At 38.7% G+C, this 144,179-nt stretch overlaps 2 protein-coding genes across 3 annotated transcripts; both read left to right on the plus strand.

The window, feature by feature from the left end:
- The first annotated feature begins 23,895 nt into the window (after positions 1 to 23,895).
- Mob1b (MOB kinase activator 1B) lies at positions 23,896 to 65,765 on the plus strand. The gene is made up of 6 exons (XM_042678266.1): positions 23,896 to 23,971; positions 40,004 to 40,170; positions 49,566 to 49,659; positions 53,421 to 53,554; positions 55,534 to 55,697; positions 62,975 to 65,765. Exons 1-6 carry the CDS (start codon positions 23,958 to 23,960, stop codon positions 63,050 to 63,052), a joined length of 651 nt encoding a protein of 216 aa, XP_042534200.1. The 5' UTR covers positions 23,896 to 23,957; the 3' UTR covers positions 63,053 to 65,765.
- Positions 65,766 to 71,024: 5,259 nt separating this feature from the next.
- On the plus strand, positions 71,025 to 94,711 carry Dck (deoxycytidine kinase). Of its 2 annotated transcripts, none has more exons than XM_042678208.1 (7): positions 71,025 to 71,208; positions 76,307 to 76,422; positions 87,342 to 87,535; positions 88,897 to 89,056; positions 91,077 to 91,192; positions 91,442 to 91,532; positions 94,091 to 94,711. In XM_042678208.1, the coding sequence occupies exons 1-7, from the start codon at positions 71,118 to 71,120 to the stop codon at positions 94,115 to 94,117; spliced, it is 795 nt and encodes a 264-aa protein (XP_042534142.1). In that variant the 5' UTR covers positions 71,025 to 71,117; the 3' UTR covers positions 94,118 to 94,711. The 2 variants fall into 2 exon arrangements, with proteins under 2 accessions (XP_042534142.1, XP_042534143.1); XM_042678209.1 differs by having other exon boundaries at positions 71,028 to 71,208; positions 88,909 to 89,056.
- Positions 94,712 to 144,179: the final 49,468 nt, after the last annotated feature.

Genomic DNA, 144,179 nt, shown 5'->3' on the forward strand with positions numbered 1-144,179 from the left:
GCCTGAGCTGTCTTTGAACTGTGATCCTCAGATCTTAGTCTCCCTAGTAGCTAGTATAACAGGCATGAACCACTGGCACCCAGCTACAGCTTCTTTTTAATTACAAATCTGATTACTATGTGCTTTAAAAAGAAAAAAATCACACATGGATTTTAACTGTTCATCCACTCAAGTTCAGATCATTGCTCAGGCTGCAAAACTGGTCATGATTTGGTCCCAGGGAGATCAGAATAGCCCCAATTCCTGCTGCTCTACAGTGCACTTATAACTTAGTTGCCCAATAATCTAATTTGCTTTCTGAACAGACTTTTGTTATAATTTTCTTCTTTCATATTATAAAAGAAATACATAGGCCTTGGAAAATGCTGAACTGAAAAAAGTTAAGTCATAATCTCAGCACAGTTAACAAATGTTTGTTTTTTAACTGAAATTTTTTTACTCCTTAGCTCATGGAAGGAATGCAGGTAGCCTCCAGGAAAATATGAGGAAATAGATTTGCTCCTAGAAGTTCGGATAGAAAACTGCCTTGAGGACCATGACTTTTGTAGAGACAAGACTTCCTGACTCTGGCCTCCAGAAGTGTATAATAGGCTTGGGTTCTTTTTTTTTTTTTGGCGGTCATGGGGCTTGAACTCTGGGCCTGGGCGCTGTCCCTCAGCTCTTCAGCTCAAGGCGAGTGCTCTACCACTTGAGCTACAGCGCCACTTCCGGTTTTCTGGTGGTTTATTGGAGATAGGAGTCTCACGGTCTTTCCTGCCCGGGCTGGCTTTGAACCGCAATCCTCAGATCTCAGCCTCCTGAGTAGCTAGGATTACAGGCGTGAGCCACCAGCGCCCGGCTTGGCTTGGGTTCTTTTAAAGCTATCATATCTATGATTATTTATTACAGCAGCAATAGGAAATTTATGTAACAACTTATGAAATTTAATATACAACAGAATAGCATATTATATGTTTGTTGTAAATTTTACTTCAGCACTTTCAATCATTATTTAGCTCCTTCCTTCCCTCTTTTCTTCCCTCCGTTTTCCTCTTTCTTTCCTTTTCTGTTTCTCCCTCCCCAGCTCTCTTTGTCTTTCTTCTCACTACATACATCAGGCTGTCATCTAACTCACTATGCAGTCCTGGCTTGCTTTGAACTCATTATCGCTTCAACCTCCCTAACTGTGTGATTGCATTTATGTACTATCATGCCTGACTTTGATCTGTTTATTATTATTATTATTGTTATGATGATGATGATGAAGAAGATGATGATCTTTAAGTAGTTGTACAATTGGGTTGCCATTCAACAAAGCAGTTTATGAATACAATGAATCTTGGTCAGTGCAACCCCTTGGAACATTCTCATCCTTCCCTCCCAACCCCCTTCCTCCTCACTTTTATTAATTTTATAAGCTATGCATTGAATTTTCTTTTACTTCATTCCCCCTTTTTCTCCTTTTCATGCATCTACTTCCCTCTCCTTGACTCTACCCCTCCTTTTAAGTATCCCTTTCCTGGTATTTACTTTGATGTGTCCTTTCTAAGGAATTATGATTTCTTGTTTTTTTATGAAATACATTGAAAAGTTTTGCATTGATACACAAATTTCAGTGTTTTATGATGGCTTGGGTTATAAACTAAAGAAAAAGTTATGTAATGATACTACATACCAGAAAACCTGATTATTTTTCATTTAATTTTATATAATTATTTTTAGTTAAATTAACTTGTTTCAATTTTTATTTTATTTGCTTTATTTCATTTTTGAAGTATTGGGATTTGAACTAAGAGCCTTGGCCTTTCCAGGCAGGTACTTACCACACCCCCAGCTCCCACAGATATGATTTTGCTGTGGGTAGAAACTATGTTGATTTTACTCAGTAGTACATATCTATAACTATAGAGTAAAATGTACATAAGTGTTCAGTAAATAGACCTGGAATGAACTCAATGGGTGAAGTCAAATTCTTAAACATTCCCCTGACACAACATGAATATTCATCTATATTGTCAAAGATATAGTCAAGTTTGAACTTCCTTTTTTTGTTGTTGTTGTTGTTGGTGGTGGTGGTGGTAGTAGGGCTTGAACTCTGGGCGCTGTCCCTCCAGGTCTTCAGCTCAAGGTGAATGCTCTACCACTTGAGCCACAGCACTACTTCCGGTTTTCTAGTGGTTTATTGGAGATAAGAGTCTCACAGACTTTCCTGCTCTGGCTGGCCTTGAACTGTGATCCTCATATCTCAGCCTCCTGAGCAGCTAGGATTACAGGCGTGAGCCACCAGCACCCGGCTAATTTTTTTGGGGGGGGTTGGTTGTGGAGCCTGAGCTCTGGGCCTGGGTGCTATCCCTCAGCAATTCAGCTCAAGGCTAGCACTCTACCACTAGAGCCACAGCGCCACTGCTGGGTTTTTCTACTTATGAGGTGCTGAACCCAGGGCCTCATGCATGCGAGGCAAGCACTCTAGCACAGAGCCACTTTCCAGCTCCAATTTTGAACTTTCTAATTTTTTGTGTAATATACATAAGCACATGAATAATTGTAAAATAATTGTATGAAAGAAAAGAAAGATATATTAATAAAAGAAGAAGCCCTTCAGAAAGACAATTGCCAAGAGTTCCAGAGTTCAGAAGCTTTTCTGAAGTGAGTTCTGTTTCTTTGGCAAGGTAAATCCATTTACTCTTTCAGCTATTTGACACTGTCAGAGCAGTTTACAGTGTAGACATTCCATGGAAGACTTCTGGAGCCACTTAGAATCTTTTGTTTGTCTCCTGCAGAACTCAAGTGCTGGAAAGATTATGCCTTCCAAATTATTGCCACTTTGAGATCACTTCAAACACTTCACTGACTATGTAGATAACCTTATATTCAGGTCAATTGTTTGAGCTGACTCCTGTTAACTCAAATTGCTATGGGATCATACCCAGGGCTTTGTGCCTTCTAGGGCAAGTGTTCTATCACTGAGCTATATCCCTAGTTCCAAAATCTAGGTGTGTAATGCAGGTAAAGTGGAAAAGAGAGAGGCTCAAGTAAATAAGTTGGGAGCCAGGCTCATACCTGTTCTCACACCTGTAATCCTAGCTACCTAGGATGTTGAGACCAGGAGAACTGTGTTTGAAATCCAGCTTGGGCAGTACAGTCTGAGAGATTACAACTCCTACCAATCAACAAAAAGTGAGCCTAGAGGCATGGCTCAAATGGTAGAGCCCTAGACATGAATAAGCAAGCACCTTGAGAACATAGGCCTGAGTTCAAGCCCCAGTAAGAGCAGAAAGGAAGAAAGGAAGGAAGGAAAGGAAAGAGGGAGGGAGGGAATGAGGGAGGGAAAAAGAGAGGAAAGAAGGGAAGGAAGGAAGGAGGGAAGGAGGGAACAAAGGAGGGAAGGAAGGAAGGAAAGAAGGAGAAAAAGAAGGAAGGAAGGAAATTAATGTGGTGCTTTATAAGCCTTGTAAAAGTTTAACAAATACCTGGAGTCAGGGCATTTTGTTGCAAGACATAGGGGGAGTGGACAAAGATTAAAAAAAAAAAGTGTTGTTGGAAAGTTTCCTAGGACTTACAAGATCAGCATGGATTTGAGGGTAAGACTTGAAAAACAAAAAGAAACCAAAGTTCCTTCTAGTTAAAAAACACAGGGTACAATAGACAACTTTTGGTGAAAGCAGACTGGTTTCCACCACTGAGGGAAGCTCCTGCATATTCTGGTGAATATACCTAAGCATTTGCCTCAGTGGAGCTGCCCCACCGTTAGTACCTTGGGCAGGAAGATTGATTTCTTCTTCCTAGTTTCCACGATAAAAAAAAAAAAAAAGGAATCCTACTAGTCAGGTGGGTGCTGTGGTTTAAGCCTATAATCCTGTCTATTTGGGAGGTAGAATTGTATACAGTCAGGGGACTTTTCTGATGCCAGCCCAGCCAAAAGGCTAAGTTCAAAAGATTCTGTCTCTACCAATGACTATCACAAATAGGGTTACAGTCCAGGCTGGCTGGGCATGAAGGATGAGATTTTATCTCAAAAATAAGCAATGCATAAATAGGCTTGATGGAGAGGTGGTAGGGCCAGCAGAGAGGGTAAATTAGAGTCAATATCCGAATACTTTATGTGAATTTATGAAAATAGGATGATGAAACTTCTTGAAATTGTTTTAAGAATGGGGAGGGTAAGCCGGGCGCCGGTGGCTCACTCCTGTAATCCTAGCTACTCAGGAAGCTGAGATCTGAGGACCACGGTTCAAAGCCAGCCCCAGCAGGAAAGTCCATGAGACTCTTATCACCAAAAAAACCACTAGAAAACCGGAAGTGGCGCTGTGGCTCAAGTGGTAGAGCACTTGCCTTGAGCTGAAGAGCTCAGGGACAGCGCCCAAGCCCAGAGTTCAAGCCCCATGACTGACTCCTTCCCCCCCAAAAAAGAATGGGGAGGGTGAAATGAGGTAGAAAGATGGAGAGGATAAGTTTGATAGGTGTATATATTATATGTATGGATAAAAATGTCACTATGAAATTTCCCTTTTGTACAACTAATATATAAAAATAAAAAAGAAACTATGGCAAAAAGGGCTGGCAGAGTGGCTTAAGTGGTAGAGCCTACCAGGCTTGAGACCCTGAGTTTAAACCTCAATATAGCCAAATGGGATGGGGGTGGCGAGGGAGAAGATCAGAATCACATTGAATCCTACCAAAGCCATGAACAATGGAAGATTTCTTCAATAACCACTACAAGGTTTTAAACAGGCAGTGAAGAGATCAGGATACTGATCTTTTCATATAATAATTTATTTAAATCAAGTTCTTTGATAAATTAAATGATACACAATATGGTATAGAATGTTGTCTCTGTGTGTGTCTGTGTGTCTGCGTGTGTGTGTTGTGTGTGTCTGTGTGCCAATCTTTTTTTGGTGGGGGAGGGGGGTCTGGTCGTGGGGCCTGAACTCTGGGTTTGGGCGCTGTCCCTCAGCTCTTCAGCTCAAGGCTAGCGCTCTACCACTTGAGCCACAGCGCCACTTCCAGCTTTTTTCTTTTTGCTTATGTGGTGCTGAAACTGAACCCAGAGCCTCATGCGTGCAAGGCAAGCGCTCTACCACTGAGCCACCTTCCCAGCCCCTGTGTGCCAATCTTAAGGTTTGAACTCAGGGTCTGGATACTGTCCCTTACCTTTTTTGCTCAAAGCTAGCACTCCTCCACTTGAGCCACAGCTCTACTTCTGGATTTTTTTTGGTATAATTGGAGATAAGAATTTCATAGACTTAGCTGGGCGCTGGTGGCTCACGCCTGTAATCCTAGCTACTCAGGAGTCTGAGATCTGAGAATCGCGGTTCAAAGCCAGCCCGGGCAGGAGAGACCGTGAGACTCCTATCTCCAATAAACCACCAGAAAACCGGAAGTGGCGCTGTAGCTCAAGTGGTAGAGCGCTCGCCTTGAGCTGAAGAGCTGAGGGACAGCGCCCAGGCCCAGAGTTCAAGCCCCACGACCGACAAAAAAAAAAAAAAGAATTTCATAGACTTTCCTGCCTGACTTTGAACTATAATCCTCAGATCTCACCCTCTGAATCCCTAGGAATCCAGGCATGCACTGCAGCATCTGGCTAGAATGGTATTTCTAAGGCTTAAAACAAAAAAAACAAACCACTAAGTGCTGGTGGCTCTTGCCTGTCTGTAATGCTAGCTACTCAGGAGGCTGAGATCTGATTACTGGGGCTCAAAGCCAGCCTGGGCGGGGAAGTCCTTAAGATTTATATCTTCAATTAACCACTCACAATCTGGAAGTGGAGCTGTGGCTCAAAGTGGTAGAGTGCTAGCCTTGAGCAGAAAATCTCAGGGACAGTGTCCAGGACCTGAGTTCAAGCTCTATGACAGACAAAGTAAAAAAGTATTGAGCCAGGCTTTATGGCGCATACCTGGGATACTGAGGCAAAACAATAAGTTTGAGGCCAGCTTGAGTTACATAGCAAGTTACCTGTCAGTGTGGGCTACATTACAAGTCAAAAACAAACAGAAAAACCCAACAGACTAAACAGGTATAGAGAATAAAAGCCAGAAACCCACATATCTAACATCTATATTCAATGAATGTTGAAATTTAACGAAAGAAACAGAAGAAGTCAAATACAGGTGGCTCACCACTCTAATCCTAGCTACTCAGGAGGCTGATATCTGAGGATTGTAGTGCAAAGCCAGCCCAGGCAGGAAAGCCCATGAGACTCTTACCTCCAATTAATCACAGAAAAAGTTGGAAGTTGGGGCTGGGAAGGTGGCTCAGTTGTAGAGTGCTTGCCTTGCATGCATGAGGCCCTGGGTTCGATTCCTCAGCACTACATAAGCAGAAAAAGCCAGAAGTGGTGCTATGGCTCAAGTGGTAGAGCGCTAGCCTTGAGCTGAAGAGCTCAGAGACATCACCCAGGCCCAGAGTTTAAAAAAGACCAAGAGTAATCTATCTCATAAGCAGGCCCAATAACCTCTGAAGTGGCCTGAATAAAGGACTCATCCTCCAAAATTATGAGTTACCAACTAAGTCAATGAACTTCTCCATTCTGGAAATTTGAATTACAAATGCAAAAATAAAATTCCACTTGGGGTCAGAAGAAAGAAAGAAAGAATAAAAAGACAAACACAAGCTCTAACTAAAACCCATCAAGGCAGGCCACAACAAAGTCCATGAGCCCTACTGCTGAGTGGTCCAGAGCAGTTTTGAAAATAGAATCACTCACCAGAGCTCTCTGAGATATTTTTTGGTCCTACTAAGGCATTTCTATAACAGAGTCTTCATCTTTCTATGAGTATATGTACAACAAACACTCCTACGAATGCTATAGTTGAGTAGGTTTTTAAAAAAGGACTTTCCAAAGAAAGATATTGTCTTAGTATTCAAAGGGCTTTCCTTTATATCATCTATAAGTGTAAATAGATAACTGACTAAACTAAAACAACTTTCGTTCTTGCTATTGAGTAACCTTTTAGAGATGAATGTCTATCAATATCCTGTGAACATGATTGAGTTTGAAACACAGGGTCAGGAACTGCAGCCACCCAACTTTCCACCAGGGAGAAAGAAAGCTGGTAACGGGAAGACAGAATCAAAGAACCCACAGGGAAAGAGAGCTGGGGTTGCTGGATGAATACAACTCTGAGACTCTCCCAACCTCTCAACTTTAATTCTGTGAGCCTGTAAAATTTCTTATCATTTCAGTCAGCTGCAAGTGTTCATTTCTGCTATCTGTAATTGAAAACATACAAATGCATTACAACATCAGTTATATATTTTTTACTTACATCTAAAAGGGTGGGCAAAAGGCCTTTCAGAGAAAAGTATCCTTGATTAGGGGAGGAGAAATGTGAGAAGTCTAGACCAAAGATGTTACTTAGCACTTGAGTGTATGGGGGTGGGGAGGGAGCAATGGGTGTCTAGACAGTGGACTGATTAGAATAGAAATCAAGAGAATCAAAGGGAGGTTGTATGTGTGTGTGTGTGTGGGGGGAAATAAAAGGAAATTTCTTGGACTTAATAGCCCAGGCTTTCCAAAGATGTTTGAGTATTTTTAGTTTAGATAAGAAACTTGGAATTAATTAAATGAACCCATAAATAAGAATAGCAGTATATTCTGATTTCTAGAGGTCATTTTCAAATAGCAGTGACTTAGAACAGTATTTTCAGTTTTTCCTAGAATACTTCAGATGCTAAGTAAGTATACTATTGTACTCTATATTTTCCTTTAAATCATTTTTTTTTTGCCTTACAGGGACATTTGACAATGTCTAGAAATATTTTTGTTTCCTGTCACCAAGAAGAAAACAATATAAGCATGAATTGGATGGAGATCAAGGACATACTAAGCAGACCCATGTACAACACTATTATAAATGGAACACTCCTTAAATTTTATCGTAAAGGTGATGTACAAAGGGGTTACAGTTACGTAAAGTAATAAGTACATTTCCTGTCATTTTCTTCATGCTTTATGTAGAAGGAGAACATTTCAGTAAATTCACTCAGAGCAAATGTCACTTGTGCTCAGGCTGGGTATTATTGCCCAGTGGAATCTCTGGATTTCAAGCATGTTTGCTGCTAACAAGAAGATGAAGTGTCAACAAGGAGTTAGATACTAACATCAAACCAAGACTTACTTCATCATGTTAAAGGAAATAACCCTGGCACAGAAAGACAAATACTGCATGTTCTTCCTCATCTATGGAAACAAAAAGAGTAATTTCATGAAAGAATGGAGTGGAATAGTGGTCACTAGAAACTGAGGACAGAGGATGGAGGATGGAAGGAAGTTATATAAGGGTCACCAAAATATAGAGGAGGAATTAGTTCTCAGTTTCTATAGCACAGTAGGATAACCACTGGTTATAATCATTCATAATGTACTTTAAAATAACTATAAGAGTACAGAAGTTCTCAGTATCTATAAATAATGTTTGAAGAGGTAGACTGTATACTGTATACTTTATACTGCATACTGATTTGATCAGTATACATTGCAGACATTTATCAAATTAACTTACTATATCCCATAATGATATTACTATAAATATCATTTTAATAAAAATAAAAACCAAGGTTTTCTTCTTAGTATAATCAGAATATGAGAATTTAAATGAGAAGAACTTTCCTAATCTGTGATTCAATATTATATAACATTAGGTTAGTTATGGTGGCTCATGCCTATAATCCCAACTACATTGGAGGTAGACATTGGATAATTGTGGTTTTAGGCAAGCCTAGTCTAAATGTTAGTGAAATCTAATTTCTAAAACAAGCTAGGGATGGTGGTCATACCTGTATTCCCAGCTACTCAGGAGGAAGGGGTGGGAAGATTACATCTGAGGTAAGTCCTGGGCAAAATAAAAATCCTACTTGAAGAATAAACTAAAGCAAAATTGGCTGAGGGCATGTCTCAAGTGGTAGAATACTTGCCTAGCAAGTACAAGGTTCTCAGTTCAAATCCCAGTATCACCATATATATATATAGATATATATCTATATATATAATGCTCTGTTTTGGTATCACTTAAAATCAAATCCTAGGAGTTTTTTGATTTATATGAATTCAGTAGACCTAGGTTCAAATTTTGGGTCTATTACTTACTACAGGTCACGTATTAGATGTTATTACATTTCCTCATGCATAGAATTGGACAACAATCTGTGTCACAAGGTTGTAATGAGAATTCAGTGAGATGTAGGGTCTTGCAAAATTACTGGTGGAAAGTTACATAGACTCCAGAAAACAAAAATTAGTTCCTTTCATTTCCTGATGATTCTGTGGTCTCTTTATAACATTGGCTTAGATTCTGCGGTGCTTTCATGATTAGGTAAGCTCTCTATGAGTCCTGGAAAGACCGGAAAGCCCTAGGATATCTTGGGAAACAAAGAGCTGTTTTCAGTCTTGTGCAGAGTAACTACAGAGGTCTCATGGGAAGAACTGGCCTGTGGATCCAATGGCCCTGAGAGGCATGACCCAGGGAAGACTTATGGAAATTACCAGCATGACAGTCTTGTGACAATGACTCTGATTATCTAACACAGGACCCTGGAAGTTGACAGAAGACAAGTGGGCGGCACAGACTTTGTTCCTAGAATAGGAACACACACTGCACATGTACACACACACACACACACACACACACACACATACACACTTTACATATATACAGACACACATAAATACACTGGCTCCAATTTTAGAGCTGCCATTTGTCCATACAACCATGTGTTTGCAGCTAAAATCTGTGCTATAAATATTCAAAGAACCTCCTATACTAATGGATTTGTGATTGTGTTAGCACCTAAAGCAAGAGTTCAAATGAGCACTGGAAATATTGCCTGCATGGTGAACAGAAGGTCACCAAAATATTTCCCCACTTCATTTCTGATACCTTAATTTTAAAAATTATTTAATAAGACTTGCTATTTTCATGTCCTAGTTAGGGAGAAAGTGAAAACATAACTAGGGAGTTTATATACTGATTTAAATTAATAATAATTTAAATTTTTAATAAAACTTTATTTTAAATAAATTTAAATTTAAATAAATTAAATAAATAAATTAAAATTTTTATTTTAAATATATTTAAAATAATAATCCTAGTGGGGTGGAAACTTATTGGCTATGGTGGTGCACATCTGCAACCCCATCACTAGATAGGCCATAATAGGATGATTGCAAGTTCCAGCCTGGGCTACAAAGTGAGTTCAAAGACAGCCTGGGACACATTGGGAGATCCTGTCTCAAATATCCCCCTCTCCTCCCCCCAAAAAGAAATTATTATTATTATTGTTATTGTTCTTGTTGTTGATCATGGGACTTGAACTCTGGGCCTGAGTACTATCCCTCAGCTTTTAGCTCAAACTCTTGAGCCACAATGCCACTTCCTGCTTTCTGGTGGTTAATTGGAGATGAGAGTCTCATGGACTTTCCTATCCTTGCTGGCTTTGAGCGGTGATTCTCAGATCTCAGCCTCCTGAGTAGCTAGAATTACAGGCATGAGCCATCAGTTTCCAGCTTTGACACTATTTTGTATATTACTATATAATACCTTGTGTTACCAGTAACTGACATATGGATTTATTCTTTTTTTTTTTTTTTTTTTTTTTTTGGATTTATTCTTAAGAAACATTTATTGAAGCCGGGCGCCGGTGGCTCACGCCTGTAATCCTAGCTACTCAGGAGGCTGAGATCTGAGGATCCCGGTTCAAAGCCAGCCTGGGTAGGAAAGACCGTGAGACTCCTATCTCCAATAAACCACCAGAAAACCGGAAGTGGCGCTGTAGCTCAAGTGGTAGAGCGCTAGCCTTGAGCTGAAGAGCTGAGGGACAGCGCCCTGACCCAGAGTTCAAGCCCCACGACTGACAAAAAAAAAAAAGAAACATTTATTGAATAAGTGAGAGTTGACATTAAGAACTATGATTGTGATCTGGGAATGTGGCTTAGTGGTAGGGTGCGTGCCTAACATGCATGAAGCCCTAGGATCTATTCTTCAGTACCACAGAAACAGAAAAAGCCAGAAGTAGCACTGTGGCACAAGTGGGAGAGTGCTAGCTCAGAGACAGTGCCCAGACCCTGAGTTCAAGCCCCAGGACTGGCCAAAAATAAAAATAAAAAAAATATATATGATTGTAGTATATTTCCTTTGTCTACATATCTATTTTTATGCCTCTTAACTTTACACATGTTTCATTCTTTCTGAAAATCTTTCTGTCTTTACATGATCCCTCTTTACTTCTTTACTATTTTTTTGTAATACTGGGATTTGAACTCAGGGCCTTATATTTGCTAGGCATTTGCTCTACCATTGAGCCATCCCTTCAGCCCCTCTATTAATATTTAAGTAATGCCCTTTCACCAGCTGGGTTCCTATAATTCTTTGAATCTTACAAGAAGAATCATCATTTTGTGCTTTAATGATTCTTTACATGTCTCTCTCCACCACTAGAAGTTAGTTCTTTGAGGTTGTGATGCTGTGCGTTTCTGTATCCTCATCCTTCAATGGTAACTGGTTTACAGTAGGGTTTAGTAAATGCTACTGATTGCTGAAATGACTGAATGAATTTCACAGGAGAGTCTCCAGGAAGGTTTCAGACAGCTCTCTTGTAGGAAATGCTTTACAAGATCCTTTCCTTTAAAAAGCTCTAATTTGGATTAAAAAAAACCATCATTCTTATTAATGTGGTTTTATTATTGTAGTTGCTGCTGCTGCTGTTAATTAGGTATACAAAGGGGTTACAATTTATTTATTTTTTTCTTCCAGATAGGATCTTGCAGTGTAGTTCAAGTTAGCCTCAAACTTGGTCTACTGTCTTGAATTATGGATAACAAACATGTGCTATCAGGCCCAGCTATGTTTTGTTATATCTTTCTCTTCTACATTCAAATTAAATGACTAGTGTGGAAATAGAGTATAGTCAACAAATAAGGGATTATCTTAGTTTTTCACCGGGGGTTGCTTTGATATATGGAGACCTTAAAGATAGTGATATTGACAATGGACTGGTGATATTGGTGGATAGTGGTGGAAATTTCTCTCGAGGTAAAACTAATGGTTTGACTCTCTGGGACCAGATCTTGTTGGTACAGGACTGCACGATTATGTTGTATAAAGTAGGACCTCTCATACCCAGCTGTAAGAGGATTGTGGCCTGCTCAGGTTGCTATGGATGTGACTATGACAACTATGGAAAACATGGGAGATGCCAAGAACGGGGTGTGTTAAGGGAACCAAACGGCCAACACAAAGGACTGCCTGGGGTCCAAAACTACATACAAAGATCTGACTTTCGCCTCTCATTTTATATCTACATTGATGCAAACCCTGAAGTGCTCATATCTGATCCCTTTCACCTAAGCACCATGACTACCTAGTGTGCAGCACAAAGGGCTATAGCCCTGGAGAACAGGGACTATTTAATTAAGCCAACTGTGATTTTGTGAGGGTGAAAGTAACAACTGCTGATACCTAGGGTATTTTGAAGTTGCACCCAGTTCTCTATGTCTATAAATGGTCCTTCAAGCTAAAGGACCTCATGGAGATGGGTGGGCTAAACACACAGATGCCTTGAAATGACATTAACAGCTCTACATCTGACAGCACAGCAGAGGTCTGCTCTCTGGCAAACTTCAGCAAGGTTAAAAGTTAAGCCTCTCTTTTGACAAACTCAGCAGTGACTCTGGTATTCCCCCTATTTGGTTGCTACGCTTTTATGACCTTCAAGGAGAGACTTATTTGTTTAGTTTCCATACACTTTTGAGCTGCTTAGTTACCAAGTCTTGTGCACAACATGCCCTCTGGACAAGTAAACTTTTGAAGAGCAAAGCATATTGAAGCCACAAGCAAGCCTAGAAGACTGAGCCCCCTGAGTCCTTGTGCTATATGATGCAAGCCAAAACACAGCTGGTGGAGTTAATTTTAGACTTTCTGGGCTTGGCAATGTTCTATCAATTTGGGAAAAGCAGGTCCTCAAAAAGGACCTTCTTTCTCCTTCCTTCTACACATACAGTTTACTACAAAAGTAGCTATGCTGCAGAAAACAATTAATTTGTAGGAAATATTAAGAAATAAAATTTTAAGCTGGGTGCCAGTGGCTCACACCTGTAATTCTAACTACTCGGGAAGCTGAGATCTGAGGACTGTGGTTCGAAGCCAATCCAGGCAGGAATGTTCATGAGACCCCTATCTCCAATTAACTAACAAAAATCCAGAAATTGTGCTATGACTCAAAGAGTTACAAAAAGTTCTGGCTTTGAGCACAAAAGTTCAGGGACAGTGCCCAGCCCCTGAGTTTAAGCCCCAGGACTGATGTGCACGTGTGTGTGCAAGCATGTATGTATGTATGCATGCACACACAGAGAGGCACCCCCAAGAAATAGAACTATATTTATTGAACAAATATAAGGTCCATGTAAGAAATCTTTTATAATTTTTGTTCTATGAACTGTAATCCTCACAATTACACTGAAGTGGCATTTGTTAGAGAACTCTAAAAGATGAGGTTATCAAAAACAAACATTATTTTCCACATTGGAGAAAAAGATTTTTTAAAAAAGATTACACTGTTTACAAATGTAACAGGAATTTAAATGTGAGGAGTAAATATGTACTATCCTCTTCTACAGTCATAGGATCTAATTTCCTGATTTCACATTTCTCACTCTAAGTTAGAAATAATTCATTTGATTTATTTGACTGCTTGATTTTTCAATGCCCTATAGGACTGACAGGAACAATGTCCTGTTTAACTCTTCCTTTATTTTGTTGCTTATAGAAGCTCACAGTAGACATTCAGTGAGTATTAAATGGGTGATTTGTCTTGTCATTCTTTAAAATCTTGGCATACTATTCCACAAATGCCATCTTAGAAAAAAATAAGCAGCTTGAGGAGGAGTGTGTTTTACTTCTTCCATTCTAAAGAAATAATTGTCTTAAACTTTTTGTTTTGATTCTTTATGGGTGATAAAAGAATGCACTTAGAGACTCCTAGCTTCATGAACTAACTTCGTACTTCCATTCTTTCCTGAGTATTGAGAAGCATTTATAACTGTAGAGTGGTTGATCTTTGATGAAGCAAGATGTAGAATTAAAATCTAAAGAGCATTAGTAAGGGTCATGTTAGATTGCGGGACATTTACGATGTAAAGATGTCCACATACAAAATTTGCTACAAGAGCTGGGTGCTGTTGTTCATGCCTGTCATACTAACTATCCAGGAGGCTGAAATTTGAGGATTGTAGTTTAACATCAGCCTTGGTAGAATGTACATGAGACTCTTATCTCTAATGAACTACACTGAAAAAGCTCAAGAAGAGAAGCTCAGGGACAGTGTCCGAGCCCTGAGTTCACATCCCAGGAGGGGCAAAAAAAAAAAAAAAAAGCTACAAGGAAATTAAATAAACAGAAGTAATTTTGTGTGAAAACAACAACAAAAAAGCAAATTACTGGATATATTAAATGGGCTTGTATAACGTGCTAAGATTCATTTGGAATTCATTCATTCTTGTTTAGCTAAACCAGATGTGGTGGTTCACTTCTAAGATCCCAGCTACTCAGCAGAGATTGGGAGGTCCATGATTTGGGACAAGCCTGGGCAAAAATTTAAGATCCATTCTCAACCAATAACTGGTTTGTGGCAGTGCATGCCTGTTTCCCCAGCTACTCAAGAAGTATAAGTAGGAGGATCTCAGGCCAGCTAGCCACGGTAAAAATGTGAGATGCTAACCTCAAAATAGGCTCAAGATACTAACCTCAAAAAAGGCTGGTTGGGTAGCTCAAAAGGCAGAGTGCCTACCTAATGAGATTGAGGATGCTCTGAGTAACACACACACACACACACACAATTATATTCATTCTAATTCAGTCCATCTGGGAGGGGTACAGAGAAGACATAGGAAGTTATTGAATTCAGATTGTCCTTACTAGCCATGATACTGAGTTATATAATTCTCAGCATTCCTTTCTTTCTTTTTTTTTTGGGTCCGGTCCATGGGGCCTGAACTCTGGGCCTGGGCACTGTCCCTCAGCTCTTCAGCTCAAGGCTAGCGCTCTACCACTTGAGCCACAGTGCCACTTCCGGCTTTTTTCTTTTTGCTTATGTGGTGCTGAGGAATCGAACCCAGGGCCTCATGCATGCAAGGCAAGCGCTCTACCACTGAGCCACCATCCCAGCCCTCTCAGCATTCCTTTCCTCATGCATAAAATTGGGGCCAAAACACTTCAACCTCATGTAGCAGGGCAAACAATAAATGAAATAAAATATACAAAAATCTTGATTGGTCCATGGCAGTTGGGAAAACAATCTCTTGCTCTTCTTTTTTCCTGTGGTGGCAGTCTGGGGACTGAACTCAGGACCTGGAGCCTGCTAGAAGCACTCTACCACTTTGCTCTCTGACTTGAGCCACACCTCATTCAGAAAAAAGTCTTATATAATGATTTAATTAGATGGAATAATTACCACATTTATCTAAAGATTAAGCAATCAAAACATACTAAGGTACCATTATACATCTTATCAGGTTACTAAAGATTCGTTGTTCAGTTATACCTTGTTCAGGTGCCATTCTAGCAAATGAAGATTATATTTCTGCATCAATAGAGAAGCTACTCAGGAACTTCGGAGGCTACTTTAGTCACAGGGTTGAAGTTAGCTTTTTTGGGGGGTGAGGGGGGGTTCCGGTTGTGGGGCCTGAACTCTGGGCCTGGGCACTGTCCCTCAGCTCTTCAGCTCAAGGCTAGCACGCTACCACTTGAGCCATAGCACCACTTCCAGCTTTTTTTTTCCTTCTGCTTATGTGGTGCTGAGGAATCGAACCTCATGCATGCAAGGCAAGTGCTCTACCAATGAGCCACCTTCCCAGCCCCATGAAGTTAGCTTTTTTTTTTTATATGAATGGTATCTGCTTTGTTGGTAAAAGAATATATTTTTACATCCATTCAGGAAAGAGCTAGCAAACATGAGGGCAAAGAAAGACCCTTCTAGACCATAAAAAGTTTTATTCATTTTCAGCAACTCCTCCTCATCCTCCTCCTTTTTCCAGTATTAGGAATTGAACTCTTTCTCTCTCTCTCTCTCTCTCTCTCTCTCCCTCTCTCTCTCTCTCTCTCTCTCTCTCTCTTGCTTTTTTTTTTTTTTTTTTTACCAACTGTTAAATTCCCAATCACTTCCAGGTTTTCTTAGAAAGGGTCTAGTAGAGTGTTGGTGTTATGGAGAAGTTAAAACCTAGAGCTGGGAGGTAGCTCAGTGGCAAAGCCACTTGCTTAGCAAGTGTACTTGTATGGGGTTTGAGCCCAGTACCATAAAAGAAAAAACAAGAACAAAAAATTAAACCTGAACAGCACCATATACTTGCACAGTTATCACCTTGTTTTGTCTATACTTCTACTTTCCTTTGTCATATTATTCTGAGGAAAACTGCAGGTATATTATTTCATCTGTGAGTCTTTTCCTCCCTCCCTCCTTCCCTCCCTCCCTCCCTTCCTTCCTTCCGTCTTTCTTCCTTCCATCTTTCTCTCTCCTTCCTTCCTTCCTTCCTTCCTTCCTTCCTTCCTTCCTTCCTTCCTTCCTTCCTTCCTTCCTTCCTTCCTTCCTTCCTTCCTTCCTTCTTGTTGTTGGGCTTGAACTCAGTGCCTAGGTGCTGAGCCTGAGCTCTTTTTGCTCATGGCTAGTGTTCTACCACTTTGAGCCACAGTGCCACTTCCAGTCCCCCCCCCCCCCTCTTTTTATTGTCAAGATGATGTACAGAGGGGATTTCAGTTTCAAAAGTAAGGTGATGTTTTTGAGTGGTTAATTGGAGATAAGAGTCTCACTGGCGGGGCTGGGAAGGTGGCTCAGTGGTAGAGCGCTTGCCTTGCATGCATGAGGCCCTGGGTTCGATTGCTCAGCACCACATAAGCAGAAAAGGCCAGAAGTGGTGCTGTGTCTCAAGTGGTAGAGCGCTAGCCTTGAACTGAAGAGCTGAGGAACAGCGCCCAGGCCGAGTTCAGGCCCCACGACCGGACCCAAAAAAAAAAAAGAGTCTCACTGGGACATTTCTGCCCCAGCTGGCTTTCAACCTTGATCCTCAGATGTCAGTCTCCTAAGTAGCCACCAGCACCCATCTTCAATATGCATTTCAAAGAGATAAAAATTCCAAAAAGAATCATAATACACCATCTTCTGCCACAAAAATATTCAGTGTTAACATTTCCAGTGTGTTATAATGTAAACATTTGTTACTGTTATTTTTCAGTTTTCTTATTTAAATCTGCATTACAGAAACTGGCTGGTTTCTTTTATGTTTCTTCTAGTCTCTAGGTTCGTCTAGTTTACTTATGGAATATCTGCCAAATGCTTTATATTAAAGACCCTGGTACTTAGCTTAGTACTATTGGAAAGCCACAGGTGCTTTATGAGGTAAGGCACAGTAGGAGGAGGTTAGGAGATATTGAGATCTCAGCCTCTTCCTGTCTCTTTCTTTGCTCCTTGGCTGTCATAAGGTTAGAATCTTCTGCTATTATGGATTACTCATGATATACTCCATAGCCACAGACCCAGAAGGATTAAGATCAAGCAACTCATTGAAACAAGCCCCAAATAAACCTTTCCTTTTTTTAAAAAAATAAGTTTTTTATTGTAAAAATACTGTACTGAGGGGTTATAGTTACATGAAAACCTTTGCTTCTTTTGATGATCGGGGTTTTATTTTGTTTTGACAAGGTCTCCCTGTGTAGCTCAGGCTATCCTTGAGTTCTCCATCTTCCGGCCTCTATCTCCCAAGTGCTGGGTTATAGATGTGAACCTGTCCACCTGGACTGGCTGACTGTTTGTTGCCACAATATTAGAAAGCTGACTAACATAAGTTAACACTAAAGGAGAACCTTTAGTGGTTTTTTTTTTTTTCTTGTAATTGATTTGTTGAAGAAACTGGAGACTACATAGTTTCTCCACAGTTAAGATTTTGCTGGTTGTATCCATGTAGTATAAATTTAACATTTTGAATCTAGATCCTTGATCAGATTCATGTTCTACTCTAACAAGATAAAGATTAAACAGATGCCTAGCATTCACACTTTGCCTGGTCTATTCTTCTTGAAAAGCTCCTTCCTATGGCTTTGAATACCTTTCCCTTTCTGAAGACTCTAGCAATTTTGCCTTGCTGAGACCAAAAAAAGAAAAAAAAAAAAAGACTCCAGCATTTATACTCCAATTCAGTTTAAGATTCTCCTAGGTTTCATGAGTAGTAAAAATTCTATCTGATGCCACTATTTTGATTTATAAAAGATATCCTGCAGTGAGCATGGGTAAAATGGCACTTCTGATTTTACCCCCAATTTGTGACTCTTCTCTACCATAATAAATGGCAGTATCATCTACCAGCTACTAAAGTAAAAACATAAGTCATCTGACTCCTTCCTTTCTCCAGACCTGACAATCAATTTTAAGTGCAGTTGGTTTTACCTCCAGATTTTAAAGTACTGTTGGTTTTACCTCAAGGTTAGCTCTTCTTTCTAGGACTCATGAAAACTCTGAATAAAATCATCATCATTGAGAAGCAATTGGTGTATTCAAAGTCTTTGGGTCTCTTTCTAATATACCCGGTATCTCTAGTGGGTTCTCCATCTGAAATACTAATCAGAGATCAAGAAGTAATAACTACTGAGCTATTAGATGAGCTTATTCAAATTTTTCCAAATTAAAAAAGTGTTAGACTCTAGTGGCTCACTCCTATAATCTTAGTTACTAGGGAGGCTAATCTTTGAGGATGGCATTTTGGTTCAAAGTCAGCTTGGGAAGGAAAGTCCATGAGACACATCTCCAATTAACCACCAAAAAGCCAGAAGTGAAACTGTGGCTCAAGTAGTAGAGTACTAGACTTGAGCAAAATACTTTAGGGACAGTAACCACTAGACTGGCATACTCATACAAAAAGTGTTACTCAGATTATTTAATCGTATCCTCGTACTAGCTTATGTCTCTGCTGAGTTCTCAGTGCTCTTAGAATAAAATCAAAGGTCTTGTCTAGGCCCAGAAGTACCGCTCTGCCTACTGTCTACAAGTCCTGTCTCATCTGACTTTGCTCTTCCCCTTGCCTACTCTGTCCAGGCTATAATCTGACAGGTATAAGAACATGTGAGAAGCTGAGGGTTAGTGGCTTATGCATACCCTGTAATTCTTCCTAGGAGTCTGAGATCTGAGGATCACAGTTTGACGCCAGCCTGGGCAAACAGATCTGTGAGACTTTATCTTCAATTAGCCAGCAAAAAGCTAGAAGTGGGGGTGTGGCTAAAATGGTAGAGTACAAGCCTTGAGCAAAAAAAAGCCAAGGTAGAGCACAAGTCCCTGGGTTCAAGCTCCAGTACACACACACACACACACACACACACACACACACACACACACACTGGTAGAGTACAAGCCTTGAGCAAAAAAAGCCAAGGTAGAGCACAAGTCCCTGGGTTCAAGCTCCAGTACACACACACACACACACACACACACACACACACACACACACACACACACACACACACACACACACACTGGTAGAGTACAAGCCTTGAGCAAAAAAAGCCAAGGTAGAGCACAAGTCCCTGGGTTCAAGCTCCAGTACACACACATACACACACACACACACATCATCATCATCATCAAACTATTCTTAAAATATTTGCATTTCACTATTCCCTGCATCAAAAAATACTTTTTCTTGCTCTTTGAGTGGGTGGCTTCATCTTTCTTCCAGTCTCAGTAAAAACCAAAACTAAAAAAGTCCTAAGGAGGTCTTTCTTAAACTAAATCAGTCTAAGTTAGGTTCTCTTCCTTCACTGCTACTCTATGTCACAGTATTGTGCTTATTTATTTTTTTACCACATTTGTAATGATCTAGTTTGTATGCATATAAACATACTTGTTTATTACAAGAAGGTAGCTCAGATGAATAAAGATAGTTGAGAGCATATGCCGTTCGTTTTGTATTCCATTCTGTCCATGTTAGAATATAACAAAGTCTTTGAAAAATTGGTGAATAGAGTACAAACTTTAATAATATTAAACAAAGGGTTCTATGATTTGATATTAGAACAACTTTTTATTTTATTTTTTGTTTGAGACAGTGTCTTGTTATGTGGCCCAGTCAGCTCTATAACTCACAGTCTTCCTACCTCCCCCTGCTGTGTTGGATTAAGAAATATGCCACCACTGGTGCCAGTGGCTCTCACACCTGTAATCCTAGCTACTCAGGAGGCTGAGATCTGAGGATTGCAGTTCAAAGTCAGCCTGTTAGACTCTTATCTCCAATTAACCCTTCAAAAACTGCAAGGGGTGCTTGGCTCAAGTGGTAGAGTGTAGCCTTGAGCACAGAGCCCCAGGGGCAGCACCCAGCCCCTGAGTTCAAGGCCCACAACCTAACAAAAAAAAGAAAAGAAAGAAATGTGTCACATACATTAACAAGTCAAACTAAAACTATTTTTACAGCTACTAAAAGGTAATAATTTAAAAAATGTGCTATCATATTCAGCTAAAAATAACTTGTTTTGTTTTTGCTTGTGTGTGTGTGTGTGTGTGTGTGTGTGTGTGTGTGTGTGTGTGTGCTGGTCCTGGGGCTTGAATTCAGGAACTAGATGGCCTCTGAGTATTTTTGCTCAGGGCTATTTTGCTCAAGTGCTCTACCACTTGAGTCACAGAGGTGCCAGGCTTAAGAATAATTTCTTAAAATTGAAATAGTGAATTCAATCCACAGAACTACACACACACACACACACACACACACACACACACACACACAAAGTGAAATTTTAGGAAGACAGTGATATGAATATGGATTAGTAAAGGAGAAATTAGAATTTAAATATCTATTAGAATACAACCTTTCTTTGATTCTAAAAATTTCAATATTTTCAGTATGTTGAATAAGTTAAGTCTTTGATTGAAAACCTTCTAGAATTACATTTTGTATTATTAACTCAATACCTCCCTCAGTTTTAGGGTTACTATATTTAAGTTTTATCAAATGTTAATTCCAGGCAACATACCTAGTGGTGTGATAAGGAAGTACTTAGCAGGTATGTTTACAGACTCTTCGGCCAAGCTTTCTCCTGGTTCAGTGTAATAGGATACATGAAAATTATATTGAATTAAGGGACTACCTAAGCTAAATGAGGCAGTAAGTGACAAACTGTGTGCCTCTTCTGAAGGATGTCTCTGGACAGAACATTAAAACAGAAAGGTCTCTAAAAGATTATTTAATAAAAGTCTATTTCATTTTAGTGTTTTTTGTTTTTTTGTTTTTTGTTGGTCAGTTGTGGGATCTGAACTCTAGGCCTGTGTGCTGTCCCTCAGCTCCTCAGCTCAAGGCTAGCGCTCTACCACTTGATCCACAGCACCACTTCCGGCTTTTTCTGCTTATGTGGTGCTGAGGAATGGAATCCGGGGCCTCATGCATGCAAGGCAAGCATTCTACCACTGAGCCACCTTCCCAGCCTCATTTTAGTGTTTTTGAGACAAGGTTTTGCTATACAGCCAAGGCTGCCCTAAAATAAGAGATTGCCTCTGCCTCTTGAATGTGGAATTATGAGTCTGTCCACCATACCCAGCCCCAAGGCCCTCATTTTAAAGGTGGTAAAAGGCTCTGACGTGTTAATTTATTCTTCTCAATCACAATTTCCTAATCTGGTAATACAAATCTCACTTTTGGAAGACCTTTACAGAATTCTACTCTGTGTTAAGTTAGTACTCTATCAAGAACTGGAGCGTAGGATTTTCATGTTATAAATTTATTACTTTCATGACATTAAGATGGGAATGTGGCTTAGTGGTAGAGTGCTTGCATAGCATGCATGAAGCCCTGGGCTCAATTCCTCAGTACTACATAAACAGAAAAATCTGGAAGTGGCCCTGTGGCTCAAGTGGCAGAGTACTAGTCTTAAGTAAAAGAAGCTCAGGGACAGTGTCCAGGCCCTGAGTTCAAGCCCCAGGACTGGCAAAAAAAAAAAAAAAAAAAAGATGAAATCCTTCTATTTCTGCTTTCCTGGTATCTTTTCAGCCTGTAAGTCTTCTCAAATTATTACAGTGACTCTTGTTACTTCTGAGACAGCACAAGATTCCTAATATTTTCTCCAATTTTAAAACCATTTTTACTAATATGCCAAACTAATAGGGTATAAGCACAATAGAATAAGTTTCATATTTACTTCTCCTTCAAGGGTATTCTGCCCTTTGGAATGATAAACCCAAGGGGATTAATATCTGCATATAATATATTTTGTTCAGAGTCTGAAAACTTACTTGTAGATCTGATGAGTATTGGTGAATAAAGAAGGTGGATATCAACCTGGCGGCTGTTTCTCATGCCTCTCAGTAATCCTAGCTTCTAGAAAGGCTGAGATCTGAGGATTGGGGGGTGGAAGCCAGTTGGGGCAGGAAAGTCTGTGAGACTCTTACCAACAATTAACCACCAAAAAAGCTGAAAGTAGAACTGTGGCCCTAGCCTTGAGCAGAAAAAAGAAAAAGAAAGAAAGAAAGAAAGAAAGAAAGAAAGAAAGAAAGAAAGAAAGAAAGAAAGAAAGAAAGAAGGAAAGAAAGCTCATGGACAGTGCCCAGGCTCTGAGTTCAAGCCCCAGGACTAGCACACATACAGAGGTGAATATCACCTGCGTTAAAGACATGCATAACCCAAATTTCCCATCCAAACAACGCTGAATGCTGTAGTGATATATTCAAAGCATGACAAGCATTTTGTTCTGTTTTGAGGTAGGGTCTCTCTTTCGTAACTAGCTCAGGCTGGCCTCTAACTCAGATTAGAACCAAGCACTGAGGTGTGCGTTTTCATGACACCTCCAGAGCATTCTTTTTATGTTATGTTTGCTTATGACAGTACTGGGGCTTGAACTCAGAGCCTGAGTGCTATCTCTTAGCTTTTTTTTTTTTCTTTCCTGTTCAAGGCTGGCACTCGAGCCACAGCTCCTCTTCTGGCTTTTTGGTGGTTAATTGGAGATGAGTTTCAAGGACTTTCCTTCCCAGGCTAGCTTCGAATCACTTTCCTCAGATCTCTGCCGCCTGAGTAGCTGGGATTACAGAGGTGAGCTCCAGCGTCCAGCTAAAAATGCAAAACACCAGCCATGTCCTGGGTCCCTGAGCTATGTGAGTCCCTCCCAGGAGGGCTGAATAATGGTCTCTATAATGGGCCACTTTCAAGTGTGGGGCCACATCTTCCCCCCTGGACTCCCTCGGAGACCAGAGACAGACCGCACCCCCCTTTTAGTTCGGGGGGTCTTAGCATATGTCCCCGTCGCTGTCACTTGACAGATCGAGGCTTTGTGAGAACCACACCGCGACCTTTCCAATCCGAGGAAGACCCGGTCGGGTCTTGAGAGCTGGGGACTCACTTCGGGGTAGAACAACATGTAGTGATGATCCCGCAGGACGCGACCCTGACCTCCGGGGCTCGAACCCCACTCCCTCCCCGACCCTCAGCCCAGCGCCTCCGAACCCCCTGACCGCCCGCCCGGACGGGTGGATGAGAGAACGCGAGGTCCGGGGCTGCGAGGGTGACCGGAAGGCGAGGTTCTGCGGGCCGGGCAGGTGTGGGTGTGAGGGGGGAAGGGGGGGGGAGGGGAGAAGGGGAGGGGCGAGCGCGCGCCACTCTCGCGAGAGCTGGCGCGGTGGGAACCCGCGGCGGGCTGGCGGGGAGGGCGCGGGGCGGCGGCGGCGCGGGCGGCCGGTTCTCCCAGGAGCTGACGGGGCGGGCGGCCCTTTCCCCGCCTCCCTTTTCCTTCCCCTCCCCGTGGAGCGAGCCGGGCCCGTGCGCTTCCCACTTCCGCCCCCTGCGCCTGTCCACTGGGACTCGGCGAAGCCGAAGTAGTTGCGGTGTCCGAGCCGCCGGCGGCCCCCGACCCCGTCCTCGGCGGCCTCCTCCTCCCTCCGCGGCGGGTCCTCCCCTCGCCCGCGCTCCGCTGCCTCCGCGGGCCGCCGCGCCGAGGCCTCGCCCCGCACAGCCCGCAGCCCACGCCGCGGCCGACATGAGCTTCTTGTTGTAAGTAGCCAGGCCCTGCGCGCCCCGGCTTTGTTCCGGCGGCCCCCGGGCGCCCCCCGCCGCCGGCCCCCGGCCCGGCCCGGCCCGGCCTGCCCGGCCTGCCCGCCCCGCCGCGCGCTGCCCGGGGCCGGCCGTTCCCGCCTCGCCGGCAGCCTTTCCGTAGGAAGGAGGCTTCCCCCCCCCCTCACCCCGGGGTCCCCGTGTCCGCGTCGGGGATTTCTCCCCCACTCCCGTCTCTGCCCGTTCTCAGCCCGGGCTTGGTTTGCATCCTCCCCGACGCGTCCCGCCTCCTCGCCTCCCCTCGCCCTTTCCCGGTTCCCCAAGCAGGGAAGAGCATTTCTCCCCCCCCCCCCCCATCATCCTCATCTCCCAGGACCCGTGTGAACGTCCGAGGTCGTCGGGGTGGGAAGCGGGGGCTGACAGGTGCTGTGGAGGGCAGGTCCAGCCGGGGCTGCTTCAGGCGCAGGATGCGCTGGCCACGGGGTCAGGTCGCCGGGGCCGCCGCAGGCACTCCTCCGGCCGGGCTTCCGCGCCGCCCAGCTCCGGATTTTTATCTTCTGGAGATCATCGCCAAATAGGGTCTGAAGCGTGTCCTCTGCGTTGGTGAGGCCCATGGGGGGGGGGGGGTTGCGCATCCTTTGTTAATGCTGGCCGTTGTTTTCACTCACCGCTCATCACCAGTAAGTTTGGGGCAGGACTGGGGGGAGTGGGATGAAGAAGGAAGGACAGGAAAGTGTGACGTTAGGGAGGCGGCAGACCAACCTCGGGTCTTCCAACACAGAGGTTACACCCTGCGGAATTCCTCTTGGAGGCATCTTGGTGATTCACCCGATGTGTTTAGTAAGGTCATCAAAACTCCAAGGTTGAAACAAACCGCATTTACAGGTTAATTTTTGCATTGCATTTGTATCTCAGAGCTGAGAATTTTACTCACTTTTTTTTTTTTTTTGGCCGGTTGTGGGGCCTGAACTCTGGGCCTCTACCACTTGAGCCACAGGCCACTTCTGGCTTTTTCTGCTTCTGTGGCGCTGAGGAATCGAACCTAGGGCCTCATACATGCAAGGCAAGCGCTCTACCACTGAGCCACCTTCCCAGCCCAACTCACCCTTATTATCACATGCTCATATCTGTCATTTTATAGTTTGAGGAAAACTGAGCTATCCTGGAAGGCTCACTGCCAAACCGACTTGCTCCTATTTCCAATACACACCACAGCAACTTGCTCCTATTTCCAGTATACACTGGGAGCCTGGCTTGTGTCAGCCTGCGTGCTGACTGACAGTTTGAGTCTGTGAAAACTTTCTCTTAGGTTCAGTTGATTGTAAGTTTGTCACAGTCAAGTAGTGCTGTTGAGTAAAAGAACTGGCTGACTTTATAAAACCTTTTGTTTCATATTTCTAATAATCATATCCAGGCTCCTCAGCTTGAAGCTTCTCATTTTGAATGTAATCTTATACTGCTTATGTTTTATTCTCAAGAATTTAAAAGCTGTTCAAAATAGCAGTGTTGCTGGTAATAGGCTTGTGTCTTTGGAACATAAGCTAAATTGGGTTGCAGCAGGGAAAGAGCCATATTTGGCTGAAACTAGGGAATGGAGAAGGTTCTAGTGCTATTTTCTGAATATAAATACAATAGTGTCCTATTTTTATGTGGCTCAGTATGTAGTAGATCCAGAAGTGTGGTGATGGGTTCATTTTTCCTGAAAGATATGAGGTAGATATGGAAATCTTACTGTAACCAATGTATATAACAGTGTAGACAGTTTGCAGTCTTTTGGGCACACGTTTTCAGTCAGATCACAACAGGCAGTCAATATATTCTCAACATATTTTACTCATATGCTTAGCAATCAAAAAAAGTTTCAGCCAGGTATGGGTGGCTCATGCTTGTAAGCCTAGCTCCTCTGGAGGCTGTGATCTGAGGATTGCAGTTCAAAGCCAGCCCAGGTAAGAAAATCCATGAGACCCTCCCTCCCTCCCTCCCTTCCTCTTGAACTCTGGGCCTGGGTGCTGTCCCTGAGCTTTTGTACTCAAGGCTAATGTTCTACCCCTTGAGCCACAGCTCTACTTCTGGCTTTTTTGGGCATTTCAGCAGAGTTGAGTCTTTTGGACTTTACTGCCTGAGCTGGCTTTGAATCATGATCCTCAGATCACAGCCTCCTGATTAGCTAGGATTACAGGCCTGAGCCACCAGCACCTGGCCATGAGACTCTTATCTCCAATAAATTACCAATCCCCCCAAAACAACAACAACAACAACCCAAAAAAAACCAGGTGAAAGTGGAGCTGTGGCTCAAGTGGTGGAGCAATAGCTTTGGGCAAAAGAAGTTCAGGCCCTGAGTTCAAGATCCAGTACTGGCAAAAAAAGAAAAAAGCTAACCAAGCATTTTTAGTTTTTGTGTTTGTCCATGTGGTTTCAAATCTAAAGTGGAAGTCAGTGCCAGTGGCTCATGCCTATAATCCTAGATACTCAGGTAGCTGAGATATTTACATGGTGGTTCAAAGCCAGCCTGGGCAGAAAAGTCTGTGACACTCTTATATTCAAGCAAAAAGCCTGAGATGGAGTTACAGCTCAAGTGGTAGAGTGCCAGCCTTGAAGGAAAAAGTTAAAGGGCAGTGCTCAGGCCCTGAGTTCAAGCTTCAGTACTGGCTTAAAAAAATCCAAAATGAAGACCACATAGACATGATTATTATCAGAAGTAGAAGAACAAGATTTTGCTTTTTTTCATCTACTTATTATTTTACAATAGTTTCCTGAACCATTTCTGTACCCATATGTGAGCAGAGATAGAGTTAAAGCTTACAAGTACAAACATTTTCTTCCAGTTCTTGGAACCTTCCTAGGAAGTCTTCTGCACATAGATAGAGCAGGGGAAATAGGGCAATGAGAGATAGGGTTATAAAGGTGATGAGTCATGTCTCTTGAGAGCTATAAGATAGAAGGAAAGAATTATTGATTAAAAAAAAACTTCCACTACTCCTGGCACTGCTGCAGATACAAGTTATCTGTTATGACAAGACAGATGAAAGTCTGCTTTAATGGAGCTTATGTTCTGGTAACTACCCGTAAATACTAAACATCAGTAAATTGTGTAGTGTGGAAGAAGGGTATAAATGCCGTGGAAGAAAGGAGAGCAGGGTAAAGAGGGTTTTGGGTAGGGAGTTGAGGTAGCTTAGGAAAGTCTTCAAGGATGCTGAGATCATCTTGAGGAGTGATATCTTTGTGTAGCTTTTGTACAAATGCTCTGGATAAATTTGCACAGCATATGTAGGTCGCCTGGGACAAAGCTTTGGTTGTTCTGCACATTGGTCTCTGTGTGTCTTCAGAATAAGCTAATCTCCCAGATGGTGTCTATGGAAACTTCATAGGAACCTAATTAAACTGTAGACTCCAGTCTTTAAACACAGCCTCTACACTGTTGTGTGTCAGGCACTGTACAAGACATGGGACAGTAGCTAGTATATCAAGTAATTTGTAATAGATGTAATATAGTCATGGTGGCCCAAGGTCTAGAGAGCAGTTTTGCAGGAAGGTTTTGTGGAAGGTGAATGAGATTTCTCTAGGAGAGAAAGATAAAATAGATTTCAGCCAGAGGAAATTTTGATTTGAAACATGAAATCACCTGCTAAAGAGGCAAAGTCAGCTTCTTATTTCTGACCTAATCTTTGGCATGTGTACAGTTTGAACTCAGGTCTTTTGACATAGAAAATTTCCTTTCCTGACATTTTATGTATGTAAAATGCAGGGACATTTAAGGTAAATTGAACTCAGTAATAATTTAGAAAGTATATTGAGTATTCTCTTTGTTTCTAACATTTTAAAATCGTCTTTTGTAACTGATAGAATTTCACACAATTGACTTGGACCAGTCTGAAATTTCCTAATGTAAGACTATTTAGTTGGAATAGAGTTAGAACGAATACAGTTAACTTTTTTCTTTTTTTTGGTGCTGGTTCTGGGATTTGAACTCAGAGTCTGGATGCTGTCATTGAGCTTTTTTTTTTTGCTTACGGCTGGTGCTCTGCCACTTGAGTTACAGCTCCACTCTTTGGCTTTTTGGTGGTTAGAGATAAATTTCTCATGGACTTTTTGGCTTGGGTTGGCTTGGAACTGTGTTCCTCATATCTCAGCATCCTGAGTAGGTGGATTATAGGCGTAAGTCACTGGTACCTGGCTTACAGTTAACTTTAATGGAAGTCTATAGGAAAGGTGATAATATGGATGTGAATAATAACTTGAGGTAGGTCTGTTTCTGTATAGGAAGAAACAAAGATGGATTGAAGAAAGAAGGAAGGAAATACTATTTAACACTGTGATTTGTTCCTTCCGTTTGTGGTTCTGTACAGTAGCAGCTTAGGAAAGAAGATACAGGATTTTAGTTGCATTTGTGTGTGCTTGTCTCACTCCCTCACCTATTCCACCCCTCCCAACCCTTCCCTGACCCTGCCACCAACAAAACAGCTTGTTTTCATACAGATAACCTAATTGATTTTAGTACTTTAGCATCCTTACCTCTTAAAATAGTTAATATTAATAGATAATAAAAGAATAGCTTGCTGAACATTAATGTGTGCTAGTTAATAAGTATCTGGAGTCTCATTTTACAAATGTAGAAATTGGCACTGAGAAGTTACATAATTTGCTCAGAATTATGTAGCCAGTAAGTGGCATAGCTGATTTGAATACTGGAAGTCTAAACTCAGGGATTCTGTTTTATCTTTCCTTATCTATACTTGATAAAAACTATCTGTATATATTTTTTAAAGGTGTTATTCAAGTAGGCTTTATTTTTTGTTTTTCCCCCCTCCTTCAGTGTGTGTATAAGTTGCACACACACATATATATTTATATATATTTATATATACTTATATATATTTATACAGGAAGGATTTCATTGTTAGCTTTCTACACATGCTTACAACATATTCAAATCAATCTCACCCCTCTATCATTCTCTTTGCTCTCTTCCCTCTTCCCAAAACAATTTCAACAAGTTTCATTGTTTTAAAACAATATATTTCAACCATATTCAACCTCCTTTATCTTTATTAGCTCAACTCCCTCTCACTAGTACCCAACCCAGACAGAGTTAATTTTTCTTTCTTCTTCTTTTTTTTTTTTTTTGTGCCATTTCTTCAGCTTGAACTCAATGCCAGGGTGCTGGCCCTGAGCTTTTGTGCTCAAGCTGGCACTCTACCACTTGAACCATAGCTCTGTTTCCAACTTTTTAATGTTTCTTTGGAGAAGAGTCTCTTGGATTTTTCCTGTATAAGTTGGCTTTGAACCATGCTTCTCAGATCTTAGCCTCCTGCTAGCTAGTATTTTAAGTGTGATCCAGTACACAGTTCAGAGTCCATTTTTCTTTCTTCACCCCCATTCCCTAATGACCAACAACTTTCATTGAAGTTTTTTTTTTCAGTAATTGGGCTTGAACTTAGGGCTTTGATGCGGTCCCAGAGTTCTTTTGCTCAGGCTAGTGCTCTAACTACTTTGAGCCACAGCTCTACTTTAGAGATGGGACTTTGCCTCTGCTGGCTTTGAATTGTGGTTCTCAGCCTCTTGAGTAGCTAGGATTACTGATGTGAGCCACCTAGGCCTGGCTTTTCAAGTTCTTTATGCTGTTTACATATCTACTTGCAGTGTATTACAAAATGATTGGCTTTCTAGCTGTCATTTTTTCCCTTTCCCTTCCTCTTCTTCTAAGTAGGCCCTTAGTTTGAATCATGCTCTGTATTTATCCATATAAATAATTACGTGTATGGATATATGTATTCATATACATGTCCTTGAATATATAACTTACATAGATCAGTAAAAAAAATGATGTTTTTGTTCTGAGTGCTATGCTTGATGTCCTCCAATTGTATCAGTTTTCTTTTTTTTTTTTTTGATCGGTCATGGGGCTTGAACTCTGGGCTTGGGTGCTATCCTTGTGCTCTTCAGCTCAAGGTGAGCGCTCTACTACAGTGGAGCCACAGCACCACTTCCGGTTTTCTAGTGGTTTATTGGAGATAAGAGTTTCACGGACTTTCCTGCCCTGGCTGGCTTTGAACTGCGATCCTCAGATCTCAGCCTCCTGAGTAGCTAGGATTACAGATGTGAGCCACCAGTGCCTGGCTTTGTATCAATTTTCTTTTTTTTTTTTTGGGGTCCAGTCATGGGGCCTGAACTCTGGGCCTGGGCGCTGTCCCTAAGCTCTTCAGCTCAAGGCTAGCACTCTACCACTGAGCCACAGCGCCACTTTCGGCTCTTTTCTTTTTGCTTATATGGTGCTGAGAAATCGAACCCAGGGCCTCATGTATGCAAGGCAAGTGTTCTACCACTGAGCCACCTTCCCAGCCCTGTATCAATTTTCATGCAAATGAAACAATTTTTCTTTATGGCTGTGCAACATTCTATTACATAATGTGTATGTATATATGTATGTATTTGTGTGTGTTTATATAGCTATTGTGCCCAGCCTTTTTTTTGGTTACGTTAGAGTCTTGTAAACTTTTTGCCCAATCTGGCCTCAAACTGATCCTCCTGATGTCAGCTTCCCAAGTGTTACAGGTGTGAGCTACTGTACCTGATTATTTCATTTTAGTTTGTTCATTTTAGTGTGTGTGTGGGGGGGCGGTTGTGGGGGCTGAACTCTGTGCCTGGGCGCTGTCCCTCAGCTCTTCAGCTCAAGGCTAGTGCCCTACCACTTGAGCCACAGCACCACATCCAGCTTTTTTCTACTCAGGTGGTGCTGAGGAATCGAATCCAGGGCCTCATGCATGTGAGGCAAGTGGTAGAGGCAAGCACTCTACCACTAAGCCAATTTACCAGCCCTTTATATTAGCTTTTATACACTGTCCTGAGGAACAATCCTCTAACAAAGATAGGACCCAGTTCAAAATTTTATTTTGAAATATCTTCCAACTGTCAGAAAACTTGTGAGTAGCACAAAGAACTTACATGTTTTCAAAAAAGATACAATTATAAACACTACTGTTATGTGTCTGCAGTATATCCCTCTCTCCTCTTCCACAATTTCTAGTATGAGGACAGATCCCAAGTACTTTTGGCTTCGTGAATGTTAAGCAAGTGCTCTACCACTGAGCTGCAGACTTGCCCGCCAGCATTCAAACAAAAGTCATTCATTCCTTCTTTTATTACATTTATGCTTTGAAGGATTACAGGCCCATTATTTTGTATACTGTCCCGCAGTTTGGGTTTGCCTGATGTTTTCTTATATATTAGTTGTATATTTGAGTGAGGATTATCACACAAGTGGTGCATACTTTCTTTACTGCATTTAATCAGATGCACATCATATGTGTCATTATTTGTGTTAACTTGGATGTTTTGATTAAAGTGTTTTTCAGGATTTTCCACTGGTTTTTCTTTTTTCTCTCTAAAACTTTGTGAGGTAAAACTATTCCATTCCTCAATCTGTTTTCACTCACTGAAAAAAGGTGTCTTGTCTAAGTTATCGCTATGATAATTACCAGAGTTCTTAATTTTGTCATCACTTTGAAATTGAGCTCTGTTGATTTTTTTTTTTTTTTTTTTTTTTACTTTCTCTCAAGTGGAAACATAATTGTAAGGTGTTAGGCCTGTGTAAACATGTATGTATACTAGGTGTATATACACATACATGTAGTTACAATTATACTTGCTGGACATATCTTTACCTTTTTTCTGCTATATAAAATGTTTTCTGTAAGAAAAAAAGTTACTCCTAAGGTGACTGAAAGCACCTCCAGGAGTAAGGAGATCACTATCGGCACATACCCACAATTCTCAAAAAGTTTGCCTTAGACTATTACAATGTAGGACTTCACAGCATGACCAAGGAGCATGTTGGAAATGTAAGATTTCAAGTATTGATCTTTGGATTAGAATGTATTTTAAGAAGATCCTTAGGTGATCTATAAGTACCTTCCAAGTTTGAGATGCTTTATATGATAGTAAATGGTAGATACTTTCCAATATGTTAATTTAAATTATTATAAATATGGTAAAGAAGAAAAAATGATGCTTTTTCAATATAAAACTACTAATTATTCTATATAAAATTACTGGATTAGGTTTCAACGTTATCTATTGTTTCAACATGATTTATTTTTGTTGCATAATTTAAATATTTGTAATTTTCCCTGTAAAAATCTTAGGAGAGTTTACCATTTCGTTGCAAATATGTGTTCCATTTCCATTCATATATGTATCAATTAATTGAGGCTTGTCATGGAGAGAGCAGTGGAGAGAGAGGAGACTTGGTTTCATGTTCTTTGGTTTGCCATGTGACCTTGGGCAGATGATGTAATTTCTTAGCTTGTGTTTTCTCTCCACCATAGGAGAAATGCTTATTCTGTTGAGTTTTAAGAATTAAGTGACAGTATATATGAAAGCTTCTCATAAAACGAGAGTCCTGTATAAACACTGTCATTAAGCTTGCTTGTGAAATGCCGAATCCCAGTACATGAACTGTTTCTGCATTCCAAATTCGCTTAGCTACTTTATAAATACATGATATTATTGCCTAACACTTGAACCATTGGACACTCGGTTGTGTAAAACAAAGTTTTAGATATTGATGACTGGGGAGAAAAGTAAGACTTCATCTGGCTGCTGTTGTTTTATACCTGTAATCCTAGCTAATTTGGAGGCTTCCTCTGAACTTGTGGGAGTCTTACCTCTCTTCTGTCTTCCTCCCTTGCCTCTCTTCCTTCCTTTTTTTCCTTCTTGACAAGGTCTCACTATATTGTGTATGCTGGCCTATAATTCTATCCTCTTGCCTCAAACTTCTCAGTGCTAGGATAGTCAACATCTGCCACTATGCCTTGCTGCAGTCTTTTTTTTTCCCCCAAAAAAATGTTATTTGAGAAAAGACGTATAATTGATATGAATGAGATCAAATCTCTGGATAAACAATACAGTGACTGTGTGTGTGTGCACATGTCATGCACCCATGTGTGTGCCAGTTCTGGGGCTTGAACTCAGGGCCTGGGCACTGTCCTTGAGCTTTTTTTTGTTGTGTGTTTTGTTGTTTGTTTTTGTCAGTCGTGAGGCCTGAACGCTGGGCCTGGGCACTGTCCCTCAGTTCTTCAGCTCAAGGCTAGCATTCTACCACTTGAACCACAGCACTATTCTGGCTTTTTCTGCTTATGTGGTGCTGAGGAATCGAACCCAGGGCAACATGCATGCGAGGCAAGCACTCTACCACTGAGCTACCTTCCTAGTCCTGTCCCTGAGCATTTTTGCTCAATGCTAGCACTTGAGCCACAGCTCCACTTCTGCTTTTTGCTAGTTAAATAAGATACGTTGGGCGTGTCTGCCCAAGCCTGGCTTTGAACCTTATCAGATCTCAGCTTTCTTAGTAGATAGGATTAGATGGGCACTGGCTTCCAGCCTAAAAACAACTTTTTTTTTTCTTTCCTAGTTAAAACCACTTTGAACTCCTTTTTTGTGAGTGGTGTTGGTTTTGAACTAAAGGTCTTAGGATTGCTATGTAAGTACTCTACTACTTGAGCCATGCCCCTAATACCCCTCCTTTTTTTTTTTTTTTGCTTTTCAGTAGGGTATCATTAAGCATTTTTGCCCTGACTGGCATTAAACTTCAATCCCCTTGTCACCTATTCTTACTTGAACTATAGGTATAAACCACTGTACCCAACTCTTTTACCTGATAATTCTCATGTTTACTTTTATGTCTCTGACATGTTTACATTGTCATTTCTTGAGTCCTTCATTTTTTGGTTTTATTATTTTTATTGTAAAAGAAAAGGACTTCACCTCATTCCTACCCCCAAATTCCACTTACAGAAATACTGTCCATCTTGCCACATTATTGTTATTATTATTTGTTATTGTTGTTGTTGGTCGAAGGGTTTGAAAACAATGCCTGGGTGCTGTCCTTGAGCTCTTTAATGCTTTACCACTTTAACTCACAGCTCCATTTCCGGTTTCCTGGTGGTTAATTGAAAATAAGTCTCACAGACTTATTTTCAAAAAAAAAGCCCAGGCTGGCTTTTTTTTTTTTTTTTATTTTTTTTATTGTAAAGATACTATACAGAGGGTTACAGTTACATGAGTAAGGTAATGAGTACACTTCCTATTGAGTATTGTTACCCCCTCCATTGTTTTCCCCCTACCATCCCTTCCCTCCCTCCCTTCCCTGAGGTTCGTTTTTTTTTTTTTTTGTGATTAAGTGATTACATAATTTCCCAAATTTCACAGTATTGTGGAATAATGATGTTCACTTAAAGTCACAAGTTCATTCTAACTTTCCTGGAGCAAATTGTCTATCACGGTCTATAACATATAACGGTGTACACATATACACCATACATGTGATCAGCAGCATGGGGATATTTAGTAGTGGTTTGACCAGATGAGTGGAAGTTCTTTGTTTCTTAAGTCCTGTTAATTTTGTCGTATCACCTAACATTTTTGGATTTAACATCGACTTATCAGGGAGACCATGTACCGTTTGTCTCTTTGCTCTTGGCTTACCTCGCTCAACATGATTTCTTCTAGCTCCATCCATTTCCCAGGCTGGCTTTGAACCGTAATCCTCATATCTCAGCCTCCTGAGTAGCTAGGATTATAAGAGTGAGCCGCCAGTGTCCCGCTTTATGTTTTTTAAATTTATTATTCAGTTGTGCAAAGAGGTTACAATTCCATAAGTCAAGTTATGAATACAATGCATCTTGATCAATGTCATCTCTCCCATCATTCTCCCCTATTTTTAATTCTGCCATTCCTACCCTGAAGTTATATAGTTTAATTTTTACATAAGGTACATGGAATATAATGACTGCATTTGTTCATCCTTCCTCTCTGTATTTAAATGCCTCCCTTTTTGCCCTCCCCACCTAGGACATATTTCTGCTTCCTAGTATTTATTTTGTTAAATAGTTGGTTGTTTAGAGGAGTTAAACCATTGGACTACTCCCCTAAGTATACCATCCTTGAGTCAGTTTGTTTGCATGTATATGCATAAAACCCTATGTATATTATCTTGTATGCTTATATTTATAGAATTCATCTATGAATCCATTGGAACCTGGACTTTTCCTTGTTGGGAAAAGTCCTTTGATTTCACTGCTTGTTATGGGTCTGTTTGAGTGGTTTATTTATATTCTTGGTTTAGCTTTGGCAGCTTGCATGCCTCTAGGAATTTATCCGTTTCTTCTACATTTTATATCTTATTTGAGTATAGGTTTTTAGAATAGTCCCTCATAATCTTTTGAATTTCTTGGATATTTATTGAGTTATTTTCTTTTTCATCTCTAATTTTGTTGATTTTGGGCTCTTTTTTTTTGGTCAAGTTTGCTAGGGGTTTGTCAGTCTTATATTTTTTTCAGCTTTTTGCCTTATTGACTTTGTATAGGGTTTTTATAGTCTCTAATTCATTAATTTCTGTCCTGGTTTTTTTTTTTTTTGGTCCGGTCCTGGAGCCTGAACTCTGGGCTTGGGTGCTGTCCCTCAGCTCTTCAGCTCAAGACTAGCGTTCTACTACTTGAGCCACAGCACCACTTCCAGCTTTTTTCATTTTGCTTATGTGGTGCTGAGGAATCGAACCCAGGGCCTCATGCATGCAAGACAAGCGCTCTACCACTGAGCCACCTTCCCAGCCCTCTGTCCTGTTTTTTATTCTCTCTCTCTGTCTATGTCTAGTAGTTTTGGGTTTTTTTTCCTGTTTTTCTAGATGTTTTAGCAATATTGAATAAACACACAGAAAAGCAAGTGCAGTGACTTTGTTTTACCTTTTCTGAACAACTTCATGCTATCTCTGGAATTTTTTTAACTTTCTACACACTCATTAGTTTTTTGTATTTCAACACTTTGTGTTCGGATTCTTTTAGTTTATCTTATTGAACAAGTCTCTTAGAGCATTGTGACATATTCTATTCTGTATAGGTTGCTTTTTTTTTTTTTTTTTGGTTGGTCGTGGGGCTTGAACTCTGGGCCTGACTAAGCACTTTCCCTCTTCAGCTCAAGGCTAGCACTCTACCATTTGAGCTACAGGGCCACTTCCGGTTTTCTGATAGTTTATTGGAGATATAAGGGATTTACGGATTTTCCTGCCCGAGCTGGCTTTGATCCTCAGATCTCAGCCTCCTGAGTAGCTAGGATTACAGGCGTGAGCCACTGGTACCTGGCTAGGTTGCTTTTTTTAGTTATGCTGTATAGCTGTCATTTTTGAAATTTTCCTTCCTTTTAATCTGGGCTTTTGTTTTTATAATTCTTGGGTTAGTTTCCTTATTTATTACTAGTCTCATATTCTTTTTCTCAATTTACTGCTTCTGGAAGTGCAGGTTCTCTAAAAACTCTAGAAACAAGATGAATGCAATCTTTCTTTTCCTGTGTGTGTACGTGAAGTGTTAATGCACATGCACTAGGGCTTATACTTATGGCCTCAAACTCTTGCTTTGCTCTTTTGTACACACTAGTACTCTACCACTTGTACATACCTGTATTGCAGCACTCTGAAAGCTGAATCTGAAAACTAAGGATCAAGAATTTAAGGACAGCTTTTTCAGGAAAAAAAAAATGAGTGTTCTTATGATGGGCTGAAAGAAAGGCTTTATGTTATTGATAATAGATAAGGCAATATACTGGGTAGTAGAATATTTCTGGAAGTTATTCCTGTAACCAGACTAGCAATAATCCAATCATACATGAAAGTGATTGCACACTCCATATATCTTATAGAAATGAAACTAATTATATTTATACCTCAATTTTCTTCTTGCCAAATACCCAGAATGCTACATTGCCAAAGGAATAAATGTGATACCTTTCTTAGGTATCAATTGCTGTTGGATTACTTTTACAATTTTTGTGAAAACATGACTATGGGAACAGATTGTTAGAACTTCTTGCAATCCTTTCTATTACTCTGCAGTTGAAGGTCCCTGGAATTAAACTTAAATATCATGGTAAATCCAATACTACAGTTTTGCGCTTGTATTCCATTTGTTCCATTATACGTCCACTAGATTTCTGAAGTGTTAAAGCATAAGATATATATTATTCTGCATGCTTATTAACTACTGTGCAAATGTCAGTATTTCCTCTGTGTATGTGTGTGGGGGGGAGGTGCTGCTGTTTAGCTCATCAAAAAAAACTTCAAAGATCTATTCTTACCTAGGCTTATGTTAGGTTCTGGAATTGTAGTGGTAACTTGTACACATTCTTTACTTTGAGAAATTGTATTTAAGTAATATCTAATTTACTTATACATAATACAATGTAGGTGCTGTATGAGTAGGTGTTATATTCAGATTGAAACAGTGGTAAGAATAAGTTTGTGTATATTCAGTACGGATGCAGTATTTCCTAAATATGGCCTTGTTTATGATTGTTTGGGTAAATATCATCAGTTCTTGTTTGGGTTGATCAGATGTTGAACCTATAGAGAGGGCTGGCTATGTGCAAATGTATATCTACATGCACTGGGTATACATATGTAAGCATTCAAAGTTTGAGCAAAACAAACCATACTATTGTCTGGATATTTAGCTGTTCAAGCAGAATTCTGGGTTGATTTTTTTTTTAAATATATATATATTTTTTACTGTAAAGATACTGTACAGAGGGGTTACAGTTACATGAAAAGTAATGAGTACATTTCATATCTAGCATTTTTACCCCCTCCTTTGTTTTTTCCCTACTGTCCCTTCTCTCCCCAACTCCTCCCCCCCAAGTTGTAAAGTTGATTTTCTTTTTTCAAATTTTTATTGTGATTAAGTGGTTTCCCAAATTTCACAGTCATTTTCAACATAGTGTCTTGTACATCTCATTGTTACAGTGGGTCAACTGGTATCCTTGTTTCCTTCTCCTCCCCAAATTAGAAAAATTTATATACAAGATGCTGGGCACTTATATCAAATACAGTGAAAACGGGTTATACTGTGGGGGGAGGAACATACAAAGAAACAAAAAAATCACATGGTACATTATAAATACGTTAGAAACAATAGCAAGCAAGAAAAAAATATTTGTGTCCCTATCTTGGGGTTCATTTCACTTAACATCATCTTATATGGTTATACGTCCATAGCTTTTGACCTTTACTTGTCCTAGACATGTACTAGTTATTGCAAATAAGGGAAACCATGGGACCACCTATGTTTCTTTGGGCCTGGCTTACTTCACTTCATATAATTTTTTCCAAGTCTTTCCATTTCCTAACAAATGGGGCGATGCCATTCTTTCTGATGGAGGCATAGAATTCCATTGTACATATATACCACATTTTCTTGACCATTCATCTACTGAGGGGCATCTGGGTTGGTTCCATATCTTAGCTATGGTAAATCATGCTGCGATAAACATTGTTGTACTGGTAGCTTTAGTATGGCCTTGTTTGTGATAATTTGGGTAAATGTCTGAAAGTGGGATTGCTGGGTCATAGGGGAGCTCTATGTGGAGTCTTTTGAGGAATCTCCATACTGCTTTCCAAAGTGGTTGAACACGTTTACACTCCCACCAACAATGAAGTGTTAGTTTAAAGCGTAAAATATATATTATTCTGCATGCATATTAACTACTGTGCAAATTTCAGTATTTGCTCTGTGTATGTGTGTGTGGCCACATTCCCTCCAGCATCTGTTACTAGTGTTCTTGATTATAACCATTCTAACTGAGGTGAGGTGGAATCTCAATGTTGTTTTGATTTACATTTCTTTCTTCTTCTTTTTTTTTTTTTTGTTGGTCATGGGGCTTGAAACTCTGGGCCTGGGCGCTGTCCCTCAGCTCTTCAGCTCACTCTACCACTTGAGCCACAGTGTCACTTCCAGTTTTCTGGTGGTTTATTGGAGATAAGAGTCTCACAGACTTTACTGCCCGGGCTGGCTTTGAACTGTGATCCTCAGATCGCAACCTCCTGAGCAGCTAGGATTACAGGCATGAGCCACTGGTGCATGGCTGATTTGCATTTCTTTTGTGGCCAGCAAAGTTGAGCATTTCTTCATGTGTCTATTGGTCATTCTTACATCCTCTTCAGAGAAGTCTCTCTGTTAAGTCTTTTTTAAAAAAAAAATTTTTTTAATGTGAAAATACAGAGGGGTAAAAATTACATGGGCAAGATCTCTGTTAAGTCTTTAGCCCACTTATTAGTGGGGCGATTGATGTTGGGAGATTTAATTTTTTTGAATTCTAAATATATTTTACCTATGAGGCCCTTGTCCATTGTATGGCTAGTGAAGATCTCTTAATACTTGGGTTTTCTATTGATCTTGCTTGCTATGTCCTTTGCCATGTAGAAGCTCTGCAATTTCATGCAGTCCCACTTGTCCAACCTTTCTTTGATTTGTTGTGTTTCTGGGTTTTTGTTAAGAAAATTTCGGCCTGTGCCAAGGAGCCCTATTCATTCTCCTATTCATTCTTGTAATGTTTGCAGGGTATCTGCTTTTACTTCAAAGTCTTTGATTCTGGGTTGATTTTTGATTAGAAAACTTAATCTTTTCTTGCTCTAGAATTTTTATGTTCTATCTATATAAAAATTATATCTTCATACTGGCTTTTTGTTTTATTTCTTTTTGGTGCTGGTACTGGGGATGGAACTCAGGTCTTCAAACTGTTGCTTTGTGGCTAAAGGCTAACACTTTTATCATTTCAGCTATACTTTCACTTCCTGTATCTATATGCTTATAAGAAGGTGACAAATTTATATTAGAATTAGAAAATAGTGATGAAAAAGGAATAAAGTGATTTTTTTGTAGATTACAGTATATAATTCTAACTGATAAATTTGTTGTTAGGAACTGGATTAATTTTAGCTAAAATTTTTTTTCTTTGTGAGTTAAAATAGAGAATGTAGAGAAACTTTGTAGGTATTTGGGTTGAGAACATGATAGTTACATAACTTCTATTGCTAGGAGTTAATACATTAATTTAGATTGAATGTTGAACAGCCAAAGGTCTACTTGCTCTTATTTTGTGGATGTTTAAGATCACTTCTATGTTATTTTATCCAGTAATACAACGTAATAAATGCTATTGGTGGTTTTTCCTTAAATAATGTTTTTTTTTCTTCTCCTTTTGTTTTTATAGTGGCAGTCGTTCCTCTAAAACTTTCAAACCAAAGAAGAACATCCCAGAGGGTTCTCACCAGTATGAGCTCTTAAAACATGCAGAAGCCACACTTGGTAGCGGCAATCTCCGCATGGCAGTCATGCTTCCTGAGGGGGAAGATCTGAATGAATGGGTTGCAGTTAATAGTAAGTAGCTTTTCTGTTTCTCAGTAGACTGAATTAGGTTCTTTTACAATGAGGCTACTATTCGTAAGGGAATGTTGAGGTGCTAGCTAAGAATATATATATATGTATGTACACACACACACACACACACACACATATACATATATATAATATTCTCTATATATTTTAGTCCTCATGATATTTATTTTCTGAATATGAAATTTTATGAAATGCTGTTCTTATTAACAGTATTTATCTAATTATGTGTTTGGCACTCTATCTTTTCTACATGAATGATTTTATTTTATCTTTATAACTTTATGATACAGGTACTATTATTATCACACTTTACTGTGTGATAAGGAAGATGAGACAGAAGATTAGTAACTTGCTACTTAAGTTATGTAGCTTTCAAATGGCATAGCTCAAATACAGCTATAAAAATTTTACAGTCTGTAACCATAATGCTAAACTGCTTCTCTAAGTAGCGTATTGTTACTTGTGCAAATTCGTTTTCTTTTTTTCTCCAGCACGGGAGTTTGAACTTAGGGCTTTGCACTCTCATTGAGTTTTTTTCCCTCATAGCTGGTACTCTTATACTTGAACCAATACTCTACTTCTGGCTTTTTGTTGGGTATTTGGAGATAATATTTTATCAGAATTGTTTGCCTAAGCTGGTTCCATACCTCAATTCTCAGGTCTCAGCTTACTGAGATGCTATTAATAGGCATGAAGCACTGGCTTAAATTTCACTTATTTTTGGGAAAAAAAATCCAGTAGTGGTTTTTTAAAAATGAAATTTGTCAAATATGTATTCTTAACCCCAAGTAAAAAGTAAATATGTTTCTTGTGAGTTAAACCAGAGAACCATGGGAAATAAAGTGTTCACGTTTTCTTAGCATTAGTGAAAGAAATTAGTAGAATTTTGTTAGTTTTATTATTTCACTTTTGATTTGTTTTAAGAAGGTGTCTCACTGGTTTTCCTAAGTTGGGCTCAGATTTACAGATTCAAGTGATTTTCAACTTCTTGAATAGGTAGAAATATAGGTGATACAGGTATATACTTCCACACTCAGCTGTTATAACTTTCTTTTTGGTGTTAAGATTAAAGATAGAATATTTATTTGTTTGATGGTCGTGGGGCTTGAACTCAATGCCTGGGCACTGTCCCTGGGCTTTTTTACTCAAGGCTAGCCTTCTACCACTTTGATCCCAGTGCCATTTTCCAATTTTCTGGTGGATAATTGTAGATTAGAGTCTCACAGACTCTACAGATTGGGCTGGCTTTGAACCACTATCCTCAGATCTTAGCCTCTTAATTACAGGATTACAGGCATGACCTGGTAGGGTTTTCTAATTGAAGAAAATGTATATGAATGGAGTAAAAGTTAAATAAGTTTTAATTAAAAGCACACTCGAAATATCTAGGCTTTAATTAAGGAACACTAGACAGTATATTTGTTTATCTGTTTTGAGAAAGGGTCTTACTGTATTTCTCAGGCTGGCTTTTATCTTGCGATATAGCCGTGGCTAGCTTTGAACTCTATCCTACTGCTTCAACTTCCTAAGTGTTGTGATTACAGGAATGCACCACCATATCTAGCTTTTTATAACATTTGATGTTATGTTATTATAATTTGAAATGTCATATGTTTAGTAAATTGAGCTGCTACTCGCTTTTATGAACCAGAAAGATTTTATTGATATATCTTAAAGCCTTATTGTAATAGCATTTGTTTAAGTGTTGTGTTATCATAATGTGGCTATCTTCCTGGACTAAGAGAGTTTAGTTACTGGAAAAAAAGTGATTTATTTGGGGGGGGGGGGGCAGTGGGGCCAGTGAGAGATGGGAAGGGATGGGAAGGGGAAGCAAAGGAGGAGACAACAATACTTGATAAGAAATGTACTCATTATCTTCCCCATGTAATTGTAACCCCTCTGTAGGGTATTTTCACAATAAAAAAAAAAGGGGGGGATTTATTTACTTTTAATGAGACCTATCTTATTTATATGATGGTTCTGTAATACTCAAATGTGTTTGAGTTTCCATAATGTGCGTAGATTCTTTTTTTGTATTTGTTTGTATCTGTACCATTTGTTTACCAATAAAAATATAAGAATGACTGCATAGAACATCTGTATAGAAGATTGTCTTTTAACCATAAAAGCATATAATTATGTTTTTTTTTGGGGGGGGTCCAGTAGTGGGGCCTGAACTCTGGGCCTGGGTGCTGTCCTTCAGCTCTTCAGCTCAAGGTTAGTGCTCTACCACTTGAGCCACAGCGCCACTTCTGGCTTTTTTTCTTTTTGCTTATGTGGTGCTGAGGAATCGAACCTAGCGTCTCAGGCATGCATGGCAAGTGCTCTACCACTGAGCCACCTTCCCAGCCCCATATAATTATGTTTTGTTTGTATTTTCTTTCTGTTTTAATTGCCACAACTATCTGTACTACTGAAATGCCTAGAAAATTTTAACATTCCACAGTTTTATTCTATCTAGCTGGGTAAAACTTAACTTTGGACTGAAGTATTGGAACTTGTACTTCTGAGCATATAATTTAGCTGAAAATAGAGCATTTGACTGAAATACGAAATTTGACTCTAAAATTCTCCATATGTATAGTAATCCTCCAAAATTACATTTGCTGAAGTGAATGTGGTTTGAATCTAGTTAGATATTTCCCCTCAGTGGCACTGATAAAGTAAAGCATTTTAGCTGTATTAAAAACTAAAGGGAATTATCAACAAGATTGACATTTTAACAGCTTTAGTATATTTTCCCAATGAAGATAAATGGGAAAAGATGGGAAACAGTTGCTCAGTAGCCAGAAGAAACCAGCCCTTGATTTTGAATGCTCTGCTTATGGAAAAATAGAAAACAATGTTTTTCTCTAAAAATCTAGACTGTAAACATTTTAGGCTTTAGATCCATAGGTACTCTGTCTCAATTGTTCAGCAGTGCTGCTTTAAGATGAAAGTCATCCAAATGTATAACTAAATAAGCATGGTTATATTCCAGTAAAACTATTTACCAAATTAGGTGGCATGCAGCATTTGGCCTTTGACTATAGATTGTTAACCTCTGTTCTCAGGTGGGATAAAATAATAATAAATGTATAATTACATATTTAATAGAGAAAAATAGACTAATACATTTTGTAGAAAGCCAGTGCCAGTGGCTTGTGCCTGCCATTCTAGCTTTCTCAGGAAGCTGAGATTTGAGGATTGGGGCTTGAAGCTAGCCTGGTAGGAAAGCCTATGAGACTTATATATTATTAACAACCAAAAAGCTGGATTTGGAGCTATGGCTCAAGTGGTAGAACACTAGCCTTGAGGGCTCAGACCCTGAGCTCAAGCCCCAGGACAAGCGCGCACACACGTGTACACATGCACGCATGCACGCACATTAACTATAGAACATAGAGGAAAAAAAGAATTATAAGTAGGATAGATAGAAAATTGACCATAGCCGGGTGCTGGTGGCTCACATCTGTAATCTTGGCTACTCAGGAGGCTGAGATCTGAGGGTCACAGTTCAAAGCCAGTCCAGGCAAGAAAGTCCGTGAGACTCCAGAAAACTGGAAGTGGTGTTGTGGCTCAAGTGGTAGAGAGCTTGCCTTGAGGGAGCTGAGGGACAGCACCCAGGCCCAGAGTTCAAGGCCCACGACCAACAAAAGAAAAAAATAAAAAGAAAAGAAAAGAAAATATGACCATAGTAAGTAGAAATCCAGACAGAAATCAAATTAAATGTAAAGGACAAAAATGCTTCAGTAAAAAGACAGTAGTTTGGGGTGTGTATCTGGGACCATGACTCAGTAGTAGAGCACTTGATTACTGCGTTTGATTCCTAGCATAGAGGTGGGGGGAGAAAGATGGTGGTACTGTCAGAATGGTTACAAATAAAAACAAACCTGAGGTAGGCTGCTTCTAAGAGTTAGAGGGTATACAGATTTAGAATGATTGAAACAAATTAAATACTGATCTTAATGCTCTGTGTATTCTTAAAAATACTGAGCATCATTTTAGGAAAAGCAGACTTTAAGGCAAAAACCATTAATAATAACACGAGAGATTTAAAAAATGGTAAATTACCTGGGAATGGTGATGCATACCTAGCTATTTTGGAGGTTGAAATTGGGAGGACTGTAGTTTATTTATTTTTTTTGGGTCCGGTTGTGGGGCCTGAACTCTGGGCCTGGGCGCTGTCCCTCAGCTCTTCAGCTCAAGGCTAGCGCTCTACCATTTGAGCCACAGCGCCACTTCCGGCTTTTATTCTTTTTGCTTATGTGGTGCTGAGGAATCGAACCCAGGGCCTTAGGCATGCAAGGCGAGCACTCTACCACTGAGCCAACTTCCCAGCCCCGGGAGGACTGTAGTTTAAGGCCACAATCCTGGATATAAAGTTAGCAAGTCAGTTTCTCAGTGAATATGCCCACTATGCTGGCTAGTATCTATGATTCCACCTATTGTGTAAGTGTACATAGGAAAATTGTGGTCTGCAGCCAGGCCCAAGAAAAATGTAAGACTTTATCTGAAAGATAATTAAAGCAAAAAGCTGCTAGGGGCTTGGCTCAAGTAATAGAATGCCTGCCTAGAAAGTGCAAAGCCCTGAATTCAAAATTCAGTTACTAAATAAATGAATCATTAAGTTAGTTAATAAATCTATTGATAATTAATTAGTTATAGAATGGTAAATGGAATCTCAGCTACTTGGGAAGTAGAGATAGGATTGCTCTCAGACTGGCACAAACTAAAACCAAAAAGGACTAGAATTATTACTTAAATGGTAGATTACTTTGAAGCCCTGCTTGAGGCCCTAAGTTCAATACCTTAGTACTTGGAGTAAATGAGTGAATATAATAATACACGGTTCAATACACATTGAATACATAAAATAATGGGTTCATATGCCTTTAATAATGTCTCAAAAATGTATTTAAGGTAGGCTTGGTGGTACATGCCTGTAATACCAGTATTTCAGAGGCTGAGGCAAGAGGATTGTGAGTCCATAGTAACAACCTGTGTCAAAAACAAAGTGTAGCAAAGAAAACCAAAAGAAAGTGATTTACGTCTGTTGATTAAGCTGAAAGAAGTAGACAAATCCATGTTTTAACTTGTTTCAGGAACTAACAGAACATGTAGAAGAAGATAACCAAGGAGTTAAATTGACATAGGAGCATGTCAAGTACCCAGGTACCTCAGATTATACCTGGGCACATTTTCAAAAACTGAAATCATTCTCTGACCACATTGGAATTTAGCTAGAAACCAATAGCAAAAACCTAGCAAATATATGTTTGGTAAGAGTACATCTTAATGAAAGATGGAATATATTATGAAATATGATAAAGATACTATATATAGTAACATGGATACTGCTAAAGCTGTGTAAAGCAGGAAATTTAGAATTTTATTCTCATGTATTTAAAAAGGTATTGAAAACTAATGAGCTAAGTAAGCACCATTTCCAGAGATTAGAAAAATAATAGCAAAATACACAGAAAAGTTAAAAAAATATTACCAGTAAATTAATTATCAGAAATTAATAGAATAGAAAACAAATATAGCAGGGTGCCAATGGTTTACACTTGTAATCCTAGCTGCTCAGGAGGCTGAGATTTTAGGCTTGCAGTTTGAAGCCAGTCGGGCAGGAAAGTCTGTGAGATCATTATCTTCAATAAACTACAAAGAAAAAGCCAGAAGTGGTGCTGTGCTCAAGTGGTAGACTGGCCTTGAGCACAAAGAGGCTCAGGGACATTGCCCAGCCCCTGAGTAAGCCCCAGGATTGGCAAAAAAACAACAACAACTAAAACCTAATAAAAGAAAAAGGCCAAAACTTAATTCTAATGAAGATTTTGAGTCCAGTGGATTTACAACCCCTAGTAAAACTGGTAGAGAAAAAAAAAAGTACGTGTAACCATTTATTAGGAATGAAAAAGTGGCTATTAATAAAGACTTTAACATTAGAACTTAAAGGGAAGTACTGTGAACAGCTGACCCTAAATGAAAATTGTTAGTGAATAAAATATAAAATTCAGTTTACCAAAGTAACAATTAGAATAAAAAAATCTGAAGTCTTATCGATATATATATTTTTTGTTGGTCATGGGGCTTGAACTCTGGGTTTGGGCGCTGTCCCTCAGCTCTTCAGCTCAAGGCGAGCGCTCTACCACCTGAGCTACAGCACCACTTCCAGTTTTTTCTGATGGTTTATTGGAGATAGGAGTCTCATGGTCTTTCCTGCCCGGGCTGGCTTTGAACCATGATTCTTAGATCTCAGCCTCCTGAGTAGCTAGGATTACAGGCCTGAGCCACCAGTGCCCGGCTTTTATCAATATTTAAAAAAATGTAATATATATATATATATATATATATATATATATATATCTTCCCACAAAAAGAGATTTCTATGAAACAGACCCTTGAACTTAATGTGTATTTTCAGGTGACTGAACTCCCAGTCCTTTTTTCTCAGCCTCCTGAGTGCTGGGATTACAGATGTGCATCACCATTCCTGGCCCTCTACCAAACATTTTAGGAAGAAATAACACCAGCCTTTGGCTCTTAAAGATAGTTGAAGAAATATTATTTATGACATTATAAGACATTAATTGGGAGGAAACTAGGTCCTTTAACCTATGGATTTGGGTGTAAAAATCTTACTAAAAATATCCTCAAATTTAGTTTAGCAATAATTCAAAAGTATGTCATATTACCATGGCCAAATTGTTTATCCAAGAATTGAAAGTTTAGAAAAAAATTTTAAACCATTTATTGGTTTTCAGTAAAATTTGGTTTTCATCACATAAACGAAAAAGCAGTTGATAGTTAAATTTTTTGAGTTAATTTATTGTTATTACAGAGATGATGTACAGAGGGATTACAATTATATGAGTTGGGTAATGAGTACATTTCCTTTCACATAGTATCTTCTATTCCCTCATTCTCTTCGAGTCTCTTCCTCCCATCTCCACCCATGAGTTGTTTTTTGTTTTTTTTTGGTTCCGGTCGTGGGCCTGAACTCTGGCCTGGGAGCTGTCCCTCAACTCTTCAGCTCAAGGCTAGCACTACCACTTGAGCCACAGCGCCACTTCCAGCTTTTTTCTTTTTGCTTATATGGGCTGAGGAATCGAACCCAGGGCCTCATGCATGCAAGGCAAGTGTTCTACCACTGAGCCACCTTCCCAGCCCTCTACCCATGAGTTGTATAGTTCCCTTTCATAAATACCCATTGAGCTCCACTGCGGCACTTTTTCCCTTGAAGAAGACAGAACCATCGAACACTTAAAAAAAAAAATGAAGTCTTTTGTTTCCATATTTTGGAATTTCAGTATGTATATTTTATATAAATATGAAGAGGTACTTAAACATTGCACCTTTATGTTTTTCTCATAAGAATATCCTCTTAGGAATGGGAAGGTGGCTCAGTGGTAGAGTGACATTCATAAGGCCCTGGGTTTGATTCCTCAGCACCATATAAACAGAAAAAGCCGGAAGTGGCGCTGTGGCTCAAGTGGTAGAGCATTAGTCTTGAGCTGAATTGCTGAGCGACAGCACCCAGGCACACAGTTCAAGCCCCATAACCGACAAGAAAAAAAAAAGAATATCCTCTTTGGTCTTACTGTGTATATAGAATCCTATATAATTTGTCACATACCAGGTACAGTTTAGATCTATAAAGTTTAGTTTTAAAACCTATCAAGTAATAGATGAGAACTGTTGATAAAGCCTGTTTGTAAAAAATTATAATAAAAACCCTAATAGTGAAATGCAGCTACTTTTTCTTAGATTGGGAATGAGTCAGATTCCAACAGTGCCACTAGCAGAGTCAGTCAGTGCAGTAAGGTAGGTAATTGAATAAAAGATTTCATGGCTGCACAGGGACAGTGTTTTCCTTAGTGGTTACTGTGTGTATACTGAAAATCTGAGAGACCATGATGCTATTACTATATCATGGTTATTATTACTAACAAGTAAATTGTAAAAGGTTGTTTTGAGGCGAATGTAAAAATTATGAACAGCATCAAATATATAAAATGAGTCCCAGGAATAAATCTAATGAACCATGTAAAAGCTATTCTTTTATAATTTGTTTGGTTTGTGCCCTTCTTAATACATCCTTGCTAAAGGCCATGGACATATTTTCTCAGGCTCTTTTAGCTTTTATTGCTTTGCCTTTCACATTGAGAGGAACAATACTTTTGGAATTACTTTATGGATAAGCTGTGAATAAAGTCCTTTCTTCCCCCATTTTTCTTTCCCCTTCTTATTTTGGAAACCCGGTATCACTGTGTAGTCCAAGCTGGCCTCTTAACTCTACAGCTCTTCTGCCTCAACTTCCCAGGTCTGTACTGCCACACGCTGGCAAGAGTCAAGATTTTTTGTTTTTTGTTTTTGGGTCGGTCGTGGTGCCTGAACTCTGGGCCTGGGCACTGTCCCTCAGCTCTTCAGCTCAAGGCTAGCATAGCACTCTACTGCTTGAGCCATAGGGCCACTTCTGGCTTTTTCTGCTTATGTGGTGCTGAGGAATCAAACTCAGGGCCTCATGCATGCAAGGTAAGCATTCTTACCACGGAGCTACCTTCCCATCCCCCAAGGGTCAAGTTTTAACTTAAAAACTTTCCATAGTGATAACCAGTTGACCCAGAACTAGTTGTGGAAAGTCTGTCTTTATGCTACTGTTCCTTAGTAATGGCTTTGTTGTAAATCAAGTGTTTTATGTATACTTGAATCTATTTTTGGTCTCTGTTTTGTTACCTTGTTCTAACTAAGATCATCTTTTAATGTGCCTTAATAAATCTTTTTTGTGTTTGCTGGTACAGGGGCTTGAACTCAGGGCCTTATGCTCTTGCTTATTAGCCTTTTCATACAAGGCTGATTCTCTGTCACTTGAGCCACATGATTCACTTCCAATTTTTTGCTGGTTAATTGGAGATAAGAGTTTTGTACTTTTCTACCCCAGCTGACTTTAAACTGGGAACCAAAGATTTCAGCCTCTTGAGTAGCTGGATGGATTACAGAAGTGAGCCACCAGTGCCCAGCTCATAAATCTTATAAACTTGTTTTTATAAATTTTGATAACCATTTGTTTTCCTATAAGAATCTGTTAGTCTTGACTCTACATTTTCAAATAAATTTCAGCCTCTTGGAGTTCTATAGAATGACATTCCACTGTGATTTGAATTTGCAGTTCCATGATTACCAAAATCTTTCCAAATGATTTTTTGACTATCTAGAAATTTGTGAGTGACAGTTCAAATTGTCACATTTGCTGGTATGTTTTCCTTTTCTTACTTATCTTCAGAATTCTTTATATATTCCAGATAGAAGATTTTTGTTGTTTATATGTATTACAAATAGTTTAAAAATTAGGTTTAACCATTCTATTTCACTTACAACTGATATTTGCTTTGCAGCTGTAGATTTCTTCAATCAGATCAACATGCTTTATGGAACCATTACAGACTTCTGTACAGAAGAGAGTTGTCCAGTGATGTCAGCTGGACCAAAGTAAGACATGGTTAAAGATCAGTTCTTTCTCTTTCTCAGCTCACTTTTATTCTTACTATTAATAGCAATAACATCTACTATTTATTTGGTGATACCTAACCTAAACATAAGCCCTCTCATGCATTATATATTTCATATAATTATATAATTTATATAATTATGAATTATACATATATGTAATCTTATGCATTATATACTTTACATTTATTTATTTTACCAAATAATAACCACAAAAATATTGCCTCATCCACTATAATATACGTAAAGAATTCAGTCAATAGATGAATCAGCGGGCTTTTAACAGAGGTAGAACAGCTCAGGAAGGGTATGGTGATACCACATAAGGAGGTAAGGTAGTGGAAGGCATTAGTACAAAATTGATGCTGTGACACTGTCAATCTTCATTTCTTCCTACAGAAAGCTGCAGAGGTTTTCAAAGTGCTGGGCTTCTCAACCCCTTCCTTCCTTATAGGCCTCTTCTGTTAGAGTTGAGTTTTTCACCTGTTAAGGGTCTGTTTACTTGGCGAACTGTGGATTTTGTAGTTGGCAGGTGTCTGTTTTGGCCTCTTCGCAGCGTGTTTGAGTTTACATGAATTAGGTAGCTCTTTGTTTTAAACATGGTGGTTCAGAGACACAGGTGTTTCCTCCTTTCATTGAAGAATAAATTTCGGTTACTTGTTATTTTGAAAAGTTTTTTTTTTTTTTTTCCTGATCATGGGGCCTGAACTCTGGGCCTGGGTGCTGTCCCTCAGCTCTTCAGCTCAAGGCTAGTGCTCTACCACTTGAGCCACAGGGCCATTTCCAGCTTTTTCTGCTTATGTGGTGCAGAGGAATTGAACCCAGGGCCTCATGCATGCAAGGCAAGCACTCTACCACTGAGCCACCTTCCCAGTCCCTCTGAAGATATTTTATACAATATTATACAACATTTTTAATGCCCCTAACAATTTGACTATGTCCTATCACATGAGGTCAAGTGCGTAATTTTCTACTTGTATCATCTTGTTTGTAGTTGAAAGATTGATGATTTGGGACATTTCTATTTTCAGGTTATGTGTGTACAACCTGTATTTAGCCTCTTGAAAAGTAGTGCTGGTTGGTAGAGTTGGTTCTCAATTACGTTTCCTATTATTAATAAGGAAATGGTAAATATTTTGGAGTTGTAATTTACAAGTTCATACCCTGGTGACAGAACTAAATGTCAAGGAGAATAGCTTGTCAAAAGTGTAATAAAAAGCTATAGCTAGTGCAGGAGATTTATGCTTGTAATTCTGGCTACTCTAGAGACAGATGTAAGTATGGTGGTATCCAAGCAACTTACTAAGTATCTTATCTCCAAGTAACTACCAAAAATCCAGAAGTGGAGCTCTGGCTCAACTGGAGAGTGCTAGCCTTGAGCACAAAAGTACAGGGGCAGTGCCTAGGCCCTAGGATCTCCCCCCTTTCCCCCCAAAAAAAGGTTTAATAAAAAACTAAAATGGGAGAATTAGGGGTAAGGCGTATGTGGTATTTTTGTCTAGGAAGTGTGAAGCTCAGAGTTAAAAGCCCAGTACTTTTCCTCCTCTCCCTGCCAAAACCCAAAACAAACAAATGGGAAAAATAAAGTACGAAATGAAAGTCATCTTCAATATAAACTACAGAAGAAAAAAGATTGGGGAATCATTGTAAATTCAAAGTATAATCAGTGTTTATTTGTAAATCAGTATTTATAGACCAATATTAATAACCATTTATAAATAAGCCAATATTTAGTTTTAGTGGTACTCAGGTTTGGACTCAGGGTCTTATGCTTGGAGAAAGTGCTCTATCAATTCAATCATGCTCTCAGCCTTCAGGTATTTTATTTTTCAGAAGACTTTAGGATATTGAAAGTTAATTTCCCCCCTCCCCACCCCCCTAGTCGTAGGGCTTAAACTAAGGACCTGGGTGCTATCTCTGAGGTTTTTTGCTCAAGGCTAGTGTTCTACTACTTGAACCATAGCTCCACATCTTTGTTTTTTTTTTTTTTGTTTTTTGGGTCCGGTCGTGGGGCCTGAACTCTGGGCCTGGGCACTGTCCCTCAGCTTTTCAGCTCAAGGCTAGCACTCTACCACTTGAGCCACAGCGCCACTTCCGGCTTTTTTCTTTTTTGCTTATGTGGTGCTGAGGAATCGAACCCAGGGCCTCAAGCGTGCAAGGCAAGCGCTCTACTTCTGAGCCACCTTCTCAGCCCCAAGCTCCACATCTTTGGAGATGAGAGTCTCACAGACTTTCCTGCTGGGCTGGCTTCAAAACTCAAAACTCAGTCTTCTGAATTGCTAGGATTGCATGCCTAAGTTATTGGTGCCAACTTAATTTTTTTTAAGCAGTATTTGAGTTTGGAACTTGGGGCCTTGTGCTTGCCGAGTAGGTACTGTGTTACTTGGGTCATGTACCTTTTTGATTAAGTCATTTTTAGTCTTGTTTTTTTGGTCTAGCCACCCTTAACTGCTATCCTTCTATTTTTAGTTCCTACCTATGTATGGTAACTGGCACATATCACCATTCATGTTATTGATTGAGACAGGTTCTTGTGAACTTTTGGCCCCAGCTAGCCTCAAACCACAGTCCTCCTGATCTCTGCCTCCCAAGTAGCAACTATCTCACAGGCATGAACCACAGTGCCTAGTTAAACATTAATTAAAAAAATCTTCAATGCTTTTTAAATTATCATTGTGGAATGTTCAATGTAGAACTTATGCATTGTAGAATGTTCAGTGTGTAAGTAGTTACAATTAAGTATTTGCACTTACTCTTTTTCATGGTAATTTTTTTGTTTTCAAATCCCATGTATACATACCATACAATCAGTACTCTGCCGTACTGCCCTCTCCTTTGTAAGGCTCACTGACATGTCATTCAGTCAGTCTAAAAACTCTGGAGATAGAAAACAGTTGATTCAGTGAATGAAGCAGCAGAGTGACATTGGAGAACCTAAAAATCAGTTTGATTTCTGTAGTTCAGAGTTTCAGCTATATGTTGATTCTTTATTTTAAAATTTAGTGTTTATGTGTGGGGAGAGAGAAAGAGAGAGGAGACAGACAGGCCAATTCTATTAGGTTTTTACTATACATTTGCTATTTATAGGTTTTGTCTTTCTGTTACTTGTGAAAGTGGGGAAAGTGTCTTTCATTTTGGTGTTTTGCACATCCTCCTATTCTTCACATTTTATTTCTCACATGAGGGCTTCAAGTGATTATTAAGTCAAAAGATAATGTTCATGAGCATCTTTGAGTTGCCAGTTTTATTTAAAGGCTTATTTAGCTCCTTTGCTACATGTACTTAAATATTAGATAATTTTTGTTTTTCATTAATCTTACTTTGAAGTTTCTATATTATTCTTTAGTCTTAACTCAAAATTTAAAGACTTCAAGTTAAAGAGAACTGTATAAGGAGAAATGCAATGTAAAGAAGAAGAGTAACCATAAGGTTCAAAGATAGCTATCACAGAACTAGGAAGTAAATTAAGTTTTCTACTTCAGCTGTATGTGATTCTGCTGTATATGAGGGAAAACTACTTACTCAGACACATGAGACAAGCAGCTGAACACAAAAGATGAATTTTGTGACAAATGCAAAACAATCCACGGTCAATTAAAATTTTTTCTTTATTTGGACGAACAGACTGTTTAACAAATGTTTTGATACTTTCATAATATACACACATTTATATTATAAAAAGTATGTGCACTATTTAAAGGTATAGACTGATATTTGGTATATTTTCTGTTTTTGCATTGCAGATATGAGTATCATTGGGCAGATGGAACAAACATAAAGAAACCTATTAAGTGCTCTGCACCAAAATACATTGACTACTTGATGACCTGGGTTCAGGACCAGTTAGATGATGAGACATTATTTCCATCAAAAATTGGTATAATTATTTTATATAGTTGTGATCCATCATGGTTTGTTTAATTTTATGTTTCTAGAATTGTCCTTGATTTTCCCACCCAATCCAGTTTGAGAGTTCTATAGGACATGTTGATGTACATGTACGTTACACAGTCCCAAGAAGTATAGTTTTCTCAACTAATTGTAAAACAAGAACTTACCTTGTGTAAGTTGATTTTTTTAAACTTAGTATTTTAAAATATTTCTTAGTTGAAAGTTATGTTTATTAGAAAATAAAGTGATCTGCCTCTCAACTTTTTGAAGTTTTTGATGTTATTCCAGATTAAAATATTATTGAACTTGCTTTTATTCAAAAGGACCTTTTTTTTGTTTTTGTCTTGTTTAAAAAGCACTATGAACACCCAGTTAACCCTTTCAGTAGCAGGTTGCAGTTAGAGGCTTTTCTCTTCCATGAACCACACCAATTGAAATATTTCTAATCTCATATACTTAAGAGTACTCTATTTTTTCATACTAGGCATATCATGCACATAAAAGAAGCCTCTTTGATATTTTGAATGAGAAGATATAGGATGAGCCATAATATCTAGATTCTGTTATAGAAAAGATGTATAGTAGACAGATACTAACATCTTTCATAGTCTTATTTCTTACCTGGGGATAGTTTGTACACATTGTATTAGTTTACATTATATTTAGGGCAAAGAGGGAGCTTGATTTTAGGACCCACAGTGTGAATCTTAAAGATTTTTAAAGCTCACAATAAAAAATAAATAAAAATTAAAAAAAAAAAGATTTTTAAAGCTATTTTGTGACCGTGTAAGATGACACTAAGCAAAGTGAACTCCCAGGTCATAGACACAAGAGGTTTTTCTTGAGCCGGGTGCCCATGACTCATACCTGTAATCCTAGCTACTCAGGAGGCTTAGCTTTGAGGACTGAGGTTCAAAGCCAGCATGAGCAGGAAAGTCCATGAGACTCTTATCTCCAGTTAACCACCAGAAAACCAGAAGTAGTGCTGTGGCTCAAGTAGTAGAGTGCTAGTCTTGAGCTGAAGAGCAAGGGAGCGCAAGCCCAGAGTTGAAGCCCCATAACGAAAGCAAAACAAAGAGGTTTTTCTTTGTTGTTGTTTTTAATGTTCTGTGTGAGTTTTGTTTCTTTTGTATGTTCTTCCTCCTGTGGTATATCCCCTGTTGTCACTGTATTTGATTTTGGTACTCTGGTATTATATATGTTTATTTGAATTAGGGAAGGGAAGGGGAACAACAGCTTGGTGAGACAAAGAACCAATGCAATAACCGTGTACACAAGACAATATGTTGGAAATTATCTGTACAACTTGGGGGTGGGGAGGAGGTGGGGAAAAAGCAGGAGAGAAATGAGGAAAGTTTGACCTCAGGGCTAGGCGCTGTATCTGAGCTCTTTTGCTCTAGGCTAGTGCTCATATCACTTTGAGCCCAGCTCCACTTCCAGTGTTTTGGTGTTTAATTGGAGATAAGAGTCTTGTGGATTTTCCTGCCCTGGGATGGTTTTGAATCATGATCTCAGATCTCATCCTGAGTAGCTAGGATTATAATGTGAGCTTCTATTGCCTGGCCCTTGGTGATTTATTTGTTGATGAGCTAATTTCTGGATGAATAAGGCCTACAGTCATATGGAATAGGAAAAAGTATAAGATACATTACTGACATTTAAAACAGAACTGAGTGCTTAATACTTCACTACCATTTTAGGTATTTGTTTAATTTTAGTAAAGTGGTGGTATATTGGAGATATAACAGGCTACAATGAAATATTCTTATTCCATAGAAACTAGAGTTTATTTTCATTCATGATATATTGAGAACTTCTGAATAGCATAATAGGCAATATAAAATGGTAATTCATAAATGCTACTACTTTTTAACCTTGTCTGGATAATTAATGTTGGTATTTGCTGACAAAGTCATGCTACCTTGTTCTCTTACTAATAGAAGGGGTTGTTTTTCTCTTTCCTAGGTGTTCCATTCCCAAAGAACTTCATGTCTGTGGCAAAAACTATTCTTAAACGTCTCTTTAGGGTTTATGCTCACATTTATCATCAACATTTTGATCCTGTGATCCAACTTCAGGAGGAAGCACATCTCAACACATCTTTTAAGCACTTTATTTTTTTCGTACAGGTAAGTTGAATTAAGAGGCCTTTGCTGTATACTGTAAGCATTTGTTTTGTGAGTGTGAAAGACCCTAGTCCCCTAGGATACTTTCGTCAACGAGAGGGCGCCCCAGAAAACTCAGACTCCAGGCCGGGAGATGCAATAAGCAAGAGGAGTTTATTTGACGTTTGCGCAAACGGACTCTCTGTCCCGAGCAGACAGGGAGCCCAGAGCAGAGATTACAGGCTAATTTAAAGGCAAAAACCACAAGATTAACGCATAACACAAAGCATCCCATGATTGGGCCATTTAAAGGTCACCATATACACCAACAATCACTTTGCCACGCGGGAAATTTTGTAACACTCTTTGTAAAATGACTGGCCCATGGTTGGTTTAAGGGGGGAGGGGTTACATGGTTACAGGCCTATGATTGGTTGACATTTGGCTTAGCTTGTGGTCTTGCCAGGTGGTCGTTATCTCAAGGTCCTGTCTGGGGAATTTCTAGATGGGAACTGAGGAACACGTACTGTCTGGTTTTTTTTTTTTTTTTATCTAGGACCACTGACCTTGTCCTGGGGCCTGCATCTGGTCCCTGAAACTTCTTAACTCATTTCTGGGAAGGGAAGGGAAGGGTCAATGCTAGCGTAAGCAAGTTTACAGAAGCAGAATCAGCAGTTAGCAAGTTAGTAATGGTAATGGTCAAATTTTAATCTTTCAAGTGCTGTGATGAATACTGTGATGATGCTGTGATGGTCAGGATAGAATTTGCCTTATCCCTTTAGTCTGCCTCCTGTTCTCCCCTTTCTATGAAGATAATGATTACCTTTTTCTTCTGAATTTCATTACTCTCCAAGTCATAACAAGCAAACCTAAAATGTATCTGAGAGGCCTTGCCTTAAATTTGTTTCATGTCATATCCCATATGGAGGGGATAAATAAGGAACCTGACTAGTTGGTCAGCTCTATTGATGAACTTAGTGTCTTATTAGCAGTCTTTCCATTCCCCTTAACCCTTATTTTTGTCTACACTGGATTTTTTTTTTTAATTTGGCCTTATGTTTATTGAGTTTTTAAATAAATTTTTTTTTTTGGGTCCGATCGTGGGGCCTTGAACTCTGGGCCTGGGCACTGTCCCTTAGCTCTTCAGCTTAAGGCTAGCGCTCTACCACTTGAGCTACAGCGCCACTTCTGGCTTTTTTCTTTTTGCTTATGTGGTGCTGAGGAATCGCACCCAGGGCCTTATGCATGTAAGGCAAGCGCTCTACCACTGAGCCACCTTCCCAGCCCCTTAAATAATTTTTTATATGCTTTGATCATGCTAATTTTTTCTTGTTTCTTTTTCTTGTTTTTAGATGTACTGGGATTTTTTTTAAAGTTTTAATTAAAAATTTTTTTTATTGTAAAGATGATGTACAAAGGGTTTACAGTTACATAAGTCAGGTAATGAGTACAATCCCTTTTTAACATTGTCACCTCTTCTCTTCTTTTCCCTCCTTTTTTCCTCCTGACCCCTCCCCCCCACAAGTTGTATAGTTCATTTTCAACATAGGATCTAATGAATATCACTGCTGCATTTTTTCATCATTTCTGTGCTCTCCCTTACCATCTCCCAAACAGATAAACTTACATATAATACAAAGGGTATAGAAATCAGAAACAGTGACAAAAAAGGGGGAAAAAAGCAAATAACAAAAAACCTTGTTTCCATTTCTTGGAGTTCATTTTGACAAATCTCATTTTATAGATAATATGCACATAGCTTTTGAGCTGTTGTAATCCTCTCCTAAGAATATCCTCCTTTGGTCTTGATGTGTGAATGTTTAATTGATCATGTTCAAGTGTAAATTAAAATTTTTTAAATTGAGATTAAGTGATTACATAAATTTTACTGTATTATGGGATAGTGATACTTAGTTAAAGTCACAAACATCTTTTAACAAGGCGAATTGTCATTATTATGGTCTATAAACCTTATGAACTCTACAAACTTTGATAATACAACTATTTCCTTCACAATGGGTGATACGTACCTTTCTTTCCTTTTGCTTAGTGTAAACCGTTCCCTCTTTCTCTCTCATTCCCTTCCTCCCATTGCTGTCCTTGAGTTGCTTAGTTCATTTTCATCAATGCTCAGTGCAGCTGATGGCCCCCTCTATCATATTTTTTCACCTGTATCCCTGATTCTGTGCCCTCCTCCTAGCTTCCCTCAGCCAAGTGTAGTTTTTTTTTTTTTTTTAACCATCCATTGTGTTTACTTGTAGATATATAGGCACATTCTAATTACTACAAATGAGGGAAACTATGCAACCTACGTTTCTTTGGAGTCTGGCTTACTTCGCTTAGTATTATTGTTTCTGAGTCTTTCATTTCCTTATAAATGGGTCCATGTCATTGTTTGTTAAGGAAGCATAGAATTCCATTGTGTATATATACCATATTTTCTTCATCCATTGGTCCACAAAGGGGCATCTAGGTTGACTTCATATCTTGGCTATATAAACAATGCTACAGTGAGCATGGTTGTGCTGCTAGCTTTAGTGTAGCCTTGTTTGTGGTCTATTGGGTAAATGTTCAGGAGAAGAATTGCTGGGTCATAGGCAAGCTCTATGTTTAGTCTTTTGAGAAACCTCCATACTGCTTTCCAAAGTGGTTGAACAAGTTTCCATTCCCAATAGCAGTTCCCTTTTGGCCACATCCCTGCTAGCATTTGTTATTGTTAGTTTTCTTTTCTTTTCTTCCTTTTTTTTTTTTTTTTTTTTTGTCGGTTGTAGGGCTTAAACTCTGGGCCTGGGCGTTGTCCCTCAGCTCTTAAGCTCAAGGCAAGCGCTCTACCACTTGAGCTATAGCGCCACTTCTAGTTTTCTGGTGGTTTATTGGAGATAGGAGTCTCACGGTCTCTCCTGCCCGGGCTGGCTTTGAACCGCGGTCCTCACATCTCAGCCTCCTGAGTAGCTAGGATTACAGGCGTGAGCCACCAGCGCCCGGCTCTTTTTTTTTTTTTGTTAGTCTTGGGGCTTGAACTCTGGGCCTGTGTTGCTGTCCTTGAGTTCTTCAGCTCAAGGCTAGTGCTTTACCACCTGAGCCACAGAGCCACTTCCAGTTTTCTGGTGGTTAATTGGAGATAAGTCTCATGGACTTTCCTGCTCGGGCTGGCTTTGAACCGAGATCCTCACATCTCAGCCCAATGAGTAGCTAGGATTATAGGCGTGAGTCCCTGGCCCCTGGCCATTGTTAGTTTTCTTAATAATGGCTGTTCTAACTGAGATAAAGTGGAGTCTCAGTGTTGTCTTTTTTTGTTTTGGCCAGTCCTGGGGCTTGAACTCAGACCCAGAGCACTGTCCCTGAGCCTCTTTGTATTAAAGGCTAGCACTCTAGCCACTTTTGGCATTTTTTTTTTTTTTTTTGCCAGTCGTGGGGCCTGACCTCTGGACCTCGGCGCTGTCCCTCAGCTCTTCAGCTCAAGGCTAGCGCTCTACCACTTGAGCCACAGCGCCACTTCCTGCTTTTTCTGCATATGTGGTGCTGAGGAATCGAACCCAGGGCCTCATGCATGCAAGACAAGCACTCTACCACTGAGCCACCTTCCCAGCCCCCACTTTCGGCTTTTTATGTTTATGTGGTACTGAGGACTTGAACCTAGGGCTTCTTGCATGCTGGCGAGCACTGTACCACTAAGCCACATTCCAAGCCCTCAATGTTGTCTTGATTTGCATTTCTTTTATGGCCAGATATGTTGCACATCTCTTCATGTATCTATTAGCCATTCTTATGTCTTCTTCTGAGAAATTTCTCTTTAAGTCTTTAGCCCATTTATTAATTGGGTGTTGTTTCTTTGAGGGTTTGTTTTTGAGGGTTTTAATTTTTTGAGCTCTTAAGATGGATAGCTAGTAAAAGTCTTCACCCATTCTGTGGGCTTTCTATTTATCTTGCTAGCTATGTCCTTTGCTGTTGAAAAATTCTTCACTTTGATACAATCCCATCTATCCTGTCTTGCTTTCATTTGTTCTGATTCTGGATCTTTATTTAGGAAATACTAGGAGGCCTAGTATTTCATCTATCCCTTCCTGTGGTATTTTAATGGTATCTGGCCTTACATTGAAGCCTTTGATCATTTGGTATTGATTCTGGTACAGGGTGAAATATAACAATCTAGCTTCAGTTTTCTACATGTGAGTAGCCAGTTATGCCAGCACCATTTGTTGAAGAGACTGTCTTTCTCATTATGTGTTTTTGGCTCCCTTATCAAATATTAGGTGGCTGTACGTCTGTGGGTTCATTTCTGGGTTTTCTGTTCCTTTGTCCTCAGCCTATTCTTGTGCCAGTACCAAGTTGTTTGCATCACTATGGCTTTGTAATAGAGTATGAAAATTTATTTTTATATTCCTCCAGCACTATTCTTCCTGTTAAGGATTGTTTTTGCTACTTGGGGTATTTTTATTATTCTCTTAAATTTTTGAGTGTTGTTGGGATTTTATAGATAGCTTTGGGCAGAATTTCCAGGAAAATAGGTTTTTCCATTTCCTTAAATCTGCTTTAATTCCTTTTTTCAGGTTTTTAAAGTTTTTATAATAGCAGTCATTCACATCTTTGGTTAATTCCTAGGTTTTTTTTTTTTAAGCTGTTTTTTTTTTTTTTTTGGTCTGGTCGTGGGGCCTGAACTCTGGGCCTGGGCGCTGTCCCTCAGCTCTTCAGCTCAAGGCTAGTGCTCTACCACTTGAGCCACAGTGCCACTTCCGGCTTTTTTTTCTTATGTGATGCTGAGAAATTGAACTAAGGGCCTCAGGCATGCAAGGCAAGCACTCTACCACTGAGCCACCTTCCCAGCCCCTTTTTTTTAAGCTATTTACAAATAGAATTGCACTTCTGATTTCAATCTTGATGTTCTCATTGTTGGCATACAGAAAAGCTACTGATTTTTTGTTGTTGATGTTGTTGTTGGTCATGGGGTTTGAACTCTGGGCTTGGACGCTGACCCTGTGCTCTTCAGCTCAAGGTGAGCGCTCTACCACTTGAGCCATAACACCACTTCTGGTTTTCTAGTGGTTTATTGGAGATAAGAGTCTCACAAACTTTCCTGTCCAGCCGGGCTGGCTTTGAACCGTGATCCTCAGATCTCAGCCTCCTGAGTAGCTAGGATTATAGGCGGGAGCCATTGATGCCTGGCTTAAAGCTACTGATTTTTGTGGGTTAATTTTGGATACTGCTACTTTGCTACAAAGTTTTGGATCAGCTCAAGTAACTTGGGGGAGGAATCTATAGGGTTCTTTCAATACAGGATCATGTCATCTGCAAAGAGGGATAGTTTTACTTTTCTTTCCCTATTTGGATCCCCTTTATGTTTTTCTCTTCCTTTATTGCTCTTGCTAGGAATCTGAATACTACATTGAAGAGCAGTGGAGAGAGCAGCATCCTTGGACTCATTCCTGATTTTAGAGAAAATGGTTTTAACTTTCCACCATTAAGTGTAATTCTGGCTGTAAGTTTGTCATATACAGCCTTTACTATATTGAGGAACTCAGGAATGTTGCATTGATTCCTGGCTTCCTAGAGTTTTTATCATAAAGGGATGTTGAATCTTGTCAGATGCTTTTTCTGCATTTATTGAGACGATCATGTGGTTCTTGTCCTTGCTTCTGTTGATGTGTTGAAGTACATTAATTGACTTGCATATATTGATTCAGCTCTGCTTCCCTGGAATCCTGTTTAATCATAGTATATGATTGTTTTTGGTTAGTTTTGGTTGGCCAAAATTTTTTTTCCTTGGGTTCTTTTTTAAAAAAATTTTTATGTTTATTGTAAAGAGACTGTACAGAGGACTTACAGTTACATGAGTAAGATAATGAGTACATTTCCTATTGAGCATTGTTACCCCCTCCTTTGTTTTTCCCCTACCATCCCTTCCCACCCCACCTCCCTACTTCTCCTCCGCATCCCCAATTGTAAAGTTCCTTTTCAACATAGTGTCTTGTAGGTTTCATTGTTAAAATGGGTCAACCTGTATCCTTGTTTCAGCATTTTGTTATTTCCCTTCCCCTCCCTACATTAGAAAAATGTATATACAAGATGCAGGGCACCAGAATCAAACACAGTGACAACAGGGGTTATACCATGGGGGAAGAACATACAAAAGAAACAAAAATATCACATAGTACATTAAAAACAATAGCAAGAAAGATAAAACCACTTGTGTCTCTATCTTGGGGTTCATTTCGCTTAGCATCATTTGTACATAGCTTTTCACCTTTCTACTTGTCTGGTAAGATTATCCTAGACCAGAAATTTGAGGTTTTGCATTGATGTGCAGCAAAGATGGATCTATTGTTGATAGGTCTCTATCTGGTTTGGGATGAGGGTTATTTATGGTAGTTTCATAGAATGAGTTTAGTGTAGTGATCTTTCCCTTTCATTGAAGAGTTTGAGGGGCGTTGGAATGAGTTCTTCTTTGAAAGCCTTATAGAATTCAGCTGTGAGGGGCTGAGACTATGGCTTAGTGGTAGAATGCCTGCCTCACATGCATGAAACCCTGGGTTCAATTAATCAGTACCACATAAGCAGGGAAAAAAAGACAGAAGTGGTGCTTTGGCTCAGGTAGTAGAGCGCCAGCCTTGAGCAAAAAAAGAAGCTCAGGGACAGTGCCCAGACCTTGAGTTCAAGCCTCTGGACTGGCAAAAAAAAAAAAAAAATCAGCTCTGAATCCATCTGGTCCTGGGCTTTACTTGGATGAAGGTCTTTTAGTGTGATTTCTATTGGGTGACAAATTTAAATGGTACAAATTTAAATGCAGTAACTCCTATTTATTGAAAGTTACTTTGTGCCATTTATGTAAAGTAGTTAACATCTATTGTCACATTTATTTTCCACAGTATTTTATGAGTTAGGAAGATTTAGCTTCTAATTTTACATATATAAAAACAGTATTAGGGCTGGGAAGGTGGCTCAGTGGTAGAGCGCTTGCCTTGCATGCATGAGGCCCTGGGTTCGATTCCTTAGCACCACATAAGCAAAAAAAAAAGTCAGAAGTGGCGTGTGGCTCAAGTGGTAGAGCGCTAGCCTTGAGCTGAAGAGCTGAGGGACAGCGCCCAGGCCCAGAGTTCAGGCCCACCACTGGACCCAAAAAACAAACAGTATTAAACGAGATTAAACTTTTCCCAGACACAGCTAGTGAACTGGAAAAAAAAAATCAAGTCTAATACATATAACTTAATCAGAAAATAATTTTTACCTTGGGCTAATGGCAATCTGCTTTGAAATTAGATGTTAATAGTAAGTTTTGTTATTTCTTTTGTCTTTTTTATGCATAGGAATTCAACCTTATTGACAGAAGAGAACTTGCACCACTCCAAGAACTGATTGAAAAACTCACCTCTAAGGACAGATAAAAGCATGCAAGAATATGCAGATTGTTTCTTAAATGAAGCAGTGTGGAGTGCATTTGGATTTTTGTTGTATTTTGTTTTATTTGGATTGTTCTTGTTGGGTTTTGGGGATTGCTTGGGTTTTCTTTTCTTTATTCTCAATATTGAAACCATATTCTATTGCTATTGGAAGCCAAGAACCATTTGCTACATTTGAAAGGGGTAAATTTTATCTTTGTGGAATATAGTTTTTGTTGTTTTTTTAAACCTGGCTTTGGTTACTTAAGGACTTAATTCGTTTTTCTTTTTTGTAAAGAAAATTGTGTGTGAAAAAATTGCTTACTAACTGAACTGCTGATGTCTTGGGGTCTGTGTTGTGTAAATTGTGGCCCATTTTTGAAGTCTCCAAAAAATTTATGTTTTTAAGTGCCTTGGCAGGCTCACTTCTGAGGTGCAAAGCACGGACATAGACCTGAACAGAACTCGGAATAATATTAGGATTACTACCCAGGGCACTTATTGGTGCATGTTGTAAAATAATCTGTCATAAAAGCCATAGTTTACCTAAATTGATGATCTCCAGCTTTTACTACGTTGAACAAACATAATTTGTAAAGGTGTGCATGTAGAACATAAAGATGTAGAACAAGAAAAAATTATTTCTTAATTATTTTTGATATTGACAGTAATATATTCTGTTCAACAAATGCTTAAAGTTCTACAAGCAGGTCTTTTTCCATCTCTTAATATCTGTGATATTGAAACTTGAGGATGTTGAAATGTAATACTTATTGCATTTTGGCTTCTTTCTACATATTAACTGCACTATAAGTGTAAAACTTCAGGTTATATATAGGATTGCCATCTTGAGAGGTGATGCTGAACTGTGAGGTTTCCTAGCAATTGCCAAATGAGCCATAAGTCTACAGAATCCCTTTCTACTTCAAAGAGGAGGGAAAAGGAGAGTGTGCTTGATTTGGGGTAGTTTGGGGAATTAAAGATAGGATTAAATATGGAGAGTCAAGTTCTAGAAAGTCCTGTCTTACAACCCTGATATAGAATGGTATGAGATTTTAATAAATTACTTATAAACAGAGTCTTAGAGACTTCCTTTTAGAAGAATCAACTTCCATGAGAAGTTAAAAATAAATTATTAATTTTAGGTACAGATATTAACCATAGGAAATTGATCACTTTTTAGCATTTCCATTCAATGAATGGAGTTGGTGTTCGCCTATCATTTTAAAATGATACAGTACCTTTCTTTGCTTATTATAGGCCCAGTTTGAAGCATTCTGACTTCTGATTTTTCCACTGTGAAAGGAAATCTTTTTCTTTGCAGTAATAAACAATGAAAATGCTATCTCAGTAGTTACTTTTAAATTTGTTAAGACTTCTAGTGAGTTACTACTACTAATAACAAGAAACTTAGTTTTTAGAATGTGTTTTCCCTCCAGTTTCATTTTTAAGAAATACTCTGAACAGATTTCAAATTTTCAAAAAAAATTTTTTTACTAGTTTTGGTAAATCTGCTTCCTCAATTAGAAAAGTACCAAAATTCCAGCAATTAGAAATATATACCTTTTTCTTGGTAGGCTAGAAACGCTTGCTTTGAAATTGTATAGATTCTAAGCACTTAGCAGGAAAGAATTTAGAATGAAGTAAATTTGTTTCTGACATTAATAGAACAGTGATAAAATTTAATAATCACTGGAACTGCCTTTTTCTCCATTTCTATCAGTTTTTTACCTACCAAGTACTAATAGTTTTCTCCATTCATTTCTATCATTTTTTACCTACCAAGTACTAATAGGGTAAATATCAGACCCTGGCAGAGGCAAATATTTTGGGCATTTATTAGTAATACTTAAGGGAGCTAGCTGATTCCTTAAAACAAATTTTTCAGTATTCAAAGAAATAATATCACTATAGGCTAATTGAAAAAAGAATTATGTCATAATTTTTGAGTTCTATTATAGGATAGAAGCAAGTGACAACTCAAATTGTCTTCCATGTGGCATTTGACTTTATAACAACCTAGTAATGAAGGAATTGCAATAGCCAAGTGTAGAGTGAAAAGTGAAAGGCTTTTCTTGCTCTTTTAAGCTTTATATAGTAGCACACTATAGAAATGGAAAAATATTCTGTAAATTATAATTGGTAGTAGAATTTACTTTCTTAATATACGTAGATAGGATTTTGTTTCCAATGTGGCAGAATCTCGGGTGTCTGTTGCCAAGTATTCAATTACATCAGTTACTGAGAGGTAGGAGGTCTCTATGCCTATGGTAACAAAGCATAGAAATTCTCCTCGGGAGAGGCCTGGTCTTTGTCTATAGTGTTAGGTGAAAAGAAGCAAAAACACTTGTCAGAGAATAGATTGATTTATTAAAAATTAGTTTTAATTTAATTGGTTCCTATGAGAGAAAAACAGCTATTATAAAATGATCATCACAGCTTGATTTGGAAGCAGAGCTTGCATAAATATCTATTAGACTTTTTCATGTCTTTTTAATTTATAAATAACCAAGATTTTTATTTTTTCCCCCCAGCTCTATACAAAATAACAAAAGTAGATGTTAGTTATTTTTCTCATTCTTTGATTAAAAAATTCTACAAAATAAAAAGTAATAAGTTAACAGTGCTATTGTGATTCTCTGATTTTGTTAAATCTGGTGATGTAAGATTTAGCAATTATTTTAAATGATGGACTCATGGTAGTGAAACTGACAGAGTACATTCCCCCCACTCCCACTCCACCCCCAGTAATAGAGTTTGATCTGAGTCTTGCAGACAAATACTCTTATCCCTTAAGCCATGGCCCATAAGAAAGACTGAAAAATTTTAAGTTGGTGGAAGATAGTGCTACTGCCTTTCACTTGCTGACTTGATTTTACTGTTTCCCACAAAACCAGAGCATTAGAGTACTCTAAAACATTAAGCAGGTGCTAGGGGCTTTAGAGGGAGGTCAGTTTACCTTAAAGTGAAAGATTTTAGATAGCTCTATCTTTCCTTTGTTAGTCATTTGTAAATTCTAAATGGTCAGCATAAAATTTAGTAGGTAAAGAATATATGTTTAGTATATATTTCAGAACGAGTTACTGCTTGGCTTATCATGATCAATGAACCACTACAATCTCTTATTAGGAAACATAATTTGTTTATTTATATTTTGCACATCTAATCACTAGACTCCATTTTATATGTTACATTTTTCTTGCTTATGGGAAAATAGCAAAATTACAGATTACTTTTATAGCTTTGTCTGTCCCCTCTCTGAGAGAGGTTTAATAACCACTAAAATGGTAGAGTATATGAAATACAAATATTAAATAGTAGATCTTTCTTTTCAAATGAATATGTCATAACTTAATATCCAAGTAAGAGCTGATCTTCAGAGTAGTTCTCTTAGGATCACTTAACTCCTTTTATGCTGGAAGTGTGAGAATCAGATTGTGATTAGGCAAAGAATCCATCATTTTAACTGCACAGATTTTTTTTAGAAGCTTATATGATCTCCCTTATCACCACACCAAGTATTGTAACTTGGCTGATCCCTGAGAACTAAGCTAGTAGGGAAATTGAAAAGAATGTGTTACAGGCACTGAATAGAGAAAAGGTTTTTTAAAGCATTGATGGAATCACAGAATGAAGGAATGGTTTTTCTTGATGGTACTGTTTTGAAGTAGGCAATATCATTAGGGTGTGTAAGTTTTTAAAAACTACAGCTAAGGGCTGGGAAGGTGGCTCAGTGGTAGAGCGCTTGCCTTGCAAGCCTGAGGCCGTGGGTTCGATTCCTCAGCACCATATAAGCAAAAAGAAAAAAGCTGGAAGTGGTGATGTGGCTTAAGTGGTAGAGCGCTAGCCTTGAGCTGAAGAGCTGAGGGACAGCGCCCAGGCCCAGAGTTCAGGCCCCACAACCGGCCCCCCCCCCCAAAAAAAAACAACAAAAAAACTACAGCTAAATTCCTTACAATTAAATATAGTAATTTAAAAAAGTACTTCTCTATATATTTTCTTCTATTTTTGTTCCTTTTTCTTAAAATTTTTAATTGTCTTTACTGTTGCACAATAATTTTGATTTGACAGTATAGAAAAGTGAATACAATAGAGCTTTTACCTTTTTTTTTAAGATGGGTTTTCACTAAAGTGAACAATTTGACTAAGACTGGAGATAGTTGTACAGACAAATTGGATTATAAGTATTATGTGCTAATTATGCCAACTTTGAAGCCTACATGTCACAAAAAATATTTAGAATGGTAAAACTATTTCATGTATCACTTATAACTATAAATTTTGACTGTCTTTTGAAAAGATTAGGGACCAAAGTATATCTGTAATTTGGAAATGATAGTACACTCTGAAAACTTACCTTATTTGAAGCTTATCTGGGATTTTAAAGAATATACCAGTTCCTATAAGCAGCTCTATACTTTAAAGACCACTTCTAAAATAATTTAAATATCAGAGTTTTGTCATGAGGTTAGATTTACCATTATAAACACTGTTGACTAGTTGTTAGCTTGATTGTTACAAATTGACAAGTGTTTAGAGGTAAAGGTGATTTGCACTTTTAGGACCCAAATAATAAGTTAAAGAGAATTTGATTGGAAGGCATAAAATTGTATCCCATGGCTGGGCAGCAGTGGCTCATGCCTGTAATCCTAGCTATTCAGGAGGCTGAGATCTCAGGGTCTCAAGCACCCAAGCCCAGAGTTCAAGCCCCATGACTGACAAAAAAAAAAAAAAAAAAAAAAACAACAAAAAATTGTAACCCATGTTTGCCACTCATAGCTGAACTTACTTGTGTTTTAACAACAGAAACACAGATTAAAATATTTGGTATTCTGTTCTACAAGGGCAATGCAAGCCTCTGTCTTTCCCTCCCTCCCTTCATTTTGCATAATGTATTATATAGTACAAAATTTGGTCTACAATTCTCAGCCATAGATGAAATCACTGTGGCCATTCCTGCCCATCTTTGTTTTCCCACTCTTGTCTTTTTTCCTCCTCTTCCCCTCCCCAACATGGAAACAAGTTAGTGGTTCTGAAGTACTTACTGTTACCACCTGGGTTTCAGTTTGTTTAAGTTGACAGTTTTTAAAAAATTATGTCACTGAAGCTACAATTAGTGAAGTGGAACTTTATTAGTGTTTAATTTCTTTTACATATTAATATTCTTACTGGATGTTTCTTAAGTTTTGCACAAATTTTCATTTTTGTTTTGTTTCTAAAATAATTTCGTAGGTTATGAAATAGATTAGTACACTTCCATGTAAGAATACCTTTTCTCTTTAAATTTTTCTGGAGAAATAACTTTTTAGGGAAAATAGTTTTGTTCTTTTTTAAGAGCCATTAAATGTGTATTATTTTCCTACATGTATAACCAGGGTGATGAGGTGATCTTTTAGAGAATATTTTCTTTTGTTTATTTGATTTTTCTATACATTTAAGTTATTACTTAAAATAACCACTAGGAAGAGTTGCATGAATTATGAAAGAGATTATGGTAAGTACCAAAACACTTGAATAGAACTCATTTCTGAAGACAAAAACAGAAAAATATTGTCAGTGCCAATTTATAGAACCATGAGGGCAGCTTCACAGTGCTCAGGTATTTAAGAAACTGCACGAAGACACCAGATCCTGCCCTTGAAAAGAAAGTTTCTATGTTTGAGACAAATTGGTCTAAAGTATGAAATGTAACCTGGGTGCTGTACTGAAAGCTGTGCCATGATTATGCAAGTTGTAGTTACTAGTCAAAGTTTAATTGCTTCATTATTTTAAAGAGGATATTGACAGAATGTCAGAAGATCTGTAATATGTTTTATTTGGAAGATGTAAATAATGTATACAAACTTGTATGTGATGGGTTGGGAAGTATTTAAATTCTAGTTTTGTTTTTCAAAGGAGAAATTGAATGTTTATAAGAAAAAAAGCCTAATAAATAGTTATGTTTGACCATGAATTATGATTTTGTATTATTGCTGTTCATTTTATTATAGGTATTCTCACACTGAACACATTCCAAGGGAAATTGAAGATACATGGAATATGTTGGACATTTCAAATTTGTTAGTTAATATTTTTTTGTAATGTTCACAACTGTACAAGTAGGTATGTTAAGTGTTTGACACAATAGGAACTATACAAGTCAATTTCACTTAGAGTTTAAGACCTTAATATGCCCGAACTTGAAGTTGTTTAATACATTCTTAGTCCATAGTGCTAAAATCTTAGAAACATTTAGAAAATAGAAATCGTTTTTCTTTGATTAGGAAAACAATGGTTTGTTTTTGTTTGTTCTTCAAAGAAACAGGAGAAACCTTCTCTTGTAGCCCAGGTTAACACTGAACTCATGCTGTCTGTGCTTTCCTAATGCTATTCAGATATGTGCCACAGTTTTTCTGTTTTGTGTTTTCTTCCTTAAGTTTTTGTGTGCAAACAATCTATCCTGAAGTTAACAATTCTTACTCCTACTTAATTTTCACTACAGAATATTGTTAGTGCATTTGAATACCCCTGCAGAGTATTGTTTATGATATACACATGCACTATATTTCTTGGGTAAAATTTTGGATGTTTTCTAAAATTTTTAGAAAATTTTAATTCTGAAATGTCTGGCTTCAAAAGTTTCAGATACGGGATTGTGGATTAAAATCAAGGTATTGTGAAAGCTGAGTGTGGTGGTACAGGGCTGTAATCCCAGCACTTGGGAGGCTGAGGCAGGAGGTTCATGAGTTGAAAGCTAGCCTAGGCTACAAAGCAAGACCTACATGTCAAAACTAAAAAAGGTGTGTGAAAGTTCTTGAATTCATCTCTTGTCATTCACAGGGTAGGTATTTTTTTTTGGAAATACTATTTATAGCTAGGATTATAGACAGACATGGGCTATGGGTACCTGCAGGACTCTTAATTTATATTGTTTATTTTTGAGATCAGTGCCAACTGCCCTTCTAGGCTTTTTTTTTTTTTTTTTGGTGATACTGGGCTTTAACCTCTGGATCTCATATTTCCTAAGGTGTGCCACCATTTGAGCCATACCATTTGCTTGGCAGGCTTCAGACTAGCTACACTACACCTGGCTTGCTGCATTCAGGTCTGATAGTTAAAATACGAAAAAGAATAACAAGGCCCGTGGTTGATGTGGACAATTTGAACCTATTTCCATACTAATAATCTAAGGTGTTTCTACCTTGACAAAAAGTGAACCCTGGTATTTCTACATTACTTCTGTCTATAGAAGTACATTGATGGAACGTATGTAATCGTTCAAAAAACAACATACGTTAACCATGTTAGAGGAGAATGGTCATGGGGAAATTGAGCCATAGCCATGCTGAATCGAAGTCTTCCTAAATGTGCTTTGCAAGTACTCTACAGGGATCCAAGTGAAGGGGCTGAGGGGTGTGATCAGGAGCCCCTTCCCTTGGGTGGCGTCTGATGACCCAAATTCCACCCCTGGGAGCCAGGAGCGACCGCGTGCCTGCACCCGGTCACTCACGGGTTAATGATGGGGGCCCCAACACACCTCGGAACCAAACAACAGCTCCAGGCGCGCAGCTCCTAACGAGGCATCTCCTGGGCTTCCGCGGGGCGCTCCGTGGACGTTCCTAGCGGACGAGGTCGGCTTGTACTCTGGACCGCCCCGCGCTTCTACGCATCCCCACCAGCCACACCTGAGCGCCAGCTTCCCAGACCAGGCCAACTCCCGCCCTCCACGGCCCTGCGCTCCCCCGGGTCTGCATCCGGTTCCGGAACCTCCCGCCCGAGGCCCCGCCTCCGGCCTCAGCCTTGGCCCCGCGTGACCCGGCGGGAGGCGGGAGCGGGCGGCGGGGCCGAGGAGGGGCCGTGGGCGGGCGGGCGCGGGCGCGCGGGCGGGCGGGCGCGCGGGGTGGGAGGGGCTGCGCCTCAGGTCCGTCCCACTCGGAGGCGGCCTCCGCGCGCCAAAGTCAAACCCGGGGCCCGCCGGCGCGCGCTGCGAGGACAGGCCCGGGCGAGCTCCGCAGCCAGGCCCGCGCGCGCACCTGCGGCCGCCTTCCCGTCCTCTCGGCCCGCCGCGTCCGAGGCCGCCGCCGGACGAGGCATGGCCACTCCGCCCAAGAGGCTCTGCCCGTCCCCCGCCGCCAGCTCGGAGGGCACCCGCATCAAGAAAGTCTCCATCGAAGGGAACATCGGTAAGGGGCTCCCGCGAGCGACCGGCCCGAAGCAGAGGGCATGGCGGCGGCCGGAGCCCCTGCGGGCTCCATCTCCTTGCTGTGCTCACGGAGGGAGGGCGTTCCTGTAGCCCGGCGGAGTGGACGCTCCCGCAGCTCCGCTTCCGGCCCGGCCCTGCCCCGCGCCGCCCCGCGCTGCCTTCCCGCCGCGGCCCCGCGCTGCCTTCCCGCCGCCGCCCCGCGCTGCCTTCCCGCCGCCGCCCCGCGCCGCCCCGCGCTGCCTTCCCGCCGCCGCCCCGCGCTGCCCCGCGCTGCCTTCCCGCCGCCGCCCCGCGCTGCCCCGCGCTGCCTTCCCGCCGCCGCCCCGCGCCGCCCCGCGCTGCCTTCCCGCCGCCGCCCCGCGCTGCCCCGCGCTGCCTTCCCGCCGCCGCCCCGGCCTTTGTGAGGAACCCGAAGGACCCCTGCACTGTTGGAAATGTAAACAGAATATTCTGGGGCCGGGGGCTTGTCGAGGGCGCCGGATCTTTGTGAAGTGTTACTAGGCCTAAGTCGCATCCTCCTCCTCCTGTTGGTGTTATTGTTATTGTTATTTCATAGAACTAATTGCTATCCTACCACATCTAGAGAACATTTCCCCAAGCTGCCTTTGTACTTTACAGACAGCTTTCTTCCCTTCAAGAAGGGAACTGCTGACCTGATTTTCTTCATCCCTGAAAAATTACCTTTGCCAGAATGTCATATTAATAGAATCATAGAGTATCTAGGTTTTTGTGACATTTCTTTTACTGAGCACGATGCTTTTGAGAGACCTCATGTTGCTTGCTGTTTTTAATTGGTGAGTAGTCTTCCATTGCCTGGATGAACCACAACCATTTGTGGACATTTGGGTTTATCTTTAGTTTTTAGTGATTGTTAATCAAACTACCGTAAATATTTAAGCACAGGGAAAGCAGCTCTTAATGGTCTCAATTAGGGTATCCCTCCCTCAACCTTACCAAATATCCAAGTAAACATTGAATCATGGTTCAAAGATCACTAGCATTTTTATTAACCCTGATTGGGCTCACCTACATTATGCATATCATTTGCAAGATGAATGTCTGTTCCTGATTCTTCTATATTTCCTAACACTGGAAACCCATCACTGATGGATGCTTCCTGTTTTTGATAGAAATTTTATTTTGGGGACAATCTGATACAGCAAATATTTTAATTCTTGCCGCAAAGTTTTTTTTTAAAAAGACAAGACAAGCAGAGGTTCTAAGCATTCAAAAGAACAGAAGAAATCTGAGCACACTCTCAAAGATTGCTCCAGACACCTTTCAGTGAAACAAACCCTCTTTTCCTGTCAGCAATCAGGATATCAGCATAACTCCTCACAGCCTCTGAATTGAAAAAGAAGGCCACAAGTAAAAAGTAGTTAGAAAGTAGGAGAAAGTAGTTAGACAAAGCTATCTTGAGAGTTAATTTGATGGACAGCCCCACAGATCAAATACCACTGTGTATTAGTCCCTTTTCTTCTGCAAGCCATTCAGGAAATACAATACCTACAAACTTTCCTCCAGCCATCTTTATTCTCAGGACCTGAAATAATTTCCTAATGTGTCACTCAACCTCCATTTTCTCTTAACTACTCTCAGACACATCTTTCTGTAAGTAAATTCATTTGTTATCCCTGCTTAAAATCCCTCATTGACTTTCTTGTTACTTACTCTAAAAGGAGCTGCATACTGATACATTTGCACAATATGAAGATGTGCACAGATTTGGGAAAACGAGGATTAAAACATTTTGAAATGTTTACATAAACATCTAAGTCGTTGGTTTCCAATGAAAAATCTGAAGGTCTGGTAACATTAGTCCTATATTTCTGTATAACACCAATTGGTATTTAGCCAGAGGGAGTGTGTAATCACTATATTTTGTGTTTCTTATTATATCACTTTGTCAGTTGCTGCTCATTATTTTTTAATGGTTCAAGTCTTTTCCACCTTACTATAGTACCAGGTCCAAATAAACAATGTACAGATTGTTAATCTGTGTAGAAGACTTGTTATACATTTCCTCTATTTTGGTCATTTTAGGTTTCTACTCATGAATTTTCTCTTGTCTTATATTACTAAAGTACAGTTTCACGTTCCATTTGTGGAGGCTTTATCTGTTCAGAATGACTAGTAGTATCAGAATAACTGCTTAGTACTAGGAATTTATTAGTTCCCATGAGTTTAAAAAATACTGACATGAACAAGGTACCAGTGACTCTTGCCTATAAGCCTAGCTTCTCAGGAGGCTGAGAATCAGAACCTTGGTTCAAAGCCAGTCTGGGGAGAAAGTCTGAGACATTCCATCTCCACAAAAAGCTAGGCTGGAGGTATGGCTCAAGTGGTGGAGCAAACTAGCCAAGTGAGACCATAGACTGTTGAGTTCAAATCCTGAAACGTGCAAAAAAAAAAAAAAGCACCTTGGTTCTTGTTCTCTTTCACCTTCATAGAATATGAATTCATTAAATAACATTTTCTAGCTCCCATTCCCTGTCAGAAGTTAAGGAAATAGATATTCATTTATGAATTACCACAGTGGTTATTCTACATGAATTAAAATTTTTTGAAATATGGTCACACTACTACTAGTCAGTATCAGAAGAAAGTTTAAAGTGTTAACCCTTAAGTGGTTTAAGACCGTTATTGGCCATTGTTTTAATGTGTTCCTTGGTTGTACTTTATTTTTTGGTGGGTCGTGGGGCTGGAACTCTGGGCTTAGCACTGTCCCTGCACTCTCCAGCTCAAGGCCAGTGCTCTACCGCTGGAGCCACAGCACCACTTCCGGTTTTCTGAATGGTTTATTGCAGATAAGAGTCTCATGGACTTTCCTGCCCAGGCTGGCTTTGAAATTCGATCCTCAGATCTCAGCCTCCTGAGTAGCTAGGATTACAGGCGTGAGCCACCAGCGCCCGGCTTGGTTGTTATTTCTTAACATATTCTCTTAGTGTAGCTCAGTGGGGTTGTTGATCATTGAAAATCATTTTTGTAAGTGCCCTACAAACCCTAACTTCACCCTTTGAATGCAAAATTTTAGGCACCAGTGCTTTTCCCACAGCAAACTGATTGCCACACAGTTTATCCTTAAATGTTTTTCCCGTTTTCTGGCAAAAAGGGCTTTTGTAGCAAGGTTTTGCTTCTGTTCTGTCCTTTTGTGCCACTCCTTTACCTCCTTTTTATGTTCTGTGTGATCTTTTCTCTTGCCCTGTATAATGTTGGAAGGTTGAATATTATTCTGCAAGTCAAAGGTAAGTTCTTTTGTTGCCCTCCTTTTTCCATTTCATAAGGCAAAAAATATCTTTGCTTGTGTATAAATTGAAATTATATGTTCTTGGGCAAGGGGAGAACAAGAACATATTGCTGAGCAGCAATGTCAAATATAACCACATTTGGTGGCTCTAGATAGAAAGGGTGTGGTGGTCATTAGAATCGCTGTACCCTATTAGATACTATGTCAGGATTGTCCTTACTATGAAACGCGACATGTTCTTGGCTAATTTAAAATTACTGTGTGCACAGTATATCCTGATTACCCCCTGCATATGTCAAAACTAAAACTTTCTTCCCTCAGCCTTCTCTCCCTCCCCCTCCTCCTCTCCCTATCTCCTTCCCTATTTCTCTACCTACCATGAAAATCCTGTAAAACAGAGTCATGAAAGCAAATGAAGAGAGCATGACATGTAGAAAGTGCTTTGCAAAACTGAATTGTTTCTATTGACCATAGTGTTAATTAGTTTCAGATAGTAATATTATTTCTTATTTTAAAACTAAGCATTGGCTATCTTTTCATATTGTTTGGACTAAGAGTATTGTACTTGCTTGGTTTGCTCGCTTGCCTCACATCCCACCACAAGAGCAACCTCCCCTGTTCTGCTGTTTGCTGGTTATGTTGGAGATGGAATCTCTTAGGCTTTTCCACCCTGCCTGGCTTTGAACTGCAATTCTCAGGATCTCAGCTTCCTGAACCAGGATAACAGCTTGAACTATCAGTGCCCAGTCTAATTAGTTTCTTCCTCCTCCTCCTTCTCCTCCTTCTCTTCCTCCTCCTCCTCCTCCTCCTCCTCCTCCTTCTCCTCCTCCTCCTCCTCCTCCTCCTCCTCCTCTCCTCCTCCTCCTCCTCCTCCTCCTCCTCCTTCTTCTCCCTCTCCTCTCCCTCTCCTCTCCCCCTCCCCCTCCCCCTCCTCCTCCTCCTCCTCCTCCTCCTCCTCCTCCAACTCCTCCTTTCTTCTTCCTTCTTCCTTCATCTCCTTCCTCCTCCTCCTCCTTCTTCTTCTGCCCAGTCTAATTAGTTTCTTCTTCTTCTCCTTCTCCTTCTCCTCCTCCTCCTCCTCCTCTTCTTCCTTCATCTCCTTCCTCCTCCTCCTCCTCCTTCTTCTTCTTCCTTCTCCCTTCTTCCTTCTTTCTTCTTCTTAATATATTGTTTTTTAAGACAAGGTTTCACTATGTAGCCCAGCCAGTCTTGCTTACCCCATCTTACTGCCTCAGCCAACCCAAATGCTGGGATTATAGGCATGTACCACCATGGTATAAGATAGAAGAGGAACTGATCTTTGTAGATAGAAAAAAAAAGAACTCAGGAAATTTTTGAGATGCAAGAGCTTGGAAAGACTGTCAGCTCATAACAATTAACTGGTTATCACAACTATTTTTATGAGGAGAGTACTTTATGTTCAGAGGCTTGGGAGCTGCTCAAATTCATGCAGCTAGTTAAGAGAGAAATAGCCTTAACTACTTCAAAAGTAGGTAGTAATTGATAATAATTAGTAGTTGGCAGTTGTTTGGCTAACGAAAGTGAATCTTAAGAAGTCGAATTTTTTTGTTGTTTTTCATGACACCTTGCCTGCGGTTTTACCAGATATTAAGTTCCTCTGTTCAATGACTAAACAAATGTGTTCAACAGAAGTGGGCAGGGACAGCCACCTTTCAGTTTTCATTTTAAAAAAATGCAGAGGAAGTTTAGAAAACTGAGTTTGGTGTTTTTAATTATCTTGTAAAACCTGAACCTGGTTACTATTTGGTTTTTTTGTTTTTTTCTTTCTGACAAGTTGCATTCCTCAATTTTACCTTTCCTGTCGTGACAGCTGCAGGGAAGTCAACATTTGTGAATATCCTTAAGCAAGTCTGCGAGGATTGGGAAGTGGTTCCTGAACCTGTGGCCAGGTGGTGCAATGTTCACAGTACCCAAGATGAGTTTGAGGTATGAAAAATAAAAGTGTTCTGGGTTAGAGAACAGGTAATGTATATAGTCTCTTGGCTTTTTTCAAATACAACTTTCCAATCTATCTTTACATTTGTATCTTTCTCTGGGTGGTCCTTACATGAAGAAAATTGAACTGTGTATGTAAGATTTACTCTCTATTGCATCTGAGTAACAAAAGTTAAAATGTTTTGAAGAATCTAATTAGAAATTAATTTTTTGAATGGATTTTTATTATTTGTTTGAAAACAACCAAAAAAATCCCACCCAATAACTGAGTTTAGTTTTCCTTTCCAGCCTTTTTTATAAGGAAAAAAAATTACCTTATATTTCTTTGTATTATACTAACATTTTTTTCAGACTTACTGTGGACACTTTTCACACTTTTACTCTGGACACATTTAGCACTTTTCCTTACTGCATTACAAATAAGGAAAAGAGAATTAAATAAATAAAATGATTAAATTTAATAGAACGTTTGGTTGTATGTGTATTAGCGTGATCTCTTAGATTTTTATTTCTAGAGAATTGAGACTTGATATTGAAAAAAGAAAAGAAATCTTTAAAAATAGAAATTTTGTTTAAATGGACAGAACATAGAAAAAATATTTTTTTAAGTGTAACTCTTCATGTGAGGATTTGGGGAATAATTGATTATTGAAAATGTAAATCATATATGCAAGAGAAATCACAATAAGATACTTTGTAGACTGAGTATATACTGGTTTGGGCTTGTTTTTATGGTACTGGAGATCAAACACAGTGGCTCTATTGCTTAAAACCCCAGCTCTTACATTTTTTTTTTTTTGGCCAGTCCTGGTGCTTGAACTCAGGGCCTGCTCATGGGCTTCTTTTTTTCAAGGCTAGCACTCTACCACTTCAGCCACAGCACCACTTCCAGCCTTTTCTGTTTATGTAGTACTGAGTAATAGAACCCAGGACTTCATGCATGCTAGGCAAGCACTCTACCACTAAGCCACATTCCCAGCTCTTATGTATGGTTTTGAATGACTAAGAATATTTTCTCAAACACCTGTTTACTAAGCATAGTTCACTGTAAGCCTGGTGCCCCAATTATCAGAATGTCTAGAAGTAAATCTTTTTTTTTTTTTTTTTTCGGGTCCGGTCGTGGGTCTGAACTCTGGGCTTGGGTGCTGTCCCTCAGCTCTTCAGCTCAAGGCTAGTGTTCTACCACTTGAGCCACAGCGCCACTTCCAGCTTTTTTTTTTTTTTTCTGCTTATGTGGTGCTGAGGAATCAAACCCAGGGCCTCATGCTCTACCACTGAGCCACCTTCCCAACCCTAGAAGTAAATCTTGAAGGGACTTCCCACTTGGACTCCATTTTGTTAATAAATTGATGTTTCTGATTTTCAGAAAAGGGCAAAGACTATTTTAAGAATATAAAGGAGGATAGAAATATATTTGTTTCTTTGAACATTTTTAAAAGTTGCTAACTATAGAAAAGAATGTGGGACATACCTAAACTTTGAAAAAGTTTTAAAGCTATTATCTTGGGTGGAGATGTGGCTCAAATAATAAAGTGCCTGTCCTGCAAGTATAAAACTTTTGAGTTCAGACCCCAGCACTGCTAAAAGTTAAAAGAGCTAATATCTCGATAGCTATCATCCAGGTGAAGGAATAAAATATTATCATTATTTTAGGAAACTTTATTCATCTTTCTCTAATTACATCTTAAATAAGAGCTCTAATATGTGAGATGGCTCCTAGTTAAAAATTGCTGGGCTGCAGTGGCTTACACCTGTAATCCAAGCTACTCAGGAGGCTGAGATCTGAGAATCGTGATTCAAAGCCAGCCCAGACAAGACAAGCCATAAGACTTTTATCATTAATGGGCCAGCAAAGAGCTGGCAGTGAAACTGGTTGAAGTGGTAGAGCACTAGCATTGTGCAAAAAATAGTTCAAGAATAGTACCCAAGCCCTGAGTTCAACTGCCAGGACCAGCAACAAACAACAAAATATATCATTGCTCTATCACTTAATGTTGGGAGTATATTAAACTTTTATTATGCTGCACAACAGAGTTTGGGAAACATTGTACTTATATACTTGGGAGTTAAGAGTTCAGAGGGATTAGTAAGATTATATGGAATCTAGAGGGATTAGTAAGATTGTATGAATAACTCATCATTAGACTATGACACACGGATGCATTTCTGTTCATTTTACTTGTGGCTTCATGAATCTGGTATTTCATGTTCATTGGATGGGACAGTTTCTTCCATGTATAGAGTCTGATCACCAAACTGGCTTTTTCAATTAGCATACAGATGATCCTATTATTACTATTAACATCAGGCAGTTCACTGTAACCCAGTTATGTCTCTGTTATGTTACAGTTTGGTTACCTCTGATATCCTTATAAACTTGGAGGATAGCTTTCGCGTGCGTGCGTGCGTGCGTGTGTGTGTGTGTGTGTGTGTGTGTGTGTGTGTGTGTGTGTGTGTGTGTATTTTTTTTTTTTTTTTTGGCGGTCATGGGGCTTGAACTCTGGGCCTGAGCACTGTCTCTCAGCTCTTCAGCTCAAGGATAGCACTCTACCACTTGAGCTACAGTGCCACTTCTGGTTTTCTGGTGGTTTCTTCGAGATTAAGTTTCCTGCCTGGGCTGGCTTTGAACCTCAGATCTCAGCCTCCTGAGTAGCTAGGATTACAGGCGTAAGCCACTGGCGCCCGGCTAGATTTCATATATTTTGTGTGCATATTAGGGTTGTAGTTTTCTGTACTCCCAGGAAGGGTTTCAGACGGGGAGAAAAATATTTTGGAGATAAGGTTATATAAGGTTAAGGTCAAGGTATCTGGGTAGCTTTCCCACACTTGGAGTATTTTCTTTCTTTTTTTCCTCCCCTTTGGCCTCCACTAGAGTCAAGAAGTTGTGTTTTATGGTAGAGTTCTTACCTAGTATGTTCAAGACCTGTGTTTGTTCCCTAGCACTACAACCACTCCCCCTCTCTCCCCCCCCCCCCCAAAAAAAGATTCATCCTAGAGGCATTTCCAAACTCATCTCTAGTCTCTTCCTTAGAGTATTATGTGAATTACTCACTAAATCTCCACTTTCTTATAATACTATCAAATAGTGAGAAGTGGACCTTTTTCAGTTCCAACATTGACCAGTAACTAAATGTGCACTTGCATAGCTTTATTTTTTTTTACTGTTTATTTTTTTAGCCTGCCACCTAGTGGCTGAAATGTTTCTGTACTGTCAATAGTCTTAACAGCAATTTTGTCAATTGTGTTACCATTAAGAAGCACAGCATTTTATAAGATTCTTGCCTTTCCCATCCCACTTTATTCCCCTAGTAAAGATGATTTTTAAAACTTGGTACTCAGATTATCAACCTTTGTTTTAAAGATTTATTTCAATTAATAATGTGCATTATTTGATGATTTATGTGATTTATGCCCAAACCTTTACTTAGTTCAGTTTTGAGATGGACAGGTATTAGGGAGAGTTTTTTTCTCTTTTTTTAAATTTTTTGAGCTGAATTCTTTGGGTGGATGCTGAGTAGTATTATTTTCTTTTTAAAAATTAATTTGTAAGACATTCATATGGTACACCAAGTGTTACTGCTAGTTAACATGTTACTACTAGTACTATATTTTTTGTCTTTGTTTTTGCATTTTTTGGGTTTGAATTTAGTGTCATGGTTCTTATTACTAGGCAGATACTCTACCACTTAAGCCGTATTTCCACCTGTTGACCTGTGGTCTTGAATTTATGCTCAAGTTAAACTAGATCTTGATTTTCCAATTTGTACTTCCTTTGTAGCCCTACCATTGTGCCCAGCTTTCTTTATTGGTTGAGATGAAGTCTTGCAAATTTTTTTGCCCAGGGTGACTTCAAACCATAATCTCCCAGTTTCTGCTTCCCAAGTAGCTAGGATTACAAGTATGGACCACTATGCCTGGGCTCTTTTTGAAAAGAAATTTTTTAGCAATAATCTTTACTTTCTATCAAATATCATAAAGCAACAATTAGCATGAGTTAGAACAGAATAAAAATTACCTGTAATCCTGCCACATCATATATTCAAGTAATAATTTAATGTGTTTAATATTAGTGAAGGATATAGTTTTAATATTTTTATATAAAAATTTATAAGCAATATATCATTATTTGCAGTTAAGAAAATGTTAAGAGATTACTGAAGGGGATGGAATTTATCCATAACTACAAATTCTACTTTAAACAACAAAATACAATTTTGGGGGGAAAAAGTTGTTAGAAATGTGTTGTAGAGTTGGGTATGGGGGCTCAGTCTGTAATTCCATCCCAGAGGAGGATGTTAAGGCCATCTGGGGATACATAGTTGCAAGAAAAACAAAACAAAAAAAGTACCATAAATGATTTTTACCTTACTATTTTTTTTTAATTTTTACTTTTATTTTTAAGGAGTTATACAAAAGGGTTACAATTTCAAGAGTCATGTTATGAATACAGTGCTCTAATGAGTAAAGAGATAATGTCATCCCTTCCTTCGCTTTCTCACCATTTTTGCCCTCCCATGCTTACCCACAAGTTCCGTAGTTCATTTTTTTACATAGTATATATTGAATACAATGATTGCGTTCCGTAGTTCATTTTTTTACATAGTATATATTGAATACAATGATTGCATTTGCTCATCCTTCCCTCCATTCGTGTGTACCCCCTTTTACCACCCCTAAAACAAAGAAGAAAACCTTATTTCCATTTCTTGGAACTTTTTTTGAAATAGTACTTTAGATGTCCAGAGGAGTTATGCCTTTGAATTCCTCCCCTACATATACCCTCCTTTAGTTAGTTTGTATGTAAATGCATAGAGTACCACATAAGTGGTTTAATTGTATTTTATATCTTGCTTTTATATATGAGAGAGAACATGCACCTTTTGCCTCTCAGCTTGGCTTACCTGACTTAATATGATTTGTTCTAGGTCTGTCCATTTCCCTGAAAATAACATAATCTTATTGCTAACGTATGAATAAAATTCCACATTTTCTTGATCCACTCATCTATTGTAGGGCATCTGGGCAGATTTGATAGCTTGCCTATTATGAATGGTGCAACATTGAACATGGATGTGCAAGTGCTTTTGCTGTATCCTGACTTGTAATCTTCTGGGGAGATGCCCCAAGAGTATGGCTGGATCATTGGGAAGTTCTCTGGTTAGTTGTTTAAGGAATCCCCAAATTGCCCTCAGAGTGGTTGCACTAGTTTACATTCCTACCAATGATGCACTGGGGTTCCTTTTTCCTGCCAACACTTGTTATTGTTCAAATTTTTGATGTTGGCCAATCTTACTGATAAGATGTGGCCTTGTTTTGTTGTTGTTGTTGTTGTTTGTTTTTCTTTTTATAGGTTGTAGAGTTTGAACTCTGGGCCTGAGCGCTGTCCCTCAGCTCAAGGCAAGTGCTCTACCACTTAAGCTATAGCACCACTTCCAGTTTTCTGGTGGTTTATTGGAGAAAAGCCTCAAAGACTTTCTTGCCTGGCCTGGCTTTGAACATCAATCCTCAAATCTCAGCCTTCTAAGTAGCTAGAATTTTAGGCCTGAGCCACCAGTACCAGCTTTTTGTTTTGATTTGCATTTTCTTTATAGCTAGGAATGTCGAGCATTTCCTCAAGTATTTATTGGCTATTCTGTAAATGAGTTTTCAAATGTAGCCCAATTTACCGTTTCTGTGTAGTGTTGTTTACTTAATATACATGCCTAATGGAATGATAACCTACTATTTGCCTAACAACATAATAGACATCTTGACACTTTTTTTTTAGTTAAGTCTGTATTCTAAGTTATTTCCTTAAAATAAATTCCAAACTCCAAATTTATTGAGCTAAAGGTACAGATTAAAAAGAATAAACACAGCCAAACTGTTCTTTGTATTATACCTGTAAAATTCTATTACAAAATTTTGCTTCAGTTTTAATTTGTGTATCCATTTTTAGAAGTAACACTATTTTTATAATTAGATGATGAGTCAGAATTATGTTTTTTGGTAAACTCAATGTACTTTTTTTTTTTTTTTTTTTTTGGTGCTGGTCTTTGGGCTTGAACTCAGAGCGTGGGTCCTATCTCTGAGCTTTTTTGCTTGAGGCTAGTGTTCTGCTTGAGTCACACCTTTGCTTCTGGCTTTTTTTTTTTTTTTTGGTGGCTAAGAGATAAGAGACTCATGGATTTCCCTTTGTGGGCTAGCTTTGAACCACAGTCCTCAGACAGCCTCCTGAGTAGTTAGAATTACAGGCATAAGCCACCACCAGTGCCTGGCTTTTTTATTTTTTTAAATTTTTTAAAAATTTAAAAAAGAGGGGTTACAATTACATGGGCAAGAAAATGAGCACATTTCTTATCAAGCATTGTAGCCTCCTCCTTTGTTTACCCTTCACATCCCCCCCCCCCCCCCCCCCCCCCCCCCCCCCCCCGCTCTCCCCACCACCAAAGTTGTAAAGTTTGTTTTCGACATGACAACTTGTACTTCTCATTGTTGCAACGGGTCCACCTGTATCCTTATTTAAACGACTTGTTTTTCCCCTTCCCCTCCACAAATTATACCGACATCAAATACAGTGAAAGCAGGGGTTACACTGTGGGGGAGGGACATACAAAGCAACAAAAAAATAATCTTATAAATGCATTAGAAACAAAGGCATGAAAGCAAAAAAAAAAACATTTAAATACATATCTAAGGGTTCATTTTCCTAACATCACCTTATCTGACCTTTTCTGCTTGACTCATACATATACTAGATATTGGCTTTTTTATTTTTTATTTGTTTTTATTTTTATTTTTTTTTGCCAGTTGTGGGGCCTGAACTCTGGTCCAGGGCACTGTCCCTCAGCTCTTCAGCTCAAAGCTAGTGCTCTACCACTTGGGCCACAGTGCCACTTCTGACTTTTTCTGCTTATGTGGTGCTGAGGAATCGAACCCAGGGCCTCATGCATGCAAGGCAAGCACTCTACCACTGAGCTACCTTCCCAGACCAGGCTTTTTTATTTTTTTAAAAACATAATTACAGTGTGTAAAATTTGCCATCTTACCCATTTTAAGTATGTGGCCTATTAGCATTAAGTATGCTTACGTTGTTGTAGAACAAACTTCCAATACCTTTAGTAACTTTTAAAACTAAACTCTATACCAATTAAACAACTCCCATTGCCTACTCCCTCCTTAGATGTTGGTAAACGTCATTCCACTTTCTTTATCTATGAATCTGATTTTAGATACACCAGAGAAGTGGAATCATATAGTATTTGTTTTTATATTTATTTCACCTAGCATAAGGCCTGATGCTGTGGTCTTTGTAACAATACAAATTTAGCATCTGTTTTAATGGACATTAAGTGGGAATTCAGACTTTAACTGGAAACCAGCATTTGGAGCTGTGGGTCAAGTGGTAGAGCACTAACCTTAAGCAAAAGAAGTTCAGAGACAATGCCCAGGCACACACACACAAAACAACACATTAATAAAAACTTTAAAAAAATGTGGCTAATAATTCAAGTACTGGTGGCCCACACCTGTCATCTTAGCCACTCGGGAGGCTGAGACCTGAAGATCACAATTCAAAGCCAGTTCAGGCAGGGAAGTCCTTTAGATTTTTGTCTCCAATTAACCACAAAAAGGGATAGGGGATATGCTAGGGCTCCTTGGTACAAATTGAAACTTCCTAAATATCCAGAAACACAACAAATCAAAGAAGGCTGGATAAATGGCAAAGGACATAGCTAGTAAGAGAAATAGAAAGCCCACAGATTGGGAGATCTTCACTAGCTATACAACAGGTAAAGGACTCATTTAAAAAAATATGCCTAGGGCTGGGAAGGTGGCTCAGTGGTAGAGTGCTTGCCTTGCATGCATGAGGCCCTGGGTTCGATTCCTCAGCACCACATGAGCAGAAAAAAAAAGCCGGAAGTGGTGCTATGGCTCAAATGGTAGAGCACTAGCCTTGAGCTGAAGAGCTGAGAGACAGTGTCCAGGCCCAGAGTTCAGGCCCATGACTGGACCCCCCCTCCCCCAAAGAAAAAAAGTATATATACCTAGAGCTCAAAAAATTAAATCCCCCAATAAAAAATCCTATAAGAAACACCATTAATAAGTGGGCTAAAGAATTAAAAAGAGACTTCACTGGAGAAGAAATAAGAATGGCCATTAGACACATGAAGAAATGTTCAACATAAAAGAAATGCAAATCAAAACCACATTGAGATTCTGTTAGAATGGCCATTATCAAAAAAATGAATAATAGTAGATGCTAGCAGGGTTGTGACCCAAAGGCAACTCTGTACACTGTTGGTGGGAATGTAAACTGAGCAACCACTCTGGAAAGCAGTATGGAGGTTGCTCAAAAGACTCAACATAGTCTACCTATGATCTAGCAATCCCACTCCTGAGCATTTGCCCAAATGAACACAAACATGGCCACACCAAAGTACCAGCACAACTATGTTCATTGCGGCATTTTTTTTTTTCAGGCAGGAAGAAAAGTATTGTTTTACCTAACTGCTGCCCCACTGTGCATGGTGGAGACCACATGGCCAAAGGAGCAGCATTATTTACCATAGCTAAGATACGGAACCAACCCAGATACCCCTCAGTAGATGAATGGATCAAGAAAATGTGATATATGTATACATTGGAATGCTGTGCTTCCATCAGAAAAAATGACATCATCCCATTCTAAGGAAATGGAAAGACTTGGAAAAAGTCATATTAAGTGAAGTAAGACAGGCCCAAAGAAACAGGTCCATGTTTTCCCTCATTTGTAGTAATTAGTACATGTGTAGGAGAGTACTAGCAGAGGATCACATTAGCTCAAAAACTATGTACATACGACCATATAAAATAATGCTAATAGAAATAAACTCCAAGATATGGAGACGAGGTTTTTTGTTTTTATTTTTTGTTTTTAATGTACTGTGTGAAGTTATTTCTTTTTTCTTTCGTTTCCCCCTCCCCTTTTGGTTTATTCCATTATCACTGTTTTTGATTTTTGTACCCTGTGTCTAGTATATATGTTTATCTGATTTTGGAAAGAGAAGGAGAATAATGAAATGGTGAGACAAAAAACAGCGATATTCACAAAACACTGTTAAAAATGAACTTTACACCTGGGGGAAGGAGTCAGGGCGGGGAGGGAAGGTGGGAGAAAAACAAGGGAGGGGGTAAGTGTTCAACAAGAAATGTACTCATTACCTTACTTATGTAACTAACCCCTTTGTACATCACCTTTACAATAAAGTTAGAAAAAAAAATCTGATGAAAAAAGAAAATTTGGGGCTGGGAAGGTGGCTCAGTGGTAGAGTGCTTGTGGCTCAGGTAGTAGAGTGCTAAGTGGTTGTGTGTGTGTGTGTGTGTGTGTGTGTGTGTGTGTGTGTGTGTTTTGTGTGTATTGCCAGTCCTAGGGCTTCTTCTGCTCAAGGCTAGAGCTCTACCACTTGATCCACAGCTTCACTTCTGGCCTTTTCTGTTTATGAGGTACGGAGGAATTGAACCCAGGGTTTCATGCATGCTAGGCAGACACTGTACCACTAAGCCACCTTCCCAGCCCCTAAGTTTTTAAAGTATGAACTCATTTTTACCTGCCATTTGGTTTGTGTGTTCAAACAGTCCTTTTTTAACCTGTGTCTGTTGGCTCCTTTGCCTTTCACCCAGTAGTCTTTGATAGTTTCCTTGCTTACTGGAACTCATCTTGAACATTTCCTTTTCCAGACCTGGAATCTGGTCAGTGGGAAATGAATGATAGAGATCATAATCTAGATGCTATTTTTGCTTATTTTTACGGGGTTTATCATTGATGATAGACCTTTTTGTGGACAAAGCTGGGAAAACTTTTAGAGAAAAAAATAATTCATGAGTTCTAGGTGCTATTTGCAATTCAGTTGTAAGGTTACAAAATTTTTACCTATTTTTTATATAGGTTTTCCTTTTTTCCCCTCAACACTAAAATATGGGTTATAAAAATGTGATTATTTAAAGGTAAAAATTTTAGATTTGTTTTGTAATATAAAATACAATATAAAATAATATAAAAATACAAACGCTAGTATTTAAAGGGGCCTGGAATCTAAGTAAAATAGTCCTCCATTTACTCCAACTTCTGATAGTTCAGTTCTGGTTTTTCAACTTTATGATGGTTCAGAAGTGACACAAATTCAGTAAAAGATGTACTTTAGTTTTGCACTTGTCACAAGCTAGGGAAATATGGTATGATATACTCTTATACTACAGCAGTGAGTCATAGCTCCCAGCTAACTACATGACCATGACACAACTTGTCCTCTAATGTGTACTGTGGTATTTGAGATGTTGGGTATAGGCACTGCATTTTCAGCTTACAGTTGGCTCACCAGTACTCAACCACATTGAAAATCAAGTCCCTTCTGTGAACTAAGTCTGTTAAAGAATCATCTGGGAATAGTGGAGGCTGATAAATAGGAGAGCTTATATCCTTCTTGATGGAGAAATGTATGAGTTGGCTGTAGCTGATTTTCATCCCAAGGAATATTAGCACAGGGTGGCTTGTTTTTCTCTATTAAAAAGAAAAAAAAGCTATAAATCTAAATATTTATTAGGATGACAATTCAGTTCACTTATTTATTTTTGATGGGACTGGGGCTTGAACTCAGAATCTCACACTTGCCATGTAAGCACCATACCACTTTACCCACACTCTCAGCCCCAAATTTTAACAAGTTAATTTTGGACAAGTAATTTCTACAGATTGTATGTGCCCTCTTGCGAGGAAGATCTTTCAAGCCTCTGGTAACTCAATACTGGGAAAGAGTAGGGGAAATGAGGATATAGTATTTTTTCATTTGGCTAATGAATCATATATTTACATAACTTCATTTGAACCTTTAAAATAATTAAAATAGCCCTATTGGTCATTAACTTTTTTTCTTGTTGCAAATTTAAAATAGGAACTGACAACATCTCAGAAAAGTGGTGGGAATGTTCTTCAGATGATGTATGAGAAGCCTGAACGGTGGTCTTTTACCTTCCAATCATATGCCTGTCTCAGTCGGATACGAGCTCAGCTTGCCTCTCTACATGGCAAGCTTAAAAATGCAGAGAAACCTGTGTTATTTTTCGAACGATCTGTATATAGTGACAGGTATGTAAATGTCTTAAACTTGGCCATTCAGTCTTGACTCAGAACTAGACATTTTTTTCCATTTCCTATGAATCAGGAGTTCAGTTGGAAATGTGAGATAGAAAATGATTTACTAGCCAGGCGCTAGTGGCTCATGCCTGTAATAGTTGCTACTCTTAGGAAGCTGAGACCTGAGGATCATGATTCAAAGCCAACTCAGGCAGGGAAGACTGTGAGACTCTTTATCTCCAATAAACCACTCGGAAAACTGGAAGTGGCGCTGTGGCTCAAGCGAAGAGCTGAGGGACAGCGCCCAAGCCCAGAGTTCAAGCCCCATGACTTATATCAACAACAAAAACAAATGATTTAATAATTCTCATTATTCTGGTACTGATGACGTTGAGAATGTCTAGCATTTATAATGCTTAGTTTCTATGAAAATTCTAGGGAGTAAGGTGACCATTCAGATTTGTACAGCGCTTTTTTTTATTTCTTTAAAAAAGCTTTTTAAAAAAAAAAACCCTTTTAATCCTCTTGGGATTTCTCATCTGCCTGATTATACCTATGTTCCAGAGAACTCTTAACTATAGCAAGGAGATAAAAATTAAAAATTTGAAAGGGGGCCTTAGAATTTCCCTATATAACTATAATTCTTTTGACCTCAGAATTGAGAAAGGTTCTGAAATGTTTGGCTCCCAGGTCCCCTTTTTTGTTGTTGAGGAGTCAAAAAACTATGTTGCATTGATATTTACATTAGATACTACATTCAGAATTAAGATTGAGAAATAAAAATGTTTGTTTAAAGTTAGCAAATAAAATTGCAAAGAGCAAACTCATTAACATTTCATACTTCTGACATTTCCTATTTCTGACAAAAATTAAAATAATATTGCTTATGTTTCTGTAGATCTCTAATGTCTGATTTAATGGAAGATAGCTACATTTTCATTTATGTTTTTGCTTTAATTTGTTATAGTATATTTTTTGGTTTAAATATAGCAGTATATCAAGAAATCTGACAGAACTTTGGGGACCTTAGAGACTTCCAAGAGTTCTTTATACCTTTGGCCAACAAAATAATCTCCTATAGTTGTAGAGATTCTTTTTTGTTTGTTTATAGACACTGTCTTTCTCTTTGTGGTTTTTTTTTTTTGTCGGTCATGGGGCCTGAACTCTGGGCCTGGGCGCTGTCCCTCACTTCTTCAGCTCAAGGCTAATGCTCTACCACTTGAGCCACAGTGCCATTTCTGGCTTTTTCTGCTTATGTGGTACTGAGGAATAGAATCCAGAGCCTCATGCAGGTGAAGCAAGCACTCTACCACTGAGCCACCTTCCCAGCCCTCTTTTTGTTTTTTATTGAAGTGATATATGCATTGATGGAGATTCTCTTTCAGGTATATTTTTGCATCTAATTTGTATGAATCTGACTGCATGAATGAAACAGAATGGACAATTTATCAAGACTGGCATGACTGGATGAATAATCAATTTGGCCAAAGCCTTGAATTGGATGGAATCATTTATCTTCGAGCTACTCCAGAGGTGAGACCCAATAAATATTTGTTTGTTCCATTTAAAATTTAAGGATTACTCAGATCTTTTCAGTGGTATGTAGCATAATTTCAACTCCATCCTCCCATCCTCCATCTTTTTTTCTCAGCAAACTAGAAGCCCAAATGTTTTACATCAAGTTGCTCTTTAAAAAAAAAAATGCAATTTCATTGTTACTATTAAGGTATTGTACAGAGGGATTACAATTCCATAAGTCAGGTAATAACTACAATTCTTCTTGGACAGTGTCACCCCTTCCTTCACTTTCTCTCAGTTTCCCCCTCCTGTCCTTGCCCACAAGTTGCATAGTTCATTTTCCACATAGTATACACTGAATACCACCGTTGCATTTGTTCACCCTTCCTCCATTTCCTTTTGCCTTTCCTAAAAAGATAAAAAAAACAAACAAGGGGCTGGGAAGGTGGCTCAGTGGTAGAGCGCTTGCCTTGCATTCCTGAGGCCCTGGGTTCGATTCCTCAGCACCACATAAGCAAAAAGAAAAAAGCCGGAAGTGGCGCTGTGGCTCAAGTGGTAGAGTGCTAGCCTTGAGCTGAAGAGCTGAGGGACAGCACCCAGGCCCAGCGTTCAGGCCCCATGACTGGACCCCAAAAAGCAAAAAAAAAACAAAAAAACAAAAACCAATCTAAAAAGCAACACCAACAGTAGCAACAACAAAAAAGAACTTACCATGTTTCCATTTCCTGGAATTCATTTTGATAAATAGTATTCTAGATGATCAAGAGTAGTTACACTATTCTGGGTTTCTCCCTGAAGAATATCTTCCTTTAGTCGATTGTGTATACAATGCCTAGAGCCCTGTATAATGATCACTTCCAGTTGTATTTTAGATCTAACTTCCACATATAAGAGAAAACATGCACCATTATCTCTCTAAGCTTGGTTTACCTCACTTAACATGATTTGTTCTAGATCCATCCAAATTCTGTGCATAATCTTATTCTTTTGTTTTTTATTGTGAAAATACTGTACAGAGAGGTTACAATTACAGGGACAAGATAATGAGTACATTTCTTATCAAGCATTGTAGTCTCCTCCTTTGTTTCCCCTTCCCATCCCCCCCCACCCCTCCCCCCCCCACCCCCCCTACAGTGATATTTTATAATCGTTAGGTTAACAACAAAGCAGAATTGATAGATGGGCATACTTTTATCATTCCTTTAACTTTATTGTGTTTGATGATACTGGGGCTTGAACTCAGTTTCATGCTTGCTAGGCAGGCATTCTTGTTCAGCTGTGCCTTTAGGTCTGTTTTGAACTTTTTATTTATTTTATTTTTTTTGGATCTGGTCATGGGGCCCGAACTCTGGGCCTGGGCGCTGTCCCTAAGCTCTTCAGCTCAAGGTTAGCGCTTTACCACTTGAGCCACAGGGCCACTTCCAGCTTTTTTCTTTTTGCTTATGTGGTACTGAGGAATCGAACCCAGGGCCTCATGCATGCAAGGCAAGCGCTCTACCACTGAGCCACCTTCCCAGCTCCTGTTCTGAACTTTTAAAATAGGTGTTTAATGAAATCCTCCTTTCTTTTATTATGTATTTTTACTTTTATTTTTTGTCAGTCATTTGGCTTGAACTCTGGGCCTACTGTCCCTCAGCTCTTCAGCTCAAGGTTAGTACTCTATCACTTGAGCCACAGTGCCATTCCGGCTTTTTTTTTCTGCTTATATGGTGCTGAGGAATGGAACTGAGGGCCTCATGCATGCAAGGCAAGCACTCTACCATTGAGCCATCAGTCCTCCTCCTTTCTTTTAAACCAAATTTACATTGATTATTATATTTTATGTTTAAAAACTTACTTGGATTTACTTGGAAAGTACGGCTTAGTTTAGAGCTGCCACATCATTGGAAAAGCACATAGAAGGATCAAATAAACCATTTCAACTTTGTAGAAGGATCAAATAGAGATTTTGGCTAGTGTAACTAGAAAAGAAAATTGTAATGAAAGGTAATAATAATTGTTCCTTGACTTCCTTTTTTCTTTTTGATTCTTTAAGAAATGCTTGAATAGAATATATTTACGAGGAAGAAATGAAGAGCAAGGCATTCCTCTTGAATATTTGGAAAAACTTCACTATAAACATGAAAGCTGGCTCCTGCATAGAACATTGAAGTAAGACTTTCTTCTTTTTTGTTTGTGAGGAGAATCAAAAAGGTTTTATATATTCTGTACCTGAAACTTTTATTTATGTCGAGTAAATCTACTTGTAAAAGAATGGACTACCTGCTGTATTACTTGAAGGATGTCTGGTGTATAATGGCAACATTCTTGATTTTCAAATGACTTAAGAATGAATTTTTAATGTTTTGCTTTTACTTAATGTTTTTCTGATTATTTTTTTAAAAAAATCTTTTAAAACAGAACCAACTTTGATTATCTCCAAGAGGTGCCTATCTTAACATTGGATGTTAATGAAGATTTTAAAGACAAGCATGAAAGTCTGGTTGAAAAGGTAGATTTAGACAATCTAATACTTACTTTGTCTTGTCAAAAAGTATACTATCTTGTGAGGAAATGTTCTAGCCATAAAAACACACATGCCATGCATTGATGGCTCACACCTGTAATCCTAGCTATGCAGGAGGCTGAGAGCTGAGGATCATGGTTCAAAGCCAGCCTGGGCAGGAAAGTCTGGGAGACTCTTATCTCCAATAAACCACCAGAAAACCAGACGTGGCACTGTGACTCAATGGTAGAGCTCTGGCCTTGAGCTGAAGGGCTTAGAACAGCTCCCAGGCCCACAGTTCAGGCTCCATGACTGACCAAAAAAAAAAAAAATTATACACATAATATTATATTAAGAGACAGTTAAAAGCTGAAGAGGACTTTGTTTACTGTCCAATCCTGAGCTTAAATTTTAGCTTTATGACTTGAGCTAAAAGAATCTTGTTCATTCTCTATTATTTTCTTGGTAACAGGGTAATTACAGTAATACATTCTTTCTTTTCTTTTTTTTTTTGGGGGGGGGGTGTCCGGTCATGGGGCCTGAACTCTGGGCCTGGGCGCTGTCCCTCAGCTCTTCAGCTTAAGGCTAGTGCTCTACCACTTGAGCCACAGCTCCATTTCCCACTTTTTTCTTTTTGCTTATGTGGTGCTGAGGAATCGGACCCAGGGCCTCAGAGTCATGCAAGGCAAGCATTCTACCACTGAGCCATCTTCCCAGTCCCAATACATTCTTACTGCCTTCTAGTCTGCATAGTTCTTTTTTCTCCCTCTTCCCCATATCACCAATATTTAGGGTGGGGTTTTTTGTGTGTGTGATACTGGAGTTTGTAGGATATATTTCTCAATCTTATCCAGTTAGCTGAAGTCTTGAGATTAAGAAATTTTAGCCAGGTGCCAGTAGCTCATACCTGTAATCCTAGCTACTCAGGAGGCTGAGATATGAGGATCACAGTTCAAAGCTAGGCTGGGCAAGAAAGTCTGTGAGACTCTTATCTCCAGTTAACCACCAGAAAACCGGAAGTGACGCTTAGCTCAAGTAGTAGAGAGCTAGACTTGAGCTAAAGAGCTCCGGAACAGCATGCAGGCCCAGAGTTAAAGCCCCACAACCAACAAAAAAAGAGAAAAAAATTTAACTGAGTTTTGTTTGGTGTTATGTCACATATGAATTGGCATTTCCTAGTTACTGAGGCAGTCTCTTAATTGAGCTAATGTAACCTTCAGATAACTGGGAATTGATTACATTCTAAATGAAGGTGCCATACTGATAAAGGGATAGAAGAAAGGGAGAAAAAAATCTATGGATAAAACATTTGAGGCAGTAGTAGTGAGAATTGTAGAACAAATACCTTTCAGCCCACATTAATTAGTGTTCTAAAGTCTGAAAAATCATAGTTATTTGCTTTTTAGTTTTGAGAGGAATCTGTGTATTTTTTCTTCCTTTCATAATGTATCTGCTCTTTAATATTATAGGGACTTGATATTTGTAATGGATATATCTCAGAGGTTTTTTTGTTTTGTTTTGTTTTTGTCAGTTGTGGGGCTTTGAACTTTGGGCCAGGGCGCTATCCCTCAGTTCTAAAGCTCAAGGCAAGCACTGTACCACTTCTGGTTTTCTGGTGGTTAATTGGAGATAAGAGTCTCACAGACTTTCCTGCCCGGGGTGGCTTTGAACCACAATCCTTCGATCTCAGCCTCCTGAGTAGCTAGGGTTACAGTCGTGAGCCACCAGCGCTCGGCTACCTCAGAAATTTTCGAAGTCTCAATATCTCAATATCATTATAGCATCTGGTTGTTTTATTCAGCTTATAGAGAAAAGTGTATCTGAAATTCAGATTATTCTTCTATATTCTTCTATATTATTCTTCCTATTAATGATGTTAAGCCTATAGATCAGTATTCACTTAAGATACTATTAAATGAAATAGTGTACCAACAGCAAGCCTTCAGTATAATTCAATCTGTAAAACCACTTTTAAATTTTATCTAAAGCTTCTTTGACCTAAGTCATTTCACATACTTGGTTTTACTTTTATTAATAGTGCTACAGTTAGCTTTCTTTTTTTTAAGGTATATTTAACAAGGCAGTAAATCTGTCTTTTCAGAATTTTGTGTAGTCTAGAATATATAGAGAATTGGGAATCTTGGATTGTGGTGTCAGTATGTTTGCTGGGTTCATTCAGAATTTATGTAAACCCCTTTCATCCCTGTTAACAATGTAGACTGTACCTGTCTTGATTGGAAATTGGTGCTTCTGAAACATTACAGTCTAATAAACAACTGAACTTTAAAGTTGTTTAAACTATTATAGCTATTATCAGTATCAAAGCAGCACATATTTCTAGTCAATGGTATTTTTAAAAAGAAGTTACAAAACTAGTGGCAAAGCTCTTTAGAATTGCGTCAATCTTAGATATAAATTATGTAACCCCTATAATGACATATTAGGTCATTCAGCTCTTAGCACTAGTAGTATCTAACAGTATTTCTTTGTAAAGTAAATGCTATGGTATTGTGATAGAGTTGGTCAAGAAATGTATAATTATTATTATTTTTTATTTTCCTTAGGTCAAAGAATTTTTGAGTACTTTGTGAAGTTGTTGAAGACTACAGACAACCAAATGTTTCCATGTTTAAGCCTTGTGTATCTTCAAAGCTTACTATTCATACAAATATCTTTATATCTTTAAAAGACTTGGATTTTTAACTGTTTTTGTTCTGGGGTGGGGCTGTGGTTTTTTTGTTTTGTTAGGTTTCTTCATGAATCCTGTATAAAACTTTTTAACTAGTTTCCTTCCCTTCCTACTTAATTCATTCCCTCCCTTCTTTGGTTTAAAAAAACCAGAACTATCTAATTCTCTGGAGGTAAATGGATCCAGAATCAATATAGTGAGTGGCTAAACTACATCATAAAAGACACAGTCTTCTCTTGTCTTTCCTCCTCAGTAGGTAGACAATTTTCCCTGGTGCTCTCACCCCACTGGTGACCAGTTCTTAATTGGAAGCCTTATATAGTAAAATGGTGTGTATCCTGTGTAAATTATATGCCAGTTAAAAGTTGAAAGAATTTGAAAATTGAGTGTTGGTCATGGCTATAACCCTATGTACTAAGGAGATTTAGGTCTAAGGATTGAGGTTTGAAGCCACTCTGGCTGACAAATTCAAAAGACTTATCTCCAATTAACTGCCCAGCAGGCTGGAAGTAGAGATGTGGCTCAAGTGGTAGAGTACCAGCCTTAAGTGGAAAAAGTGAGAAGTAAGACCTTGAGTTCAAACCCTAGTTTTAGCATACAAAAAGCAAAAGTTGTTTGGTCGGTCATGGGGCTTGAACTCTGGGCTTGGGCACTGTCCCTGCACTCTTCAGCTCAAGGTGAGCGCTCTAGTGCTTGAGCCACAGCGCCACTTCCGGTTTTCTAGTGGTTTATTGGAGAAAAGACGGACTTTCCTGCCCGGGCTGGCTTTGAACCACAATCCTCAGATCTCAGCCTTCTGAGTAGCTAGGATTACAGGTGTGAGCCACTGGTGCCCAGCTGTAAAGTAGAATTTTAAAAAATCTTTAGAATAAGAATTCTTACATATTTATCCTTTCTTAGTTGTTTTGGAGATTGAACGAAAGGCCTCTTGTGTATTAGACAATTTAAACCACAAACCTCTAAAGTTTTCAGTGCTTTTGACCATGTAATTTATTTTAACAAGACCAAATTTAATATTTAATTTCTTCACTGATATTTATTAATATCTGTAACACATTTATAGAGGAGCAAGTTAAACTTTGTTCCCAGTTTAGTAATGGAATAATCTATTTCATAAATATTTAATCTTTGCTTTTGCTTTTTTCTTCTGTGATACAGATGGATAATACTTTGTGCATCCCCCCCCCCCCCCCTTTTTTTTTTTCCTCCTCTCTCTGTGCTAGTCCTGGGGTTTGAACTCAGGGCCTGGGTACTGTCCTTGAGATTTTTTGCTTAAGGCTAGTATTCTACCTCCTGAGCCAAAGCTCTATTTCTGACTTTTTAGTGGTTAGCTGGAGATAAGAGTCTCATGGGCTTTCTTGCCCAGTCTGACTTTGAAACGCTATCCTCAGATCTCAGCTTCCTGAATAGCCAGGATTTTAGAGAATAAGGTGGAAATCTGTATTTTCAAAATAGTTGAGAATTTACTGATAAGTAGAACAATTTAGTTGAAATGGAGCTTCAAATAAGTGACTTGGTTTCTTTTCTTCACTAGATTTAGAGGGAATATTTTTTTTTTTTTTTTTTTGGGTCCGGTCGTGGGGCCTGAACTCTGGGCCTGGGCGCTGTCCCTCAGCTCTTCAGCTCAAGGCGAGCACTCTACCACTTGAGCCACAGCGCCACTTCCAGTTTTTTTCTTTTTGCTTACGTGGTGCTGAGGAATCGAACCCAGGGCCTCAGGCATGCAAGGCAAGCGCTCTACCACTGAGCCACCTTCCCAGCCCTAGAGGGAATATTCTTACTATAGTTAAAAGTCGTTTAAATTATAATTTTCCTTAAAGCATTTGTGGTGAAAATATAATTTTTTTGTTTCTTTGAAATTTTATAAAACGTTAGTTTTTATAAAACATGTTAGGGATCAGTTTTTCCATTTATTTTCAATTGCTACTGTGCTGGAAATAAACATTCTTTACCTTTGTACTTGGTGAGAAGTCAGAATAGAAACTACTTCTTAGCAGTATAGACTTTTTGTTATGTATACATCTTATACATTTGTGGTGCTGAACCCAAGGCTTGCTCTTGCTAGACAAACACTCTGCTTCTGAGCTACACTCCCAGCTCCAGGATAGTCTTTTTTTTTTTTTTTCTGTTTATATGGTGCTGAGGAATTGAACCCAGGACTTCATGCATGTGAGGCAAGCACTCTACCACTGAGTCACCTGTCCAGCCCCTAGTATAGTCTTCTTAATTCAATCTTTTATATTCTGCCTTGTTCTGCTTACCCTGCTACTGGCTAGAGCGATCAAGTAGCTTGCTATTTTTAAAATACACATTTCTACTCTGAGAATATTGTGATCATTCTGCATCATACTTTGCTTTATAGAATCTTGCCTTAATTTTTTCATCTTAGGTCTGTAAAGTTAAAGAGGTTCTCCCTACTCCCTTAGCTTTTGAAGTTAAGATTGCAGTATTTTTTTCATGTAGTGATTAATCTTTCTATTTTGCATTTTAAAAAATTATGTAACCTTTGAAGTGAGAAAAGTATTTATTTTGAGGCTATAACTTTAAAATGTTAGCTTTTCTTTCTGGTTTCATATTTGGTGATACTAATGTAGTGGATTAACCAGTTCAGATATACTCAGCAATGAAAAGCGGGTTTAATTTTAAATCTGAAATGTTTAAATTGTTTTCTGATGTACATGGAACACTTTGGATTTTGTTTGATATAAATGAATTTGCCTGCTTAATTAAAAATATTTGTCAATAAATAAGTTTAAATCTCATGAATTACCACGAATGTAAACATATTAAAATGGTTGCATCTTTTTTCTTTTTTTTGTTGGTTGTGAGGCCTGAACTCTAGGCGTGGGCACTGTCCCTCAGTTCTTCAGCTCAAGGCTAGCGCTCTACTACTTGATCCACAGTGCCACTTCTGGCTTTTTCTGCTTACGTGGTGCTGAGGAACTGAACCCAGGGTCTCATGCATGCAAGGCAAGCACTATACCATGGAGCCACCTTTCCAGTCCTGGTTGCATCTTTTTAGAGTTAAAATTTTTTTATTTTTCTTAGCTGGGCACCAGTGGCTCACACCTGTAATCCTAGCTACACAGAAGGCAGAGATCTAAGGGTCAAGGTTTAAAGCCAGCCTGAGCAGAAAATTTATGAGATGCCAGTTTCCAACTAGCAAGCAATAAGTGGGCTAAAAATTTGACTCAAGTGGTAGAATACCAGCTGTGAGCAAGAAAGCTGAATGAGAGTGAGGACTCCTGAGTATTATACTTCAGCAGGGAAAAATATCAGTTATAGCTATTTGCCACATGAGGTCATTACATACTTGATTCTTTATTGTGTTCTGGCAGTAGTATCAGTGTGATGATGAATGGTTAGTAGAACATAGGAGCTGATAAGAAGGCCTTTTTCCTGCTAGACCAAGTCATATTTACTTAAGTGAGACTTTATGTGTGCAGATGGGGAGAATAAAATGAGCTTTTGGGTTTATAAACCTGTACAGAAAAGATAATCTTTTGAGATTTTTAAGATAATTTAATACAAAACCTAACAGCTAGCCCCCTAAGTATTAGATTGAATAGTATTAATTGTTGGGAGATACTGTTTGATTAGGTGTTACTCATCAGGCTAAATTTAATGCTCTAATATACCTTCATTGGACAGAATTTTAAGGGCTGGCTTTCAAGACTTTACCATCTTATTTACTATGTGAAGGTTGCATGATTATTTTCCTAAGAAGTTTAAAACCATGACCTAAAAAGTGATTTAATAACAGGTAAGTGAAATCTGATCTTTTATTGACAAAAATATTTCTAAAACACACCTATTCAGTGCTTTTTGATGCTTGAAATGGTGGTGATGCTCCTTTTTTTTTTAATCTTTGTCCTTTGGTGGTACTTGTACTTGTATACACACACATAAACTTTTTTTGTTAAATTAGTGTGGGTAACACAGGCAGCAAAGATGGCGCTGAGAGGGAGTTGAGTGGGGCAGAGCCCAATTTACCTTACATTCAATGCGTAACAAGCCCGAGAAGGCTTAGGTGCATGATAGGGTGTGACCTTGACAGTGATTGGTTCCTCTTCCTCTCCTGCCATGCCACCTGCCCTTTTTGGCTTTAAAAAGAGCTGCTCTCTGTTAATAAACAGTTTTCTACCTGCTTGATTTGGCTCCCTGCTATGTCTGATTGTCTCCTGGGGTGAGGGAGGATGGGGAACCGGCGAGCGCCTCACTTACCTTTCCTCGGACCCCGTCCCTCTTTCATGGGACGGAGGAAGACCCAACAAATTAGTTTTTACCCCCCTATTTAATAAGATTCGGTCAAAGTTATGCATCTCTGATGGGGCAGTGGCTTCCTTCTGTAATTCTAGCTACTTGGGAAGCAAGAGTTAGGAGGATTGTGGTCTGGGCAAAAAATGAGACCCTATTTGAAATAACAAGCAAAAAGGACTGGAGGTATGGCTGGTACAGCACTTGACTAGCAAGTTCAATACCTAGTAATGAAAGAACAAAAAGTGATACATCTCCTAAAACTTCAATTTTGTCTTGCTGTTACTGTCAGCTAGAATGGGCTTCTTTGTAATAAGAGAGTAAGTTTAAAAGTTAGCTAATATTATAAAACTATTAGAGCAACATAGATGCTATGTAGTACTTAGAACAGCAGCTAAGAAATGACTGGTTGACAACTGAATATTTGGAATAAATTATTTATTGATGGTTGACATGATCTGGTTGCCAGACCAGTGAATTGTCTCAGTTCCTTTTTGTGCTGCCATAATAGAATCACAGACTGGGTAACTTACAAAGAACAAAATTTTCTCAATGTTTTGGAGGTTGGAAGTCCAACAAGGTCTTGGCAGGTTTGGTGTTTTTAAGGGCCCACTTCTAAGATGGCCCTGAACTCTCACCTTGTATCCTCTGCAGGAGAGGAACACTTCCTCTATATGGCAGAAGAGAGTGAACCCTTAGGCATTTTTGTGGTTGCATTAACTCATGAGAGTAACCTAAACCCTCCCATTAAGTTTCTTTTTTTAAAACATGGCCATAAATCAGTAACAAGTTAGTGAATAAGATGGGTAATCAAACTCGAAAGAAGCTGCTTTAGGTCATAAAAGAAGGTACCAAGGTTAGGTATGGTGACTGTATTGCCAGCTGTAAGAGAGATGGAGATAGCAGGGTAGAGGTTCTGGGTCAGCTTGGACAAAATAATTAATGAAGCCCTGTCTGGAAGAACAAAACAAGTGTGGTGGAACATGCCTATAATCCCAGCTGTACTGGAGGTATAGGTAGGATATGGTGGTCCAAGACTGGCCTTGAGCAAAAAAAAAAAAAAATGCAATGTCCTATGTGAAAAATGTCTAAATCATAAAGGGCTAGAATATCACTAAAGTAGAGCATTTGCCTAGCAAGCATGAGGCCCTGATTTCAAACCTAAGTACTGCTAAAAGTAATTAGTTAAAAAGTTAGAAAAGAAAGCACTTAGATCTGTGTTGTTATGTAATGATAAAGAGTATGTGAAGCAAAATTATAGTTCTATTAAAACAATTTTTTTCTTCTTCATAGGACTTCTGTATAGCCCAGACTAACATTAAACACCTGCCTGTACCTCCTGACTCCAAGCATGGGTCACCTGGCCTGACTTACTCAAATGTTCTTCACTAATTGCCGACTATCAAACTGAACCAACTTCTCAGTATGGTTACCTGAGGTTACCTGAAGATTTGAAAGAAAGTAAAGCCATTGTGTCCTATTATGTTAGATCACTAGCTCATAGTTTTGATGGCTTTTCTTTCCCTGTAGAACATCTATGCCATACTGGAGAAGCCCGAGTCATTCCTGAATTTGATATTTCAACTTAATTATCCTAAACCTTTATTTTCTCGCTTTTACTAACTTTTGTCTTGCTTCACATTTAATGTTCATGCTTCAGTTTTATCCACTTTTTTTTAATGATCAGATTGGCACAAATCAAATTTGTTAGTAGTTATTTTAGGTCCTGGCATGTTTTATTCTTGTTCTTTAGAAAAAAAAATTAAAATGGTTGCACAAAGGGTTTCAACTGAACATGTCAATTGATGAGCACAATGCATCTTGATTAGTGTCATCCCCATGTCTCCCAACCTCACTCATCCCCTCGTTTCCTGCTTCCATTTTCACATGTATAGGTTGAGTTTTATGACTATATTTGCCTACCCTTCCTCTCTCTACTTGAATTGCATATATTTAGGTAAATTTCCATCTTTCCTTTTTCAGTGCTAGATATTGAACTCAGGAACTTTGGCATGCAAAAGAAGTGCTGTACCACTGAGTTACATCCCCTGCCTTTTTTTTTTGAGACTGTGTCTCACTATGTACCTCACACTGGCCTTGAATTCACTATGTATCCCAGCTCTGGCCTAGAATTGTAGGTCCTTTCCTCCTCCAGTGCTGCCACTATACTAGTTTAGCTATTTTTACAAATTGCCCAATAGAGCCAGCAACTAATATTTGTAATAAAGAAGCTGTAAAAAGTACACTGTGAACTACTTGCTCCCTCTTGCTGCCATTATACCGGAGATCACAATTTATGCTTCAGCAGAATCACTGATCATTGTACATTAAGGTCTTCCTCAATATATTGAAACTATGTTAATTTTATTCCTTTTTAGTTGTAATAGGTTTGAACTCAAGGTCCTCACTTGAGCCCTGCACTTAGCTCCTAAGTGTTAAATGTTTAAATGCTATTTTAGTTTGAAGTCTAAGGAGATGCAAGGTTTGCGTGTGCAGGTATATGTGGGACAAATGTGGAATCTGAAGATAGCTGGTCTTTATTTACCTGGGACTTGGGCAAGCTTTAATTTTTGCAAGCCTCTTACTCATTTTTGAAATTGTAATGAGATAACCTTTCAAAGACGGGATTGTTGTAAGGAGCCAGTAACAAAATCTGTGAAAAGGCTTCATAAATTATGAAACATACAAATGTTCCTTGTTTTTTGTTGGTTGTGAGGCTTGAACTTAGGGCCTGGGCACTGTCCCTGAGCCTCTTTGTGCTCAAGAATAGTGTTCTCCACTTGAGCCATAGCACTACTGGTTTTTGTGTGGTGAATTAGAGATGAGTTTCACAGGGACTTTTCTTCCTGACTGGCTTCAAACCACAATCCTCAGATCTCAGCCTCCTGAGTAGGTAGGATTACAGGTGTGAGCCACCGGTGCCCAGCAATACATACAAATGTTAATAGTTATTATTCAAGAAATTCTAAGAAAGAAAGAAAAAAGGTAACTTGTCAGTTTTCCTTTCAGATCATGCAGAAATAATTTTTGCCTTGACTTTGCCTCTTCCTTGGTGTAATTTCTCTAACTGATCAACTCTCAAGATACTAGGGAATATAATTATTTTGTATTCTATTGATTTTGAACAAGACATGTATCTAACTCATAGGGGAAAAAGGGCGAAGGAGAAAAGTTGTATCTGTCCAACCTGCTATTTTTAGATTGGCTAGGAAGCCCTATTTGGCTGCCTTTGCCTATCTTATTTGGCAACTCTTGAGCCTGCATCTTTCAGAAGCTATAGAAGCTTTGATTGTGGAAAAGTGGGTTTCTTTGATTTTCCAGACATCTATTCTAAAAAAAACATTATCACCACAGACAGTTTGGAGGACATTGACTGTAAGTAAAATAATGGGTGTTTTCATTTAGTGCAGTGGGCACCGGCAACAGAGAAGACATCATGTATTTCTACCTCTCTGTCTTGGGGTGAGGAAGCTGTGGACCTTCTGTCCTAATTTGATTATCATCCATTATCAAGAGTGTAGAAAAAGATGTAAATAATTTGCATGTACACACACAGTATATGTGTGTGTATTCATGTCATTTTTAGAATAAACAGAAAAGAAAGGGAAAATATAAATGCTAGGGGAGAAAGAATACAAATTATGGAAATGAGAGATTTTTAAATTATTGCATTAAATTTTATGAATTTGAAAGCTAAATAGGTAAATAGAGAAATGTAATATTCCGTTTGCTTGGATAAAGGACAGACTTACACTCATCAATCAATTTCAAGTGAAAGTATATGTGAAAATTTTACAGATAATAAAACTAAACAGTTTTAGTTTATATAAAGAATTTTGAATCAGTTTTGTGATTCACTTTTTATGTGCCACATAGTGGTATCTTTTGCCTATGTTTTACTAGCTTCCTACATTAATTTTTATTGTTAAATTATAATTTTCTATAAAAAGGAATATTTTGCCTCTATGATCCTTTCTTTTTAAAAAATATAAGTAGTTGTACAAATGAGTAATGGAAAATTTTATTAAATGAGTTAATATATTTTAAGTGCTCAATAGTTCCTATTATAATTGATTTTATCTTGTATTTTAATATGTGTCAACTCAGATACAGTTGTATCAGAAAATTCATTTAAAGCCACCAGCCTTATTTTTGCCAGGTAATGTTATACATAATTGTGCATTATGATGAAATTCATGTCTTATCCAAAATTAATATATTTTTCTTCTACTCTGAGAAAAACTCACATAAGCTTAGTGTCATGTGTAATAGTAATATTAAGCCATTTTGCTTATGGATATATTGCTCTATTTAAGTTTGTAATATGAAATCAGTGATATAAAGGAATAGCCACTTAGAATGACTTGAATGCAAACAAAAATTTTGTTTTACAAGACTAACTTGCTCATAAAGAATCTTCAGGAATCATTTGTCAAGTATTTCGTGGTTTACAAAGAACCTTTCCATACCATATCATTTAATATCAATTAATATTAATTGATATTATAGCTGAGAAAACTCAGGTTCACAGAGGTTGAATTTGTATGTGACAAGCATGGATTTTAAGAGATTGAATCCACTAGCAAAGCATCTATAGAAATGATGCTTACATAGTGAGGGATCTTGTAAAGTATCCTACAGAGTCCTTTCAGTTTCTCATTTCTGTGGTACCTATAGTTTTAGAGAAGCACTATGGTAGAATAGGAACCCCCTTGGAAGATCTGGATTTACTCTTTGCTGGTTCTGAGAAAATAATTCAGCCTTACTAAACCATAGTCCTCATCTGTTAACACAGAGTAGTTTTTAATAACTTCCAGTGTTATTGAAAAGATGAAAAAATGTGGAAATGAGCCATACTCTTAACTGCTTCATGGTACAGCTATTGTGAGAATGTGTTATTACAAATAGATTTCTCTTTCCAGTAGCCTGAATTTCCTGAATAGCCCAGTGGAGCCATGCGTTGGAAGAGAGTACAGTACTATTAATTACCAAACATTTTTTTGGTGAATTAGGAAAATAAATGGGTAACTCATGAAGATGTTAGTCATAGAGGAAGGAATTGGATAGAGGAGAACCAGGAAATATTTTGAAAGACCAAAATCACAAAGCGATAGAGCAGGAAGGAGAAGACCACGCTAGGAAGGAGTGTGCCATCCAGCTTGGAAAGAGTAAATACCACTTGACTAAGTCCTGGACACATAGTTTGAGGACCAAAGTATATATGTCCAGGATATAGGATGCTTTCACAACCTTATGTGGAGATTCCAATGGTAGAGTAGAGTAGCTTACATTGAACATAGGCTTCATATTCTTTTATTGGTCCTAGGTTAAAATTTTGAACGTGCCACTTGCTAGCTGTCTGATTTTGGAATAGTTACTCATTTAACATTCTTGTGTTTCTTTTGTTAAAAGAGTGATAATTTTTTTCTCATGAAGTTGTTTTGATAATTCAATTACCTATACATATAAAGTGTTAATTAGTGTTTTGATGTGTTACTGCATCAGCAGGATCTTTGTTTTGTCTATATCTAGTATACAAGGTATAATAGGTCTTCAAATATTTGTTTGAGCAAATGAATATGTCTAAGTACTTATTAAACACAAGTCTATATATGCCTCACTGAATGATGTGAGGGCAGTAATCCCAGTCTGCATTGACATTATAAGATTTTATGATCAATCCTTGTTTAAATTTCTATTTTATTGTCCAATCATTTAAGTAACATTACTGCATGTTGTTTTATGTCAGTATTTGAATTGACATAAGATCATGGAGTCCAGTGCAAGGCTTGTAGTATTACTAGTATTACTAGATTGTGGAATAGAACGTATGCGTAATCAATCTGTTCTCTGACAGCTTTAAGACTCCTTTCCTTGGTCTCTAAAGATCCCAATGGTGGATTACAGTGTGGTGGTGGGAAGAGAGGTGTAGAAGAATGAATTGGGGAAATGAGTAGAATGCAATCAGAAACACATTGTATATGCTACAGAATTGAGAAAAATAAGGGAAGGGGTGGTTTGAAAGGGAGTGAGGATGTTGAAGGGATGCTACAGATCAAGATGCATTGTGTACATAAACTGCTTTGTTGAATGGCAAAAAATTAATACAAAATCTAAAAATTAAGAAAAGTGAGAGAAAGGGTGGGTTGGGAGGGTTGGTTGAGAATGTTAAAGGGGGTAACACTGATCAAGAGGTACTGTATTTATAAACTGTTCTGTTGAATAGCATCTCCTTTGTACTGTTCCTTAAAGAAAATTCAAAAAAAAAAAAATTGAGAGCTGGGGCTGGGAAGGTGGCTCAGTGGTAGAGCACTTGCCTTGCATGCATGAGGCCCTGGGTTCGATTCCTCATCACCACATAAGAAATAAAAAAGAAAAAAGCCGGAAGTGGCGCTGTGGCTCAGGTGGTAGAGCACTAGCCTTGAGCTGAAGAGCTGAGGGACAGCGCCCAGGCCCAGAGTTCAGGCCCCATGACTGGATCCCCCCACCCAAAAAAAAAAAAAAATTGAGAGCTGGACATGGTAGTACTCACCTGCAATCTCAGCACTGAGAAGCTTTAGGCAAGAAGATTGAGAGTTCAAGTCCAGCCTAGATGATGGAGAGACTATTTTGTGAGTTATTGGACTATATAACCAGAGATTTGTACTGGATCATTATGATTAGTAAATGAAATTTATCCATGATAGTGGTAGGATTTTGGCAGAAGATGAGAAGATGTTTTTTTCAGTTGCTGTTTGTCAAATGAAAGTTTGAAAGAACTGATACTAATGGTTAAGGAAAAGAAAGATTAATAGAAGAATATTTATGTTCCAATCCTTGAAAAAAGGGTGTATGTTGGTAAATATTTTGAGTTAATCTTGGACAAGCATAATCTCTCTTGATTCTGGTCTTAGCATTTGTGTTTGAAAATTTTCTCTTATTCCTTCATTTATTAACTCCTATCCCTCACAGTTTTCAGCTTAGCGTCATTCTCTCCAAGAAACTTGTGAGATGCTAACCTAGGTGATTGAGTGCCGCTCCTCTTGTCTCCTGTAGTACTTGTCTTACTGCAATACATAGGTTATGCTGCAATTGGCTGGGTGAACACTCCATGAGGACAGGAGTAGTATATATTTTATTCAGCATCATGTTCTAAGTAATTAGGAATCCTGATACTAACTGCGTTTTTATTGAATGAGTGGAAAATGACTGATAAGACAGGGAAAACCCCTCAACTTATTTGTTGTCACTTATTAGCTATCTGTTGAATGACCAGGCCTTCATGGATGTTAATATTTAATCCTTGGAACAATCTAGATGTGACAGTTGGGATTGAGAGGATTTAACTGCTTAGCTTTGATCCAGGATCTCTCATTCAAGTCCTCTGATGTTTCCACTTAGCAATCCTGCCTCTCTCATACCTAATTACATGGGTGCAACTTGTGATAAGCTGAAAGCTGCTCTCCTCCTCACAATGGCCTTGCAAAGCTGGGTATTTTTCATTCACACCTAGTGAGTGAAAGCCAGACCTTTCACATGAGCTTTTCTGGATACAGGGGTATTCCTTTTCCATGACAGCACAGCTCAGCCTTAGGGATTCAGATTTTACAAAAATAGTGGGATAAGAAAAGTTTAAAACATAACTTAGTTTTTTAAATTTATAAATAATAGAAATAATTACAGATTTATTTTAGCAGGATTGGGATAGTCTGTATTTTCTTTGCCATTTTTTTCCCAAGAAAAAGTGAAGTTGGAAATAACTGCTAGTATTTATCAAAGGATTCTTTCTTCTCTTTGTGATAGATGATTATTTCTTGGCTTCCTATTGCTATGAGCTGTAAATCAGGAAAACTACAGAAAAGACTTGCTTATTGGAGGAAATGGGGCTCTTGGGGGACATATGCAGACTCTTCCTACCATTGGCTGGCTCTCCTTGTTTTTTTGTTTTTGTTTTTTTATGTTGTCCCTCAGCTCTTTAGCTCAAGGCTAGTGCTCTACCACTTGAGCCACAGTGCCACTTCCAGCTTTTTCTGTTTATGTGGTGCTGAGGAATGGAACCGAGGGCTACATGCATGCAAGGCAAGCACTCTACCACATTCCCAGCCCCTCTCGTTTTTGAGTAACTGCTCACTCTATGATCCTCAAACTGAGGCCTCCAGCAAGAGGAGGTAGCTTAATGAGTTTGTCCCAGAGGTCATTGACTTTGGCCACCCTTGGCCTGTGACTCCACTTCGCTCTTTACCCTCTCACCGAAAATCGCTTCTGATAAGAGGTAGGAGTAGGATTGAGGTTAGTGGAGAGTGTGGTATTTTTGAAGAAAACATGAGGGCTAGAACTAAAGGAAACAGTCTTTCCTAATTCTTGAAAATGTAGAAGTCCTTCACACATTCAGAGAAAAGATAAAAATGTATTTTAGTGCTGTTAGAGTTATTTGATAGCTGCTTTCACACAAATCACCCAACTGTAGATCAATGCAAATAACAAACTCTCAAAAAGGAAAGCACATTTTATTTCAAAACATTTTTAAAAAAGCAGATTATGGTTTTCTAAAACTCCAATTAACCAAAACTCCATTATAATGTCTTAAAATGTTAGATTCAAACTGACAGACTTAAAATCCAGTTGCAAATTTGAAAATAAATTGCTCTAAAACATAATCCTAACATATATCTTGATTATTGACTATTTTGTTCTGCTTTGTACTGTTCTGTAAATGTTTAATGAAGCTGCAGTTCATTATTTACCTTTCTTTGATCTCCCCACCAGCTAAAAATATTTGTGTTTCTGTTTTCCTTGTGACTTTGCATTTGTGCTATCTGGCATTGGAATTTTGTTGAATCTGTGTTTGTGTAGGACAAAGAGGAATGTGGATAACATAGGCCCAAGTAGGTCATGGTTGAAAAGAAGGAAATCCCAGCCAGCTTTCTTCAAGTTGAGGTATAATTTATATAAAACTATAAATCAAGGTGATGGTTCTATAAAAATCTACAAATCAATGGTGGTTCACACCTGTAATTCCAACACTTGGGAGGCAGAGACAGGAAAGTGACAGGTAAGTGGCTACTTGGGCTACAGCAAAACCTGGTCTCAAAAAAAAAAAACAACCAACAAAACACCTATTCAATAAAGAGACAGAGACAAAGATTGTAAATCTAAAGCAATGATTTAGAAATAGAACCACCCAAATCAAAATATAAAATATCAGTTCCATTGCTTTAGGTGTATCTTCCTGGCCACTATTCTGATTTCTATCATCATAACTTACTTTTGTCAGGATAGCCATTTTTAACAGTGCTTTGTATATATTATCCTGGAAATGGGAATGACTGATAGAAAGTTAGGAATGAGGGGCTGGGAAGGTGGCTCAGTGGTAGAGTGCTTGCCTTGCATGCCTGAGGCCCTGGGTTCGATTCCTCAGCACCACATAAGCAAAAAGAAAAAAGCCGGAAGTGGTGCTGTGGCTCAAGTGGTAGAGCGCTAGCCTTGAGCTGAAGAGCTGAGGGACAGGGCCCAGGTCCAGAGTTCAGGCCCCACGACCGGACCTAAAAAAAGAAAGAAAGTTAGGAATGAGTTCACATTCCTTAGGACATGTATGATAGCTGTGCGGTGTCCACTGCACCTGTGAAAGACAGACATTCCTAATTGATTCTCTTCAGTTCCACACTGAGCAGGGGCAAGGTATTCTGTGCACATAGTCATATTAAGTCCCTTTTTTCTTCATGGGACACTCAATATAAGGGCCTTTAGTTTTTACTGGATAGCTAATATCCACATGCAAAGTGTCACTGTAAGATCCACCTTCGAGCATAAATCACTGATTCCTTTTCTATTCACTCCTGGATCCTTTCCCCTTCCTACTTTGAAGGGTCCCTTAGTTCTGGACCCTATATGGAACAACTGTTACCTTTTTTTCTTGTCCTTTATCTTTACAGGCTTCTTCACGATTTAGAAATTTTAAAAAGCTTGAAGTGTGTATCTATATATTTTCTTTTCAATGAGATTTTGTGCCTCTTTCTGTTTGGGGGCAGAAACATGTACATAAGATCATTTATGAGATACATGTACATAAGATTATTTTTTATGTATCAATATATATTTTTTATTGTGAAAATACCATACAATTACATGAGCAAGGTAATGAGTGCATTTCTTATCAAGCACTGTTGCCTTCTCCTTTGTTTCCCCTTCCCATCCCTTCCCAGCCTCCCGCCCCTCCCACCCAACATAAGATTAATTTAGTGGTCCTGTTCTACTTCTCTAGCCTCAGCTGTCTTCATTGCCTCCTTTCCTGTCATTTCTCCCAGGTGAACATTTAGCTTATCCCTTACAGGCTTTACAAAATCTCTTCTTGGAATGCCTCCTCTGTTTCTTTTGCTGAACTAGTCCAGCCTCATTGCCAAGATTTCTAATTCTCTCAACAGGTCTTCCTCTACATCCCAGCCAGTTGGTTGTCCTCTTCATTATTAAAATACTTTAAAAAGTCTGCCATAGCCATTATCATTTACATTTAAGTTATCTGTTTTTCATTTCTTTTATGTCATTACAAGTTCTTAGAACACATGGGCCTAATCTTAGTGCGTTGTCTACCATGGGTAGAACAATACCTTATAGCACCAGCTGTTTTGACTTAGTATACCAGCTGTGGTGTATACATATATATATGTACACACACACACACACACACACACACACACACATCCGGTTTTGGCATGAAGTTGACCACAGGTAGTCACATAGCAGAAAATAAAATGTGTATCTTTGTTGCTTCCATCTTACCTACCTCTTAAATGCTACCATTCTTCACATTCATCCTTTCCTGATGCTGCTGTTACGTTACACTTCTTGCCTGTTACTGTATCAATTCATTTTTTTTTTTTTTTTGGGTCTGGTTGTGGGGCCTGAACTCTGGGCCTGGGCGCTGTCCCTCAGCTCTTCAGCTCAAGGCAAGCGCTCTACCACTGAGCCACCTTCCCAGCCCCACTGTATCAATTCTTGTGATTTTACTTACTGCTTTTTTTCTGATGATGCCTTTGGCTGACTGTACAATACCAATACTTTTTTTTCCTAAGAGGAAGTATTATTCTAGACCAAGCATGTTGATAAATAAAAATAAATGCTTCCCAGTTTGTACTGGTGGTTCATACCTATAATGCCAGCTACTCAGGAGGCTGAAAGCTGAAGGATCATTGTTCAAAGCGAATCAGGGCAGAAAGGTGTTCTAGGCTCCATTTCCAAAATAATTACCAAGAAGCTGGCTAGAGACATGACTATTGGTACTGGGCTAGTCAAGCAAGCAATGTCAGAATGCTTCCTTGAAAGGGATGTCTTTTAAGTCTACCTAGGTACTTGTTCAAATGTAGCTTTTCAGCAACATCCTCTCTATTCTGTGTGAAATCACACCCCCTTCTCTCTTCCTTTCTGTCTCATTTTCTGTGGCATTTATCAGTATCCCATTTGCTGTTTGTTCATTTGCTTGCTTATTTTAATTTTAGTTTATTTTTCTTATTATTTTATCATGTATATGATAAAGTATATTATGACTCTCTTCATTGGAATGTAATCTCTAAAAGCACTGAGACTAGTTAGTACTTGGCACATACAAAATGGTCAATAAATACTTGAGCAAATTTCCTAAGAATCCAGGAGAACTTCTATAAGAGAGGTCTCCTGGTAGAGCTCAGTATAGACAGGATACAATTACCTAAATAACTTGATAGAATTAAAAAAGTTATGAAACCAACATGTTTAAAAATTTCTGTTATTGGGCTCAGTGGTAGAGTGCATGCCTTACATGCCTGAGGCCCTGGGTTCGATTCCTCAGCACCACATAAACAAAAAGAAAAAAGCTGGAAGTGGCACTGTGGCTCAAGTGGTAGAGCGCTAGCCTTGAGCTGAAGAGCTGAGGGACAGCGCCCAGGCCCAGAGTTCAGGCCCCACAACCCGACCCAAAAAAAAAAAAATTCTGTTATCTCTCCATAGTGATGAATCATAGATGAGATGATTCTAATCTCATTGGGTCTGGGAAGGTAAGGTTCCAGGCAGCTGTAGCTATCAAGAGGAGTAGGGGCTAAGACTTAAGCTTACACCAGCAAGAGTTTCCATGTTTCATTTATTTATTCATTTATTTTTTTTTTATTGGGTCCGGTTGTGGTGCCTGAACTCTGGGCCTGGGTGCTGTCCCTCAGCTGTTCAGCTCAAGGCTAGCACTCTACCACTTGAGCCACAGCGCCACTTCCGGCTTTTTCTGCTTATGTGGTGCTGAGGAATTGAACCCAGGGCCTCAGGCATGCAAGGCAAGCGCTCTACCACTGAGCTACCTTCCCAGCCCCCCATGTTTCATTTATTGACAACTGTTTCTTCTGGTGGTACTGGGGTTTGAACTCAAGGCTTCTTGCTGCAAGTATGATATTGAGCCATATTTCCAGACCTGCTTTTCATTGGTTATTTTTAGGATAAGGTCTCACTTTCAAGCATAATCTTGAACTACTTAAATTTTCTGTCATTGTTGGGATCACAGGTTTGCTCTACTATAAGCATTTCCCTCTGTGGAGATGCGTCTCACCCACTCTTTGCCTGGTTTGCCCTGGAACTGTGATCCTTCCCTTGACAGCCTTCTACATAGCTTGGGACAAGAAGTTCACATCACTATACCCACCATCTTGGAGCTTTTCTGCCTGGCTGACCTCAAACCACCTTCTTGGTCTCCCAAGTGGCTACAATTACCATCCTGAACTACCAGTTTCCAGCTATACTTTGTTTGCAACAAAGTATATTTCCTCTATTTTGCAAAAATCACCAAAAGAGTATTTCATCAGAAAGAGAATTCACCAGAATTTGTACTCTGTAAAACAACCTTCGTATTGTTCAAAACAGATGTTCTTTGAACCGAAAGCACTATTAAAATTAAACACAGCAAAGATCTTTCTAGAAAATAGTGAACAACTTCATTTCTAAAGGTCTTAGGTTGGTATGCAGCAATTATTATTAAGAAAAAGAAAGGGGAGAGGGAGAGAAGAAATATAGGTTATAAGATTTAAACAATGTAGTTGGTGAAATTGTGTACAAATTCTGTAGGAAATTTGTCCGAGTTGCCTCAATGTGGGAAAACGAGTTGCTCAGCAGGGGCTGCTAAAAATATAGCCACTAGGAAGAGAAAGTTACTGCATGCTGGCACCTTGGCTGGGCTGCTGCTCGGTAGTTGTTTTCAGTTCTAGTTCTGGTACAGTGTCAGCACTTCTTAAATATTGTTCCTCATGAACTTGAAACTCGAAGACATAAGGTTTAATTCAGAAGCAAAACTAGGTATCTCTGGCTTAGAGGCACTTTGTTATTTGTTCTATTATTAGCATGATTAGGCTGAATTTAGAGTAGCATTCCTATTTCACCTGATGGGAAACTAGACGGGTACTGCATTTAGACTGAAGGAAATCATGAATATCAGCTTGCTATTAGCAGCGTTTTCATATAAAAAGTCAAGAGCATGTTATGATCTTAAAGTGGATTTCACGGCCAGTTGTTCATTCAGAGCTAGTACTTTCCTTGGTGTTGGTATTCCAGCTAATGTATCCTTTCTTTCTTTCCACCTCATCCTAGGTGAAAATAAAAGATGCCTTCTTCAGTGGGGCAAAGGACATGTGACTCCATCTTTTATTCAACATTTTTTTCTGTTTTTTTTTTTTTTTTTAATCTGTAAGTAGTTCTATAAAGGGGTTTATATTGTGATTTCATCTTTTGTCTTTCACTTAAATCAGAGGGAAACAGAAGTCCTGCCTTACCATGATGTATCTGACACTTCATTTCTCTCCTCCCTGCCTTCCTCCTTGCTCCCTGCATAGAGATAGGCTGGCCTTTGCTACTGTATAGCATGCCCAAACCCCCTCTTGTTCCAGGAACTTGGCCCTTGTTATTCACTCTGCTTGGGATGCTTTACCCCAGATCACTTCACAGCTCACTGCAGCACTGACTCCTTTTGCCATCCATGTAATCCTATTCACAAGGCTTATCCCTCAGCCCAGCCTAAAACAGCAACCAACTTTCTCCCTTGCTCAATTTTGTCTGCTTACTGTTTTTGTCACTTGACAAATTACGTATCTATTTGCTTATAGTTTACCGGCTTTATAGGATGAAAACTCCACAGGGCTGCTATTTGTCTTCTGTCTCCTTAGTGCCTAGAAGAGTAACAGGAGGATGAAGCATATATTTGATAAATATTGGTTGAATAATAATCTAAAATAATCAACTTTAATTCTTGGCACATTAATGTACAGCGTTGCTATTTTGATTTTCTACAGTGTGCTTAATTCTTCTATGACACGTGAGAATGTTTTTCATTTATCTCTAATATTAACTTAGTTTTGCATAGTGTTTATAAGTAAAAAATGTAAGTTATGTATGGAGGTTCTGTTGAAGGTGGTTAATAAAAATGGTTTGGAATTTCTCAGGGTATATGCTTTTCAATTTTGGTTTCTACCATTTTCTGCTTATACTCTACATTAGTTAGGCAAAAACAAAAACCAAAATAAGAGACTTTCTCAACTCTTCATTATCCATGCAAACAACAAACTAGCTACTTGCTATAGCCATTTTTTTGCTACAGCCATTTTGCTTGTATTCATTTTTATACATTCCCCAAGTCAGAGAAGATCAATATTTTGCTTAAGAAAATTCAGCTGTGGACCACATAGGGGAACAGGTGAATACAGAAAAACAGAGCTGTGTAGAAAATGGTTTTGTTATCTATTTTGCTTAGTGCCTGACAATTTGAAAGCAAGATTTGCCATGGTCCACTCTCCTCTTTCTCCTACAGTATACGCTAGTTCCTTCCAAGAAAAATAGATTGTTGATAGCTTGCTCTATATCAGCACACAAGAATTTCTACCCAACAAGTACATCTAATGTGTAAATATATATTATTTAGGAAAATGAGTAAAAACATCAATCTGGTCTCAGGAAAATAGATCTTCATCTCATTACTTGAAAAAAATCTTGATATGATGGGATTCTATGAGAAAAAAAGAATGCATTCAGTGAAGAAAAGACAACGTGAGAAAAGAGTTGGGTATAGGAGTTTTATGGCCTCATGAACAAGTTCTAGAAATTAATTAACATCTTGTAGGTCCTAAAAATGTACCCACATAGCATGGATTGTTCTTTTACTTACTAATTTACTTGTTCATGAACCTCTACCACTGATACATACCTTCAGCTCCCTTTTTTTTTTTTAATTTTGTTTTTTTGGTAAGTTATGGGGAGCTTGAACTCAGGGCCTGGACACTGTCTCTGAGCTTTTTTGCTCAGTGCTAGTGCTCTACCAAATTCGAGCCTCATTGACACTTCCGTTTTCTAGTGGTTAATTGGAGATGAGAGTGTCAAGTTCCTTTTTGAACTAGGATCCTTAGATCTCAGCCTTCTGAGTAGCTAGGATTACAGGCATAAGCCACAGGTGCCCAGCTCAGCTCCCATTTTTTATGGTTTATGGGCACATAATAATTGTATGTACTTACAGGGTAAAATGTAGTAATTTGTTATGAGTACATATGTAATAATTAAATCAGGGAAGTTAAAATTCCTTTTTTTGGTGGTTCTGATGTTTTTGTTGTTGTTGTTGTTGTTGTTTTGGGGCTTGAACTCCAGGCCTCAGCGCTGTTCATGTGCTCTTTTGTTCAAGGCTAATGCTCTTGAGTGGAGATAGAGAGTCTTACTTTTCTGCCCTGGCTAATTCTCAGATCTCAGCCTCCTGAGTAGCTAGGATTACCAGCATGAGCCAATGGCTCCTTGTGGTACTGGTGTTTAAATTCAGGGTCTCCTGCTTGCTACACAAGTGCTCTACCACTTAAGTCATTCCCCTAATCCCCCTCCCCCTTTTTTTTTTTACATCTTTTTAATTATTTTATCTTCAAGTAGTTGTACAAAGAAGTTCCCATTCTACAAAACAGTATATGAATACAAGGTGTCTGACAACATTGTCACCCATCACTCCTAACCCATCCCTTCTCTCATTTTTTTTTTAAAAAAAATTGAGATTAGATGATTACATACATTTCACATATTTCACAGTATTGTGGAATAGTGATACTTAGTTAAAGTCACAAGCACATTTTAACCTTCCCAAGGCAAATTGTCATTATCATAGTCTATAAAGTTTGTGAATTCTATGAGCTTTGACAATACAAATTATTTCTTCCACATCAGGTGATATGTACATTTCTTTCCTTTTGCTTAGTGTAGGCTGGTCCCTCTTTCCCTTTCATTCCTCCCTTCTACCCGCCTCCCAGTCCCTTTTAATTTCAAACTCCAGACTCTACTAAGATATCCATCCAATGACCAGAAAAGAAAATTGAAATAAACCAGACACAGAATGACAAATACGGTATGTCTTACTGATAAATGGAAGAATCATCCACTTACCAAACATAAGCTAAAATCCCACTTTGTCCAAAATTTGGTTTAGGAATACTAAGTTGGATTACTTGAGGGCTCCATCCTCAAGTTAAACAGAGACTTTAAGGAAGAGAGAAATACACCAATTAGTATGAGTTGCATGAAAGCATGTAATGGATTTGATAGACTTGCCTCCAGAAAGGAATTATCAGTTTAAATTGAGAAGGGTTTGTCTGAGGGAAGTATAGGGTATTTAGGTACTGTGTTGACAAAATAAAAATGATTAGTGAAACCAAAGAATAATCACTTTGGATATAATCAAAATAAAAACAAACTTATATGCTTATAGTGTGAGAACCAGACATTCTCCCTTCAGTTCCTACCCATACCAGCTCTCACAGATCTTTATCTGAGTGCTAGGACTCCTGCCAGTACAAATCTCAAAGAGGCTTTCATAAAAATTAGTGGAACATTAAGACAACAAAACATTGCTGTTTGGGGCCCTTAAAGCTGTTTATAGTTCTTTTCCAGTGTGGGAGCTTGAATTTGAGACCTTATGCTCTTGCTCAGCTTTCTTGGTGACAGGTAGCCTTCTACTCTTCGTACCATGCCTCCAGCCCAGCATTTTGCTGGCAAATTGGAGATGGAATCACAAGGACTTCTCAGCATGGCTTTGAACTGAGACCTTACAGGTCTCAGCCTCCTGAATAGCTAGGATATAGGCATGTGCCACTGGTGCCCGACTCCCTTACTTAACATTGAAGTGTGGGATTGTGATTTAATATTAGTTCTTTGGAAGTCCATGGGTACTTCCAAGGCAAGGCTTAGAGTCTGTGAAGTGTTAGCAGTCATCTCAAGGAAGCCCACAAAGAAGGAAAAGTGTTGGCTCTGCACTAGCTGAGAGAACTGTAGCCATCATTTAGTCTTCCGAAGGAAGAGAGAGATATTCCAAGTCGTGGAATGGCTTGGCATTCCTACATCAAACTTACATTTGTCTAAGGCACAGGAAATACGAAACACGTGCAACAGTATGAAGTCCTTCCACCCCTATGTATGTAGAAGAGACATGCCCTTTTGTGTTAGAATTTCATGTATACTATCTCATGACAAAAATTTAAAAAGAAAATAAGTAGTTCTACAAAGACATTTTAAGTCCATAAGTCAGGTTATGAGTACACTGCATCTTGCTCAGTGTCACCCCTTTTGGAAGGCAAGATGACCTCTTAGTATCCTTAAGCCCTCACGTCCTGTGATTTAATAATCAAAAGGAAGTGCTGCAATTGCTTGTGGCTCATTTTTCATGGAGGCCAGGCCACCAATAAGTGTGATCATGTTACTATCTGGAGACAGACTCCTCTGTGAGTTCTAAGTGCTTATTGGAAGCAGTGAGAAGTGAAGTGCAGGGACTGAGAAATGCTGATGAGTTTGGCCTATGTGCTGCCAGTAACGCCCCTCTCTGGTCAGGATTAATCTATTGACCTGCCCTCTAGAGGGTGATGACCTCTCCACAGGAGAAGGCTGGTTAATCCCTTAGTTTCTCTGAGGACAGGCCCAGAAGATCCTGTTGCCAGGAATCAGAGGTAGTTGTTACCTTGACAGCAGGAGTGCAGCATGCATGCGTCTTTCCCAGTCCCCATGTGATCCTTCACCATGAGATTTATGTGTTTACACCTGTTGAAGGCTCAGGACAGTAGAGGCGACCCCTGTGCACCCTATGCTCTCTTCAGGGGGCAGCACTGGGGCCGGCGTGCACTCTTCTTCCCATCTCCTAGAGGTCAACGGATGGAACCACCTAAGCCAGAGGGGGATCTCTCAGGAAAGGCAGCATGATTCCTGATATGGGCAAAGTGCAGGGTAAGTAGGAGTACCTGTGCTTTCAATGAACTCATTGTTGAAATGCGTCTCAGTGTAGGGCAGGTAGAAGAACTGCATATTTTCTCTTTTCCAGGTTCCACCAGTGTTTCTGTAATCAGAATTATGGTTTTCCCTCCTTTCTTGCTTTTCTAATGCTGACTGTTTTGTCATGGCAAAACCTCTGTAAATTGGGGCTTAGTTGTGCTGATGAATTTTTAAGTGTTGAGTACTGAATGGGGAGAGGTTGGAGATTTGAGGCCACCTTGATGGTGTTATTGCTCAGCAAGTCCTCACTTCATGTGGATTTCTATGCTCAGAAGTCCCAGCCTGGGGGATGCTGTCATCTCTCCTCTTATACGTGAAGCTGCAGATGGTAATTCTAGCTATCACCAAGTTCCATTTTATAAAAACAAACAGGCTCAAGTATTTTGTGTCTAGCAATTGTTTTTATAAAATGAAGATATCACCATCACAGCATAGCATAAGCAGATACATTCTATCGCATGTACTTTCTCCTTTAATTGAAAATCCTCTTGGATTCCCTATCTTAGAAGGATACAAAAATACTGGGAAGAACGGTCTAACTCAAACTAGTGTTTTATTTTACTATGTTTGTCCATTCCTTTGAAGTATGAAGTCTCGCAAACACCCCATCTTTCCCAGCAGCATGTTACTGTAACTTGAATACCTTGGCTTTTGCCACCCTGGGAGTACATCTCAGTTACTCTCTATCCCACCAATCCATTACAGTTCTCTGGGGGAGTTCTCTGCCAAACATGTTTGTGGAAATTCTTCCATGAATTGCTTTTATCTATTCATGCACAGCCCAGGCTAGAGCTCACCACTGGACTTCTTAAACTGAGTTGCCACAGCTGCACAAACTGGAACTATGCAGCCTGGCTACAGATCCCCGAGAAAGGCTTGGTGCTGCCAAGTTGACCTCCATGGCTGAATGGGGGCTGGCCTGCCACACTACCTCCACAGCTGCCTTGTGGCAGCTCTTCCCAGCTTCCTCAAACAATGCTGCTTTTGCTCAGCGAGCAAAAGGATGCTGCTTTGTCCTATGATGCTATGACAAACAAGGAGTGGAGAACAAGGTTGGTTAGTCGTACAGCACAATTAACTTATATCACGGAAAGCTGCTTCAGAGCTAAACTGCATTGCTCCTGTGGCCACAATTACCAGATGGAGCTGAGTGATCTCATTGGAACTCTGACATTGCAGCTGCCTTTGAGCCTAGCAAGGCAGGACTTTGCTGCCACCAGCATCTTCTCATTTGGGATTCCTGCTAATGTATTGGCCAGTTTTGTCCTTGAGAATAAAGAAATAGAATTCCCCCCCCTCCCCGCCCCTCTCCTTGTCTCTGGTTTTGGGCACTGTGGGAAGTTTTGTTCCCCAAAGTTTCCAAGCTGTAAGACAGTCGTGAATTCTTATACACTGGGTTCAAATATCCTACTGAATGCCTGTGTTCCCAGGGGTTCTGCTAACTTCATTGGCCCTCCACTACAGGTCCTTTTATTAAACTTACTATACTAGACATCTTACTCCTCCCACTGTCTCTCCTTGTGTCTTACTTACTTGGGATTCCTATAGTTAATCAGGTAGAACTGTGCCTATGTGAAGCCTAAGTGGGGTGGTGGTGTGAAGCTTTAATCACTTTCTCAAAGAGGATCTGCAATCTCGAGTAATCTGAGTTTAGCTCAATAGATTCTATGGCTCTGGCATAGATGAAGGGTAGTGGTATATACTTACTCTGCCTAACTTGGATCTGAGTCTCCGCTTTAGCCTGACACTGCCTTAATAGCCAAGTTACAGTTTAAACTCCAAACACTATTTATAAATAGCTCTCCTCACCTATAGGATACTCTGTCCTCTCACCATTCTCCCTTCTCCCGGCATTGCTTTGAATCTGCCTCTTCCTAACTACCTTCTAAGAACAGCCACCTAGAAGCTCCACAGTAGTGGCCAGTGGTTGCTTTGATGGTCAGCTGTTACCATGGGGTACTCTTCTTTTTATTTTTAATATAGTTTTATCATCTTTACAAAATGGTAAAAAGGAGTTACCATTCAAAAGATCAGCCTATGGTGGATGTCACTCGGGCCACTCTTCTATCAACACTTCTTTCTTTTGCCACACAATATATTTCTGTCTATCTGTCTAGCCTGTTGCCTAACCCATCCATCTATTGATTCATCTATGTATCTTGATAAAATGTTGAGAAAATTATGTTGAAATAAGTCATTTCCCGGAAACTAAAGAGACAAATAAATACCATGTGAATATCTCCTACTTTGAACAAAGGTGAACATTTTGCCATCTTTGTTTCAGATTTTTAAATTAATATAATATTATATATTATATAGTATGTTATATATTATATATACCATACATTATATATGGTCAAAGTCCTCTATTTACTGCCTCCCAACCCACCAAAAATCCTTAAATTTCCTAGAAGCTACAATTCATTCTTGAAGTAAGTTTTCCCTTTCCCATTAGTAATGTTGTCCAAATCTTAACTCTATTTTATGGATAAAAAATAAACATGTGATATCACTTTGTACACAGCATATACCAGCTTGATTTCTTTATTCAAATGAAAGGTTTTTCAGAAGTGTCCATGTTCATACATAAAATGTAATTCATTTTTTTGCTACTATAAAGAATATATTTGACACTATACTAAAAGTAGATTTCATTTCTCCCTTGCTAATACAAGTAACAAGTTTATTCTTTCCTTTCCTTTCAACTTTTGCCTTCCTGATTCTGATTACTGACTAAATTCTAGAAGCAGTCTTATCCTAGCTCCAGTGTTGAAGAAAAAATATTAATAATTGAACTACAAGACATGGTAGTTTAAGGACAAGAATAGAGTACAGTTTGTGTGTATGTGTGTGTGAGAGAGAGAGAGGGAAAGAGAGAGAGAGAGAGAGAGAGAGAGAGAGATGAGAAAAGACACTTTGATTGGAACATCACGAGCATGGGGTACAGGGATAAGACAACTCGAATTTTAATTCCAGCTCCACTTCCTTCTAGGTGCACGAATTTCTCTCCTAACCTCTAAAAACCTCTAAGCCTCAATATCTTTCTTGGTAGCCTGCAGAATTATTTTGAATATTAAATACAATAATTCAAATAAAGCTTAGAGCACAGTGCTTGGCCCATATCTGTTACAGTGTTTATGAGTAATGAACTTTAACTGAGTTGAAGGTGTACTCCTTATTTTGGTAGTGGAATCTTTTTAGGGACCTAGTTCTGCCTTTTAGCTGCAACCGTATGTCCATTTGTCAGAAAGGATGGGATAGGATTTTAAAGTTGTAAAGCTTTTATAATTTTGAGCTTATATTTAAGATGTTTCTCCTGTTTTATACCAAGATGGACTTTTTTTTGTCAGTTGTGGGGCTTGAACTCTGGGCCTGGGCGCTGCCCCTAAGCTCTTCAGCTCAAGGTAGGGACTTTATCACTTGAGCCACAGTGCCACTTCTGGTTTTCTGGTGGTTAATTGGAGATAAGAACCCTCACACACACACAAAAAAAGAATCTCACAAACTTTCCTGCCTGGGTTGGCTTTGAACCACATTCCTCAGATCTCAGCCTCCTGAGTAGCTAGCATTACAAGTGTGACCCACCAGCACCAGGCTAAAATTAGTATTTTTATTCATAATTTTAAATAAGGACTGCCTTGGAATATATTTTATAAATAAAATTATAAAAATAGGAGTATTTATTATCAAATAAAAGTATGTAGAATATTTTAAATATAAAAATTTTAATAGACTAATTTATGTTCTCTTTTGCAGGGGGGATGGTACTGGGGCTTGAACTCAGGGCCTGGGTGTTGTCTTTGAACATTTTGCTCAAGGCTAGTGTTCTAACACTTGAGTCATTGCTCCACTTCTGGCTTTTTGGATGCTTAATTAAAGGTAACTGTCTCATGGACTTTCCTGACTGAGCTGGCTTTGAACTATGATCCTTAGATCTCAGCCTACTGAGTAGCAAGGATTACAGGTGTGAGCCACAGGCACCAAGTAGAATAGTTTATATTCTATAAAATAACTTAAATGCATCTAAAACATTCTTTTTTATATGCATATTTCAACATATCTGAGGCTTCCATGAGCCTTGAATGCAAGTTTTTATTAGCAAATAAATGTTATTCTATGCAGATAAAAGTAGGAAGAGTTGCCGGGCGCTGGTGGCTCACGCCTGTAATCCTAGCTACTCAGGAGGCTGAGATCTGAGGATAGCGGTTCAAAGCCAGCCCGGGCAGGAGAGACCGTGAGACTCCTATCTCCAATAAACCACCAGAAAACCGGAAGTGGCGCTGTAGCTCAAGTGGTAGAGTGCTCGCCTTGAGCTGAAGAGCTGAGGGACAGCGTCCAGGCCAAGAGTTCAAGCCCCACGACCGACAAAAAAAAAAAAAAAAAAAAGTAGATAGAGTTGGGATAGGGAAATTTTGTGGCCTGAGAGATTTTAGTGACTTTTGTTCTTACAGAACTGTTTTGTATTCTTCTCTTTGTAAACAGTCAACTAACCACACACAGATGCTACTGAAAGATACAGTTTATTCCTTACTGGGAAAAATGCTAGGGTTAAAGGCAGATCTTCTTCAGGTACTTTTTCTTTTCAAGTCTGAAATAATTAGCATTGGTCAGAGATGGGCTGTTTTAAGTGACTCTGCTGAGACAAAGCGGTTACTGTGATGATTATAGCCAGAAATAAAGAAGAAAGTGGGGCCAAGTAGGGATGTTGAACATGAGGAGAATTCACAGAGAAGTCTTTTCACACTGGGAAAGATATTTAGCTAGTGATGCACTCATCTTGTGAATGGCATGAGTGGGCTCTCTTGGTTAAATCTTAAATTTTTGTGTTGTCAGCACTGTCGCCATGGCCTGCTCACATTCAGCCAGAGGTATTCTTTCTATCCTGTGGACATTCAGAAGTTTCCATTTCTTTCATAGGACTGAAAATGCAGACATGGACTTTGGCCTAACCCTTTAGGGCCTGGCATCTAATACTAATTATGTAATCATTTTCTAAAACCACAAATATTGTGCAAAGACTCCCCTCTTCTAAATGTATAGAATTTTACAACTAATGTAATGTGTTTATTGCATTTGTACATTAGCTATTAATTTTTTAGAGCCACTAATGGATTTACATATAATTACCTAGTAAGGCAAAATTAGATGTGATTTTTCATAAAGGGATACAAGATAATAAAAACAAACTGTGTACCAGAGGCTCACACCTATTAATTCTAGCTACTCAGCTTGGACTCCATCTCCAGTTAATCAGAAAAAAGCAGGGCTGGAGGCACAGCTCAAGTGGTTAAGTAGCAGCTAGCTCTAGCAATTACCTTGAGGCTCTGAGTTCAAACCCCAGTACTAAAAGGGAAAAAAAGTTATTATTAACATGGAAAGAGGAACCAGAGAGTCTGTTGAATATTCTGGATGCAATTTTTAGATTTAAGTCTGAATTTTTCTTACTGACCTTACGTCCTTATTATTGATGGATTTCTATTTTTCCATATTTCAGTAAGAATATTTTTTTCTATATTTTCGACAAATAGTTACTTGTAATTACACAGTTTAAATACAATAAAATACTTTTTATTTTACCCATCCTGGGTCTTGAATGCTGGGCCTGGACGATGTCCCTGAGCTTCTTTTGCTCATGAGTAGCACTCTACCACTTGAGCCACAGTGCCACTTCTAGCTTTTTGGAGTAGTTTATTGGAGATAAGAGTCTCACGGAGTTTCCTGCCCCAAATGGCTTTGAACCATGATTCTCAGATCTCATTCTCCGGAGTAGTTAGGATTACAGGCGTGAGCCAGCAGCATCTGGCTCATTTGCAGACTTTTTAAAGAGGAGATTTGTTATATACTTTTTTAGGAAGAAATCTTTGATTTTCAGTGTTTTGCCAGTTGATGGAGATTTCTTCATGCTGTATCAACCATACCAGAGCAGAAACTTCGAAACTGAAGACTGAGGAGCTTGAAAGAAGGGAAGGAAGAAGACATTGTTAGATGAATTTATTTGTTTGTATTGTATTATTACTAAAGTTTTTATATTGAGAACATCAAGTAATTGTTATTTTTCTTTTTTTCACAGATACCTATCCTTGTCTCAAAACTTCCTGTGTCCCTGAACCTGTGCACTGATGCTTGACCTATTGTAAGTTAAAAAGTCATGGATGGAAAAAAAATCATTGCCTTTTCACCTCTATTTTGTCTGTAGTCTAAAAAGAATTAAATCATAAACAGGAACAGAAGAAGCTTTTTGTTTCTGTAAGCAAATGTTCTGACCTTGTTCTGAATTGATAAACTGCATAGGTTTTTTTTTTTTTAACCAATTTAAATCCCCACTTTTTGTGTGTATGTGTGATACTGGAGGTTGGTCAATTTATCATTGCAAGTGTTTCTGATGATGAATATACATAATAAAAGAATGTAGGGATACCTTTTCCCTTCTGTGGCTTGATATTAAAATTTTTCCTTTTGAGGGGCTGGGAAGGTGGCTCAATGGTTAAAAGCGCTTGCCTTGCATGCCTGAGGCCCTGGGTTCGATTCCTCAGCACCACATAAGCAAAAAAAGAAAAAAGCTGGAAGTGACGCTGTGGCTCAAGTGGTAGAGCGCTAGCCTTGAGCTGAAGAGCTGAAGGACAGCGCCCAGGCCTAGAGTTCAAGCCCCATGACCGGACCCAAAAAAAAAATTAATAAATAAAATAAAATTTTTCCTTTTGAAATCATTATAGGGAGACAACTATTTGTTGATTTTTATATTGGTGTGTCATTTATGTATCTTATTCAAATTTGATCCAAATACAATTAAAAAAATCTTCAAATAGAAACAAATTGGAGAGAAATAATGATACACCATTTGGGATTGTTGGCAACTTAAATGTTCAAAAAAGAAAAAACAACCCAAATCACAAAAGCAACAGAACAAAAAGCCTCATCCTGGCTGATTAGATGATTTAACCAGCAGTTGGTGTTGGCACCAAATTGTCAGCCAGACTGGTTTGAAAAAAATCTCAGGGGCTGTTAAGTGGGGAAAAATCTAAAATATATCCTCATGCCTTTTGGTATACAGATTTCCCTTATGAATTTCTGTTTGGAACAAAAATATGATGATGTGGTTCTGCAAAGTAAGCCAAGTACTGAAATGGCATGGTCATTCTGAAAGAGGGTTTCCCCCTGTGCAGTCCGAGTATCAGGTATTGTATTATTAGGATATTTTATCCTGCCCAGATCTAAGTACCTATAGATCCATACTGAGGAACAGATACTGGGAAAAATGGATCCGAAAAGTTCTCACATTTGTGTAGTGAAGTGTGGTACCTAAGAAAGACCCTCCTCCAGACATTGAGCAGGATGTACCTATTTCTGACACACATGATACAGAGCTCATGCTTATGATTCAGGAAAGTGCTTTCAAAGAGGTCTGTATCCAGTTTTATCATATTATAGTAGGTTAAAGTTTCCATTTATTATTATTATTGAGGATGTTAATTTGCTCATGAGGTTTTTTGGCTTCCTAAGGCTCAGTTCTTACTTACTTAGTGCATATAAAGATATGTGATCATGGGAAGTGCTAGGATTTTCTGAAAGTTACAAAGTGTTAATAGGGATTATGAGTCACACGGATAATGGGGTTTAATGAAGTTCTTCCCTGTTTCATTTTCAATGTATTACTTGACACTTTTAGGGGATTACAAGAAGCTGAATCATTTGTGCTGAGTACATGTCCAATTCTTGTGAGAATCCTCATTTTCTCAGGACAGAACAAGGTCTCCCCACAGCCCTGCAGTCTTCAATGAAGTCCCTCAGAGCCAGGTTCTACATTTATCAGCTTGATTTTGCTAACTTTTGCTACATATATATATGTGTGTGTGTGTGTGTGTGTGTGTGTGTGTGTGTGTGTGTGTGTAAAATGTATATATACGTAGTTATATGTATATCTCGATCAGTTTTTAATGAACAGGTTAAAGGTTGGGCTTTTAAAAAAGTGAATGGAACTACACTTAATCTAAATCCAACAAAACCCTGTGTGTTAGTTTTATATAGCTAATTTTATACATGAACATTATGTCTTCTTAGCATAGTGTCTTATCATAGTGCTTTCTGGAGCACAATGAACCTGTGTTGAGAAGGGCCCTATCCTCTTTATAATGAGCTTTTTGGTTTGGAAAATGTACATCTCTTCCCTTCTGGGAAGCCATTTTGCTCTACTCTTTGGAGAGGTCCAGTAGCCAGCAAACAGCAAGTAAAACCGGACATTGTGGAAAAGATCAATGGGCAGAGCATTTGATCACAGATGAGCAGAAATGAGTTTCTGTTTCAGGAGGAATGCTAAAAGGCCAGATGGCCCTGTAGGTTCTGCCAAGATTTTCAGAGGCCCAAGGATAGCAAGCCAAAAACACATGGGCTGTTCTCTGCCTGTTATATGAACAGCATTAGTGTGGAGAGTTCTGGTTATTTAGCAAAAGACACGAGTCCAGATTTAAGTAGAAGTTGGACTTTCAAATTAGTTACTTCCCTAGCAGTGACTGGACTTTGTGATCTCTGCATCTGTTACCTTTTGATTATTTTCTTAATTGCTCACTGACTGCATAGTTTCTGTTGGAATGGTATTTGAGGTTCATGGATTGCCTCTTTCTTTTATATTATTACTTACTGGATGTCTGGTTAAGTGCGATCTACTGTGTTAGGGTTGGATACATAACAGTGAACAAGATGGATACAGCCATGCCCTCATGGAGTTTATAGTCCATTGTGGAGAACTTTTACAAAAAGGAACGAGTAGGGCTGGGCATGGAGTTTATAGTCCATTGTGGAGAACTTTTACAAAAAGGAACGAGTAGGGCTGGGAAGGTGGCTCAGTGGTAGAGCGCTTGCCTTGCATGCACGAGGCTCTGGGTTCAATTCCTCAGCACCACATAAGAAAAAAGAAAAAAGCCAGAAGTGGCGCTGTGGCTCAAGTGGTAGAGCACTAGCCTTGAGCTGAAGAGCTGAGGGACAGCGCCCAGGCCCAGAGTTCAGGCCCCCGACTGGACCCCCCAAAAAAAGTAAATAAAAAAGAACAAGTAATTGAGATAATGCATGATGAGGGATAGCAAAGGAAAGAGGATTTTATAAATGAACAAAGCAGGGGGACCTGCAGTAATCCAAATGTCAGAGTTCAGAGAAGTTCGTTCTGGAAGGAATATGCAGCCTGAGACCTGGAGGTGGAGTAGAAGTTTGCTAGTAAATGAAGGAAATACTCTGTAAGAAGAGAACAATGTATGTGAAGCTGTGAAATTGAGATTTTTGGCATATTTGAACAACTGGAGGGTAAAGAGACAGGGCTGACATGGTAAGCCCAGACATTTTCTGCTTCCTTTTCTTCCTTCCTATACTACACAGCTTGAACTCAAGGAGGTGTCTTGAGAAAGGGCTTGATGAATCAGAGATTTAAATTTTGTCAAGATAAAGTACATCATTGGAACTAAGATATATATTTCTGGAAATGCATCACAGGAATATCACTCTCTAATGTAATACATATTTTTTAAAGTGAATGCAAAAAGCTGTAATATAAAATGTTAACATTTTAAATAAAGATGGAGTCGCAATTGCTGAGTTTTCTTTTTGCCTTAATCTTCAATTGGGTCAGGGGAATCTCTGAAGCACTACTTATAGGGCAGTAGTAGTGATTACAATTGGCAATGTCTTCATTTCTCCTTCACTTTTTATTTTTTATTTTATTTTTTACTTTTTACCAGTCCTGGGGCTTGAACTCAGGGCCTGGACTCTGTCCCTGAGCTTTTTTATGCTCAAAGCCAGCACCCTAACATTTGAACCCCTGCCTTACTCCAACGTTTTCTGAGTAGTTCATTGGAGCTAAGAGTTTCACAAACTTTCCTGTCCATACCAGCTTTGAACCATGATCCTCAGTTCTCAACCTCCTAAGTAGCTAGGATTAGAGACATGAACCATTGGCGCCCAGCTTTCTCCTTCACTTTTTTTTTTTGCCTGTTGTGGGGCTTGAACTCAGGGCATGAGTCCTGTCTCTGGGCCTCTTTGTGCTCAAGCCTAGTGCTTTACCACTTGAGCTACAGCGCCACTCCTGGCCTTTTCTGATTATGTGGTGCTGAGGAATGGAACCCAGGGCCTCATGCATGCCAGGCAAACACTCAACCACTGAGCCACCTTCCCAGCTCCTCTCCTTCACTTTTGAAAAGGCAGTTTTGCCACATATTGGATCCTTGGTTAGCAGTTCATTCTTTTTAGCACTTTAAATATATCAGCCTTTTGGCCTCTAAAGTTTCTGGTAAGAAGGATGCTACAAACCTTACTGAGGGTCCTTTATATGTGACAAATCACTTTTCTTTGTTGCTTTCAAGAGCACTCTTTGTCTTTGTCATTTCACTGTGTGATTAGAGTGTGTTTCAGCATGGGAGTCTTCGAGTTCATTCTACTTGGAGTTTGTAAAACTTCTTCATTATTTCTTCAGCCATTCTTTCTGCTCCTTTTCCCTATTTTCCTTCAAGAACTCCTATTCTGCACATATTGGTCTGTTTGAAGACATTGCATAGGTTCCTTAGGCTCTGTTTACTCAGCTTCAGTCTTCCTTCTTAAACAGTAATTTCCTGTTTTTGAGTTTATTGCTTTTTTTCCTTCCTGCTTAAATTTCTCTTTAAAAACCTCTTGTCAAATTTTACTTTTTTAGTCTGTGTGTGTGTGATACTGGAGTTTTGAACTCAAGATCTTATGTTTGCAAGGCAGATACTGTATTACCAAGCCATACATCTAACACTTTTATCTTTGCAAGTACTGGGGCTTGAACTCAGGGCCTGGGTGCTGCCCTAATCTGTTTTTGCTCAAAGCTAACACTAGGGGCTGGAAAGGTGGCTCAATGGTCAGTGCTTACCTTGAATGCATGAGGCCCTGGGTTCCATTCCTCAGCACCACATAAGCAGAAAATGACAGAAATGGGGCTGTGCCTTAAGTGGTAAAGCGCTAGCCTTGAGCTGAAGAGCTGAGGGACAGTGCCCAGGGCTCGAGTTCAGGTCTCACAACTGAAAAAAAAAAAAGCTAACACTAAACCACTTGAGTCCACAGCTCCACTTTTGGCTTTTTGGTACTAAATTGGAAATAAAAGTCTCATGGATTTTCATGCCTGGTTGGCTTTAAGCTGTGATTCTCAGATCTCACACTCCTGAGTACCTAGGATTACAAGAGTGAGCCATCAGTGCCTGGCTTTCTAACACTTTTTTGCACTGTTTGCACTGTTCCTGAGCTTTTTTTTTTTTTTTCCTTACTCAAGGCTAGAGCTCTGCCACTTCAATCACAACTCCACTTCCAGCTTTTGGTGGTTAATTAGACATCAGAGTCTCAAAGACTTTCCTGCCTAGGATGGCTGTGAATCTCAATCCTCAGATCACAGCCTCCTGAGTAGTTAGGATTACAGGTAGAGCTACTATATCTAGCTTTTCACTTTTGTTTGTTTGTTTAGGTAGAGTCTCACTTACTGCCTGGGCTCAAGAGTAGATCATGATCTTCTTAGGCTTCCTACAGTCACTGAAATGACAAGGATATGCCACTATACCCACCTGTCTTCCATTGAGATAAAAAATCTTTGTTTTTGTCTGGGTTGGCCTAGAATGATGATCCCTTAATTCTTTGAAACTCTCTTTCACTAAATATACATTTTAGCATGTATGGTCTTTTACATTTACCTGAACATATAATTATTCCCTAAGTTTATGGATTAATTTTTGAAATGATTCTGGATGGATCCTTGTTCTTGCTCAAGTTCATGAGGCAGGCACATACAAGAGTCAGAAATAGAGACTTGGAAGCCAGGTAGTTAAATATGATTTTTAACAAGTCCATGCTTATCCCTGAGAGAAGTCAGTTAGTGTTTTGTTTGTCAGTCTTTGTATTGGCACTAGATTCTGTATAGTAATTTGCATTCTGATGGCCTGTTCAGTTTGAAGTACTATTTTCCCGTTGTTGTTGTTGGTCATGGGGCTTGAACTCTGGGCCCAGGTGCTGTCCCTCAGCAATTAGGCTCAAGACTAGTGCTCCACCACTTGAGCCACAGCACCACTTCTTGTTTTCTGGTGGTTTATTGGAGATAAAAGTCTCAAGGACTTTCCTACTTGGGCTGGCTTTGAACTGCAATCCTCCGATCTCAGCCTCCTGAATAGCTAGGATTACCGGCATGAGCCACCAGTGCCCAGCTGTACTATTTATGTATAATAAAAACCCGTCTTTTTCCTATTAACAAATGATCTACATTCCTCCACAAGCTTTATTGTCCTTTATTTTTTTCTGCTCATATGTATCCTAAAAAGGTCAGGTTCTTTTCCTTTCAGATGTCGTATTGTGTTCTAGTTATGGTCGGGCTTCTTCCAAAGCTAGGAAGTAACTTGTCAAGCCACAGTCATGTGCTCCAAAGGTACCAGCTCCACCTCTCAAGGTACCAAAAAATGGTTTAAATCTTAGGATCTCAACCCATAGCCTTAGGATAAGCACTCACCTAGATTTTCCCACAGACTTTCCAAGCTTTAGTACTGAGAATCCTGAGTCCTGGGAAAACCCTCAGCACTGAGAAAAGCTACATTAAGTTGTCATCTTGTTTGGCTTGGAAGTACTGTATTGCTTGTTCTTCATTAAAGCCATTGAATCCTTCCAGGTAGAAGGGGAGCAGGTGACTCCTAATTTTTCATGTTCATTATTATTATATTTCTTTTCTAAAATTTAAATCTTCTTTTAAAAGTGATGTATAGAGGGATTACAAGTTACATAAATCAGGAAATGAGAACATTTCTTTTTGAACAGTGTTATCCCCTCCCTCATTTTCTCCCAGTTTTCCCCCATGGACTGCTGGTAACTTTAAGCAAGAGGGGAGTTGAGAGATCTTGTTCTACAAGTATCTCATTTTACAGATGAATAAAGTCTCAATTTCATAAGGCTTGTTCCACTCTGGCTGCCCTGGCACCAGAATTCTGTAATGTCTTCAAACATCTCTTTTTCTACTAATTAAAAACAAACCATTATATTGGAACATCAGCTACAGTAACAGGAAAAAGTAGCAGCCAGTTAGTTTTAAATTGTCCAATAATCTTTTTCTAATGCCTCTATTTGCGTCATAGGCATTTTAACTTCCCTCGTGTCTAAAGTTCAATGTCTCTCATGGATTACTCATATTATCTGAGTGTGAAAATAAATATGGACAGGTTAATTAGCATCAATTTTAATAAGATACCAAAGTAATTTTACACAAAGCTTTCTGGGAAAAAAGAAATTAAACTTGTATACTGAGATGATGGGCTTTAAAATAGAAGCAATCTATTAAAGAAAATAAAGACAAAAGAGGAAGACAGATATCATTTATAATAGTGATATATAGGTAGGTTTTCTTTTTTTAGGTTTTATTTTATTGTAAAGATGCTGTACCGAGGGGTTACAGTTACATGCGTAAGGTAATGAGTACATTTCTTGTTGAGCATTGTCACCCCTTCCTTTATTTTCCTCCTACTATCCCTTCCCTCTCCCACCTCCCCCATTTCTTCTCCCCTCAAGGTTGTAAAGTTCTTTTCCAACATAGTGTCTTGTGAGTATCATTGTTGTAATGGGTCATCCTGTGCAGGTTTTCTTTTTAGAAATATTTGATAGAGCATTGTTGTTTTGCCCACAAATGAGGTCAGTTTTGATTCTCAAAAACAAATTGACCTTCAAGACTTGACCTTCAAGACTTGTTAGACTTTTAATAACTGGCTCCCATTTTAGTGATTTATACATATTTAGCACATATTTATTATTATATATTATTATAGTAATATATAATAGTATATAGTATATAACAGTATTACATATTATTATTTATTACACATTTAGTACATATTTATTTTTAATAAACTTCAAAATGGATTCAGATGAATTTGGTTAATGGAGTAATAATGTCTAGGAATCATTGTGTTATGCTATTTGTGAAGCCTTTTCTATTTCTCACTTAGGGAAAAATATATATGTATATTTAGTGGTCATTTCCAAGGTAGATTTTTGAGATGGCATGTATCATCTTCTTCAATTTCAAGAAATTGAAGAAGGTAGGCTCATTTTTTTTTTTTTTTTTTTTTTGGTCAGTTGTGGGGCTTTGAGCTCTGGGTCTAGATGCTGTCCCTGAGTTCTTCAGCTAAAGGCTAGTGCTCTATCACTTAAGTCACAGCACCACTTCTAGTTTTATGGTGGTTAACTGGAGATAAGAGTCTCACAGACTTTCCTGCCTTCTCTGGCTTTGAACCAGGGTCCTCAGATCTCTGCCTCCTGAGTAGCTAGGATTACAGGCATGAGTCACCAGTGCCTGGCAGTAAGCTCATATTTTAATATATTTAATATAAAATATAAGAAATATGGAATAACTATTTAGCCTGGAGTTTTATCTTGAAGTATATTTTATGGTCCTGAAAAAATATCTGCTATAAAAGACTGAAGGTGCATTCCTCTAGAAGGCATTTGAATCCATGCAGAGCATTTTGCACATGCTACACTTGGCCTCAATATTAAAAGATACATTAGAAATGGCTCCTCAAAATTTCCAGAGGTTAGCAGCTCTCAACTTTAGTCTGACTTGCACTGTGGAGACTGTCCAGCCCTCAACAAGTTGAGAAAAAGTGGCTGAAACATCTATTTGTTATCCATTATGGAAGTATTTCTTATTAGATGTATGTTTACATAGCCATGTACCCATAATCATATACCTTGAAAAACCCTCTGGGAAACTAACACAAGGCCCCAAGTTCTTAATTAGCAGAGTTGATTCCCCAGACCTGTCGCCTAATAGTACAGCAAAAGATGTGCTTGGTAGTTAATTGGTTGAACTGTAAAACTGGGTTCCTGACCACTTGTCGTCATTAAAGTTCCCAGGGTACTTTCCTTATGGCAGGTGGAGTCCTGGATGAATTCCAACTTTGATAATTAAATTATATTCTGCCCAGCCTCCTTGTGCACTTTCAGCTGGACTCTGGTCTCTTTTTATCTTTAGTTACAGTAGACTTACACATTAATAGAGAGCCCTTGAGTGCCTGCGATACATTAACAATCTCCCCTAACAAGTGGAGTGAGACTCACTGAGTAAATGGTCAAGTGGTCATACAAAGGGGAAATTGCTGGCTTATCTCTAAATAGACATGAGACTACTATTAAAAAGTTAAGCCTACTAAACATTTTAGTGTATAGTTGAAAATTCATGTTTCATTAGGTTTTTCTTTTCTTGTTATGGAGTCTAACTATCCTCCTGATTTGAATTTCCAAGTGTTGGGATTACAAGTGTACTACTTGGGTTGGCCTAGCCCTATTACCTTTTAGAAACTATGTTTCCCTGTTGTTTTAATGAAGGATGTTTTTCCATAAACAAAGTAATTTATGGACATACTGTATTAACAGAACAAATTGTTTTTAATTGAAAAAAATCACAGAAAAGTAAGATGGCTGATTTTAGTTATAACACTAGAAATAGAGATAAAGGCAATGAGACATACTGAGAATCTATTTCGTGACTAAAAATTTATTAATTCAGAATTTGTTCCCATGTGTTTTATAATCAACAATTAATCTGCTTCTAATCTGCTATGTTTTTCCAAAATGAGGAAGTTTGGAGGGCAATGTGTTTCCTCTTAATGATATTTTATTATTATCACAAGCTGCTTTACAAATAAAAATGCTTTTTTCTTCGTTGAGTAAGAAACTTCATTGTAGAAATAAAATATGCACATTGATGTTACAACATACTCTATGTAGTAAGATGATCACTATAGAATGAATTAATCATTCCATATAGTTACTCATTTTCTCCATTACAACCGCAGCTGTGATCTGTTCATTTTGTGAAAATCCCAAATGTAAGTCTTATTAACTACAGCTTTAATATGTATGTTAGATATTTTGACTTGTTTATTCTAGTTGTGACTTTGCATCCTTTGAACTAAATCTGTTCTTTTCCTGATACTAACAGTAAACACTTAACTATGATTTTGTTCTTTTTTGTATTTGACCTTCTAACATGTCCCTTATTAAGTAAAATGCATCTTGATCAGTACCCCTCCTTTCATTATTCTCTACCACCCTCCCAACCCAAACCCTCCCGTTTTCCTAGTTTCATAGGATATGCATTGAATATTATGACTACATTCTCCCCTTCCTCTTTTCATTTGTCTAACCCTCTCTCTTTAACTAGTGTTCCCCCCCCCCCACACATACTTAAGTATAAACTTCCTGGTATTCATTTTGTTGGACAGTGAGTTAGTTTGTTAGTTTTTTTTTTTTTAAGGAATTACACCATTTGAATTCTCCTCTACATGTACTATACTTGCCTTAATACACTGGTACCCTTGGACACATGTATGTTTATTTGTATATTTATAAATTAAATCTAACATCTGAATATGGGAAAAAATATTCATCCTATGTCTCTATGGCCTTGACTTATTTACTTTGCATATTTTTCCATCCATTCATTTGCAAATGATATATTATCATTTTTACTAAGGGATGAGTATAATCCCATTGTGTGTGTGTGTGTGTGTGTGTGTGTGTGTGAGAGAGAGAGAGAGAGAGAGAGAGAGAGAGAGAGTGTTTGTGACATGTTCTTGATCTGTTGAAGGACATCTGGGCTAGTTCCATACCTTGGCTATGGTGAATTGTCCAGCACTTGAACATGGTTGTGAAAGTAGCTTTACTGTATCATGATTTTCAGTCTTTTAAATTCCCAAGAGTGGTATTGCTAGATCAGAGGGTCATTCTATATTTAGTTTTTTTGAGGATCCTCCAGTGGTTTTCCAGAGTGGTTGAACAAGTTAACATTTCCACTAACAGTGTATTAGGGTTCCTTTTCCCTACATGTTGCTTGTCTTTATGACAATGGCCATTCTAAATGGGGTGTGGTAGAATCTCAGTGTTGTTTTGATGTATAACTCCTTTATGCACACTTATTCACCTGTCTACTGGCCATTTTTATGTCTTCTTCTGAGAAGTCTCCTTTAGCTCATTTGCTCATTTATTAATTGGGTTGTTAATTCTTTGAAGGTTTAGTTCCTTGAGGTCTTGGATAATAGACCATTGTCTCAGGTATAGCTGGTAAAGATCTTCTGTAGGTTATCCTTTTAGTTTGTTCTACTATGTCCTTTGCTGTGCAGAAACTTCTTAGTTTGATACAATCCTATTTGTCATTTTTCTCTTTGATATGTTATTTCTGAATCTTTACTAAGAAAGTTTCTGCTGTTTCAAGGTGTTTTAATATTTGTCCTCCTCCTTCTTTTAGTTGTTTTGAGGTTTCTGGTCTTACATTGAGAGCTTTGATCCATATGGGATTGATAGCCCAGGGTGACGGATAAAAATCCAGTTTTGGTTTTCTGCATGTGGATATACAGTTGCTACCTTTTTACATCCTATGTTTTTAGCTCTCTTATCAAATATTAGGTGACTGTAGGTCTCTGGGTTTATTTCTAAGTCTTCTATAGTTGACCTATTAAAAAAAGATTAATTGGGCATGTTGGTACACTCCTGTGACCTTAAGTACTTGGTAGACAGAGGTAAAAGAATTATGTTTCAAGGCTAGTCTGGGTGAAAGTTTAAGATCCTAACCAAAATATAAATTAAAAGTAAAAGGAGTGTGAGTATAGCTTAAGAGGTAGTACACTGGCCTACCAAGAGTAAGGCTCTGAATTCAGTCCCTATTACTACCAAAATATAAATAAGCTCATGAAATTTTGTAATATATTCTTTTAGCACAATGTTTCTAGGTACACCCATGGTGTGGCAAATGGCAGGTCCTGAATAGCTAGGATTACAGGCATGAGCCACTGGTACCCAGCTCCCTTTAAAATTGGTATAACATCAGAAAAAACCTCAAATACCCAATGCAATCTGAGAAAAAAATTTATCATATTTTCTGGCTTAAAATTATATAACAAACTGAGGGCTGGTGACTCCTGCCTATAATCCCAGATATTCAGGAGGCTGAGATCCAAGGATTAGGTTCAAAGTCAGCCCAGGCAGAAAAGTCTGTGGGACTCTTATTTCCAATTAACCATCAAAAAGCCAGAACTGGAAATATGGCAAATATGGCAAAGTGGTCAAGTGCCAGACTTGATAAAAAAGCCAGGTGAGTGAAAGGCCCTTAATTCAAGCCCCAGTACCAGTAGCAAAAAAAAACAAAAAAAACAAAAAAAAAACCCCAAAAAACAACTTGATTACAAAATTATGGTATTCAAAAGTATATCATACTGGCATAAAAACAGACATAGAGGCCACTGGAACAAAATAGAGATCTAAGAACTAAATCCAAATATATACAATCAACTTATTTTCAGCAAGGCACCAGAAAGACCCAAGAGAGAAGAGATGAGAGAGAGAGAGAAAGAGAGAGAGAGAGAGAGAGAGAGAGAGAGAGAGAGAGAGAGAGAGAGAGAGAGAGAGAGAACAGATAGTTGCTTCAATAAGTGATGCTGGAAAAATTGGATTTTCAATGCAAAAATAAATAAATAAAATGGAACCATGCACAAAAGCCAACTCAAAATGTATGAAACTCTGAAACACAAGAAAATAACATTTTTCCAAATGAATGAGAATTCAGTAACCTGTATATTTACTGAGTACTAATTTACAGGGTGAATGAATTCCTATAAATTATCATTTAGCAAGTTGTCTTTATCTATAAATTAAAATCTCTCCAAAACATTTTAAATGTATGAATAAAGTAGTACTTTCTCATTTTGATAAATTTCCATTAAAATAGTTAATGCATAGTCTATATGAATAAAATAGTATTTTCTCATTTTGATAAACTTCCATTAAAAATTTTAATGCACACTCTGTAGGTCCAAAATGTCCTCTATCTGGTGCACTGATTAGCTCATACATATTCAGAAAGACAAACTGTACTTTCTAGTTTATGATGTTGGCCAACCTATCTAATAGGAGAATATCTTGTTTGTTTTGTTATTATTAAACTAATATTCTGTTTAAGGTAATATACAAAGCTCAAAATTTCCTTTATTTAACCCAAATTGAGTCACCCCCTTCCCAGTTATTTAAAGTTGAGAATTTCACAATCATTTTCTGTGAGTCTCTTTTCTAAGCCATAGTAAGTATTGCTTTACTTCAAATAGAATAAATGAGTGGAAAACAGAGAGTAACAGGAGATATAGAACAGTAGCTCGTTTTTATAAGTTTATCTTGCCTCAATGTGAAGAAATGTCTTGAAATGCTCATAAAAACATTTTAGGTATAAATATATTGCTGAGTGAAAAGAGGTAGAATTTTTGAGACAAGGTCTCAAAAGGCTTTGAACTTGCTTTGTATGTTGGCTTCAAACTGGCAATACTCCTGCCTCTAAAGTACTAGAATTACAGATGTGTATGTGCCACACTGACCTGACTAAAAATAATTGTTTTTTTGCCTTCTTGAAACATTACTGAGTGTAGAAATCTGTTTGTCAAATATTTCCTGTTCTAGTCATAAAAGAAATGCAACTCAAAATGACATTGAGATTCCACCTCACTCCAGCTAGAATGACCATTATCAAGAAAACTCACAATGCCAGGCACCGGTGGCTCACGCCTGTAATCCTAGCTATGCAGGAGGCGGAGATCTGATGATCATGGTTCAAAGCCAGCCCAGGCAGGAAAGTTCATTAGACTCTTATCTCCAATAAACCACCAGAAACTGGGAAGTGGTGCTGTGGCTCAAGTGGTAGAGCACTCACCTTGAGCTGAAGAGCTGAGAGACAGCACCCAGGCCCAGGCCCAAAGAACAAAAAAACAAACAAAACTAACAATAACAAATGCTGGTGGGTATGTGGTCAAAAGTGAACTTTATTACACCGTTGGTGGGAATGTAAATTTATTCAACCACTTTAGAAAGTAGTATGAAGTTACCTCAAAAGACCAGACATACAGCTTTCCTATGATCCAGCAATTCCACTTCTGGGTATTTTCCAACAGAACACAAAACCATGTTAGACCTACCAGCACAACCATGTTCATTGCAGCATTGTATACTATAGCTAAGATATGAAATCAACCCAAATGCCACTCAGTGAATGAATGGATCAAGAAAATGTGACATCTATCTATCTGTCTGTCTATCTATCTATGTATCTATCTATGTATCTATCTATCTACACATACACATATATACATGGCATTCCACTCTTTCATCAGCAAGAATGATATTGTGTGCTGGGTGCCAGTGACTCATGATTGTAATCCTAGCTACTCAGGAGGCTGAGATCTGAGGATCCCAGTTCAAAGCCGGACCAGGCAGGGGAGTCTGTGGGACTCTTTTTTTTTGGGGGGGGTCTGGTCATGGGCCCTGAACTCTGGGCCTGGTGCTGTCCCTCAGCTCTTCAGCTCAAGGCTAGCGCTCTACCACTTGAGCCACAGTGCCACTTCTGACTTTTTTCTTTTTGCTTATGTGGTGATGAGGAATGGAACCCAGGGCCTCATACATGCAAGGCAAGCACTCTACCACTGAGCCACTTTCCCAGCCCCTCTGTGGGACTCTTATCTCTAATTAACCACCAGAAAACTGGAAGTGGTGCTATGGCTCAAAGTGATAGAGTGGCACTAGCCTTGAGTGAAAAAGCTCAGGAACATCACCCAAGCCCTGAGTTCAAGCTCCACAACTGACTAAAAAACAAACCAAAACAAAAGCAAAAAGAAAGTACTATTCACTTTACAGATACAGGAAAGTTTTGTAGTCAAACCTGTATTTGACTTGTTACAGAAAATAGAGATGGCGTATTTGAAAACGCTTATGAAGAATGAATTTCAGGAAAGTGGGATGATACATAAAACATGGTATTAGGAGCCAGGTGCTGATGGCTCACACCTGTAATCCTAACTGTAAGCCTAGATTTTATAGCTGAGATGAGGTCTTGAGAATGTTTTGCCTCAGCTGGCCTGGGGTTATGATGGTCCCAATGTCTTCCTTTCTAGTAGCTAGGATTAGTAGCTAGGCATGAGCCATCACACCAAACTAGAGTATTTTGTATGTTTGATTATTTTGTGATGTTATCATGATGTATGTTAGTTTGGATTTCTTTTTATTTGTACTGTTTGAGATTTGTTTGGCTTGAATCTATGGACTGATGTCATTTATCATTTCTACGAACTGTTACTTCTTTGGTATTGTATGACAGTCTCACTTTACTCTCCATACTCTTAATCTCTGTGGCAGGTTTTGTCTTTATGTTTTCACTCGTTGCTTTTTTCATTACCTTCTTCTGACCTAATCCGCAGTAAAACAGGTTCATTACATTTTCCATTTTTTAATCTTGAGCTATACTTTTTCTTTTGAAACCTTTTATGTTTTTCATTTCTGTTGATATTTAAAAGCTTTTCTTTTATCCCTTTAAACTTACTCAACCCATTTTTAAAATATTTATGTCTAGTAATATTGAATGGTTTTAAATTCTGTTCTTACATTTATTTTTTCTCTATTTTTCTTTCTTTTTTTATGTCCTTCTTTGTTTCTTTTCATTAATTTTAATTTGAAGTCTATTTTATCTGATATTAGTATTGCTATTGTAACCTGTTTATGGGAGCCATTTGCTTGATAGATTTTATTCCAGCTTTTAACTTTCAGAATGTGTTTGTTTTTGTGGCAAGTTGTCTCTTGAAGATAGCAGATGGATGGATCTTGCTTTATGATTCAACTAGTTTGTCATTTAATTGGAGAGTTAAGTCCATTAATATTCAGAGTTAGGACTGAGAAGTGTTTGGTAATTTCTGTCATGTTATCTACCTTCTTAGAGGCTGTGCCTCATAATTTCTTAATATATTTATCTGTTTCTCTGGCAAGGGGCCATTTCTCTGCTTCTGTGTTCTTATTTTCCATATGTAGTAAGTCTTTAAGTATCTTCTGTAGTGCTAAGTTGGTGGAGATAAATCATTTCCCTTTTCTTTCTTTCTTTTTATTGTGTGTTTGCTTGCTTATTTTTTGTTTTTTCTTTCTGGATGTGTAGAGTTTTGAACCCAGGGCTCTTTGCCACTTGAGCCATGTTCTAGCCTGTTTTTTTTTTTTTTTTTTTACATTTTCTCTTATTTCAGGTTGTTCATAAAGATGTTATTTATAGGTATATAATTTGAGTAAGAAGATCAAAGGGCCATCCCCAGAGATAATTTGCATAACTCTGTCAGGAACAACAAACACTAGGGTGAGATCACCTAACCATGTTAAGTTTCCTTCTACTAGTTGATAATGATGCACTGTTGTCTAGGCTATAGTCCCTCAGGATGCTGAGATTTCCTTTTAGAATCTACACTGAGTGGACTTGGATTTGATCTGATTTCCTTGACAGCTAAATGTTAGCAGGACAATATAGCTTCCATTCTGGCTTATCTTTATGGTCTCTGCTTTACTTCTGCACATTATGGTCTCTGCTTTACTTCTGCACTTTTTGATGATTGAAAGAATGTTGTTGATGTCTCAATTTTAGTCACTTTCAAAGTGAAAATGACTTTTCTGCTATTATTGGGTACCAGAAAGATTTGAACAAAGTTGAGAAGTAGGATAGACATGACTCTTACAAAATTCTACCACTGAGAGTTGTCAGAAGAGGGTATAGAATTTCTTTCTTTTTTTTTTTGGGGTCCGGTCATGGGGCCTAAACTCTGGGCTTGGACGCTGTCCCTCAGCTCTTCAGCTCAAGGCTAGCGCTCTACCACTTGAGCCACAGTACCACTTCCAGCTTTTTTCTTTTTTCTTATATGGTGCTGAGGAATTAAACCCAGGGCCTCAGGCATGCAAGGCAAGTGCTCTACCACTGAGCCAACTTCCCAGCCCCTGAGGGTATAGAATTTCATGGAGACTTTAGTTTGAAGGTGCCAAAAGAGAAAAAGAGAGAAAAAAAGGATAGAGAAAATTAAAAAGGTGGAAGTGAAATGTTGGGACTAAAAAACATTGACTGCATAACACTTTGCAAATAGTACCCATACCAGGAAATAGATGAGGGGGTTTCTTCTCTGAGAAATTGACCTGATTCAGTCTGCCTCATACTGGTTTTGGACTTTCCCTGAAATCTCCTTTACTTACTTCCCTACCATAGAGTAAAATTCATTTGTTCAAGTATTGTCTCTATACGGAGGACTTCCAATTAGTTTTTCATATGTCTATTTTATGTCAGTTGGAACAAGTGACTAAGAGACAGTAAAAAAAATATACTGAACAGCTATCATGACACACGTCTAACAGAAACAAGGGAGTACAGAGAACCTCAAAAGACAAAATAAGCTAGGTGTTGGTGGCTCATGCCTGTAATCCTATCTCCCTAGGAAGCTGACATATGAGGATCACATGTCTGACCCATGCACCCCTGCAATTAACTACCAGAAAACTGGAAGTGGAACTGTGGCTCAAGTGGTAGAGTGTGTACTAGCCTTGAGCAGAAAAGCTCAAGGACAGCACCCAGGTTCTAAGTTCAAGCCTCAAGACTAACAAAAAAAGTAAGCCCTTTGAGAGATAAAAAGATAATATTTTGATAAAACAGTAGTGAAATGTGAAAATGTAATGTCTGAAAAATTCTTTCATAAGTAATTCTTTCAGATAGCACAACAAGGAGTCAGAGATAAGGAAAATAGGGGGAAAATCAAGGAATTAAAGGAGTAGCCAACTAATATGTGTGCATGGAAGGTATATAAAAAAGGAAAGGAGAAGAGGAGTTACATATCAAATATGTAACACAAGAGCTGAAGTATATCAGGTTTCAGGATCAAAAAGGTACATTAAATACTTTACAAAATTAATGAAAAAGGCTCCTATCAAAGGCACCTACAATTATACTTCAAAAATTACACTGCAATTTACTAAGTAAGAGAGAAACATTTCTGAAGAGAATTTTAGGTTACTTTTAAACCAGAGGGTTGGGGATGTGGTTTAAAGGGTAGAACACCTGCCTAGTCTGTGTGAAGTTCTGAGTTCAAATCCCGGTATATCCATTACCACCAAATAATACTAATACTAATACACTTAGAATATCATTGGATTTCTCAAAGAAATCCTGATAGAAAACAGAACTATAATCCCAAAGTTTGAGAGAAAATTAGTTCAGGAACTAAGCATCAGTGTAATTGTAGTCACTCAGGAGATTGAGATCTGGAGGATGGCATGGACAGAAAAGTTTTTTACACTCTATCTCCAAAATAACTAGCCAAAAGCAGGGCTGGAGATGGGGGTTAAGTGGTAGAGTGCCAGCTGAGCAAGAAAGCTGATCAAGTGCAAGGCCTTCATTTCAAACCCCAGTACTTCCAAGAAGAAGGAGGAGGAGGAAGAGGAAGAGGAACAGGAGGAGGAGGAAGACCAATACAAACTGAGAATTCTGTACTTAAACTATCAATACAAATAGGCAAAACAAATGCCTTTATGATGCCCTTAGTAAAATTACATCCCACATAAGTTTCTTAAGAAAGTTACTAAGAGTATGTCCTACTTAGACAAGAAAAAAAACCTTTAAGATTTGGGACAAAGACTAGTGAAGAATGATTAATGTCCCAGAAACATTCCTGTGTCATATATCTATAATTTAATCCATCCATATTTCAGTACCATACCAGAGGGGATTTAAAGGAAGTTATTTATTGCCATGTTCTGTAAAATATTCTGTAGTCTTTTTTTAGAGAATTAATACAGTAAAATTCTATAGACAAAAAGAAATACAATTAGAAATTCCAGAACAAACAAGCACACATCCAAGGAAAAACTTGACTATCCAAGGATAAAATCTAACTTTGATGAACAACATTTATGTGTTCATGTTATATAAATACTGCTTGTTAATTCAATAAAAATAATAATTTTATAATCAATGATATACTGGTGAAATTTAACACCAAACACACATTTATTTATATTTATCATAAATTTTACTTATAAATGATATATAGCTAATAATTTAGAAATATAATTCCTTTATAATAGTTGATTCTCAAATAATGCTTCTGTTGATTTTTTTTCTTTTCTTTTCTTTTTTTAATTGTGAAAATACTGTACAGAGGGGTTACAATTACATGGGCAAGGTAATGAGTACATTTCTTATCAAGCATTGTTGCCTCCTCCTTTGTTTCCCCTTCCCATCCCTTCCCATCTCCCCCCTTCTGTTGATTTTTTTAAAAAAAGTTCTTGACACTCTAGCCAACTAGGGTATAACTGACAAGTGAAAACTCTTTTTCTTTTTTTAGAATACTTCTGATATGAATGTTGGTTGATTTTTTTTTTTTTTTTGCTTCCTCACAAGAAATAAAAAGTGAGACAATAAAGACATGGGTCAGAACTTTATTCTCAAGCCTCAAAACAATGAGGCTTGAACTCAGGGACTGGATGCTGTCTCTGAGCTTCTTTGCTCAAGGCTAGTGGTAAAGCACTTAAGCCATAGCACCACCTCTGGCTTTTTCTGAGCAGTAGAGATAAGAGTCTCATGTTGTTTCCTGCCTGGGCTGGTTTTGAACCAGAATCCTCAGATCTCAGCCTCCTGAATAGTTAGTATTACAAATGTGAGCCGTCAGTGCTTTGGCCACAATTTTTTTTTTTTTTTTTGGGTCAGTCGTGGGGCTTGAACTCTAGGCCTGGGTGCTGTCCCTCAGCTCTTCAGCTCAAGGCTAGTGCTCTCCCACTTGAGCAACAGCGCCATTTCCAGTTTTCTGGTGGTTAATTGGAGATAAGAGTCTAACGGTGGCTGGGAAGTTGGCTCAGTGGTAGAATGCTTGCCTTGAGCTCAATTGTTCAGGGACAACACCCAGGTCCTGAGTTCAAGCACCAGGACCAGCCCCCCAAAACAAAAACCACCCTCAAATATGGTTGGAAAGGTGGCTCAGTGGTAGAGCGCTTGCCTTGCATGTATGAGGCCCTAGGTTTGATTCCTCAGCATCACATAAGCAGAAAAAGCTGTAGCTGTAGCTCAAGAGTGTAGAGTGTAGCTGTAGAGTGCTGAAGAGCTGAGGGACAGCGCCCAGGCGCAGATTTCAGGCCCCACGACCAAAAAGAGTTTTGCGGACTTTCCTGCACAGTCAAGGCCCAGACATTCCTTACCCCCTGATTTTGTAAAACTGAGTCACATAAGTAGAAAGTATAGGGTTTGAATATTTATTGCCTTTGTTTAATATACCTGATTCTATGGGTTTGTGCAAACATTTTGATTTAATTGCTTTTATACTGAGGCTTGAACTCAATAGCACTGTCCCTTAGCTTTTTGCTCAAGGCTGGTGTTCTACTGTTTGAGCCAAAGCCCTACTTCTGACTTAGTTTCACAGTTTTTTTTCCTCCCAGGCTAGCTTTAAACCCTGATCCTCATTGCTCAACCTCCTGAATAGCTAGGATTACAGGCATGAGCCACCAGCACCTGGTTCTTATTTGTGCAAATATTAACAATGGCAATTTAACAACTGGCTTACAAGATTTCTGAAACAGCCAGCTCATGCAAGCTATATAGGCTCCAACTTGCCACTGGATATATTAGTATTTGCTGAATTGGGTGAAAATGTATGAAATAAATGAATCTGTGTTTCTCACTGTGCAATATAAAAATATGACAGGTATTAAATAAAAAAGAGCAGCTCGCCAAAAGATTTTAATGTTATCACTACATTTTAAATATCATTATTTATTAATTATTATTTATTATACACTTAAATAGTGCAATGTGGTTTTCTTCCTCATTTTCTCCTAATTATCTGCTCTGGTCTTTGAACAGAGAGAGTGATCTTGTTCCCTAAGGATTTTTTTTTGCATCATGTCAATTTATTCATCTAAAATGTATTATACTCTTTGGGCTATTAACAAATTTACTAATTTTTTATTTTAAAGTCTTAATTGAGATAGATTTTTGAAGTTTCCCATTTGAGTATCTAATTTGCTGCTTCTGGCTGTCACTGAACTCTTACAGTTTTGACCATGATTGTCTCTTAATAATTCTAATTAGGCAGTTGAATCCCATATATTTATGCACACTGCCTTAATTTCTCTAGTATGTTTATTTGACTAGTTGTGGCACTTTAACATCCTGTTTTCCCAGGAGACCACAAACAGTCTGGTATTTATGCATATGATATAACCACAGGACACATACCATATGCAATGCCCAGATCCCACACATTCAAATCCTAAATGCTAAATGAATGCATTGCTGATTTCTGTACATCTTTCTTTATCAGATCAGTTCTACTTGTACCTTCTTTTTCGTTCTCATTTCCATACTACTAATTTTCATTCTGAGCACTTCATTTTTGAGTTATTGCACTGGACTTTGTAGTTCCTCTTTCTCCCTCCCAACCTGGAATAATATTGATGAACTAATTCCCGCCTCCCTCCCCCCAAATGTGTTGCCTTACTGGTTCTACTTTGCTCAAAAATCTTTAATATGTATGTATGCATGTCTGTTTGTATATATGTCTGTATGTATGCATGTATTTATTTATTTATTTGGTGCCAGTACTAGAGCTTAAACTCTA

Source organism: Dipodomys spectabilis, unplaced genomic scaffold (assembly GCF_019054845.1).
Source record: "Dipodomys spectabilis isolate Male_0828 unplaced genomic scaffold, ASM1905484v1 ptg000043l, whole genome shotgun sequence".
Taxonomy (NCBI): Eukaryota; Metazoa; Chordata; class Mammalia; order Rodentia; family Heteromyidae; genus Dipodomys; species Dipodomys spectabilis.

Coding starts and splice junctions, on each gene's coding strand:
- Dck (XM_042678208.1), top strand. CDS start 71,118: ATGGCCACTCCGCCCAAGAGGCTCTGCCCGTCCCCCGCCGCCAGCTCG. Junction 71,209..76,306: donor CTCCATCGAAGGGAACATCG/GTAAGGGGCTCC, acceptor CTGTCGTGACAG/CTGCAGGGAAGTCAACATTT. Junction 91,533..94,090: donor ATGAAAGTCTGGTTGAAAAG/GTAGATTTAGAC, acceptor TATTTTCCTTAG/GTCAAAGAATTTTTGAGTAC.
- Mob1b (XM_042678266.1), top strand. Junction 49,660..53,420: donor GTGATGTCAGCTGGACCAAA/GTAAGACATGGT, acceptor TTTGCATTGCAG/ATATGAGTATCATTGGGCAG. Junction 53,555..55,533: donor ATTATTTCCATCAAAAATTG/GTATAATTATTT, acceptor TCTCTTTCCTAG/GTGTTCCATTCCCAAAGAAC.